Consider the following 131,753-nt stretch of genomic DNA (forward strand, 5'->3'; position numbering starts at 1 on the left):
ATGTCTACGAGGTAAAACCCGCAAACTCACATGGGCCAATACAGTACCACTGCTCCACCTAAGAGAGAAAGAAATCTGACAGGGCTTTGAAATGATGTCCTCCTACTGTATGTAACACTCTGCCTGTTTAAACATCTTGACAGGATTAAAGCGGAGTTCAACTGCTTTGCAGGGCCAGTTAATTGAAGCGGATTAGCTTTTCAATAAAGCGCGCAGTGTTAGCAGCTGACAAATGGATGGGGCTGACACACAGGGGGAAATGCATTTAATGGCATCAGGTATGTGCTGCTTTGCTGCTACTGGCTCTCATCGCATTACAGCTTTTTTCCTCCCGCCTTTTCATTTACGCTTACCTGAGTCAGTTAAGGTGTTCCTCGTCCGGGGTTTTAATTATGGGTGACGTGGTGCCTAACAGGGGGGAGGAGGAGGGGTAGACGTGGTGCCTAACAGGGGGGAGGAGGAGTGGTATACGTGGTGCCTAACAGGGGGAGGAGGAGGGGTATACGTGGTGCCTAACAGGGGGGAGGAGGAGGGGTAGACGTGGTGCCTAACAGGGGGGAGGAGGAGGGGTATACGTGGTGCCTAACAGGGGGGAGGAGGAGGGGTAGAGTGGAGCAAGTCTGCTTGTCAGGTGATCTCATGCGCTCTGAAAAATGTGGAAAATAATACACTGGATATTTTTTTAAAGTCACATTCATTTTCCATCCGTAGACTGTAGCTGCATATCCGTATTGATTCTGAATTCGGGATGTAACAACAATGGGTGCATGGCAGACAACTCCGAACCAAAAAGTCACAGACCGTCAGAGAACAACAATGGGTGCATGGCAGACAACTACAAACCAAAAAGTCACAGACCGTCAGAGAACAACAATGGGTGCATGGCAGACAACTACAAACCAAAAAGTCACAGACCGTCAGAGAACAACAATGGGTGCATGGCAGACAACTACAAACCAAAAAGTCACAGACCGTCAGAGAACAACAATGGGTGCATGGCAGACAACTACAAACCAAAAAGTCACAGACCGTCAGAGAACAACAATGGGTGCATGGCAGACAACTACAAACCAAAAAGTCACAGACCGTCAGAGAACAACAATGGGTGCATGGCAGACAACTACAAACCAAAATGTCACAGACCGTCAGAGAACAACAATGGGTGCATGGCAGACAACTACAAACCAAAAAGTCACAGACCGTCAGAGAACAACAATGGGTGCATGGCAGACAACTACAAACCAAAAAGTCACAGACCGTCAGAGAACAACAATGGGTGCATGGCAGACAACTACAAACCAAAAAGTCACAGACCGTCAGAGAACAACAATGGGTGCATGGCAGACAACTACAAACCAAAAAGTCACAGACCGTCAGAGAACAACAATGCAATGTGAATTATTTTGAGTGATGTGTCGTCAGCGGACCATCACAAAGACGCCCTATGGGAATTGTCTATTTGAAATCTCGCCCAACGGCAGACCGTCCGGTTCTATAGGACATTCCTCATATCAAGGGACAATTAGAGACTTTCATTTTCCTCTAATATCAATCACACAGCTCATGAATAAAAACAATTAGCTCTTCATAATTCATAGAATTGCAATCGCCCTTTTGCTCGCCCCGTTTTGTAACCGCTGATGCCTCTTGGGTATATCCTCTCATCACTGTGGCAGGGGCCACCACCACCACCCCACCACCGTAGTCAATGGGCCAAAATGGGGGAGGCAGGGGCCACCACCACCACCCCACCACCGTAGTCAATGGGCCAAAATGGGGGAGGCAGGGGCCACCACCACCACCCCACCACCGTAGTCAATGGGCCAAAATGGGGGTGGCAGGGGCCACCACCACCCCCCACCACCGTAGTCAATGGGCCAAAATGGGGAGGCAGGGGCCACCACCACCACCCCACCACCGTAGTCAATGGGCCAAAATGGGGGAGGCAGGGGCCACCACCACCACCCCACCACTGTAGTCAATGGGCCAAAATGGGGGAGGCAGGGGCCACCACCACCACCCCACCACCATAGTCAATGGGCCAAAATGGGGGAGGCAGGGGCAGGGCCTTGTTTCAGAGTTAGAATCAGTCCTCTGGACACGTGTCACTCTTCATTAGAGAGGCAGAGGAGAGTGACGCCCTTGGGTAAGGATGGACCGTAGCGATGGAGAAGGGCCAAGGGGTGGATGGGATGGAGGAAGGACAGGGAGGGATGAGGAAGGGGGAGGTGGGCAGAGTGGCAGCTGTGGAACAATGACAGAATCTGTGTCCGAGGCCCCCCCAGGCAAAACACCAGCTCCCCACTGCTGCGAACTGATCTCTCGCCTCTAGAACAAGATGAAGTAGACAGACAGAGAGAGAGAGAGAGAGAGGGAGAGGGAGAGGGAGAGGGAGAGAGAGAGAGAGAGAGAGAGAGAGAGAGAGAGAGAGGGAGAGGGAGAGAGAGGGAGAGGGAGAGGGAGAATGAGAGAGAGAGGGAGAGAGGGAAAGAGGGGTAGAGGGGTAGAGAGAGAGAGAGAGAGAGAGAGAGAGGGGTAGAGAGAGAGAGAGAGAGAGAGAGAGAGAGAGAGAAAACAGAAATAGAGGGGTCACACCCACTGAATATGCCCTGGTTTAAAAAGACCCACACACTGCCATGCTCAATTGCAAACTATGAAATGGAACAACTTCCTCAATGGCATAAACCATATAATCTCTGTCTGGTTCGTCTTGAACCGAGAGTCATTCAGCTACAGCACAGGCACAGCAACCTGGAGAATGTCAAGCATTAATCTTTCATGACAGCCATTCATTTCACCACTTTGATTAACTTATTATTAATTCATTCAGATTTACAATGTTGACTTACATGGCAGTGAAATTATATTTGCTCATAGATTACTGAGTTGGGGACTGGTACGTTTCTACAGTATGATCATTTACTGTTAACAGCAGTGTTTGACTTGGACAGGAGCTCACCGGAGATTAGCACCGGCACCTAAAACTTTCTACTGCTTGAGCTCCTGTTCCTCTTCTAATATTATAATAGAATATTAGCTCAAAAGTATTGTGGAGCTCCTGCACCTAAATATAAAAAGTACCGGGACCCAAAATCAGTATTGGCACCTGTTTCAGACCAAGCCAAGCACTGGTAATCAGTTCCCATCCATTCATCAAATTATCATTTCATGTGATTCTTATCCATCATAAACAATCACATCATACACATACTCATCAGTATAGATCAATTATATTCTAGATAAATCATATTCTAGATCAATCATGAACGTATCAAGATTAATTTGAGAGGGTCCCGAATGTCACCAGTAGCACATGGAATTGCCTCGTCTCAGCACAGATAACAGTGGATGTGACAAGTGGATCCAACAGAAACCACTGGCTCATGCCACACGTACGGGGCCCACCCATCGCCTTATTAGCCAGGTCAGACATAATCACTGATAGGCAAGGCAAGGCCAGTTAATTATGGGTGGCAGCTGGCAGTGAGGCCTTCCTTTAGGGGTAATGTCCATGTGTGAACCCCCAATGAAGAATAAACTGAACCCTTTTGTTTGGGGTGCAGCATGTGGCGGCCCCCTAATGTTAAAAGAGAGTGGAAATGTGGACAGAACTCAAGATTAATAAGGGGGAATGGGGCATTAAATTAGTGTAATGTAACTGCGTGTGTCTATGTGCGTGTGTGTGTGTGTGCGTGTGTGCGTGTGTGTGTCTGTGTGTGCGTGTGTGTGTGCTCACTTGTGAATGTGTGTATGGGTCTCTCACCTAGAATCACCTGTTTTTTTTTTAATAAACACAGAGTGCTCCATAGTTACCCCCTACATCATATAGTGGTTGCTGTTTCTGAACATCAACACACAGCAGCTACAACCCACCATTCACCAGCATGGCAATAGGATTAGATGTACTAGAAATAGGATCGCGGTGCAGGAACGTTTTTTTGGTGGCACAGTAGGATACAGTAGATTGCATCTTTCCTTTTGGGGCAAATGAAGAAAGCAGATCTGAACAAAGTGTGTTGATATTGTATCCTGAACAGCTTGTAAATCTCCTGTCCCAAATGAGTGCAATATAGTGGTGCCAACCTGGGACTGACGTGTCGCTGGAGAAGAGACAGGCTCATGAAGTTAGTTGATGGAAGGGGGAGAGAGGCAGGAGGCGATGGGGACGGAACGAGATGTTTGTGATATACTACGTTATTATTTTGTCTGCACATCCAGATGGTGTGGAGTTATGAATAGGTGGGATGCACATTAGTTATATATTCGGCTTTGTGTGTGTGTTGGGGGAGGAGGGGGTAACGTTTGTGTGTGTGTGTGTGTGTGTGTGTGGTGTGTGTGTGTGTGTGTGTGTGTGTGTGTGTGTGTGTGTGTGTGTGTGTGTGTGTGTGTGTGTGTGTGTGTGTGTGTGTGTGTGTGTACACCCCCAAGCAGTGGTGTACGCACACAAGTCTCCTATGGCCATCGCCAGTATAGCCAGTGCCTGACATATGCACGGTCTTCCCAGCTCAGCACGGCCCATCTGATACACCCCTCTGGTTTATTGATCCTGTTCATTGCGGGAGAACGAGATCCAGACAGCATCCTCCCGGCTTAGCCAGACCAGCCATAATCATGATCTAATGTCCTGCTTCTCTGCTCAATAGCTGATCTCTGTATCATGGTATAAATCTGATGCTAACCTCATGATTGTCTTTATTGTGTGACTGTTTTCATATCATGTTGTATTGATGCTGTCCACAGCCCGCGGATATTCAATACATAAAGGCTTTATGTCCTTTTTGGCACATTTACGCTGGTGATGTGGAATAGAAGGAATGGTCAGTAGTCATTGTTCTCAATATGTTATGTGTTACACTGACACACGCACATTCTTATTACGTGATCGCTCATTCTGTTCTTTACCATACAGCAATGTTCCCTGTTCTTCAGAACCAGGACCTTGGACAGCACCCTGCCTGTTCTCATTCAAGAGCCCCCTCAGTCAGCGATGACTTTGACTGCCCACATTGTCCCTGCCTCAGTGTGTGTGTGTGTGTGTGTGTGTGTGTGTGTGTGTGTCTTGGAGTGTTTGTGTGGGCTCCTTGCACATTCCCTCTCTCTCCCCCCCATAACCCGCGTAGCCATGGCAACTATTACGATCGATTCAACGCCATTTGATGCCAAACCTTTCAAATTTAAAAGATAAATAATTGTAGATGTTGGTGACTGATGTGCAATGTCTCCCTATAAATATACATAGCAGATAAATAAGAGATAGTGGTAGCTGAAAGAAGTGCTGTTAGTTGAGTAGAATTTTGTTCATTTAGTCACTGGGAGTGACTTGATTTCCATTGTTGACAATGGAGAAAATAACCAGGAGACAAACATGGCATGGATAACATGAACTGGAGAAAATAACCAACAGCATGCCTGTGAAACATATTATTGGAGAGAGACTCACTCTGGCTCCTCCACACACACACACACACACACACACACACACACACACACACACACACACACACACACACACACACACACACACACACACACACACACACACACAGATTCTCAGTCACAGGGCCTGTGGGGATTGGGCCTGAGAGAGGGGATATGTCACTTCTACTTTAGTCAAGCAGACAAGAACTTGCATATCTCTTCCTAGTCTGTGTTCAAGATTCAGGCTGCAATATTTTACCATGTTTCTGTATTTCAACTAAGAATGTTTGGTTCTCTTGTTATTTGCATTGAGTTACAATAACACGGTTTGTGTATTTGTTTGTGCGGGACTTGATGACACACAAACACACACCACAGAAGACGTAAAGTGGAAAAGGAGTGGACAGAAAGAGGAAGGAGAGAAAGAAAGGATGAATGGAGAGAAAGATTATTAGAGGAAAACAGATGGCTCCCAATCACAGTGATCCTTAGGGACATAGAGGAACAACTCTCCACACCTCAGGCTTACGAGCTGGGTGGGGTACTTAAACATATGTGTGTATGTGTGTATGTATGTGTGTATACGTGTGTGTGTGTGTGTGTGTGTATGTGTGTATGTGTATGTATGTATGTGTGTCTGTGTAACGGGATTGAACTCCAAATCCTTCATTTCCACTCGCTGCCTGTCATCTGTGTGTGTGTGTGTGTGTGTGTGTGTGTGTGTGTGTGTGTGTGTGTGTGTGTGTGTGTGTGTGTGTGTGTGTGTGTGTGTGTGTGTGTGTGTGTGTGTGTGTGACTACTGCTTCAAAGCAATACTGTAAGGGGTTTGTAAGATCTACTATGGTTGTCATATACTCACAGAGGTTTGTCATTTGACGTTATTCAACGTATAATATAATTAAATACTGTAGTTCAATGTCTCTTAACAAAAACTCACACTTTTGTAAAAATGCTGCCTTTGACATCCTGATATCATGGCTGGTTGTGCTAAGGGGGTAACAGCTATAAAATTAGCTTTCAAGATACACTCAGACACATCACACTTTCACACACAGATAATGTGTGCATGTGCAGCCATATGAACACGCACACACACACACACAGGTCGCACACCCACACACACACACACACACACACAGAAACACACACACACTCACACACAGATGACAGGCAGCGAGTGGAAATGAAGGATTTGGAGTTCAATCCCGTTACATTATGCAGCAGATGGCGTCCAGGCCGAGCCCGGCCAGGCCTCTCCCAGGGGTACACCCAGGAGAGAAGGGAGGATATGGGGAGGAGAGGTGGGTGGGTGGGGGGTTATGTGAAGAGGGGTGAGGGACAAAGCTGCTCTCTCTCTCTTTAATGCACACATCTATTTATTTTCCTCTCTCTGTGCTTCTCTCTGTTCTCTGGGTTAGTGTATGGGACAGTGCACTCAGGCATTTGTCCCTGGCTCCATGCTCAGGCATACACACCACTGCAACAACCACCACAGCCCTCTCCTCTGCTATGTTCTGTCCTCCACCTCGCTCTGCCTCTGCACTCCAACCCCCCACCCCCCACCCCCATCTTCCAGCCCAGCTGGGTCTGCACCTGAGCTCAGCCACAAAGGGCTCCGACCCCGACTGACCTGGCTTTGAGAGGAGGAACGAAGAAAGGTGAGAACTGGAAAAGGAGAGAGAGGAGAAAGAGAGAGAGGAGAGGGAAGGAGAGGCAGAGTGCAAGAGAAAGGAAGAGAGAAAGGAAAGAGAAATAGGAGAGGGAGAGAGGGAAAGAGGGAGAGAGGGAGAGAGAGAGAGCAGGATAGAGGGAGTGAGGCCATTGTAACCATGACACTGTAATGGCTAATGGTTTTCACACCACGTTGTTATATTTATGGTCATTCCCGCTTGGCGGTTGATTAGCTCAGTGTCGCTTATTATTGGGCTCGCCATTCAACACACACACACACACACACACACACACACACACACACACACACACACACACACACACACACACACACACACACACACACACACACAGCGGCCTGTATGCCCCCGGATTTTGCCCAAGGCACTTTTTGTTTTGTATTTTTGAATTAATTGAGCTGGCACTCAAGTGTTGGGCCAGATGTCACTGTGACCTGTGGGGATTATTAGAAATCTGTTTCCCAGATCATTTATGTGGACCAGTTCAAGGAACGCTCAGATCTGGACACATCTTTGACTGTGACACTCAAGAAGTTTCAGCAAAAACAGAGAAAACTGATTGCTAATGTAGAGAATCATGGTCTTCTTCCAAAAATGAACTTCATCTACACACCCCGAATATCACCATGTGGTACATTCTGTCTGGTCTCCAATGACCATCATGGATGCCCAGGGGTCACTTGGGGCCCTGCAATCTTCCTGGTTGTGCCAAAAGCACTGTGCACCTTGGCAGGACTCAGAGCCTAATGAACTCATCAGCCAGCTGGAGGGGCTTGGATGGGCTTGGAGGGGCTTGGAGGGGGACGGTTTAGAGAGGAGCAGGGGAGGGACTTGGAAGGGGACGGTTTAGAGAGTAGCACAAGAGGGACTTGGAAGGGGAAGGTTTAGAGAGGAGCACAGGAGGGACTTGGAAGGGGAAGGTTTAGAGAAAAGCACAGGAGGGACTTGGAAGGGGAAGGTTTAGAGAGGAGTACAGGAGGGACTTGGAAGGGGAAGGTTTAGAGAGGAGCACATGGGAAGGCCTGGGTGCTGTGTGGCGACAACCACAAGAGATGACAGGCCAAGAACGAGGGATGGAGATGGAAGGATAGAATGGAAAAGAAGAAGGCACATTGGAGGAGTGAAAGTTGGGAAGATGGGAGGAAAGGATGGACGGAGATGGAGGGAGTACATAAGTGTCTACTGCAGATGTAGAGGAGCGAGGTGGAAAAAGGAGAGAGGAATTATACAAAGAGAACCAAAGAAAGAGTTAAAGAGCGAGAGAGAGAGAGAGAGAGAGAGAGAGAGAGAGAGAGAGAGAGAGAGAGAGAGAGCGAGAGAGAGAGCGAGAGAGAGAGCGAGAGAGAGAGAGAGAGAGAGAGAGCGAGAGAGAGAGAGAGAGAGAGAGAGAGAGAGGGGCAAAATGGAGAATGAGGAGACTAGATAAGAAGAGGACAGGAGAAGAGAATGTTAACACGGGCTACGGCTTTCTGAGAAATCTGACAAGAAGCATTGAAAATTGTAAGTGGGGAACCATGCTGGGCCATTTGGTGACTAATGGGGCTTTTTCCAGTCTCTACTCTTATGTCATCATGCCTAGTTACGAAAGCTGAAAATAACTAATCTCTTCTCTTTAGTTTATCCAACAGGTTATATACACATATTCAACATAAAAACACTCAGTCTTTTCCTTGTCGGTCTTTAATTCTCTAATAAAACTTCAATCTCCATATTTCCCCTGTGTACGTATCTGTGTATACAGTGCCTTCAGAAAGTATTCATACCCCTTGAATTATTTTACATTTTGTTGTGTTACAGCCTGAATTCAAAATGGATTCAATCTATATTTGTCTCACCCATCTACACACAATACGCCATAATGACAAAGTGAAAACATGTTTTAAGAAATCTTGTATAGATAATGAAATACAGAAATATCTCATTTTCACAAGTATCCATACCCCTGAGTCAACACCTTGTAGAAGCACCTTTTGTGGCTATTACAGCTGGGTAAGTATCTAAGAGCTTTGTACACCTGGATGTACAGTATTAGCTCATGATAAAAAATCTAACTATGACAATTTGATTGTTGGTCATTGCTAGACAGCCATTTTTAGGTCTTGCCATAGATTTTCAAGACGATTTAAGTCTAAACTGTAACTTGACCACTCAGGAGCATTCAATGTCATCCCGGTAAGCAACTCCAGTGTATATTTGGCCTTGTGTTTTAGGTTATTGTCCTGCTGAAAGGTTAATTAGTCTCCCAGTGTCTGTTGGAAAGCAGACTGAAAAAGGTTTTCCTCTAGGATTTAGCCTGTGCTTACAGCTGTATTCCGTTTATTTTCATTTTTTTAAACGACCTAGTCCCTGCCAATGACAAGCATTGAAAATATGAATAGTTTTTGCAAGAAGTGAATTGCTTTGCCAATTATTTTTGCAGTATTAATTAGGTACCTTGTTGTAAAGGATGGAAGCCTTGGAATATTTTTTATTCTGTACAGGTTTCCTTCTTTTCACTCTGTCATTTAGATTAGTATTGTGGAGTAACTACAATGTTGTTGATCCATCCTCAGTTTTCCCATATCACAACCATCTAACTCTGTAACTATTTTAAAATCCCCATTGGCCTGATGGTGAAATCCCTGGGCAGTTTCCTTCCTCTTCGGTAACTGAGTTAGTAAGGACGCCTGTATCTTTGCAGTGACTGGGTGTATTGATACACCATCCATAGCCTAATTAATAACTTCACCATGCTCAAAGACCTATTCAGTGTCTGCTTTTTTTTTTACACATCTACCAATCAGTGCTCTTCTTTGCAAGGCATTGAAAAAATCTCCCTGGTCTTTGAGGTTGAATATGTGCTAGAAGTTCACTACTCGATTGAGGGACCTTACAGATAATTGTATGTGTGGGATAAAGAGGTGAGTTAGTCATTCAAAAATCATGTTAAACACTATCATTGAACATGGAATAAGTCCATGCAACTTATTATGCGATTTGTAAAGCAAATGATTAACTCCTGAACATAACTAAGCTTGCCTTAACAAAGGAGTTGAATGCTTATTGACTCAAAAACATTTCAGCTTTATATGTTTTATTAATTCAAAAAATGTTCCACAAAAATACCACTTTGATATTATGGGGTATTGTGTGTAGTAGATCAGTGGAACAAAATCTCATCCTATTTTCAATTCAGGCTGTAACACAACAAAATGTAAAGGGGTGTGAATACTTTCTGAAGACACTGTATGTGTGTATATGTGTGTATATGTGTGTATATGTGTGTATATGTGTGTGTATCCATGAGAAGACCTTTGTGTCCATATGTGTCTTCATGCCTCTGTACGGCGCGCCGGCGTCCTGCTGGGAACACCAGATGGTGCAGAGGTCTGCCATGGCGATGGCCACATTCTCACATGGGAGCCCTGGCTCCGGCTCCCACACCTCCTGTTCAACACAGTTCACCCCCCCCCCCCCAACTGACTTCCCCACAGCCAGAGTCCACCCTGCCGACGCTACACAGCACCAAGAGCATGACACACAGCAACACAAGGACAGCTCCTTAATGGGCTCACTGTGCCAACGGTTCCCTCCGTTCCCATCTGACGTGTGTACTTTGGTGTTTGTGTGGGTAGATGTAAATGTAGTGCCGTTGAGTTATTCCCCTGGAAATGATGGCAACTATACCTTCTCTTTTCAATCCACCTTGGAGGTCCTTGTTGGGAGCAACACAAAAATGTTGTGATTAGAGGATAGTTTTGCCGACTTGTATTAAAGGGAAAATCCACTCAAAAATGATATTTTGGTATGTTTTGCATTTTGCATCACCGTGGCCGAGTGGCCGGCGACGCTTTGATTCTTCAAAGTCCAATATCTTGATAACTTGACTGCTGACATGCAAAACATTTAGGGACTGTATCAACAGTGGACTAATGACAAACATTTAGGGACCGTATCAACAGTGGACTACTGAAAAACATTTAGGGACTGTATCAACAGTGGACTACTGAAAAACATTTAGGGACTGTATCAACAGTGGACTACTGAAAAACATTTAGGGACTGTATCAACAGTGGACTAATGACAAACATTTAGGGACTGTATCAACAGTGGACTACTGAAAAACATTTAGGGACTGTATCAACAGTGGACTACTGAAAAACATTTAGGGACTGTATCAACAGTGGACTACTGAAAAACATTTAGGGACTGTATCAACAGTGGACTACTGAAAAATTTAGGACATTTAACTGTATCAACAGTGGACTACTGAAAAATTTAGGGACATTTAGGGACTGTATCAACAGTGGACTACTGAAAAACATTTAGGGACTGTATCAACAGTGGACTACTGAAAAACATTTAGGGACTGTATCAACAGTGGACTACTGAAAAACATTTAGGGACTGTATCAACAGTGGACTACTGAAAAACATTTAGGGACTGTATCAACAGTGGACTACTGAAAAACATTTAGGGACTGTATCAACAGTGGACTACTGAAAAACATTTAGGGACTGTATCAACAGTGGACTACTGAAAAACATTTAGGGACTGTATCAACAGTGGACTACTGAAAAACATTTAGGGACTGTATCAACAGTGGACTACTGAAAAACATTTAGGGACTGTATCAACAGTGGACTACTGAAAAACATTTAGGGACTGTATCAACAGTGGACTACTGAAAAACATTTAGGGACTGTATCAACAGTGGACTACTGGAAAACATTTAGGGACTGTATCAACAGTGGACTACTGAAAAACATTTAGGGACTGTATCAACAGTGGACTACTGAAAAACATTTAGGGACTGTATCAACAGTGGACTACTGAAAAACATTTAGGGACTGTATCAACAGTGGACTACTGAAAAACATTTAGGGACTATCAACAGTGAAAAACATTTAGGGACTGTATCAACAGTGGACTACTGAAAAACATTTAGGGACTGTATCAACAGTGGACTACTGAAAAACATTTAGGGACTGTATCAACAGTGGACTACTGAAAAACATTTAGGGACTGTATCAACAGTGGACTACTGAAAAACATTTAGGGACTGTATCAACAGTGGACTACTGAAAACATTTAGGGAAAAACATTTAGAAAAACATTTAGGACTGTATCAACAGTGGACTACTGAAAAACATTTAGGGACTGTATCAACAGTGGACTACTGAAAAACATTTAGGGACTGTATCAACAGTGGACTACTGAAAAACATTTAGGGACTGTATCAACAGTGGACTACTGAAAAACATTTAGGGACTGTATCAACAGTGGACTACTGAAAAACATTTAGGGACTGTATCAACAGTGGACAGTGGACTACTGAAAAACATTTAGGGACTGTATCAACAGTGGACTACTGAAACACATTTAGGGACTGTATCAACAGTGGACTACTGACTGTAAACATTTAGGGACTGTATCAACAGTGGACTACTGAAAAACATTTAGGGACTGTATCAACAGTGGACTACTGAAAAACATTTAGGGACTGTATCAACAGTGGACTACTGAAAAACATTTAGGGACTGTATCAACAGTGGACTTTACTGAAAAACATTTAGGGACTGTATCAACAGTGGACTACTGAAAAACATTTAGGGACTGTATCAACAGTGGACTACTGAAAAACATTTAGGGACTGTATCAACAGTGGACTACTGAAAAACATTTAGGGACTGTATCAACAGTGGACTACTGAAAAACATTTAGGGACTGTATCAACAGTGGACTACTGAAAAAAAACATTTAGGGACTGTATCAACAGTGGACTACTGAAAAAAAACATAAGATTTGACCTTTAACATGTGACAGTCAACAAAATAACAGAAAGTTGACATCAATCTAAACACTAAACAGCTTCTGTCTAGACAGGTCTTGAAGTTGAGTGACACACTGACTGATGGCCAACTGGCCAAGACAGACTGGACTGAGCTGAGGGTTGGTCACAATGTCCTCTGTCTCTATCTGCAGAGAGTGTCCTCCCAAACAGCCCCCTGTGGCACCACATCTCCTGAGACAACACAACCCCATAAACCTCCTGACAAAGTGACTAATCCCTCCCATTTCACCGCTCGCTCCGTCTCACTGGGCCCAGGAACATCGCCGGGAAGGGTCTGTGCGTGTGTGTGTGTGTGTGTGTGTGTGTGTGTGTGTGTGTGTGTGTGTGTGTGTGTGTGTGTGTGTGTGTGTGTGTGTGTGTGTGTGTGTGTGTGTGTGTGTGTGTGTGTGTGTGTGTGTAAAACTACTGCTTCAAAGTAATACTGTAAGAGGTTTGTGTGTCTTCCGACAGGTTTGGACAGGAGAATGGGTGTCAGAAGAGATTGAGAGAGGGCTGAAAATGGGGCTTATTCAAGAGGGTAAATTTCTATCGTCACAGGACGTTCCAATGGTAATGTACAGTATTGTGTACAACAGACATCACCTTTCTACATTACAGTATATTCCCTTTCTTTCTGTAATGTTCTAATAGATGAAGTATACATCGCTGAAGATTATTTTTAGGATAAACCAGTCATCTTCCCAAGTCAGTACATAATCTGTGCATTAATTGCCACATCCTTGGGGCAGCCTGTATCTGTGGCTTGGACAGGGGCCTAGGGGGTCCAAGGGGTCCGGGGACCACAGACCGCCACGCTGGTCTTTGGAGCAATTACAGCGGCTCACTGCACTGCCGCTGTCAGACTGCCTCTGTCCCCTACCCCCTGACATGTCTCCTATAGCCCCCCGACCCCTCGCCATACATACCCCCCCGCTGCCACTCTCTCTGTGTCACATCTCCTGTCTATCATCCCCTCCACACACACACACACAGTCACACACACACGTGAGCAGACACACACTATACCGGCCCTGTTAACATAGATCTATTCCTCCTTGCACTGTAGCCAATGCCCGTGTGTGTGTGTGTGTGTGTGTGTGTGTGTGTGTGTGTGTGTGTGTGTGTGTGTGTGTGTGTGTGTGTGTGTGTGTGTGTGTGTGTGTGTGTGTGTGTGTGTGCGTGCGTGCGTGCGTGCGTGCGTGTGTGCGTGCGTGTGTGCGTGTGTGGCTCCGGGCCACAGCGAGTCAGCCGTGGTCCCCTCATCCTTTTAATCACCTCGTTAGGCGCAGTCAGTCACAACACTCTCTGGTCACCGGCTCTCTTCAGGACCCCTGGCCTCCTGACCCAGTCCTGGTGGTACCACTGGAGGAGAGGAGTAGAAGAGAGGAGCAGAGGAGAGGAGAGGAGGAGAGGAAAGGAGGAGAGTAGGAGAGGGGAGGAGGAGATGAGAGGAGCAGAGGAGAGGAGGAGAGGGGAGGAGAGTAGGAGAGGGGAGGAGGAGAAGAGAAGAAAAGAGAAGATGAGGAGGAGTGTGAGACAGGATTTATGTTCTGTACGATGTCCACTCACTGATAACTGTTATCTGTTGTATCAGCTCCTCCATCCTGCATGATGTCCACTCACTGATAACTGTTATCTGTTGTATCAGCTCCTCCATCCTGCATGATGTCCACTCACTGATAACTGTTATCTGTTGTATCAGCTCCTCCATCCTGCATGATGTCCACTCACTGATAACTGTTATCTGTTGTATCAGCTCCTCCATCCTGCATGATGTCCACTCACTGATAACTGTTATCTGTTGTATCAGCTCCTCCATCCTGCATGATGCCCACTCACTGATAACTGTTATCTGTTGTATCAGCTCCTCCATCCTGTATGATGCCCACTCACTGATAACTGTTATCTGTTGTATCAGCTCCTCCATCCTGTATGATGCCCACTCACTGATAACTGTTATCTGTTGTATCAGCTCCTCCATCCTGTATGATGCCCACTCACTGATAACTGTTATCTGTTGTATCAGCTCTTCCATCCTTCTGATCCTGTTGACACAAGAGATGATGTGAGGTCGTCTTCACTGTGACAGTGTATTGATCCCTTCTATGGTGGGACTTCACTTGTGTTGATTTTGTAGGTGGTCATCAGTGGGTTTTATTCTGGCAGGCAGTCATCCTCTTATAACATTGATTGTTTGACAACTGTGTTTGACTATTGATAGCTTTCTTTTCTATAATAATCATGTCAAAATACATTTAACCAAAACCAAAAAAGAAAAGAAAGAGAGCAGGATCCGCTGTAGATCTAGTATGTCTCTATGCCTCTGTCTGATGTTGAAGGGAAACTGTAGACCGTTCCATCTGCCGACACCAGAGGGGCGATGTTAGAATCTGGGTTCTATGTCTATGATTGGAATAGAGGTGGCCCTGTCTTTCATAGTAGAACAGTCTAATGGTCAGAAATCAGACTATAGTTGTCGAAATAAAAACCGAGTTGGAAATATGGACCAAATAGCAAAATTTGATTTTATGAATTCATGTTAGACTTCTAATGAAAAATCTCTTGCTCTGAACGTCACGTTTTCTTAGCATGTTTCAACCTCAATGTATTATAATTATTTAAGGCCTAATAGCCTAATAAGTTGTTTCAGTCTCGAAGTGAACTAACTGGCCTAATAAATCACCTTTTATAATGTGAACCAACCTTACTGGTTGTTTCAATAAAATAGCTTTTTTTTTCGTTGATTTGCTTATATATTCATTTAATTAAAAATAGGCAGATGTTTATTTTTTATTGTATAGTTCAGGATTTTAATTAATCTAGAGAAAAAAAATCTAAATGTTTAAAGTCCTTATTATCCATTATCGTACTCATCTCTGGTTCATCTTTGCCCACTATCCCCAGAGGGACTACTGGAGGGCTGAGGGGCGTGAGTAGAGAGAGGGAGGTGAGAGGGAGTGGGCGGTGTTAGACAATACCATTCCTCAAATATATTCCATCCCTCCGTTTCTCAAGTAAGCCTTTATTAGTTGGGATCGTTTGGATCTTATCTCTCATATAAGCCGCGTGCTGGACCCGAGAACGTTCGGAAAACACAGAAGTGGAAAGGACGGGATTATCTTTCGGCTTTTCAATGCACTGACTGTTGGCACACGGTGCACGAGGGCCTTTCTTATCACGGTCATCTCCATCAAGAAGAACGGACAAATATCTGCACTTTTAGCGAGATCTTATCGCCACAACAATCTATTGTTTCCAGCTGGGTGTTCACAAGGCACAAGATTTTTCTCTTCAGAAATATTTACCACATAATCGTTAACTATACTATCAACTATACTATCATCTTCCCAACGAAGTGATATACCACAACTTGAAATTAGATGGTTCTGAGATAAAACAACATTTTATGTTTGATTCGACTGTTCAAAATCTCAACAAGTAAAAAGCAATTAATTGCATAAGGCTGTCAACAGTAGGCTATAATTCCTGTCATGAATTGGACTAAATAAGATGGTTTGTGAAAAAAAACAAAGGGAAGCACAGAGTTAATTTGGAGTTGGAGTTTACTCCAACAGCTATCAGGAATCATCAGACAGTTGTGTCTCTCAACTGTTTGTCAAGGTAAGTGTCCAATTAACGAGTAGGCCTAAGAAAAAAGAAAAAATGTATATGAGGTACTGACCGTTTCTTTATTAGGCCTGTATTACATATTTACAACAAAGTACACAGCTCGTATTTATCCATTGCATTGTTGATACAACAACATTTTGTGTGGCCCAATTCAATGTCCAGCAGATGTCAACAATTGTATCCTTCTTTCAATGTTGTTCCATCCTGTCAAGTCATACTGCTCGAGCCAAGCAGATGTGTTCATCTCAATGTGACAGATGGACGACATGGAATATGGAATATGTTCATTTGAATAGCATGGTTTCTCTCAATATTTACCACAATTTGCTTTAATATTCTGAAAAATGCTATGTTTGCTGCAAAACAAATCATAAGAACTGACACATAAGTGAAAAGAAAATGGCCTATATTTAATATTTAATGCTCTATAACAAAAATCATTGTATAATCAATTATGCATAGGAAAAAATAGAAGTACAAAAACCTATTACAATTTACAGTGTTCCCATCACTGTCTGTTGCTTTTGCAATTTCCATTAAGACTATCACATTTCTAAGTCTTTGGCACTTGATCTCAAATTATCTATTTTATGATTATGGTCTGCCTATCATCTACCCCCTGTGACAGGTCATAACAAGACACCTATGCAAAAACTACTCCCAATCATAATATTGAACGAAAAAGTATTATTGCGTTCACCACATTATACTAAATAAATCAATAATATCTCTCTCTCCAGCTCTTTTTGGATACGAACGGAAAAACATATGAAAAGACTGAAAATGATGCTGAGTCCCGACCAAGCTGATTCCGACCTCGGATGGGGACAATCCGACGCAGAGTCGGTGCTCAACGATCTCAAGGTCGGGTGCCTGTCCGACGAACCGATGGAGGGGGAGGGGAAGACGAGGTCGCTGGCCCAACCGACCCTCAGCAGGGAGGAGAAGAGACGGAGGAGACGTGCGACGGCCAAGTACCGCTCGGCCCACGCCACGCGCGAGAGGATCCGCGTGGAAGCGTTCAATGTGGCCTTCGCTGAACTGAGAAAGTTGCTGCCAACCCTTCCCCCTGACAAGAAACTCTCCAAGATCGAGATCCTCAGACTTGCAATATGCTATATCTCCTATCTCAATCACGTTCTGGATGTCTAGTTGAAATTAGTGAGTTACATTTTCAAATGGGAGAATTGGACAAGGAGAATGGAGGGACCAGAAAGAAATATGGGTGACATGTCACTTATGAAATCGGGGATACATGAAAGTTGCCAGAAAGTACAAAAAAAGAGAGGGGAGGAAGGGGGGGGAGTCTGCAGCCTACAGCCTACTTATCCATGCTTTTGAAGAAAATGCCTGTTTGGTATTGCGTTTTGGTAAGGCTGGTTAACCCAGATGAACGAAAGAATGGATGTAAACGGAATGATATAGCTGCTTTATAGACATAGCATAGTTGATGTTTCCATAAAGGAGAACAAGTTCAAATGCATTAATGCATTAGTGCCACTTATGACGCGTACAATTGTGACCTTCATCATTGTTATTTAAGTTAATGGAATTATTTATTTAAATGTGTTAATATTGAAGGTTCTCTTATTTATTTATGTTTATAATAGACTAACGTAATTTATATAAATGTTCATTGTTTGTATCATTGTATACATGTATATTTTAGGCTGTGATGATGAACTTCGAAAATGATGTTGTTGCTCTTCAAATGGCACTTTCTGTTTTTGTATTATACGTTGTTTTTGTTATTGAATTAGTACGTTAAGTGTAATATACTTTTATTCATGTCATGTCTATTGTCTATCAGGCAACGATAAGCACTTAATCATGTTGGGTTAAGTAAACTCATAAAACGTCAAACTTCGTTTAGTTCCCTTAAGTGTAAAGGGGAAGGAAGTTAATCAAAACTGAACAATACACTGAAAACGAATTAGCCTACTAAAGAAAAACATCCACACAATTTGAATTCGACTAACCGGATATAAAAAGCAAAAATCTAATTGAATGACATCGTTTGTGTTGATATCACTTTACAATTCAGAGGCAAACCTCTTTTGCTGTGACCAAAAATCATTTCAAAATATTCTGATTTCTATTAAATGTTTTTATTTCCTTAAAAGCTAGAGGTGTTTATTTATATATCTGGCTCTGCTTTGTATCTCAAAAAACATAATAAGTAATTTTATAGCGAAGAAAAACATATCTTATATCCAAAGATTTTTTGTCTCTTCAGGGTTGTGTACTTGTTGCTTTATGCAGATATTTTGTAGTAGAGTTATTGTGACAGCTGATTTTTAATGAACGCATTTTTTATATTTTCCGGTGGTGTTTTTTGATTAAAAAAGGGAAAGAAATACATGGTATTGAGGCTTTTCTGTTTTAATTGAAATTTTATTGAGACTAAAACTGAGAATAATTACTTCGGAGTCTCCTTTCCAAAAATAGTCACACAATGTTGAAATTAGTCGGCCAGTTGCTCAGGGGGGGGGGAAATCCCTTGCATAATGATTGGAGTAATATGAATGAAATGGACAGTGCAGTGGCCTTGATAAAAAAAAAATGATTTCAATATTTAAACAGCAGCTGTCATCCTGGAGGAAAAGCACGATGGTAGCCTAGCCTATTACACTTCCGAAATTATCTTGATTGACAGGCCTCTATATCTTTCATCCCCCCCTGATAGGCATACACAGTATTATTAAATAACGTCGGTGTGAGCCTATATCCCGCTGCTTTGAAACTGTTTACACACACACGATGTAGGTAGTGGTCAAGCAAGCAAAGAGAGCATATAGCCTATATGTGATTTTTTTCTCTCCTGTGCATGTATTCTGTGCTGCTCTGTGCTCCTCGCTAGCTCCTGGCTGAAAGGCGCTCTCCCCAGAGAGGGGGCAGGTGTTACTCCAGACGAGCCAAGACAACCAAATTACTGGCCGTCTGGCACCTCCCGTGGGAAAGAGAGAGGGAGAGGGGATGGAGGAGAGACGGAAATTTATGAGCGAGCAAGCACATTCATGTAATATTGCCAAATATGAGCAAAGATCCAAATCTTTGTATTTATTTCTGATGTATTGCCATCAATTCTGCTAAGGATTGTGGTCTAATAATGTAGGCCAATGCATTAGCTTAAGCTAGCGCAATTACATTATTTAGGTTAGGTCAGGCGCAACACTTGCACATGGTGTTTTTGCGCTTAAATCGGATAATATGCACTAAACAAACGAATAAAGGAATATACAAACGTAAATAAATATCTGTGATATGAACATTAAATATGTATGTCGACGATTTGTACGAGAATAATTCGTTGAGGTGAGCGGGGGGATCTCTTTGGTCAATATTATTAACAGTGATGAGGTGAAAACGAATGAAGAATTTTGTGTAAGTCATTGGGCACCTTACATAATTTTGATGCGATATGATTTACTTGCATTATGAACACCTTTAAGATTAGAGATGTTTTCTGCCTTCAGAAGATTATTATTATTCATTCACAATAAACTAAAGCAGAGAAATGACATGTAGGCCTAGCCCTTATTCATTACCCCAATTCTATTACATTACATTGAACCAACCACTGGACGGACGTCCACTTCAGCCTCGTAAGGAACATGTCCAGACGCTCAAGCGCTTCCTAAATGCTCTGCCTAAACGCGAATACCACTGGCACGCTGTACAGTTTCGGAAACATCTTAAAGAAAACTTTTATGTAAGCGAGAAATAATTTTCAATTACAAAATATACACTTCCTGTATGCAGTTTAGGAAAGTTGCTTCCAGCCCTCCAATTTCTGCTTCAAATGTCTGCAATGGAGCATAAATGGGGAGGAAGTTTCCTACCTTGGCTGGGGGCTGTGCAACTTTCTAAACTGCGTATTTGAAATATTCTTTCTCCGTGATGTGAAAGTTATGTATTGCAAGCGAGAATTATTACTGTTTCTTAACGTTAAAACAGAGCTTTGGAATTGGAGTTCATTGATCCAGCTGTGGTCCATACATTCAATTGAGAACTCATAGGTATACCCCCTTTGATTATGTCATGTTCTGATTTATTGTTCACATTTATTGCATATTTTACAGAGTTCCAATACATATGAAGTGTATTCCATAAGCATTTCCCTCTGATGGTAAGAACATTATCCTTTCTCCTCTCACTTGTGTTAACACTTCCTGGTTACCTTTGTACCATGTGACCAGTGACCCCATAACCCCAAATGTGAGAATGCCCGTAGTGTACAAAACAAGATAAAAAACAACAACATCCCCGTACAGACAACATATACACATCACATGAAATGAGCACATAAGAAGGCCAAAATGGCTCCTACAACACCATGGCAGACTCATTAATAACCTGCATAGGCTCATTCAGGAATGGTTGGAGGCATCTCCAAATTGGTTTAGAGCAGGTGTGTCACGTGTACTGATGACCCATAAACCCTATGATCTCTCTCTCAGGGCATCTATGGAACCAAGGGAAATGTCAAAGGGAAGATCTCAATTCCATACCTCCTAACGTCCTCTCTCATCTCCTTCTGGAAGACCTTCTCCTCCAATGGCTTTTGAGAAGGAGACGAGGAGAAAGGATGCCAGGAGTATGCAATTGAAATCTTCCCAAAGGCCCTTTACATGGGCAACTTGACGTAAAGCACCACACTGTATACTGGGATCGTGGACCTTTGAGACAGAGAAATAAAACAGCTTGGTCCCTTCCCATCATGCCTCACTTCCTCCGTCAACATCTCCTCCTCTTCCTCCTCTTCTTCTTCTTCCTCCTCTTCATCCACGTCCTTGTCACTATCCTCAGGTGGCTGCTGTAATAAGGGGTGGTGGGGCCTTGCTTTGTATCTCTTTATCTGGGGAGAAGTGAGGGAAATGGGTTTTTGTCATGTCCAAGGTCTCTCCTAGTCTTGTAATCAGAAAGGCTCTATACTTGCAGAAAGATGTCCTTCGAATACAGTATGTCTGTCTGTCAGTCAGTCAAAGCTTCTTATACATTGGCCCTTTATCATTTCTCTAATTGCTTTCTCCTACATTTGACCTCATATAAACCAGCCTTCCTTGGATTACTAATTCAATTGCTGGTAGACTATTAAACAGTTACTTGAATGAATCCCTCTTGTTGTTTCTTTAGCAACATTAACATTCTCTAAATGGTATTTAATTCAACATACTGTGTTCAATTTGGATTGGCCCTTGTACAATGGAGAGTATTTCATACTATATATACATGCTTTAGATTGCCATAGTCTCCCAACAGAGATATTACACATAGTGAATATATTCTCTTCAACCCCAGATAGTAAACCAACCAGCTTCATTCTGGCCAACCTTAGCCTCAGACTCCTGCTCAAGCTTATTAAGTAGACAGTCCATTTGTACTTGCATTAACTGTAAGACCATTTGTGTTCCCTTCCCCATCCCAAAAGGTTCTGTTGCACCGCCATCGGTCCCCTTCAATTTATTCTTTACAAACTCATGAGAGGGGAGAAACCAACAGACAGCCACGGCCCAAACCGCTGAGGGCAGTGAACAGACTGCGAGTGTGACCGATGCATATGTGTTTGTGTGTGAGAAAGAGCCATATTGCCTCCCCCTTTTCACCGTGGATTATGTAATGGCGGAGGCCTACAAGTGACCATATGTCAGGAAGTGTGCAGACGGCCTGGGATGACTATGACCATTATCAACATTTGGCCATCCCCTCCCGTTCATCATTCAGGTCGACTCCTTTAAAGCCTGGAGTAGGAGACACACACATTCTTTCATTCTAAGGGGCTTGATAGCTTTGTGTGAATTTGCTAGGGACAAAAAATATGACAACAAACAGCCATATGTTCCCTGTGTGAGGAATAGAGGAACAGCATTTGAGGGTTTTGTACCTCTGTTTTTTTTAAATCCTTTACCTTTTTTCTCTCCAGTCTGAATATTGTAACAATTATCAATGTTCAAGGCACCCCCCCATCCTCCACCTCCACTCCTGCTTCCTCCTCTCCTCTTCTCGACCATCCCCATCGGAGGTGTGTGTTGTGAAGTGTGTGTGGGTCCTTTTAAGCATCGAGCAGCACACAGCAGGACAAAGGCAGGTCCATGTGTTGAAATGCGACCCACGGGATGGGACGCATTATCCCTGCGCACTTCACCAGCAGGGTCCCAGGGCTCGAGCTGGCTCGTGGCCCTTTGTCTCCAAACAGATGGAAAAGGGCAGAGAGGCGAAGAGGAGAGGAGGAGGAGAGACACGGGAAGAGATGAATGGAAACGGGGAGGGTGAAAAAAAAGCGAGTCAGTCTGTTCTCATTAACTCTGGGTATTGAAGGCGTCGCGGACCTCACAATGCGTCAGCAGCCCTGGATGGTCCCGCTGTCATTCAGACTCACGCTCCTACCATCTGTACAGTGGACATGTCATAAGGTGTGTGTGCAATGCATACATTATCCAATACTACACGTCCCAATCTGGCACGTTAATATGCCACATTCATGAGCTTTGAATTTGTTTAAGATTTGTTTTCCAATTGTTGTGTATTTGATGTTTCCAGCTTTAAAAGGATAAACAATACTTTGATTATTTCTGACCACGAATAAAGCTTTTTCAGTCCTGGTGGTGCATCTGAGGCCTTTGAAATAGAAATGTGAAATGTTCAATCTAAAATGACATGGAGGATCGAAAAACGAGAAAAAAAACTCGAAAAGCATAGATGTATCTCATTATAATTTTTCTTGCTCTTGCCCGCACACATGCCCAGACCAATAAAAAAGGAGCACAACCATTTTTCACATTTTGATGGTTCAGCAGGCAAACTAAATTCAAAATACGCAAATACAAATAATTTGTCACACACACTGAATGAAATTGCAGTGAGAATATCTCATTTAGGTAAAAGACGATTTGGAGAATCCAAGTCAGCCGAAATAACATCCTTGTTGATGTGTGTTCGTGTGTGTGTGTGTGTGTGTGTGTGTGTGTGTGTGTGGTCTCATAAGCTGCATCTCTTTTCACTTCGTCTTCATTTTACATGCTTTAATTTCTCTTTTTTCTTTTTACCAAAATCCCTAAACTCATAAACTGTGTGTCTTCGGGGAGGGATCCATCCATCTTCCGGACACTAAATTTAATGATCTCATGGGCCCACCTTGCATGCTCAATAGAGACCATCTGCACGCGACGCTTACCTTCATGAATAAAAGCAACATCTGATAGTGGGTGCTGTGACTCACACCACACGCGTGCCTAGTTAAATGCGAGAGCTTGCCTCGCACACCCATAGAACTGTCTAATCAGATTCACTGCTTTCACTCAAAATGATTGATTGGTGAGGGGACGGGTCTCTTTTGTCAACTTGTGCTGTCCTACTTAATGAAGTAATGCTTACTTGAGAACATCAATAAAATGTTGTTTGCAAACTTGCAATGATAATAAATAGCCAATATAGCTTGTTCTTGTTGCTGTTAGCCAGTGTTTCGAATTAGCTGAAGATGGTCTGTAGGATTATTTTTTTAAATTCAAAAACATTGCAAAATATGACACAAAATGGTTCACGTGTTGATTATCAGTGTAAAACTAAAGTAAAACAAACTATTCAATTGTAAAGGTCGTGTTATTTATCCATCCTTGCCAGCATAAAACGAAAACATTATCTCAAACCCCAATATATTTGAAAAACAACAACATAACGTGGTCTCGGTATCCCAATGGCAATTCACAAAAGCACAACAGCTTGTGCAGTGTTGCACGTTATACTGTAATGAAACTGTACTACTCTTATATGGCCAGAGCGGGGCGCACTAACCTTAAAATCTGAGAAATCCCAATGCTCAATTTAATGTTCTGTTATAATAAGGTGTCCAGGCTATTGACCAAACATGTCATATAGTCTCAGGGATTGACCTTGACTAATATGCGGCAGGTAGTCTAGTGGTTACGATCTTTGGTCCAATAACTGAAAGGTCGCTGGTTTAAATCCCAGAACCAACTCGGTGAAATATCTGTCTGTACTCTTGAGCAGGGCACTTAACCATGATTTCTCCTGTAAATTGCTCTGGATAAGACTGTCTGCTAAATGATGTAACTGTGTGATGAGTGAGTTTTAGGAGCATATTGGTAGTCTTATGCCTTCTTGTTTTTACCTCATGTTTCTGTCAACATACAGGTAAATAACCCTGATGATCCACTTTTATCAACCTCACCATTCATTGAACCTTAGAATGACATTATGTACTTGTCAGTTAAACCTCCTTTCCCCAGCCTCTGTGTTTGCATGGCCCTCAGTGGGGAGGGACAGAAATGAAGGGTCAGGGGGTCATGTCCTGGTCATGACCTTTATTCTCTGCTGAGGGGAGGAGGTATTTTTGGAGGTTGGGGGCTGAAGAGGCCAAAATACTCATGCTGTCATCACATGATGTCATCTCCCAGCTCAGCAGCTTTGTTGTGTTAGATTTTTAAAAATATTTGTATTACAAATGAATAATACAATAAACCCGTTTGGAACAGTTCCTAGTATTTCCTGTTCCACGCATCTGGGTGGGGGAGAGGTGAAATAATTGAGAATCGATTGGTCTTCAGAGCAGACTCCTTGCCAATAAGGTTCTCTGAGGGTATTTTGCAGACTGACACATCATTGACATCATCTGACCTCGACTGCCATAGAGGCTCTGGAGGTCTGAGGGGGAAAAAACAACACATTATTTACATTCCACCTTTAAGAGCCAGCGCTAAGGCTTCACTGAGCTCTTTGTTGTCTTTGACTGACAGGAACCAAGCACCCTGTGTAAGGTTCTGTATTTATTTTCTTAGTCAACCTTGTGTTCTGTTTTGTTGTGTTCTTTAACGTTGACCTGTCTTTCATTTTTGTTCATTGATTTCACCTGTGTTAGTTACTCACCTGGTCTCATCAGCTCCTTATTTAGTTCAGTTCATTCTATTTGTGCCTTTGTGAAGTATTGTTCATTTTGACTCTACTAAGCCTTTTCCTAGCTCGTTTGTGAGAACCAGTTATAGCCTTCAGTCCTAGTTTTGATTCACCTGCCTGTTTGCCTACCTGTGTATGACCATTGCCTGCCTGTGACCACGATTCCTGCCTTCTGCGAAGGCGAAATAAAACACGTTGCGCACTGCTCGTGAATCTACAACTTGAGTATTCACTACACCCTGCAATATCTCTCTAAGGTCTGATGGACTGCACTAATAAAACATGATGCTAATCACTCATCTGCTTTGTTCATGTTGCAATGAGATAAACCATGATGGTACTCAAGCAAGAGGATGGCACTTTATATTACAGGATACATTTCATTATTCTAGAATCTATATAATGGGATAAGCCTGGTGAATGCACCGCCCACAACCACAGGGCTCTCCAGAGGGTGGCGCGGTCTGCACAACGCATCACTGGGGGGGGCAAACTACCTGCTCTCCAGGACACCTACAGCATCCTATGTCCCAGGAAGGCCAAAAACATAATTGAGGACAACATCCACCCGAGCCACTGCCTGTTCACCCCGCTACCATCCAGAAGGCGAGGTCAGTACAGGTGCATCAAAGCAGGGACTGAGAGACTGAAAAACAGCTTCTAATCTCAATGCCATCAGACTGTGAAACAGCCATCACTAGCACAGAGAGGCTGCTGCCTACTTTCAGACATGAAATCATTGGCCACTTTAATAAATGGAACACTAGTCACTTTAATAATGCCACTTTAATGTTTACATATCTTGCATTACTCATCTCATATTTATATACTGTATTCTATACTATCTACAAACTAATTTGCACAACTATGCTGCTCTGTCATTGCTCATCCATATATTTATATATTCTTATTCCATTCATTTACTTAGATTTGTGAGTATTAGCTATCTGTTGTGGAATTGTTAGATATTACTTATTAGATATTGCTGCACTGTCGGAACTAGACGCACAAGCATTTCGCTACACTGGCAATTAATATCTGCTAACCATGTGAATGTGACCAATAAAATTTGATTTGAATGTTCATATTCAGATTAATAAATTACAGTTAGGCTAAGTGCATATATGACTTAAAAGCAGTGGCGGTTCTAGCTTGCATGACTCCCTGGGCCAACCCCCCCTTCAGCGCCCCTCACAAAAAAAGCACCATTCTGCACTAACTGTAATTTTTATTGACATTTGGAACAACACAAATAAATAATCATAACATTTAAAACTATATAAATATATATTCAAAAATAAGACAAATAGAAACATATTGCAGTATATAAATACAAGCAAAAAAGAGAATTATTACATTATTACCCATTTGCTAACAAAAAAACACAAATAAAACTAAATTGCACAAATCCTATATCACTCAAATACACAAATAGAATAACACACTTATAAAGAAGAGAACCTGATTATTACACTATTGCACTTTAAACAAGAAACACACAAACTAAATTGCACAACTAATTGCAGTACTGTACAAAGTTAGAGGTGGGCTATCTGATAGATCCCCCCGCTCCCCCTACCTCGGGCTTCCAGTGGGGAGACCTGAGGTCAACATACCACCGCCACCACACCATCTCATTCTTCTGAGTGGGAGACCTTCCCATGCAGTAGCCTGCCTCGCTCACAAACTAGAATCAAGGCGCCCACTCCGACAAGGTTCATTGACCCACAGTCCCAGGCCGTGACATGAAATCATTGACTGGACGTGCAAATGTGCGATAGAAAACCGATCGCGCAAATGTCACCATTCGGAATATTTATTAATTATTATTTTTGTGCGGGGGCCCCATGCCCGGAAAGATGCCGCCAATGCCTAAATCCGCTCTACTGCTTATAAGAATACATTGCATTTAATGTGCACCTCACTGAAAACATCCACCGGAGGCAGAATATTGTTTTACTTTGCCTGGTTTCTATGGCACCAAACCCTAGCTATTTGCACTCTCCTGTCACTTTTCCCACTTCAGCCACTTGTGACAAATCCACCTAACAGAGCCGAGCTGCGGGTGTTCCTGACACTCACTGAAGGTTTGAAATGTGGATGTGAACTGGACTCTGACTCAGAAATGAATTGCAAACACCTGTAGCCTACTTGTCAGACAGGTAAAGAAGATTTTGCTAAGTCATTTGGTGCTGCGGTTTTATCCTATTAGACTATAGTTGCATTGTACAGCCTACTGCAATCACTTGACAGTGCACCGCCATCACCATCCCCCCCTAGCGCACCATTGTCGCACTACACATTTCCCTTTCTCTCATCATGTAAGTGCTGCCCCCTGTACAACGGCTTGAACTCGGGCTGGTTCCCGACTGTACCGTGTGCTTGAAGGGAGAAATATGCCATTTACATTTCTGGATGAAATCTCTTCTTGGAATGGTTTACCTCCAGTGAAGGTGAGTAGCCCTGCGCGAAACAGTCAGAATTCCAACGTCTGTATCCCATGTTGAGGAGTTGTTCGTGTATTTTAGGAGTGCGATTGAGCCCGATGTAAATTGGGAGTTTGGTTGGTTTGTTCCTGCTTGATGTAAGCTACACTACTAATTATTTTTCTTCGGTGGAAATGTGTTATTATTTTTTTTACAGGTAGGCAGGCCTACATTGTATTACAACAGTAGAACCTACGAGTAACCGTTTGTCTTTTCTAATACGCTACATGAGCTGTAGGCTACATGTGGAGAGAATGTGATTTAGAATTCCCTCAATCTAAAGGACTGCAGTCAGCCAACGTAGGGTGTAAAGTTAACCCTTGAAAGTCATGTAAAGCAGGAGTTAATGTTTTCTAAAGCGTTACACCTAGAATGACAACAATCGCTTGTTTTTCAATTCAATTGATTCAATAATAACATAACTCAAAAGTCTCAAACACACTTTCAGACTTAACTTTGAACCCACTTTCTGCACACGGTTGACCGAATTCGTTTGTAGTTCAGTCTGGCCACCTTGTTACCATCAGCGACAGCGTTGCGCCTCCAGAAACAATGTTGCACAATGGCTCATTGATGTCATTCACGCTCGCGCAGACAGTTTCATATCATAGACAGTTCTCCTTAAACATTAGCTTGCTCCTTAGTGTTTGTGAATATGTTGGTTGTTGAACCAACTGTCTGGGCAGGGCTCGGGAGGCCTTGCAGAGACCAGGGAGTTTCCTACGGAAGTCTGCCATTTGGGTTTACAGGTAGGATCGGGCAGAGAAACAGCTGTATAGCTCTACAGTCTGAATATGCTGTTGTATGACAGTCCAATCCGAAAACTAGCACTTTGCATTTGTTAAAGAGTACGGAATAAATTGGTAGAATTCCCATGATTTGCCTTCACCACATGCTTGGTTTTAGCCAGGCTGTAGTGAAGGTGTAACAATGTAATGTAAATTGCTACCTGAACCTTCTGTGTTTTGTATTCTGTATGTAGTCTGGCCATTTTAAGAACTTCTCGCCAATGAGGTAGGATTTTGTTGAAACATTGTTCAAGACAGGGTTGTATAAATGAATAGATTCATAATAATCCAACATTTCATTTGGGCGTTCTAATCTATGCAGAACTTGGAATATGTTACATAGTAGTCCCATTTTTACCTTTATTTTACTAGGCAAGTCAGTTAAGAACAAATTCTTATTTTCAATGACAGCCTAGGAACAGTGGGTTAACTGCCTGTTCAGGGGCAGAACGACAGATTTGTACAGATTTGTCAGCTCGGGGATTCGAACTTGCAACCTTTCAGTTAATAGTCCAACACTCTAACCACTAGGCTACCCTGCCGCCCCACTGAGAATCTCAAAACATACAATAGACCGGTATGGTAATTCAGCTGAACAGACCATGACAAACCACAGTAGATGGTATATCTGTGTTGAATAAACAAACCCAAACATTTTCTCTGTGTTTAATCATTTGCAGACTGTGCGAATAAGATGTAGCTAACCTACCTAAATTCTCTAGATGTTCAGTATAGAGTTGACTCCAATATACAGCTCTATTGAAACTCTACGGCTATGAGCATTGTACAGACGAGCAGTCTCGACTCCCCACCCCTAGTTGCAGTAAGAATCAGGATGGTTGGTTGGTGGCAGTGCTTAGGAAACGCTGAACAATGAAACTCCCTTTGTGTTGTTCAACATGACTGACTTGTCTCAGACAAAATAAACACACTCACTTGTGAAGACCGATATATCTTCCTGTCTGACCATGAATAATTCACAGATCCATTATCATCTCTTTTATCTGTACACCGAGCCTCACATCAGAGAAGTGTGATTTATAGGTCGTTTCCTTGTGGGATTTGAACAAGTCATCCTTCTGCAGCGCTCTCCATTCTGGTAGGCTAAATGGTTTCTGTTTGTGCGTCTCTTCACGTCGGCAAAGAGAATATTCGAAAGCTGATGACATGATAACTGTCATAAGCTCCTCGTGTGAGTGACAGAGTGTGAGTGATCGTCAACATGGATGGGGAGGGATGCTGCCCCTGTGAGAGCTTTAGGTGTAGCATTGTGGTCTTTGTGTCTGCGATCAAGAGAGATGTGATGGCAAACCAGGTGGAAGGAGTAGTCACCAATCAAGTGCCTCAGCTCAGCTACAGAAGTACAGAGAGACAGAGCTGCATCCTGGAAAAAGTCCAAGAGGACATCTTTTGCCGTAATCTTAGATAATGTGCAACATTCAAAGTACATACAACAGCAAGAAGGGGGTTCTTCGTCTTATCTTATTTTAATCCAGTATGTTTGGAAGCCAAAGTGCTGCAACATTACAGTAACAGGCTACACCTTGGAAACTAGGTATTTATTACGCAGTGCCTCCTGTTTTTGAGTATATCATTTTAAATAGAGAAATCACAGCTTAATTATTATGCTCCTCATGTACTATGAGAGCTGTCTCTCTTGGCTCCAAGGCTGTGTTTAGACAGGCAGCCCAATTAGGATATTTTTTTAGCAGCTTAATTGGTATTTTGACCAATCGCATCAGTTCGTTTCAGATGATCTTTTTCAGAGCTGGTCTGATTGGTCGAAAGACCAATTAGTGAAAAAAAAGATCATAATAGAGCAGCCTGTCTAAACTCCGCCTTAATAACCTGTGGTGTCTGCGTCTCTTGTGGTGTCTGCCTCTCTTGTGAGTCCCAAATGGCACCCTCTTCCCTTTATAGTGCAATACTTTTGACCAGGCCACATAGGATGCTGTATTCCCTATATAGCCCACTACGTTTGACCAGAGCCGTATGTGTCCTGGTCAAAGGTAGTGCACTATAAAGGGAATAGAGTTTCATTTTTTGCGATTTGTTTCTCTGCATCTCTGACACTAATGAATAGCCTGGGGAGAGGGGGACATTCTGGAATGTTGATGCAATTAATGGGTTCATACGCTCCATGGACAGCATCTTGATGACCATGTGATTCCAAAGAACACATTTAGTCGCTGACTCGTGTTTCTTCCCTCGGTCGACTCCCCTCCTCTGGCGTCTCAGATGAATCACATTGTTACCTTTTTAACTGAATAAGTTGTCATCTCTCTCCCGTGTTCAGCTTGTCTTTCATTACGCTTGTGTTAGCTTGTAGTTAAGAGTCCAAGTAGATTTTTACAGTGAGAAGTATGAGGGGATGTGTGTGTACCGGTATGCATATGTACATGCATGCTCAATTAATATGGTTTCATGTGGAAAAAACACAAACAGGACAGGAAGGGACTAGCTGCTTGGACAAATGTCAGTGTCGTCCTTTTGTCCTCAAGTGATTTGAACGCTCCTCTCTGTGTCTCAGCTAAAGGTCATAGTTCCTCACATCCGCACCACTACAACAGAGCTGTTTGCCTCTGATACGTAGGGCCTAGCTGGAATACCAGGCCAGTGCAACGACTGTCCTATTCACTCTGTCAGAGGAGACGGGTTAGAGACTATCTTTGGCTAATGATGGTCGGACATATCATTGGCTGGTAATGATGATGAGCTTTTAAAATGCCCTTTGCTTATGTTGTGGTGATGTGTGGGAGGGGCTCTGTCAGGCACACAGCACAGCTGTACTTCCTGGTCACAGGCTAGCAGGAGACGGCTTCAGTCAGGGCTCCCCTTTGTTCCTGAATACCTCCCCCGGTTGGCAGAGCTTTGTGCTTAGACTCGGTCACTAGAGAGAATTAAGCTGTCTTTTTGGGAAAGTACAGTAGCCTAGTTTCTCTTCCCCAGTTTGGGAGAGAGTCCCATCTCCTATTAAAGGCTGTGAGTAGTGAAGGATCTGTAAATTAGACTGTCACATACAGTGGGATTAGATTACTGTCTTTGGAGCCGGAAGCTTGGTTGGAATTACAAGACCAATCTGTGGACTCATTGTCTCTGTGGAAACCATGAGTGAGCAAACTACCTTTTACCGTAAGGATGAAAAAGGCAATAAAAATGTTCGTTTTTTTTTCTCACAAAGAATGAGCTTCAGACCTCACCGTTCCTGCGTTGTTCTGTTGTCGTTTTGTTTGCTCTGTTATCACCAGACTGAGAGAGGGGGGGGGGGGGCCTTGAGGGTCTGTCTGGGTTTGGATTTGGTTAGCAGGCACTTGATGCGGCTTTGTTAGTGAGCTGACTGGTTAGATGGTTGTTTTCTTGTTTCTTTGCTCTGATGGTGTGCTGCCGCATGTTTTTCATCTTGTGCGTTTCACTCAAGGGTATTTACACTCCCGCAGTTCCTCAAGCATGAATCCCAGAGTCACACCTGTGTGCATGCAGCTGTGTGTGTGTGTTTCTCTACCTTGCAGATCAGTCCTCATGCCTCTGTCTCCCGGCTCTCTGAGGGTGTGGTCCTTCATAGTGAGAGGATGTTTATCCAGTGTAAACAGGAAGAGAGCGGCTGAATGGAGGAAGATTAACAAGGAGGCTCTCATTGGCAGGCAAATGCCAGCTTGTCCCGCCGTAGACCAAATCAGAGGCAGGCAAACGCTGCTGGTTTCAGCTGCCGCGGATAACCTGACGGCTTCCCTAAGGGGTGTGTGTGTGTGTGTGTGTGTGTGGGGGGGGAGGAGGCACAGCGTCTTCAGCTTTAGTGCTGCACGGCCACTGGCACCACTCTAAGTAAAGACCAGGGACCAGATTAGTGTTTCCCTTATAGATCTGTTGAAGACAGCCCTCAAAGCTGCCTTCAGTCACCAACATCTTCAATTGAAACCCAGTTTGGCCAAATTCATTGACAAAGCAGCTTAGCTGGGCTTTTGGGCAGGTGGTGACTGGCAAGGTGATTGTGGTATTCTCTCTCTGACCCCCATCCTGGCAGGGACCTCGACCCCATCTTTTTCACCCTGTTAATCCCTTTCATCCCTCATTCTTAAAAGGATTAGCACGGGAGATGGAAATGCCTCTGTGATGCTCTCTGCAGAACCAGCCTTATTTGCTCTGTCTGTGCTCTGTCTGTGCTCTGTCTGTGCTCTGTCTGTGCTCTGTCTGTGCTCTGTCTGTGCTCTGTCTGTGCTCCTGTAGCAGTACCTTTACCCTGGTTGGAGTGTCTATAGTCTGTCTGTAGTCCTCAACCCTGGCCCTCTCCCTTACTCTGGCCAGAGTGTCTGTAGCCCTGCCTTACTCTGGCCAGAGTGTCTGTAGCCCTGCCTTACTCTGGCCAGAGTGTCTGTAGCCCTGCCTTACTCTGGCCAGAGTGTCTGTAGCCCTGCCTTACTCTGGCCAGAGTGTCTGTAGCCCTGCCTTACTCTGGCCAGAGTGTCTGTAGCCCTGCCTTACCCTGGCCAGAGTCTGGATTGTTCTGTCTGGTCTTTTGACCAATCACATCAAATATTTCAGTGCTGATCTGATTGGTCAATTAGTGGAAAAAAATATCAGAATTGTGCTACCTGTCTAAAAGCAGCACCAGGGCTATTTTGTTTGCCTAACTGGCACATTGACTGAGCTGGCAGCTGGCTCTTCCGTAGAATAAAACGGCTTTAGAGAGGTTTGTCATCATGTTGTTCAGTTTTCCCTCCGATGATTCAGACGTTTAAAAGCGTGTCAGCAAGAGTGCTGTCAAAATATCCAGACTTTATTTGATAGAACTAGCTTTCTCAATCCCCATGTGCAAGCATCCACACACACACACACACACACACACACACACACACACACACACACACTATATGGGTCACTGTTTACATTCACCCCAAGTGCTACTAGTTTCTAGTATTTCTCTAGTTTTCCTTTCTAAGTGGCAGATAAGATGGCACGGGGCAGTTCTTTTCAGTGAAACGACTGGAACAAATGTGGTTATGAAAACAGCAGGCTGAAAACAGAGGGAGTGCCCCAAGGGAGAGTTCGAGCCCCGCTCTACTTCCCATGACTTCAGTTGTGACTGCTGCGGTAGTTAATCAACATGTTTAATGTGTGCAGAAGTGCACTTTGCTTGTGTAACCGGCTAGCTAGTTAGCAGGGTGTGCGCTAATAGCGTTTCAATCGGTGACGTCACTAGCTCTGAGACCTTGAACTAGTTGTTTCCTTTGCTCTTCAAGGGCTGTGGCCATAGGTAATGGAGCCATAGGTAACGATGCTTTGTGGGAGGCAGTTGTCGGTGTGTGCAGAGGGTCCCTGGTTCGAGCCCAGGTAGGGGCGAGGAGAGGGACGGAAGCAAAACTGTTACACTTGTGATAGTCCAAAAGTGTTCGAATGAGCACGCATACTGCTAACTCCAAACACGTCAGGACAGCAGGATGTGACTGTGGAGGAGATGGAGAGTGGTGACTGTGGAGGAGACGGAGAGTGGTGACTGTGGAGGAGACGGAGAGTGGTGACTGTGGAGGAGACGGAGAGTGGTGACTGTGGAGGAGACGGAGAGTGGTGACTGTGGAGGAGACGGAGAGTGGTGACTGTGGAGGAGACGGAGAGTGGTGACTGTGGAGGAGACGGAGAGTGGTGACTGTGGAGGAGACGGAGAGTGGTGACTGTGGAGGAGACGGAGAGTGGTGACTGTGGAGGAGACGGAGAGTGGTGACTGTGGAGGAGACGGAGAGTGGTGACTGTACTCTGGTTAATTTCACAACAGATCTGGGTCAGTTAGAGTGGATTTCCTCTGCTGCAAGGGGTCATGGGAGTTGGCATGCTTTAAGTGTACACTCCAGTGAGTGTGCTCGTTTCTGGGATATGTTTGTAAGTTCAACAATGTTCACTTTAACCTCTCTCCCTCAGCTCCTTGTTTACATTGAAGATTTCACTAGGGATTTTGGCCCAATACAAGCCAGCTGTATACCAGAGGAGGGCGGCTCATTATAATGTCCGGAATGGAGCAAATGGAATGGCATCAAACACCTGGAAACCGTGTTTTTGATACGATTCCGCTCCAATCGCTAGCACCAGCCTGTCCGCCCCAATTAATGTGCCACCAGCCTCCTGTGCTGTATACATTACTTATCACCTGTGTTACAATACAACATATGTTACCACTTTGTCAACGCTCCTTTCTGAAATGCTACATTTTCATTGAATTCTTCTTTAAATGTGATTGGATGGTTCTAGGTCAAAATGGAATCCTTTAGTGTTGTACGATGAATGATGCTGGCGCTGTTGAGAAATGTACGTTGCAAGCTTGGCTTATCAGCTCTTCTGCCATATTATTGCATTGATGCGTGTGACTTTATGTAGCGTGCTCCGTTCACCTTCCTGTCCCGTTACCTCCAGCTGTTAGAGGCTCTCTGTCTACCTCCTTGATGGTTTACCTGTCGTGTGTGTGTGTGTGTGTGTGTGTGTGCGTGCGTACGCCTGTCCCCAGCTCTCCCTGCTCACATGGCTCTCTCTGTTTCCCCAAGCGTTGTTACTCAGCCATGTGCCTAATCGTAATCCCTGTTGTTTCACTATGTCTGTTTCTGCCCTTTTCACTTCTGTTCCCTCTTCCCTTCGGTCATTTAAGAACAACTGTTACATCATATCCTCCTGTACATGTAGTCAAATCAAGGGCACCCAATAAACGCTCTTATCAGACCTGCATCTCTTAGTGGATGCTGTAAAGTCTTTAGCCGGGTCTAGGAGTAGAACTAATGGTATGGAATTAGTGGGGAGTTAAAAAAAAAAAAAAATTCTCCCTTTGATATTGAAATCCGCTTGATGTTTAAGTTACGGCCCTCCTCTGCATCCCACACAGCCTTTAGCATTTTTCTGGGAGATTGATCCTCTTGGGAAAGAATGTTTCCAAGATTAGAGACTAAAACACAGAATATAGGCCTAAAGCTAAATTGGATATTTTACGGTATCTGTTTGTGTGTTGTTGGCTGGTTGTCTCAATTCCCCTCTGAAAGCTTCTTGGTTTAATAATGTAATAACCAAACACTGTTTTACCTGGAGCACTTTGTCTGTGTGATGTCACGCTAGTGGAATGCTGGGAGAGAGGGGCAGGAGCCGGTCACTGCCAGATTTCCCTCTGGAGATGGCTCTCATTGATAAGGCTGGGGCTGAGTGTGGGGGGGTGAGACCGGGGTTGGCGAGGGAAATGGGTTTGTTGCTCTGCATCCGACCATTGTTTTGTTGAAGCTCCAGACGTAGACCTGCATGCTCTGCACAACATTCCAATTCAATCTCTCTTCTCATAGGCCAGTCTGTCTGTGGAAAGATTTTTTTTCATTGAGGGAGGGATTCATAGCTAGGTCTGCTGCTGTTCTGTTTGTGGGTGTGCTTAGTGTTTACACTCTCTGTGAACTACTGTAGGTTTGGGTTGTCAAGGAGGTTAGAAGTAAGAAGAGCCTTTCACAATTTACCTTTACATTAGAATCAACAGAAACTAGTCCAATGGTTTCAAATCTCTCCTGTGTCAAGCTTCAATTGGTGTGTGCGATCCCTCCCACACAATCTTCATTAAAATAATGATTTCCCCATCCTGCCTAATGGGAATGTCAAATGCTGCTTTAGTGAAGCGGTTGTGTTTTTCTCATATTTATCTCCTGGAATGTTAATTCCAGAGAAAAAGGTGAAGTGGAAGCTATGTGCAGAGATCCCAGCTGTCCGGATCTATCTGCAACACACATTCTTGTCTTCCAGTATCAACTGGGCTATAGCAGACCACCACTTCTGTCCTCTGTCCATCTGTCTGTCCTCTGACCAGACCTGGCTGTCTCTGTCTCCTCCCCAGGTTGATGTTTCCTAGTCGGGAATCCCCAGGGTTGCTTTCAAGATTGACACCCGACAGCTTGCGGCCTCTGCCAATCTCCTGAGCGAGCTCCGCCTCCCACCGGACAAGACTGCCCACAAGCTCCCGCTGCGTCTGCCTGCGGCAAAGCCCAGCAACCTCTGCGAGGCCCTTGGCCAATTGCCCGGGAGGAAGAACCTTGTCGCCATGGACACGGAGTCCACCTACTCAGGGTACTCGTACTACTCTGGTCGCTCCCGGGGATCCCACAGACATGGGTAAGAGGAAGTTATTCACGTTCATACCCTCTCTAGTTTGAAGGATAGACGGTCACGAAACCTCTAATAAATTGCTCTCTCTTCCTCGCCTCTTTTTCTACCCTGTTTTCTCTGTTTCCTCTCTTTCTCTCCATCATTCCACTCGGTCTCTATCCCCTCTTTCCCCTCCCACCATCTGTCCACCACAGGGCAGTGTGGGGTTATTTGTCTGTCATTAGTAAAATAGCAGTGTCTGACAGGCTCAGGAAGGGAGAGGGGGACAGGTGCTGAAGAGGCCTGACTGATGGCTCAGCTGATACAGAGGGCCACAAGCAAGGGGCCCCTGTTCCACACAGCCCATCCTTTATCCAGCCAGCACATCCCTCTCTCTCTCTTCCTTCCCTCTCTCTCTCTGGGACCAGTTACCCAGGGTGAAAGGATCCCTCTACGACTGAATCTGGTGGGACCCCCTGAAACCTCTGGTTGTGCTTTCTATATCTCTTTCTCTCTATGCTCCCTCGTCTCTCCCACGTCAGACCCCACTCAGCTTCAGTCAGTCGCCGATCCCTCGCTCGCAAGCCCCAGACGTGTTGAAAAGCCAGCAGCTGCCCTAGTTAATCTCCACTTGACCTCCTCCCTCTCTCCAGTGATGTCACCACCACTCCCATGGGATAGATTTGGGCAGGCGTATCACTGGATGGAGAGGCCTCTCCACTCCTCTGCCCCAGCTCTCCTCTCACGTTCTCCCGGGGGGAAATTTGACCGTGTAGTCTGAAGCTAGGCAACGAAAACTGGGGACACTTTTGTAAATAAAAGTGGGGTTGGAGGTGGGTGAGGGGCACTGACTTTCCCACCCAATCACCTCTCTTCCTGTATCTGTAACTCTGAAGAGAGTGACTGTGTCCTAAAGATCACCTTATCCCCTCTCTTCCTGTATCTGTAACTCTGAAGAGAGTGACTGTGTCCTAAAGATCACCCTATTCCCTATATAGTGCACTGTTTCTGGCCAGGGCCCACAGGGCTTTGGTCAAAAGTAGAGCACTATTTAAGGTTTTGTGTGCTGTTTGGGATGCAGGAAGTGAGTGATGGCAAATTGGAGAGGAGGTACAGGGCCTCCTTGCCAAACTCCTTTCCACTCGTTCCTCTCTCTCCTCTCCCACTATGCTAAGGCCACTGGCCGGCCTCTAATTCAATAGACAAAAGAGAAACGCTTGGCTTTGAAAACCCCTGTCTCATCGGAAGTATAATCCTTTTACTCTGACGGGTGCCATGCATGAAGAGGCTTTGGATTGCCATTGTCTAATTACATCTGTGCCAGACTTGGACACACACACACACACACACACACACACACACACACACACACACACACACACACACACACACACACACACACACACACACACACACACACACATATATATGTAAACAGCTGTGTAAACAGCTGTGTGCCTCTGAGATCCCATGTCTGGCCTTGGTACACAACTAAAGCTAAAAAGATACCAGAGAATGAACTTCCAAGATATTACCATGGCTCAAGCTGCGTGATCCTATACCGTGTCAAACGTCTCTCCCACTGACTCTGGATCGCTGCCTCGTGCTGCTGTTTTTGTGGTGTCGTCTCTAGCGCGATTTATACACAGGGAACCCAGTCAGTCCCCATTGTAAGCCACTGTGCCTCTGTAGACAGTGGCGCTTGGTCTTTTTAAGGACACCAGAGTAGTTTGCTACCTACTGACGATTCTCCCAGACCAAGATCACCTGCCTTTCTGCATCCGCCGCAACACTGGCGTTGAGTGACGTCAGTAACTTCTGAGGCTTCTTTCTCTTCTCCAGAGAGGGGCTCTTCTGTGTCTGTGGAGCGTGCCAGTGATCATTGACTAGTGAGTCTCACATTGGTAGGCAGTCATGTGGAAAATTGGCTCTTTTTGATTGGTAGGACTCCAATGATATGGTGGCACACTCAATTAACACGTTGTAATTTATTCAATTCACTATCTCATGCCAAACATTTAATCCCTTTGCTGCTTGGGGTGTTATGGTTCCCCAAACTGTTCCCCTTTCTGAGGCAGGCCACATTTTAGGGAGACACCCTATTTCTGGAACCTCCTGATTAGAGTTGATGCTAATGGGAAAAGCCAAGTGGAGTGAAAATACCCCCTTTTACCCACATGCTGCTTCAGAACTTTCCAACTGAAATGTCATTTATTTTAGTCAGGGGTCTACAGAGCAGGTCAAGGAGAGGCACCCACCTTGCCTGATTAATGCTATAGTGGAGACACTGGTACATGTCATACAGTGTGTACCCTGTCACCTGATAATGGAGCTAATTCTAGCCAACAGTCTGGCCTCACCACGGCCCCTATCACACACTTCTCCCTGGGCCTCTCTCTCTCTCTCTGGCTCAACACTGTGTGGAGAAATGCCATTGAGCAATGCTGCCGCCATGGATTCTCCCCGTCACTATGAGGGATGGGCAAATGAATGTGCTATGTCCAGGCTTGAAGCTATAGAGACCTTGGCTGTGTTGATTTAGGGTTGAGTAAATGACCTTTGTTAGTTTAATGTTGTCTATCTGCCACAGCCACACCTCTTTGCCTGTTCACCCCCCCCCCCTTCCTTGTTACAGTTACACAGAGTGAGCAGAGCTGCCAGTGTCATTGAACACAGCCACTCTCTCAAGGTGAAGTGAAAACGGCCTCTCTCTCTCCCTGTAATATGATTATTCTGAGAGTGTGGTTATGTATTTGGCTCCTCGTCATCCTCCCGTTAGCTGACACTGGCAGTGAGTACCGAGCTTCTTGGGCTCTGAGCTCCGCCTTGACACGGTGCCTGTTTTACACAGGTGTGTGTGTGTGTGTGGTTTGACTGGCCAGCCATGCGGAAAGCGAGCGAATTCATCCACAGACAGACTCTTGGCGGAGGAGGTGCAAATGGGCTTCGTTTCCCACAGCCCTCTGTGTCAGTGAGGGGGGGTTGCACAGACAGTGTCAGACTGAGCTGCGGGTGTTGCCGTGGAAATCGCTCCCAGGTTTGGCGCTGCCGTAGGTTGCCAGGCTTCCATCCTCCATCTAAAAGCCACATCTGCTTTAGGAAGTCAAATTCCTTTTTAATCAAATGATACCAGAGGAGGGCTGTAGAATAGCAATGAGGCTGGCTGGCGTTGTGTGCTAATGATGCAGGAGGAGGAGGAGAAGAGGAAGTGTTGTACATTGATTTGCCCACAAGCTACTTTCTGCTTTCCTGAAGTCTGTTTCTGAAAGGCAGGCTGGGATATAAAAAGGGTGCTTGAGACTCTCACCTTCATCCTCCGTCCTACATTGATTTTAAACAATCACACCAGTCATAAGCAGCTGCCTCCAGACGTACCCGTGTATGAGTCATCCAATCTTTACATCGACTCCCGGATAAACGGCTTAACTGAGCCTACCCCGATGTGACTTACAACCCCTATTGGCTGGAGGGGTATACCATCAATGAGTAAGCCAGGTAACTTTGATAAACAACCAGAAATAGCTAGTTATTTTCTTGTTCATGGAGCTAAACTTAGATATGAGTTTTTGGTTGTCGAGTTAAGCTTGAAATGGGCATGGTCTACTTATCTTTCCAAAAATGTATTTCCATCATATTTAAGCAAGTTAGCAGGCTAACTCCTTGATCCTGCTTTGTAGTACAACCCTCTACCCAACCCTGGCCTGTGCAGCAGTACAGTACCATATTAATGAGTACTGTAAGTATGAGTACTGTAATAAGTCCCCCACCCTCTCTCCTCACCAGCTATCTCCCAATAGGGGCTCCAGCTATCTCCCAATAGGGCTCCTCCAGTTACTAATCACCATCACTGTCAGTGTGAATGATGATTATGCTGCTGCGAGGACTAATTGTAACACTAGTAATGATATCCATCATTTAATTAAGGATGACTTCGATCTCCGCTTCCTTCTAGATTCAATGTATTAGTTCTGAATGGCTCTTGGTGCCTCTCCTTATATTTCTGGAGTACCATGCAGTGTTGAAGTAATGTAATGTCAATGTTCTCTCTGGGAGTCCCCAGTGAAAATGAATGGTGGAGAATGCCAATCCACTATGACTGACTTCAGATTTACCAGCCCCCCCCAGTGAAGAAATATGTTTATTAAATTGGAACAGGATTAGAATGTTTATCTTTGCATGTTGCATTATTATATTTTTATGATATTGTTCATCTGAGTTTGTGGAAGCTGGCTGCGGTCATTTTCAATAGGAAGCTGTGTCCTGATCAAAAATGGAAAACCCCAGAATAGAGGCAGGAAACCGATGTGTTCACCTCTCTATCACAACACATTGGCTTCTATAGAGGTCCATTACTTCCATAGCAGCCAATCACACCACTTCCCTGATGAGCCTAACGTCAGGATATCCTGATGGGCTGTCCAATCAGCGTTGATCCTTCAACCACTCTTACCTATGCTGAATGCTTCAGCGGCACTCTGAAGTGTGACTCCTCTAGTTAGTTGAAACTGATTGCTGTTTAGATTGCTTTAGGTCAATCAATAATGGATCTATGAGATCAATAGTGTCTATGTCATTGAGTATCCACATTGCAAGCTTAAGAAAAGTGCATAGTGCTCTTTCATGTCCTGGCATCCAGCTCTCACAACCAAATCCATGCCTACGTTCCGTAACAGATGGTAAAAAGGGTCAAATGTGCCAGTTACACCTGTTGAACCATTTTGTTTGTGGCATTTATCCTAATGCATATCTACAGTGCTACGCACCCAGAAAAGTGAATCTGATATGACAACGTGAGGTATTCTAAAGGATTTGAACATCCCTAAACAAGGCATACTGGGACACGCCAGGGTCCTCTGCTTGAGACTGAGGTGTCCACGTTACTGCCTGCAGTGAAAGAAAGATACAGGAAAAGCCACCCCATTTAGAGGAAATGTAATTTGTTACACTCGATACATCAATTTTATGGTCTTCACAAAAGACTCCTTACACGGAGATAAGCTCAGAGGACAAGAAATGAACATTTAGGGTCAAAAGAAAAATGGCAGCAATATCTTGAACTGTGCTTGGTCTTCATCATAGCTAGAGGTTTGCGCGCGTTTTAAATCGTGATTTTCCCATAAGTTGTTTGTTGATGTCCCTGGATGGCACTCCGGTTGCAATTCAGCCCATGTTGTCTAGCATTTGCAATTTCTGGAATTTTGAATAAAGTCGTTCAACACGTTTTCATTCTGCAACTTGTTTGTTTCACCCATAATCCCTCTGCGATAAATTAGATCAGACTGAGCCTGTCCTGTTATCTCCACAGCCTATTTTAGCCTGTTTCTCTCTCGCTCCTCATCTCTCTCCTATTCTCACGCTGTCCCTCTGTAACAGACCGGAAAGTACTGTATCTAGCTACTGTACAGTACCATGGCTATCCCTCTAACAGACCAGACCATGAGTATCTAGCTACTGTACAGTGCCATGGCTATCCCTCTAACAGACCAGACCATGAGTATCTAGCTACAGTACAGACCAGACCATGAGTATCTAGCTACAGTACAGTACCATGGCTATCCCTCTAACAGACCAGACCATGAGTATCTAGCTACTGTACAGTACAGTACCATGGCTATCCCTCTAACAGACCAGACCATGAGTATCTAGCTACTGTACAGTACCATGGCTATCCCTCTAACAGACCAGACCATGAGTATCTAGCTATCCCATGGCTAACAGACCAGACCATGAGTATCTAGCTACTGTACAGTACCATGGCTATCCCTCTAACAGACCAGACCATGAGTATCTAGCTACTGTACAGTACCATGGCTATCCCTCTAACAGACCAGACCATGAGTATCTAGCTACTGTACAGTACCATGGCTACCATGAGCTATCCCTCTAACAGACCAGACCATGAGTATCTAGCTACTGTACAGTACCATGGCTATCCCTCTAACAGACCAGACCATGAGTATCTAGCTACTGTACAGTACCATGGCTATCCCTCTAACAGACCAGACCATGAGTATCTAGCTACTGTACAGTACCATGGCTATCCCTCTAACAGACCAGACCATGAGTATCTAGCTACTGTACAGTACCATGGCTATCCCTCTAACAGACCAGACCATGAGTATCTAGCTACTGTACAGTACCATGGCTGGACCATGAGTCCCTCTAACAGATCCAACAGACCAGACCATGAGTATCTAGCTACTGTACACAGTACCATGGCTATCCCTCTAACAGACCAGACCATGAGTATCTGGCTATCCCTCTAACAGACCAGACCATGAGTATCTAGTACAGTACCATGGCTATCCCTCTAACAGACCAGACCATGAGTATCTAGCTACTGTACAGTACCATGGCTATCCCTCTAACAGACCAGACCATGAGTATCTAGCTACTGTACAGTACCATGGCTATCCCTCTAACAGACCAGACCATGAGTATCTAGCTACTGTACAGTACCATGGCTATCAACAGTACCATGGTACCATGGCTATCCCTCTAACAGACCAGACCATGAGCTATCAGTACCATGGCTATCCCTCTAACAGACCAGACCATGAGTATCAGTACTGTACAGTACCATGGCTATCCCTCTAACAGACCAGACCATGACCATGTATCTAGCTACTGTACAGTACCATGGCTATCCCCATGGTCCCTCTAACAGACCAGACCATGAGTATCTAATCCCTCTAGACCAGACCATGAGTATCTAGCTACTGTACAGTACCATGGCTATCCCTCTAACAGACCAGACCATGAGTATCTAGCTACTGTACAGTACCATGGCTATCCCTCTAACAGACCAGACCATGAGTATCTAGCTACTGTACAGTACCATGGCTATCCATCTAACAGACCAGACCATGAGTATCTATCTGTACAGTACTCCCTCTAACAGACCAGACCATGAGTATCTAACAGACCAGACCATGAGTATCTAGCTACTGTACAGTACCATGGCTATCCCTCTAACAGACCAGACCATGAGTATCTAGCTACTGTACAGTACCATGGCTATCCCTCTAACAGACCAGACCATGAGTATCTAGCTACTGTACAGTACCATGGCTATCCCTCTAACAGACCAGACCATGAGTATCTAGCTACTGTACAGTACCATGGCTATCCCTCTAACAGACCAGACCATGAGTATCTAGCTACTGTACAGTACCATGGCTATCCCTCTAACAGACCAGACCATGAGTATCTAGCTACTGTACAGTACCATGGCTATCCCTCTAACAGACCAGACCATGAGTATCTAGCTACTGTACAGTACCATGGCTATCCTGTACAGTACCATGGCTATCCCTCTACAGACCAGACCATGAGTATCTAGCTACTGTACAGTACCATGGCTATCCCTCTAACAGACCAGACCATGAGTATCTAGCTACTGTACAGTACCATGGCTATCCCTCTAACAGACCAGACCATGAGTATCTAGCTACTGTACAGTACCATGGCTATCCCTCTAACAGACCAGACCATGAGTATCTAGCTACTGTACAGTACCATGGCTATCCCTCTAACAGACCAGACCATGAGTATCTAGCTACTGTACAGTACCATGGCTATCCCTCTAACAGACCAGACCATGAGTATACTGGCTATCCCTCTAACAGACCAGACCATGAGTATCTAGCTACAGTACCATGGCTATCCCTCTAACAGACCAGACCATGAGTATCTAGCTACTGTACAGTACAGTACCATGGCTATCCCTCTAACAGACCAGACCATGAGTATCTAGCTACTGTACAGTACCATGGCTATCCCTCTAACAGACCAGACCATGAGTATCTAGCTACTGTACAGTACCATGGCTATCCCTCTAACAGACCAGACCATGAGTATCTAGCTACTGTACAGTACCATGGCTATCCCTCTAACAGACCAGACCATGAGTATCTAGCTACTGTACAGTACCATGGCTATCCCTCTAACAGACCAGACCATGAGTATCTAGCTACTGTACAGTACCATGGCTATCCCTCTAACAGACCAGACCATGAGTATCTAGCTACTGTACAGTACCATGGCTATCCCTCTAACAGACCAGACCATGAGTATCTACCATGGCTATCCTTCTAGCTACTGTACAGTACCATGGCTATCCCTCTAACAGACCAGACCATGAGTATCTAGCTACTGTACAGTACAGTACCACCATGGCTATCCCTACTCTAACAGACCAGACCATGAGTATCTAGCTACTGTACAGTACCATGGCTATCCCTCTAAGACCAGACCAGACCATGAGTACCATGGCTATCCCTCTAACAGACCAGACCATGAGTATCTAGCTACTGTACAGTACCATGGCTCCCTCTATCCTTCTAACAGACCAGACCATGAGTATCTAGCTACTGTACAGTACCATGGCTATCCCTCTAACAGACCAGACCATGAGTATCTAGCTACTGTACAGTACCATGGCTATCCCTCTAACAGACCAGACCATGAGTATCTAGCTACTGTACAGTACCCCTCTATGGCTATCCCTCTAACAGACCAGACCATGAGTATCTAGCTACTGTATCCTCTAACAGACCAGACCATGAGTATCAGTACCATACCATGGCTATCCCTCTAACAGACCAGACCAGACCATGAGTATCTAGCTACTGTATAGTACAGTACCATTGCTATCCCTCTACCAGACCAGACCATGAGTATCTAGCTACAGTACAGTACCATGGCTGAGGGCAATTGGAAATAGAATGGGATTGACAAGAGATCAGATTAGTGGAGGCTGGGAGGGCGATGAGCCTCCGCAGTGTCCGGGGTAGTAGAGCCATGATGGAGCTGCAGTGGGCACAGTGCCATGTGTTGTACTGTATATGGCTGGATGGAGAAACCCTGTCTGTCACTCACTCCCATACAGGATCTGGGGAGCGGGGAGGTGAAGAGGGTCAGTGCCGGGGTCGGCTCCACTAATGGCCCTCGCGGGGGAGATTTAACGTGGGAGGAAGTGAGGTGAAGTAGAGGCGAGTTTACAGCGGTTTGGTTGGTAGTTGGGTCATGAGGGAGGCAAGGAATGAAATAAAGAATGCTTTGCCACCTTAAGACTCATCAGCAGGTAAAGGCCTGGTCCCCTAGTCCTCTACTTCCCTTGTCCCCTAGTCTCCCACTGCTGGCTTGCCTCCGCAGGGTTGGTCCTGGTCGATCCCTGTATGGGAGACCAGATGCTGCCGGAAGTGGTGTTGGAGGGCCAATAGGAGGTACTCTTTTCTCTGGTCCAAAACTGTTTCATCCCAATAACCCAGGGCAGTGATTGTGGACATTGCCCTGTGTAGGGTGCTGTCTTTCGGATGGGACGTTAAACGGGTGCCCTGACTCTCTGTGGTTACTAAAGATCCCATGGCTCTTAATGTAAGAGTAGGGGTGTTAACCCCAGAGTCCTGGCTAAATTCCCAATCTGGCTCTCATACCATCATGGCCACCTAATCATTGCCAGCTTCCTATTTGCTCCTTCATCCCCCCGTCCTCTATAACTAGGTCATTGCTGTAAATGAGAATGTGTTCTCAGTCAATTTACCTGGTAAAATAAGGGTTAAATTAAAATGAATGATCCTCCATTCCCCTGGTCCCCTAGTCCTCTATTCCCCTTGGTCCCCTAGTCCTCTATTCCCCTTGGTCCTCTATTCCCCTTGGTCCACTTGTCCTCTATTCCCCATTGGTCCACTTGTCCTCTATTCCTCTATTCCCCTGGTCCCCAAGTCCTCTATTCCCCTAGTCCTCTATTCCCCTGGTCCTTTATTCCCCTGGTCCCATAGTCCTCTTTTCTGACTCAAACAGCGTCTTAGTTTTCAGTTAAGCCCCTGCATACGTTCATTGTGAGAGAATACTAATTAAAGAAATTCTAAGTAAAAGCCAGCAGGATTATGAAGACTCCTATAACCCTGTTGTTGCTGACGCTATGGAAGAAAGAGGGAGAGAATGAGAATCAAAGGGAGAGAAATAACATGAGGCTCGTACTGGAAATCCCGCCTGTGGCAGTCCGTTGCTATTCGCCACGCCGACATGCACTCTTCCAATCCTCTCCTCTGGTCTGCTGGTTGTCATGGTAACCCCATACCCGTGGACTCACCCGGTGTACCTGTCGTTGTTTCTCAGGGAGCGCAGCCGCGACCACCACAAGTCACGCAGCAAGGATGGCAGCCGCTCGGAGAAGTCTGTCACCATCAACGCACCGCCAGCAGAACCACTGCTGGGAGACTCGTCTGTACTGGGGGAGGAGGTCCAGGTAGGCCAACCCCTGCCCACACAGCCCACACAGCCCACACAGCCCAGACAGGCAACAAACCACATTGCTAGAAACCCTCCAAATATGAACTTGGTCTTTTTTTTCCCTCACATGACAACTCCTTAACTTTTAAATTTCTATATTCCTATGTTTTATTACCCTGATTTGTATTTATTGTGCAAGGCCTCATTATGATGGTAATTGAATCAGAAAGGCACGGGCACGTACAGTATGCGTCGGTGGACAGCTCAGCTCACGTGGCTGTTTATCCGTGCTTGTAGTTGGATTTATGGTAAACAACTTATTTGTAATACAAATGAATGCATCAAATGCACATGTATAAATCCAATCATGGGAGCAAGTCAGTCTATCCAGCCGGTCCGGACAAGCCCTGTGCCTTTCTGGTTGAGCTGAGGACTTCACAGGCCTGTTTGAGGCTTTCAGATCACACACAGTGTGTTTATGTCCCTTTTTTGTGTTGTACAGCTAGCTGATCAATGTGCACATTGCCTAGTGTTTAACACCAGAGACTTTCTGGCCTTACGGGTTTCAGGCTTTAGCTGATAAAGTATTGCTGGAAGTGGGCTTTGAGTGCTAGGTCTACCTGGCCCTTGAAGAGAGGGAGGGAGGGAGGGATATAAAATTTGATGTTAACAGCAAGACAGACCATTGGACAGATCCAGATGTATTGGCTTATACACAGATTTTGCCGTCCTCGTGCAAATTCTATGTTCACCACAGTAGAGTATAGCGCAGAGCAACACTACCACTACCAGCCCTTCTCTCACCATTACACTAACCCTTACTGACCCACTTGGCAAACTCCTTTGCGGTAAACTCCCTGCTCTAGTGCTGATGGGTGTACATGCCCTGGGGGGGGGGGGGGGGGCAACCATCCCATATCTATCTAGACTTGAGTAGCCTAGAGAAGCTAGCTAAGCTAATTGAGGCCACATGATGCACTCCCCCCCCCCCCCGACCCCATTCAGATAAAACAACAGGATACCTGTTGGTAGTTCGTTGTAGCCGACTACTTCACATTTGGCTTTTACTTCCGTAATTGTATTCCATCTGTCATTGCATTAGCGAAAGGCATAAACAAACAAGCTCCATACGTGAAGGCACCATAAACTACATTGAAAAGTTTGTTTTATTAAATAGTCATTAGACAACAACAATGTCACATCACATGTCACAACAACGTCACATCACATGGATATTTTAATTACATTTCGAAAGCTTTTTTCAGTGTTAAAATAGGCCTATAATCATTTGTTGCCTGCTGAAATGAATACCCATATTCAAGTGTTTGATTACGAACATCCGTTCGGGTATTTTCGTATATAGTATATAGTAACCGTGCACATCCCAAGTACAGACATTCACATGTGGCCGGCTGCACAACGTCTTCACGATGCATTGGACCGTCATTTCCTGGAAATATGTATCCAGACATGCTTTTCAGACATGCTTTTCATCTTGTGTAATTGATTAGTGTGTGTGTGTCTGGGGTTTGGCTGTAGCGCTGTGTATGTGTGAGTATTTTCTGTGTTTTGACACTGTGTGTGTTTGTGTACTGTGTGGTGTCTTTGACACGGTGTGTGAGCCCAGATGCAGGGGCTTGTATTTGTCAGGAGGGTGCCAGCCCTCAGCAAGCTGTGGCCCTCTCTTACTATGCTATAACCAGCCCTCCAGAATAAATTGTTTTTGTCAAGGTGCTTGTGTGTGTGTGTGTGTGTGTGTGTGTGTGTGTGTGTGTGTGTGTTTTCGGGTTGTTTGCTGTTGAGCTTGTCAGGGAAAACTTGTTGTGTGACACTGAGTAAATACGTCATACTGTAAGCTATACTTTGTTTGTCATTGTGCGTTTGGGTACAGAATTTGAATTGGCAAATCAGGTCGTTGGTCTCAGTATGCTCTATTTTTTTCTCATCATTTTGTCTTGACAGTTTATGAGCGTGCAGTTCTTGGTGATTCTGCAGTGATGTTTGAACAGAGCTGTTTGCTACTATATTGAACGGCTGCCATTGAGGGAACCAGTCCAAAGCTCCAGCCTCCAGGCTATGCTAGTGTGCTAATGCTCAACACTCTCCAGTCAAGAGAACAGTAGCGGTCCCTATTCGTCTCGACTACTCGTGTATTTATGATACATTATATCAGTGTTAGACCGTAGATGTGGAATGGGGACTTCTGAAGTACTCGTCTCTGGCATAACAGAGTTGTGCAGCTGAGGAATGCACTCCAGGTCCTCACTGCTCTACCATTATGTGAAGTGGCACCCAGGAGAAACATGAGATATATATATATATATATATATGTGTGTGTGTGTGTTTGTTTGTTTGTTTGTTTATGAAAAAAAAGCCAGGAAGCATTCTTTGAGAATGAACACCTCCCACCTCTCCTGCTGACACAGACAGATAGCTGATTGACAAGAGAAAGTGGATCTAACTTTATTTATAGTTCACGGGATGTCAATGAAATCAGAAGCCTTATAGAACCCAACAATTAGACATTGTGTTTGTGCGCGCCTCTGTGTGTGACTCATTCCAGGCCTCCAGCTTAAAGCTTGTTTGTGTCATGTAGGCTAATTCTGGTTTGTAAAGGCATATTACACAGGTTGCTGCACATGTTCACGTCTGTGTAATGTCCGTGTACTACCTAACCTCGGCATTGAAGTGAATAAGAATCTGGCTTAAAGAAGCGGGACATTTATTTTTTTCCGGCTGCCAATTGGTCGTCGTGTCATTTACTGCAGGTGAAAGCCAAAGGGGGGCGGATGTAGTCCCTGCCAGTCCCTCAGAATGGAGGCAGTGCCAATGGGACATCAAACCAGCACCTCTACCAGGCTCTGATCCCCCAGCCCCATAACAAGCACCTCGCTACTGTACCTCCCCACCCCTGTCTACCCCCTCCTCTCCCTCCAGCTTAATTCCGCCCAATTAAAGCAGCGCCTGTCCTCTCAGATGGTTAGGTAAAGAGGTACCAACACGACTACACTGTATTTCTAAGCTGAGTGCAGGTACTTCTGTGTTGGGGATGTGGTACAGTAGTAGCGATTTTGGGACCTTGGATGTGGTGCAGGGCTTGTTCTCATGCCTTCCCCCACCCCCATGTTGAGCCTCTGCTTCTCTACTGTGTTTTTGCTGTTCTTGCAAGTTCCTTGCTGTGCCACGGTTGTCCTGGGGTTGAGGCGAGTTCTAGGTCTATGCAGGAGACAAGTGGTCGAAGAAGGCGCTTCTTCACACAGGAAGTGAGTTACTGTTGTTTTGTCATCCTCCATAGAGGCTGCTATAAGCCTGCAATCCAATGTCTATCAACAGTTAATCCGTACAAAGACTGTCGTCGTCACCGTGTGTTCATTGGCTGGCCTGGACCGCCCAGGTCCCTCGTCAGGCCCTTCGCTATTGGCCACAAGTCGTGATGCTGTCACCGTAATGCTCAGTGGCTCAGAAGGAATGGACGGAGAGTGGTTTTCACTGGAGCAGGCAAGGATGAGCGGAGAGAGACAGAGCGGGAGAGAATGAGAGAAGTTGCCCCAGGGAAGTGAAGGAATAGAAAAATAGTGTTTAAAGATGGGATGGGGGGGATATGGGGGTGGCAGGCAGGAGCCCTCTGAGCCTAATTGGTTTGTTATTTTGTTTGCTGTCTCTCTGAGGGGCACAGCTGCTTGTTTAATTTACCCCCCTTCATCCTCCACTGGCCCTTTCACCCCCCCCCACCCACCCACATCTTGCTGCTAGTAGGACATCCCATGTGATATCTCTCTCTGTGTGTGTGTGTGTGTTGCCTTTCATAGCCTGTACATTAAACCCAGAGACACACAGCCCATACTGTAGAATCTCTCTCGGGGTGTGATGGGGTGATGGAGATCTAGTGGTGAGGCTGCAGCAGGGTAGCGGTGGAGGCAGAGAGGTTGTCTCAGCGTGGCGAGATGCACTAGCTGGATCTTCATGGCCAAGCTTCTCCCTGTCCTGGCCGGGCGACGCTGTTACATGTAAAAGTTTTGCTGTTTCGACATGAGCTCTCCACTCTCTGCTTTGATGGAGACTATGGAGGTGATGATGGGGATGGTGGAGATGGTGGTGGAGACCTCCAAGGAAGAGGACGACTCCAGCGCTCCACCTGGGGACACTCCTGCTCTCAGCCCAGGGCCATGCACAGAGTCAGGCCAGGTAAGACACAGTAACCACGGACTGTGTGTTGGATGGCCAAGGGCTGTAACATTTCCTTCTATCCAAGTGGATGTTCAAGGTCTGGATACAAGGAGTTGACATGAATGCAACTGGCAAGCCATTTGTGTTCAAGTAGCGTGCGTGCATTTGTTAAATACACTGAGAGACAGTGGTTTTGGTGTAGCTGTTGTGGTCTGTGAGACCACTGTTTTTAGAAGTGATTTCAAAATGGCCGGGTTTTTTTTTTTTTTTGGAGGGAGAAATCTGCTCTGTGATAACAACGCTGGAATCTTATGGTCCTTTTATATGACGTTCAAAATGAGCTGCATCTCACGATGTGATAGGAGGGTTAGAGGACAAGTGTTTAGTTTAAATATAACTCCTATTTAACCCTACTGGACTCTCTTTCTGGCAGTCTGAACTCCAACGTTGTTCCTGGCTGTTCCACCTATTTCCTCCATGTAGAACATTGCTTCTGCCCACCTCCCCTGCCTCTCTGTCTTGACATGTATTCGTCAGCTTTGTTTGCTTTGCGTTGCTTGTCATGGCTGTGGTTGGAGCTGGATGTGAACGGCTTCTAGGAATGCCCCCTGTGCGTTGCTATATTTACACACAGAGACACCGCTCGTCTCCCAGGAGTCTGTGTGCTTATGCTCCGTCTCTGAGCAAAAGGTGTTGTATTTCACTTAATTTATACGTGGAGAAAGATTCTCACCGATGACATGTTAGACACACACACACACACACACACACACACACACACACACACACACACACACACACACACACACACACACACACACACTGAATGGTTGGCGACATTAATATTTCGACACTTTGGTTTGACAATCAATCGCTTCCAGATTTGTCTCTATCAGTTCTTTATAATAGAACGAACGGCGTCCTGAGTGGCAACGTTTGAAAGGGAAGTGGGGATATACCTACTCAGTTGCACAACTGAATGCATTCAACCTGAAATGTCTTCCACATTTAACCCAACCCCGCTGAATCAGAGATGCTTCCTTAACCTCTAGCGTCGAGCAATCCCGTATCCGGGAGCATAATCATAGCCTCAAGCTCATTAGCATAACGCAACGTTAACTATTCATGAAAATCGCAAATGAAATGAAATCAATATATTGGCTCACAAGCTTAGCCTTTTGTTAACAACACTGTCATCTCAGATTTTCAAAATATGCTTTTCAACCATAGCTACACAAGCATTTGTGTAAGAGTATTGATAGCTAGCATAGCATTAAGCCTAGCATTCAGCAGGCAACATTTTCACAAACAAGAAAAGCATTCAAATAAAATAATTTACCTTTGAAGAACTTCGGATGTTTTCAATGAGGAGACTCAATTAGATAGCAAATGTTCAGTTTTTCCAAAAATATTATTTGTGTAGGAGAAATCGCTCTGTTTTGTTCATCACGTTTGGCTAAGAAAAAACAAACAAATTCAGTCATTACAACGCCAAACTTTTTTCCAAATTAACTCCATAATATCGACAGAAACATGGCAAACGTTGTTTAGAATCAATCCTCAAGGTGTTTTTCAAATATCTATTCGATGATAAATCATTCGTGGCAGTTGCCTTTCTCTTCTGAACCAAATGGAAAAGTGGACGCAGCTGGAGATTGCGCAATAATTTCGACGAAGGACACCAAGCGGACACCTAGTAAATGTAGTCTCTTATGGTCAATCTTCCAATGATATGCCTACAAATACGTCACAATGCTGCAGACACCTTGGGGAAACGACAAAGTGTAGGCTCATTCCTGGCGCATTCACAGCCATATAAGGAGACATTGGAACACAGCGCATTCAAAATCTGGGGCATTTCCTGTATGAAATTTCATCTTGGTTTCGCCTGTAGCATTAGTTCTGTGGCACTCACAGACAATATCTTTGCAGTTTTGGAAACGCCAGTGTTTTCTTTCCATAAGCTGTTGATTATATGCATCGTCGAGCATCTTTTCGTGACAAAATATCTTGTTTAAAACGGGAACGTTTTTTTCAAAAAAATTAAAACAGCGTCCCCTATATCGAAGAAGTTAATCGACGTCCTTAATCGACGCCCGGGGAGCAGGTGTTGTTAGGGGTGGTTAACTGCCTTGCTCAAGGTGAGAACGGCAGATTTATTTCACCTTGCCCGATCGGGGATTCGAACCGACGTTTAAGTTATTGGCCCATCGCTCTTAACTGTAAGGCTGCTTTAGCGTGTGTTAGATTGTGTAGATGTCTTATTGCTGAATAGGTTTGGCCAGTTCTACCCAGTTTCTCAGCACTGAGAATATTAGTGTTTTTATGCACCTCTCTCTCTTTGTTTCTCTCTCTGTCTGTCTGTTTCTCTGTCGGTCCCTCCCTCCGAATCCCTCGGTCTGTTCAGATTTCACAGGAGTTCTCGTTGCCATTAGGATGTCAGTTTTGCTCACGCCCCTCTATCCTGTCTATCCGCCCCTCTATCCCATCTCCTCTCCCCTTTCTTTCTGAATGTGTAGCAGCGTGTGGGAGAGAACATGTCAAACTGGATGTTTCAATGGCTATTCAGCTGACTTTTCACGGTATAACCCTTCCCCCACCACCATATAGGTGTTGGTGAATCACCGCAGGTTTCTGATTAGGGTGGATGTTGTGGGTAGGCCTGACAGGTGTGTGTGTGTAGGGAGGGGGGGCACAGGGAAACCCCAGGCAGGCAAGGGCCCAAACTTCCCATCCAAAATCGCCAAACTCTCTATCTTAAGCCAGCGTTGGTTGGTACGGACAACCAATGGAAAACCTTTAATGGAGTGTTTCTCAAGATCACTTCATCAAAATGAGATTGATTTAAAATGGGTTTTTCATTCTCTATTTGGAATCATTCCATTCATAGAAGTCCTCTCTCTCTCACTCTCTATGTTTTGAGGAATCCATTGCCACTCCATGGTGAGAGCATGAAACAAAGGATTTCTTCAACATCCTTTAGTGTTAATGAGGGCTCTCTTACACACATACACACTCTCTCCCCCTCTTTCCTCTCCTCTCTCCCTTTCCCCTACTCTCACACACTCACACAGTTGAGAGCTGCATCAATTCCCTTGCCTCTCCTCCTCCTCCACCCGCTTCCTCACTCATTACTGTGGCAGGTTTGGGTTTTGTAGGTCAGGTAGTGACCCTGGTGTGTTCTCTGTGGACACACTGCTCTTCCTGGTTCAGTGGGCAGGTGGAGACTAGAGGATCTCAGTGCTCTGGCTATGGGCTGTGATGGTAGAGTCAAGGTGCTGATGCTCAACACCACCTGGAAACTACACAATGGAGTCTGCTGACTCCTATAACAAAAGCACAGCATGGAACTGTTGAAATGGCACTGAAATATGTTCCAGTGTTGAATGGTGCAGTTCAAGCCAGCCATGTGACCTGAACATTCAATCGGATGTGGATGTTTGTTTTCCACCGAAATGCAAATGTGCAGTTGCATAACAACAGCCAATGTCTTGACCCTGTGTCCTCTTCACCCCAAAGGTCATACAGCAGCGCCACACTGTGATTTACAGCCCTCCCATTGGTCCATTCTAAGGATTATTCTCTGGAGGCCAGACTGACGAGACTAATGGCTATTTACGACCGTTAGGTTGTGTTGTCGGTCAGGATAGTATCAGGAATGTTATCCGTTAGGTGGGTCAGTTTTACTGTTTCAGATAAGAACCTGGACATTTGACTGTGTCAAACCCTCCCTTGGACTGCTTGAATTGGCGGAAAGTAATGATATGAGAGGATTCATTACTAAAAAGATGGACGCACAGCTTGGAATTCAGCCTGTAGGAACGGAGGAGCGACAGAGGTGTAGTTTCTATTGTGTACACATCACCAACAAACTAACATGGTCCAAGCACACCAAGACAGTCGTGAGGAGGGCACGACAAAACCTTCTCCCCCTCAAGAGACAGAAATGATTTGGCATGGATCCTCAGATACTCAAACGTTTCCACAGCTGCACCATCGAGAGCATCCTGACGGGTTGCATCACTGCCTGGTTTGGCAACTGCCCGGCCTCCGACCGCAAGGCACTACAGAGGGTAGTGCGTACAGCCCAGTACATTACTGGGGCCAAGCTTCCTGACATCCAGGACCTTTATACCAGGAAAGGCCAAAAAATTGTCAGACTCCAGCCACCCCAGTCATAGACTGTTCTCTCTGCTACTGCACGGCAAGCGGTACAGGAGCACCAAGTCTAGATCCAAGAGGCTTCTACCCCCAAGCCATAAGACTCCTGAACATCTAATCAAATGGCAAACCAGACTATTTGCATTGTCCCCCCCTATTTCACGCTGCTGCTACTCTCTGTTATTATCTATGCATAGTCACTTTAATAACTCTACCTACATGTACATATTACCTCGACTAACCGGTGCCCCGGGACATTGACTCTGTACCGGTACCCCCTGTATATAGCCTCGTTATTGTTATTTTATTGCTGCTCTTTAATTTGTTACTTTTTTGTGTTTTTTTTTGTGGTATTTTTCTTAACTGCATTGTTGATTTAAGTAAGCATAATTGTTGATTTAAGTAAGCATTTCCACTGTAAGGTCTACACCTGTTGTATTCGGCGCATGTGACAAATACAAATTGATTTTATATGCCTCACTTGGTTCTCTCTGACTTCATTCAAATCTGAGCTCCTTTGAAGTTGAACACAGTGTGATAACCATGGTGGGTTGTCTGTAAGTGACTTGGGATTGGGACATCAAATACAATTCTAATGTATTGAACCCACGACAGGAGCTGGCCTGATTACAGTGGGATATTAACTGTGGATGCTGCATCTTTCTGACTGGGATAAAGCTTGGCCTTCTAAGATTTCAAATTGGAGTCCTCTGCTGAGGAAATCAGATCGGGCTCCATCTGTTGTCGTTGGGGAATGAGGGAAAGAGCATCTAGATAGTCTCTGGTCTGTCTGTCCAGTCTCCCTGTTGGTTTCTATTGGGCAGCCCTCCCTGGCAGCTCAGTTAGCAGGCTACACTGTGGGCATGTGTTGGTACAGTGTTATAAAGGCTCTTATCTGTGTTGTTTTTAGTAGCTCTCGCCAGCCACAAATGACCTTTATTATCTGTTGTTGCCAGAAAACACAGACGTCAGCGCCTCGCCTCGCGTACCCCAGTTGGCAGTCACTCCATTCACTGTTTTCTTTTTCCATTTCCTGTCTTTCTCTCTCTCGTTCTGTAACTCTTTGTTTGCTCGTCGTCCCCTCCCTGGTTGACTTTTGAACGGAAATGAGCACAGCTTTTAAGCTGTCTATGGAAATGAGCCTAGAGTAGAAAATTCCGTCCTGACTTGCCAGATTTATAACTTTTCCTGACACTAATAAATTTGACTCTAGTAGCAACATGTTCATATGCTACAGTATTTAACACTGACTCTTCTCTCTTCCCCCCCTCCTCCTCCCAGGATGACAACTGGGGCGAGACCACCACGGCCGTCACGGGGACGTCGGAACACAGCCTGTCCCAAGAGGACATTGTCCGGATCACCAAGGACCTGGAGGATAGCGTGGGCCTGGACTGCCGGCGCTACTTTAGCCTGACCCTGGCTGTGGTTCTGGGCCTGCTGGTCTTCCTCACTCCCCTGGCCTTCCTGGCTCTCCCCCACCTCCTCTGGCCTGACAAGCTCCTGGTGTGCGGCACGGCCTGCGAGGGCCTCTTTATTTCCGTGGCGTTTAAGCTGTTGATACTGCTGTTGGCCGTTTGGGCGCTGTTTTTCCGGGCTCCGCGCGCCAGCCTTCCCCGGGTGTTTGTGTTCAGAGCGCTGCTGGCCGTGCTGGTGCTGCTGTTCGTCGTGTCCTACTGGCTGTTCTACGGCATGAGGATACTGGACTCACAGGTACAGCAGGCAGAGAGAGAGACTCACACTCACAATCAGTGTTTGTAACGCGTCTAATTACTGGTCACCACATCTGCCTCTTCAAGTGTTCCGTTTGTACGTCATTGCTTTCATCTGTGTCAATCTCTTGTCATGACTGTGTGTGTACCACAGGAGGTTGGTGGCACCTGAATTGGGGAGGATGTGCTCGTGGAAATGGCTGGAGCGGAATAAGTGGATAGTTATATAACACGTGGTTTCTATGTGTTTGCCATTCCATTCGCTCTGTTCCAGCCATTATTATGAGCCGTCCTCCTCAGCGGCCTCCACTGGTGTGTACCTATGTAGTGTGTTGACACTAGCACATGCTGGGTTGTCTGTTGTTCCCAGGATGAGAACTACCAGGGCATCGTGCAGTACGCTGTTTCTCTAGTGGACGCTCTGCTCTTCATCCACTACCTGGCCATCGTTCTGCTGGAGCTCAGGCAGCTGCAGCCCGCCTTCTCTGTCTGCGTCACGCGCTCCACCGACGGAGAGACACGCCACTACAACCTGGGCCAGCTCAGGTGAGACGCGCAGGGAGATTGAGAGGGGGCAGGGGAAGGGAGAATGATGAGGGAGAACGGAAAGGGGGAGGATGCGAGAGGAGAAAAGTCCTTGAAAGTAAGACGGGACAATTCAGTGGGTAGAGCAGGCTGAGGAGAAAGAAAGAGAGCAGAGAAAAGCCAGCAAGTAAGAAGTGTGAGTAAGAATCTCGTGTGTGTGTGTGTGTGTGTGTGTGTGTGTGTGTGTGTGTGTGTGTGTGTGTGTGTGTGTGTGTGTGTGTGTGTGTGTGTGTGTGTGTGTGTGCGCGTGCGCGTGCGCGTGCGTGTGTGTGTGCGCGTGTGTGTGAGAGAGAGAGTAATAAAAGTAATAAGCCAGAGAGAACAGCTCAGACTAGAAGAACCTGGTCTGTAATGACTTTGTCCTTTTGATGTGCCGTCTGACTGTACCAGGAAGTTTTACCTCATGATGAGTTGCTGAAAGATATAGTAAGACTGTCAAAAGGCATCATAATTGTATACATGGTCATTTCACAGTCCATGGTGTGCTCTCTCTCTCTCGCTCTCTCATATCCCCTTTTGTGAGGGCCTCAAACATATGCTGGTATTATGCTGGGGCCCTCTGGTTCACCTTTGTCTACCTCAGTACAGTGGCAGATGATGGACATGTAAAGTGCTTTAGCCTCTGCTTCACTAGTGTTGTTAGAGGCTGCCCTGGGGCTGTTGTCGCTCATAAAGCGCCTTGCTATTTTCCTCAGCTGGCCAACGCAGCAGCACTCTCTCTGTCTGTATGCGCTTGTAAACAAACAGCTAATTAGTGCTCCCTACAGGCCACACTGAGCATCTGGTCAGAGAAGATTCATACCATACACACTCATAATACACACGCACGCACGCACGCACGCACGCACGCACGCACGCACGCACGCAGAGATTCTCAGGTTCAAGGGGAGACTGGGTGTGTTTCCAGACATTTTCCCAGGCCTGTCCTCCATTCCCAGGCAACCGGGGAGGACATTCCTCTGTGCAGGCAGGCTGTCTGTGTATGTGTCTGGCAGGCAAGACTGTCTGATCTGGAGGCCTGTTCTTCTGTCTGGCTCTGACCTGGCCATTCTTTGATGCCAATCTCAGGCCTGAGGAAGTGCTCAAGATCCTAACACCAACATTACCTCGGCAAGAATCCTTCTATTCTCCTCATTCTGTCCCCTATCTCCAGTGTGGCCTAATATAACAAGTCGCTACTTATGGTAGAGAAGAGCCACAGGCAACCGAGGCATAGTCAGGCTCATATCTAGGCCAGTGTTTGGGCTTGATTTGTTTGTCTCTTCTCTCTACTGTAGTTTAATATTTGATCAAAGTACCGAGCACCGGAGAGCCTGACTGCTCAAAGTGCTTCCTTCATCACAATGGGTGTATATAGTGTAGTTAAATTTAGGAGGTTGGTTTAGTAGTTTGTACTTGTTTTGTGCTAATGCACAATTGTGTGTGTCTGACGAAATGTCTTTATACAGTATGTATAGATTAATGTGGCGTACAAAGTGGTTTGGGTTTTCCTGTGTGCTAACCCAGGAGTATTATAGCTTTAAGTGTATTTAAAACTTGACAAAGTTGTTTTTCAGTGTGCCTTTGTTTTGGAGATGTCAGAATGTGTCTGTCTGTGTACCATACCTGTGTCTGTCTGTGTGTCTGTCTGTGCGTGCCTATAGGAGACTGGGTTCTAATGCGTCTGTGTGTGTGTGCGTGCCTATAGGAGACTGGGTTCATATGCGTCTGTGTGTGTGTGCGTGCCTATAGGAGACTGGGTTCATATGAGTCTGTCTGTGCGTGCCTATAGGAGACTGGGTTCATATGCGTCTGTCTGTCTGTCTACCAACCATACCAGTGGTGTCTGTCTGTCTGCCAACCATACCAGTGGTGTCTGTCTGTCTGCCAACCATACCAGTGGTGTCTGTCTGTCTGCCAACCATACCAGTGGTGTCTGTCTGTCTGCCAACCATACCAGTGGTGTCTGTCTACCAACCATACCAGTGGTGTCTGTCTACCAACCATACCAGTGGTGTCTGTCTACCAACCATACCAGTGGTGTCTGTCTGCCAACCATACCAGTGGTGTCTGTCTGTCTGCCAACCATACCAGTGGTGTCTGTCTGTCTGCCAACCATACCAGTGGTGTCTGTCTGTCTGCCAACCATACCAGTGGTGTCTGTCTACCAACCATACCAGTGGTGTCTGTCTACCAACCATACCAGTGGTGTCTGTCTACCAACCATACCAGTGGTGTCTGTCTACCAACCATACCAGTGGTGTCTGCCTGCCAACCATACCAGCGGTGTGTGTCTGTCTGTCTGTCTACCATACCAGCGGTGTCTGTCTACCAACCATACCAGTGGTGTCTGTCTGTCTGTCTACCATACCAGCGGTGTGTGTCTGTCTGTCTGTGTACCATACCAGCGGTGTGTGTCTGTCTGTCTGTGTACCATACCAGCGGTGTGTGTCTGTCTGTCTGTGTACCATACCAGCAATATGTTTTTACATGCAGGTATTTGACATCGTAGTTGTGGGTTTGTGAACCCACCTGCCTCCATATGTTCACATCCACTAACACTCTTCATCCTACTGTGGTCGCTTTCTCTGTATCAGTCTTATGAGATATCCAGCACCACTCTGAGATGAATCCCAGGATGTAATGCCTCTATACGGGACACATAGTTGCTGCTAACCTCTACAATACACCCTGCAGTGGTAAAGCTGGTTTATAACATACAGTGGGGCACACACACACACACACCACACACACACACATACAGTGCCTTCAGAAAGTGTTCACATGCCTTGACATTTTCCACTTTTTTTGTTACAATTGGGATTTGACTTTTTATCTATACAAAATACTCATGTCAAAGTGGAAGAAAAATCTACGCTTTATAAAAAAAAGATTAATGAAAAATAAAACATTAACTTGATTACGTAAGTTTTCACCCCCTTGAGTCAATACCTTTGGCATCGATTACAGTTGTGAGTCTTTCTGTGTAAGTCTCTAAGAGCTTTCCACACCTGGATTGTACAATATTTACCCATGTTTATTATTTTTGAAACTCTTCAAGCTCTGTCAAGTTGGTTGATGGTCATTGCTAGACAGCCATTTTCAAGTCTTGCCATAGATTTTCAAGTAGATTTAACGCAACTGTAACAAAGCCACTCAGGAACATTCAATGCAACTCCAGTGTATATTTGGCCTTGAGTTTTAGGTTTATTGTCCTGCTGAAAGGTGAATTTGTCTCAGTGTCTGTTGGGAAAGCAGACTGAACCTGGTTTTCCTCTAGGACTTTGTCTGTGTTTAGCTCTGTTTTTTTTATCCTGAAAAAGACCCCCTAGTCCGTGCTGATGACAAGCATATCCATAACATGATGCAGCCATCATCACCATGCTTGAAAATATGACGTGGTAATCAGTGAGTGATGTTTTCTGTTGGATTTGCCCCAAACACAACACTTTTGTATTCAGGACAAAAAGTTCATTTCTTTGCTACGTTTCTTGCAGTATTACTTTCGTACCTTATTGGAAACCGGAAGCATGTTTTGGAATATTTTTTTATTCTGTACAGACTTCCTCCTTTTCACACTGTCATTTGGGTTAGTATTGTGGAGTAACTACATTGTTGTTGATCCATCCTCCGTTTTCTCGTATCACAGCCATTAAACTCAGTAACTGTTTTAAAATCACCATTTGCCGCATGGTAAAATCCCTGAGTAGTTTCCTTCCTACAGCAACTGATTTAGGAAGGACGCCTGTATCATTGTAGTGACAGGGTGTATTGATACACCATCCAAAGCATAATTAATAACTTCACCATGCTCAAAGGGATATTTTTGTTTTGTAGGGACCTTACAGATAATTGTATGTGTGGTACAGATATGGGGTAATTGTAAAAAAAAATCTAATTTTGGAAACATTTATAAAAACAAAATTCCAATTTGACATTGGGGTGTTGTGTGTCGATCAGTGGCACACAATCGAAATTGTATCCATTTTAAATTCAGGCTGTGACACAACAAAATGTGGAAAAAGTCAAAGGTTCTAAACACTTTCTGAGGTGTGTGTGTGTGTGTGTGTGTGTGTGTGTGTGTGTGTGTGTGTGTGTGTGTGTGTGTGTGTGTGTACAGTTGAAGTCGGAAGTTTACATACACCTAGGTTGGTAGGACATCTACTGTGTGCATGACACAAGTCATTTTTCCAATTGTTTAGACAGATTATTTCACTTATAATTCATTGTATCACAATTCCAGTGGGTCAGAAGTTTACATACACTAAATTGACTGTGCCTTAAACAGCTTGGAATATTCCCAAAAATTGTCATAGCTTATCAGAAGCTTCTAAAGCCAATTGACATCATTTGAGTCAATTGGGGTTGTACCTGTGGATGTATTTCAAGGCCTACCTTCAAACTCAGTGCCTCTTTGCTTGACATCATGGGAAAATGAAAAGAAATCAGCCAAGACCTCAGAAAAAAATTGTAGACCTCCACAAGTCTGGTTCATCCTTGGGAGCAATTTCCAAATGCCTGAAGGTACCATGTTCATCTGTACAAACAATAGTACCCAAATATAAACACCATGGGACCACGCTGCCGTCATACCGCTCAGGAAGGAGACACATTCTGTCTTCTAGAGATGAACGTACTTTGGTGCAAAGAGTGAAAATCAATCCCAGAACAACAGCAAAGAATCTTGTGAGGATGCTGGAGGAAACGTATCCACAGTAAAATGAGTCCTATATCCTGAAAGGCCGCTCAGCAAGGAAGAAGCCACTGCTCCAAAATCGCCATTAAAAAAGCCAGACTACGGTTTGCAACTGCACATGGGGACAAAGATCGTGCTTTTTGTAGAAATGTCCTCTGGTCTGATGAAACAAAAAATAGAACTGTTTGGCCATAATGACCATCGTTATGTTTGGAGGAAAAAGGGGGATGCTTGCAAGTCGAAGAACAGCATCCCAACTGTGAAGCACGGTGGTGGCAGCATCATGTTGTGTGGTGGTGCGTTGCTGCAGGAGGGACTGGTGCACTTCACAAAGTAGATGGCATCATGAGGGAGGTAAATGATGTGGATATATTGAAGCAACATCTCAAGACATCAGTCAGGATGTTAAAGCTTGGTCGCAAATGGGTCTTCCAAATGGACAATGACCCCAAGCATACTTCCAAAGTTGTGGCAAAATGGCTTAAGGACAGCAAATTCAAGGTATTGGAGTGGCCATCCACAAAGCCCTGACCTTAATGTGTGGGCAGAACTGAAAAAGTGTGTGTGAGCAAGGAGGCCTACAAACCTGACTCAGTTACACCAGCTCTGTCAGGAGGAATGGGCCAAAATTCACCCAACTTATTGTGGGAAGCTTGTGGAAGGCTACCTGAAACATTTGACCCAAGTTAAACAATTGAAGGGCAATGCTACCAATTACCAGTTGAGTGTATGTAAACTTCTAACCCATATATATATATATATTACATACATACTGCACTGTGATGAGGGAGAGTGTATATATCCATAATGTCCTGTCATATAGCCTAACATTTCCCCTGCGTCAGCACTAGGTGTGTAAAGTGGAATACCTCCCCCTCCATGTCACTGTTGTTAGGACGTCCCATGTGATGACTTTCTTTCTGTCTCCTCACTCTCTCTCTCCTACTTACTCTTGCATGTGGAACGGTACACAGCAGTAGACCTTTCTCATGGTGTAGTATCAATAGGGGAATAAGGAGGAGGAGAGGTTAGTAGAGAGGACTGTGTCTGTCTACAGAGGGGGACAGTAGCCTCAGTGTGCTTCCTGGTTGCCCCGGAGGAAAATAGGAATCACGTGGTACTCCCTCCCTCCCTGACTCAGTCTGCCACAGTTAAGTTAGCGCCCTGCTCTTCTTAACAAATGACATGAGACCCGGGGAGGAGGAGAGGGGAGGGGAAGGGAGGGGAGGGGAGGGGAGGAGAGTGGACGGGATGGTGGAGAGAAAGATGTAAAGGGAGAGAGAGCCCTTTGAATTGAATAGCTTTGAGACAGGATTCAGTGTTAAATAAGAGGGGGGGATAGTTTTTCTAGAGCGAAGGAACTGTAGACTAGTCAGTTGAGCCGTGAGGAATGACCCTGTACTGCTGTAGGCCTGTGAAAAGCTGCTTGCATCTGCTGCTGCTCTCAGTAGGCCGAATGCAGTTACAATGCAGAGGAACTGGGGTCTGACTGTCTCAGCAGCGTACTAACAGGGCTTGATTGGATCAGTAGGCTCCAATAAGCTACAGCAGAAAATTATCCCTGACATTTCTAGATCAAAACCCTAACGGTCAAACTGGATCTGTGTAAAGGCACATAAAACAAAATGGATATTGTGTAGCTGGCTAATCAGCACTGGTACATTGATCACTTGACGACATGTCTGCATTGCCAATGGCTTAGAGATGGGTTCAGGCCATACTCAGTTGCTACATAATGAATTGCTGAAGCACAAGAATAGAACGCATCTAAAAAGTCTCAACTGGTGAAATATTGCTGTCTTTGAGAGGTAAGACATGGCATGTTGTGCCGGGACATGACGTCCATGCTGCAGCAGCAATAGGGAGTAGTCTCTCTCTCTACCTCAGCGCCTCTCTCCCAGCAGCGCTGTGAGGTTCTGTTCTGTGTTTATTTGCAGAGCCTAGGCAGCAGGGATATGGCCCTGTGTTCAGGGGGAGGGTAATGATAACATGATGGTTCAAAGTCTCTCTCTCTCTCTCTCTCTCTCACACACACATTTTTTCAGGTCCCTGTCTTTCAAAGATAATTTGTAAAAATCCAAGTAACTTCACAGATCTTCATTTGTAAAGGGTTTAAACACGGTTTTCCATGCTTGTTCAATGAACCATAAACAATTAATGAACATGCACCTGTGGAATGGTCATTAAGACACTAACAGCTTACAGACAATTAAGTTATGAATCACAGTTATGAAAACGTAGGACACAAAAGAGGCTTTTCTACTGACTGAAAAACACCAAAAGAAAGATGCCCAGGTTCCCTGCTCATCTGCGTGAACATGCCTTAGGCATACTGCAAGGAGGCATGAGGACTGCAGATGTGGCCAGGGCAATAAATTGCAATGTCTGTACTGTGAGTCGCCTAAGACGGCGCTACAGGGAGACAGGACGGACAGCTGATCGTCCTTGCAGTGGCAGACCATGTGTAACAACACCTGCACAGGACCTGTACATCCGACCATCACACCTGCGGGACAGGTACAGGATGGCAACAACAACTGCCCGAGTTACACCAGGAACACACAATCCCTCCATCAGTGCTCAAACTGTCCGCAATAGGCTGAGAGAGGCTGGACTGAGGGCTTGTAGGCCTGTTGTAAGGCAGGTCCTCACCAGACATCACCGGCAACAACGTCACCTATGGGCACAAACCCACTGTCGCTGGACAAGACAGGTATGGCAAAACGTGCTCTTCACTGACGAGTCACGGTTTTGTCTCACCAGGGGTGGTGGTTGGATTTGCGTTTATCGTCGAAGGAATGAGCGTTACACCGAGGCCTGTACTCTGGAGCGGGATTGATTTGGAGGTGGTCTGGGGCGGTGTGTCACAGCATCATCAGACTGAGCTTGTTGTCATTGCAGGCAATCTCAACGCTGTGCGTTTACAGGGAAGACATCCTCCTCCCTCATGTGGTACACTTCCTGCAGGCTCATCCTGACATGACCCTCCAGCATGACAATGCCACCAGCCATACTGCTCGTTCTGTGTGTGATTTGTCCGTGTTCTGCCATGGCCAGCGAGGAGCCCGGATCTCAATCCCATTGAGCACGTCTGGGACCTGTTGGATCGGAGGGTGAGGGCTAGGGCCATTCCTCCCCAGAAATGTCCGGGAACTTGCAGGTGCCTTGGTGGAAGAGTGGGCAAATCTGGTGCAGTCCATGTGGAGGAGATGCACTGCAGTACTTAATGCAGCTGGTGGCCACACCAGATACTGACTGTTACTTTTGATTTTGATCCCCCCTTTGTTCAGGGACACATTATTCCATTTCTGTTAGTCACGTGTGTGGAACTTGATCAGTTTATGTCTCAGTTGTTGAATCTTGTTATATTTATTCATATTTTTACACATGTTAAGTTTGCTGAAAATAAACGCAGTTGACAGTGAGAGGACGTTTCTTTTTTTGCTGTGTGTGTGTGTGTGTCCCTCTTCTCCCCTCAGTGTCAGACCTTGCAGTGTCTGGTTTTCCTGTTTTTATTGATTGTGTATATATATTTTTTTCACAGTTTATTTAATGGTTTATTCATTTTATGTTATTGATATTTTTTTATAGTCGTGGATTTTATTAGCTGATTATTAGCTCAATTATATTTAAAAAAAAAACCTATGTCCAGGTTCCAAGTAAATCTCAAATTCTCCTTTTTCTTTGTCTGTGTGTGTGCGCGCAGTATTCAGCGGGCAGCATTGGCCATCATAGAAAACTACTACAGAGACTTCTCTGTCCACAACCCGGCCCTGCTCACCGCCTCGAAGTCCCGGGCCGCCAAGCACCTGGCCGGCCTCAAGGTCTATAATGTGGATGGTGAGTTCCCCACAACCCCTGCTACTGGTAAGTGCATGGAGACTCCTTGGGTTTATCTATACATGTTCTGTTATCTGTCCTTTGGGCTTGATGTTTGACTCTCTCCTCTCCTCGGTTGCTCTCTAACACCCAGAGGCCTTTAAAGCCAAACTGAAAGCTTACCTTTTGGACAGTAAGTTCAGTAGTTTTATAGAATAACTCTTTCACTAAAACCCGGCATCTCTGAGCACTGGCTGGACTCACTGACGAACCCGCCTCTCTCTCACTGGAGCTGCACACCAAACCAATCCCCTTGCACACCACTTTAATCGGCATGCCTCATTGGTTTAGAGACACCGCTGTGAAATGATTTAACTCACTTGTGTAGGCCACACCCAAAGCATGTGATGTCACTTTCTTCGACGTTGACCTTGTGACTACTTATCGCTGCATCTATTTACTAATGTTATACATTTTCACTTTTAGCTGAACATCTGCTTTGACTGTTTCTGATATGAAATAATACTTTTTTGAATTTGTAAAGTCAGCTCTGAACAAGAGTGAAATCTAATAGGATATCTGGAGAGAGGGAAACTAAATAAATGCGTTTGTTTGAACATGTTTAGTTTTGAAGTGAAGATGCATCATGACTACTTCATGAGTACTCACAAGAAATCTCCTGTGTTCCCCAAAAGTGTACCCCACCCCCCTTGTTCTCTCGCTCATTTTTTTTCTTCTCTCTCTCTCTCTCTCTGGCTCTCTTCCTCTCTCTGGTTCTTGCTCTCTTCCTCTCTCTGGCTCTTGCTCTCTTACTCCCTCTGGCTCTTGCTCTCTTCCTCACTCTTGCTCTCTTCCTCCTCTTCATATCCCTCCCTCTACCCTCCAGTAGCGCTCAGAGATGAGACAGCCAGCAGTGTTAAATCAATAGCTTTACTGCCCACTCTGTCACTCTCCTCTCGTTCTCCTCATTGAGGAGCTGGTCTCTGGGGAGTGTCATCACAGTAACTGCAGCAGGGACAGTAACATGGGGAAGTCTGGGAGAGAGACTGTCCTCCCTCCATTATCCATGACCAAGGTCCATCACCTAACCACTAAGCATGGTAGAGGCTGTTAGAACACACACTTCAGATGAGTTGGCAGGAGACATGGCTTTGCTGAAATGAATCATGATACTCATAGACAGCCACCCTTAATTCCCAATGTTTAGCTTTTCAGGTTTTCACCCACAGGGCCCTCTCCTTTATATCAAGCAAGCGGTGTTCTTTTGATCACCAGGTAATTCTTCTTCATGGTATTAACCCCACAACAAAAAATCTCTCTTTCGGGTTGGTAAGTTGACAGGTTCCTGACCTGACTGGCTGTGCAAACATGGCTGCCGTTTCTCAGACTGGAGAAATAGGGCCTGGATATCTAATGGAATTCTCCCGTCCCGAACCCCCAGCCTACCCTACATTAATACTGCAGCAGCTCCCTCTCTTAGCCCCTATTAACATGAGCCGTCGCTCTCTTGCATATTAACACTCTCGTAATGACATGCGCCTGACATTCAACTTTTGAAGTTGGCCTGGGAAGTTTATTAAGACGGACACTCAGCACCGCCCAAAGACACAGAGAGGCAGAGTAGCAGAGAACCCAGAATAACTGAATGTTAAACAGTGGATGCGTGGGTGTGGTGGTTTGAACTTGGAATATGCTTTTTCAACTATACAGATTTTTGTTGATGACTACAGTGTTCCGTCCTTTATGATTTTAGGTTTTACTACAATTCAAAGATGCAAAGAAGTGTTTTTAAATATATATTTTTTAATTTTTTTAGAAGTGTCTATATGTCTGTCTTACGCTGAGTATAGGGCATGTTTGTTAGTGTGTGAGATATCTTATTATTTATTAATATTATTTATTATTATTATTATATCTTGACACTCTGACTTTGCAAGATTCTGTATCAATAAAAATAATGAACACCTGTATTAAGCTAACATCCTTCTGTTGTCTGCCTCCCTAGGCCCTGGGAACAACGCAGAGGCCGGATTGGCCCACTCCCAGTCTCGGGCTATGATTGCCGCTGCCGCCCGCCGCCGAGACACGAATCACAACGAGCTGTACTACGAGGAGGCGGAGCACGAGAGACGTGTCCGTAAACGCAAGGCCCGGTGAGAGACAGGGTTGGGGGGGTTTTCGGCTGTTTGTTAAATGAATAGAAGGACATATGGTGATTGTTTTTGGACTTATTTTGTAGTGAAGGAGCCGTTTGGATACGGATACTAAAGTACGTCTCCTCTCTTTGGTTTGATATTAGATTACATTTACATTTGAATCACTAAACAGACACTCTTATCCAAAGCAACTTGTAATTTGTGCATTCATCTTAAGATAGCTGGTGGAGAGACAGTTGTAGTAAGAACGTTTACCCTAAATAAAGTACCAGTAAAAAGGTTGGACACACCAGAATAATAGTAAAGACATAAAAACTATGAAATAACACATGGAATCATGTAGTAACCAAAGAAGTGTTAAACAAATCAGCATTTATTCTAGATTCTTCAAAGTAGCAACCTATGCCTTGATGACAGCTTTGCACACTCTTGGCATTCTCTCAATCAGATTCAGCTGGAATGCTTTTCGAACAGTCTTGAAGGAGTTCCCACATATGCTGAGCACTTGTTGGCTGATTCTCCTTCACTCTGCGGTCCAACTCATCCCAAACCATCTCAATTAGGTTGAGGTTGGGTGATTGTGGAGTCCAGGTCATCTGATGCAGCACTCTATCACTCTCCTTCTTGATCAAATAGTCCTTAAACGGCCTGGAGGTGTGTTGGGTCATTGTCCTGTTGAAAACAAATTATAGTCCCACTAAGCGCTAACCAGATGGGATTGCATATCGCTGCAGAATGCTGTGGTAGCCATGCTGGTTAAGTGTGCCTTGAATTCTAAATAAATCACACAGTGTCACCAACAAAGCACCATCACAACACCACCTCCATGCTTTACGGTTGGAACCACACATGCGGAGTTCACCTACACTGCGTTTCACAAAGACACAGCGGTTTGAACCAAAATGTTCTAATTTGGACTCATCAGACCAAAGGACAGATTTCCACCGGTCTAATGTCTATTGCTCATGTTTCTTGACCCAAGCAAGTCTCCTCTTCTTATTGGTGTCCTTTAGTAGTGGTCTCTTTGCAGCAATTTGACCACAAAGGCCTGTTCACACAGTCTCCTCTGAACAGTGGATGTTGAGAAGCATCTGTTACTTGAACTCTGTGAAGCATTTATTTGGGCTGCAATTTCTGAGGCTTGTAACACTGTAATGAACTTATCCTCTGCAGCAGAGGTAACTCTGGGTCTTCCTTTCCTGTGGCGTTCCTCATGAGAGCCAGTTTTATTGTAGCGCTTGATGGTTTTTGCGACTGCAGTTGAAAGAAACTTTCAAAGTTCTTAACATTTTCTGGATTGACTGACCTTCATGTCTTAAAGTAATGATGGACTGTCGTTTCACTTTGTTTATTTGAGCTGTTCTTGCCATAATATGGACTCTGTCTTTTACCAAATAGGGCTGTCTTCTATATACCACCCCTACCTTGTCACAACACAACTCATTGGATCAAACACATTAAGAAGGAAAGAAATTCCACAAATGAACTTTAAACAAGGCACACCTGTTAATTGAAATGCATTCCAGGTGACTACCTCATGAAGCTGGTTGAGAGAATGCCAAGAGTGTGTAAAGCTGTCAATAAGGCAAAGGGTTGCTACTTTGAAGAATCTTAAATATATTTTGATTTGTTTAACACTTTTTTGGTTACTACATGATTCCATGTGTTATTTCATAGTTTTTATGTCTTTACTATTATTCTACAATGTGGAAAATAGTCTAAATAAATTAAAAACCCTTAAATAAGTAGGTGTGTCCAAACTTTAGACTGGTAATGCAGATATCAGCTAATTCGGTGCTGGTAGGAAAAGACAAGTGCAAGGTATTTTTTTGATTTCTATATTATTTTTGATGTATTACTCCTATGCCATGTAAAGCCTTTGTAGATGTTTCCAAAGCCGCTGTAGTAGAAGTAAACACGCCATCATATGTGCTGAACAACCACATTGTGCCCTCCTAGACTGGTGGTGGCGGTAGAGGAGGCCTTCACACACATCAAGCGTATGCAGGAGGAGGAGCAGAAGAAAGCCCCCGGGGACGTGATGGACCCACGCGAGGCCGCCCAGGCCATCTTCCCCTCCATGGCCCGCTCCCTGCAGAAGTACCTCCGCACCACCAGGCAGCAGCACTGCCACAGCATGGAAAGCATCCAGCAGCACCTGGCCTTCTGCATCACCAACAACATGACGCCCAAGGTGACTAAGTGTTCTCATCAGTGGAGGCTGGTGGGAGGAGAAATCGGAGGACGAGCGGATTGTAGTGGCTGGAATGGAATTGTTTGGTATTCCATTCCAGCCATTACAATGAGCCCATCCACCAACTTAAGGTGACATCACCCACTGGTTTTGACCAACTCCTTTGAGTGGCACCTTACTTGTACAGTAGTAACAAATAATGATGTTATCAGGAAAGTGCTAACTCCTCTCCTCATAGGCCTTCCTGGAGAGTTACCTGACCCCCGGGCCCACCCTGCAGTACGGCCGCGAACGCTGGCTGGCCCGGCAGTGGACTCTGGTCAGCGAGGCGTCGGTCACCAGCGGCCTCAAGGAGGGCGCCATCTTCCTCCTGAAGTGCATAGACTTCAGCCTGGTGGTGACGGCCAAAAGGATCCCCTACATCCAGCTTTCAGAGGAGTTCATCGACCCCAAGTCACACAAGTTCGTCCTGCGGCTACAGTCAGAGACCTCTGTGTAGAACTGGACAACTGTTTTTACCACCACACACACCTTTTTTTTGTTTTCAAAATGGTTTTATTTTAGGTTTGCGGTTTTATTTGAGGATTTTTTTATATATGAATATATGTTACACACACGTTGGAAAATATTGTCCTTTTTATCTATGGTTTACCTGGTTTGAGTTAATATAAAAAAATATACACCAGTGATGAATTTGACTTGTCTTGCATGCACACACACACACACACACACACACACACACACACACACACACAGAAGATTGAACTGAACTCTGTGGAGATGGATCTATAGATGAACAATGTGTGCAGCACACAACTGCAGATGTGTCAATGTCTACGAACACCGTTGTTCCACCTCTGAAAGACTGATGCAGAGCTCAAGACGAGGAATTGTTTTAATTCCATGGCTCAAGAGGGGGACATTTCACCGAGGAGTCAAATGACACTACTGTTGCTATGGACATTGCTTCATTCCCCCTCAGCTTAAACCACTACAGATGGTGAACTGACACTATTTAACTTCTGGACAAAATGTATCTTTTAACACAAACCGTCTCAGGCCTGTCTGCTGTTCTGAAACTATAGCTACTTAATTTACTTTTTTTTTTGCGTTACATGCACATGTTCTCTACATCTGTATATTGATTATGTATAAACACATTGTGATATAATGTTGTTTAAGTCTATGTACTGGGTCAATCTCCATCCCATTTCCTTATATCCCGATCTGTGGGTGTACAGAGTAAGACATGAATATCAGTAGCCTTCGCTGTTAAACAAAACCCTTGTTTTAGCTGTTATAGGTGATTGTTAAATAGATATTCAAATTCAATGCCAATTTATATGATTAACCCCAAGGCTGAAGGCCTTAAATCTCCAAGGGATCTTGCTAAAATATTTTTAGGCCTCCAAGTGTGTACTGTAGTACTGCTTATGCGTACAGCAGCACTTTCCCAGGTGCAATGTCGCAAAACAACAGCATGTTATACTGCAGTAGATCTCGTCCACAAGCCAGCTCTCTCTCTCTCTCTGTAACAGAAGGTTATTCTGTACTATGTTATGTTATAAGTACTGCTGTCAACATGGGGGCTCAGAATGGTCCATCCATATCCCAAATGAACAGATACCAATATACACTCATGGCTGGTTTGTAAAGCAGAGCTCTTCAAATGTTTAAAACCCATAGTCGCCCATATTAGGAATCCCATAGGATCCTGATTGCTGATGTAACTCAAATATTTCCAGCTTCTGTAATGGATTTTGGAGATGTGCTGCTGTCTCGTTCCCACTTTTCAATTTTAAATGGGACGTTCACACCTCCCAGCTTAGTCATATTTTGATAATGAGTCCATTTAGGACCTTATATTTGCTGAAACTTGACAGCTACCTTTTTATAAAGCAACACATTCATGCCCCGCATATATCTCTTCTCAGGGTTCAGGCTTTCACATCTATCACACTTACTTTGCATGATAGAGCACTCCGCGAGAGAAAATGCACAGATACAACTAATGTATGACATTGATTTGGACCACAGCCTCAATCTGCCTGTGTACCTTGTACACGGTACGCAGAACTCTATTCTGCAGCTATTACCATTTAAGGTCTAAGCGGTTAATTAAGCTAATCGCCTCTTGAGATGGTGAGTACGGTACGAGGGTGTGAAGAGGAGCCTCCCTTGTAACTCACCTGTCTGGTTAGTCTTTTAATACAATGTCATCAAGCGAGATATCATGTTGAGCCGTGAATCTGGGGACCTGATAGCTTTGAGGATGAACATAAAAATCCCTAATGACATCAGAATCCTATATTCTCCCTTAATGAATGTGGGTAGCAGATTGAGATCCATCCAGGATGAGTTGTTTCAGAGGTGATCAGGATCCTATCTACGTAAAACCTCATAAATCCCCATGTTGAAAGACTTCTGGCTTGTCGAGGTCCTCCACGTTATTACAGCTCTGCGTGTCATTCCTAAAAAAAAAAAAACTGCCCGTCAGCGCCACCTGGCAGACAAACCAGAAGGTGTCAGACTTTGGTCTGGCAAGGGGTTACTGTTGATGGGTGCCGACACATTTTCACACATTCACAAACAAACGCATGATGACGTGTCCGGTTATAGACAAACCATTTTTAACGATTAGCATGTGGCTCATAAAAGCCACTTGGAAATGCTACTCTCTTTGTTTTTCCGTCATGAAAACAAACATTTTTATACTTATAGCACAGAGTCTTTTGTACCCATAATTGAAGGACTTTGTATGAACCCCAACTCCTGTGACTGTGCCTCTTGTCTTTACACTGTATGTATTTATGTAGCTAAGCGTGTGCATATGCCATTTCCTTGTCACATGCTCAGCCTTCCCTGTATTGACTGCAGGTTGACGTTTATTGGGATTAGTCTTGCCTTGGAGGCAGAACTGAGCGATTTCCACTAGATGTGTCAGCGGAAAAGTCCAAATTTGCTGTATGGCAAAAAATCATGAAAGCAAAAATGTGCTTTTTGTTTTTAATTAAAGGTTACTGTTAGCGGTGTGGTTACGAGCAGGACTTTGTGGCTGTGCCAGGTTGTGACCACTCTGTAGAGCTGCCTCCAGTACACGAGTCTTCCCAATAAATGCTAACCTGCGTATTGACCTCTGTCATGTTTTGCTGGCCTGGTCACAGATCTGTTTGTGCTGTTACTGCCAGGTTCTGCTAACCTGGCAGTAACTGATCTGTGACCAGGCTAAAGGTTAGCCAGGTTGCACCCATACTGTAGAACTCTGCTTGTTACTGGCCTGACATCGCATTGTAACCAATGTGTCAATTTCACTATACAACAGGCATTTGTGTAAAATAAACATTTGTATGAAGATTCATTGACTGGCTCTAAGAAAGACTTTATCAAGCACTCCATTGAAATGATATTTTTTGGGGACCATACAACTGTATCCTAAGCATGTCTGTGGTCCTGTGGTGTTTATAGGTAACACATTGATTGCCATTGGTACTAAGAAATCAATTGCATTGACTGTCACCCAGGCATAGAAAGTGAAATGACAATAACTTGTTGCCTCTTCTGTGAAGGCTCAATAAGGAGCTGTCAGTGTGTATAATTGTCCAGACTGGAGTTCCACTACTTTATAAATGAATACAGTGGAGCCAGACTAACCACAAGTACCACAGTGTGTTATGACCTATTAACTGTCAAACCCCATTTTAAACATTCTGCTCTGTCATCGCCCAGTAACAGTTTGATCCTGCTATATGAGCCAAATGCCAGCTTTTTGGGTTATTTTGGGGCTGGCTGGTTGTTGTCATGGTGCCCATAGTAATTGGCTTGCTGTCAGGCTCTCAGTGGGGCGCCACACAGCCTTGTGGGTAAATGAATGTGTGCAGCGGCGACGCACGCAACCTCATCCCCCGAAAACTAGCTGTGGGCCCACCTGTCACTACTCATCTATCACCGGTTTAATCCTCGTTTCTCCTTCGCTCTCCAGAAGAGCCACAGAAATACATTGTTAGAGTGTGGAGAGGAAATGAGAAGCATTTGCATCTAAATGGAATGTTGTTGTTTTTCTCATACTTTCCCTCGTTTGGTTTTGTAATGACTTGGTGATGTGTGCCGGCCTGGCTGTGTGCAGACCGACTGAAGCAGAGGGGAGAGATCAGTGGTATTTTGTTCTCACAGCCTGCTCTGAGACAGGCCTTTTGGGCTTTGGGCTCTGCTGAACAAGATCAGTTCTGGGTAGGGCAGATCTATAGTACTACCCTGTGCTCACAGAGTCTGATAAAGCTCTCCTGACCAAGGAGCTTGACTCTGAAACACATCAGGAATACGTACTGAAAGGTCCAATGCATCTGTTGCTATCACAATATCAAATCATTTCTGGGTAACAATTAAGTACCTTTGATTGTTTTCAATTAAAATGGTCTGAAAGAAACAAAAATAGCTTCTTAGCAAAGGGCAATTTCTCAGGCAAGAATTTAGCTGGGACTGTCTGGGAGTAGTTTGAGAGGGGAGGGGAAAACAGAAAATGAGCTGTTATGGGCAGAGGATAGAAACTCTTTCTTATTGGTCTCTTAAATGAGAATTTTGCTTTTTCACAACCAAATCTGTTTTTTTATGTAAATTCCATCTTATCGAAGCGTCCAGACACTTTTTTGCGATTTCACTTGTTTTTGAGAAACGTACACCAAGCAGCGATTCACTTCCTCATTGTGCTATGGGGGCTCTGAAAAAACATGAACAAATATTTGGGTGTTTTTGGAGAGTTTTTTTTAGAGGCCCCACACTGCACAACGAAGATGAGAAAGTGAATCGTTGCTTGGGGTAAGTTTCTGAAAAAACTAGTGAAATCACCCAAAACAATCTGAAACATTACAATTACATGAATTGAGATTTGGTTGTTAAAGGCCAACTTCTTCTTTAACTATATAATTTACTGCATCCCACCAAAACAGGCTGAAATTTCAATTTGTCTTTTCAAGTAGCGCTTACACTAAAATAGCATCATTTTCACATTTACATGGTATTATTCCAACCTCAATGTGTGGAAATATATAATAAACCCAGGAAATCACATTTTTTTCATGCACTGGGCTTTTAAATGTGCACTAATAGTGGCAGGTGCATGTACAGTGCCTTCGGAAAGTATTCAGACCCCTTGACTTTTTCCACATCTTGTTACATTACAGCCTTATTCTAAAATTGATTAAATTGTGAGAAAGCAAGAACAGGTTTAGACATTTTTGCTAATTTCTTAAAAATAAAAAAAACTTGTCACATTTACATAAGTATTCAAACCCTTTACTCGGTACTTGGTTGAAGCACCTTTGGCAGCAATTACAGCCTCAAGTCTTTTTGGGTATGACGCTACAAGCTTGGCACGCCTGTATTTGTGGAGTTTTTCCCCTTCTCCTCAGATCCTCTCAAGCTCTGTCAGGTTGGATGGGGAGCATTGCTGCACAGCTATTTTCAGGTCTCTCTAGAAATGTTTGATCGGGTTCAAGTCCGGGCTCTGACTGGGCCACTCAAGGACATTCAGAGACTTGTCCCGAAACCACTCCTGCGTTGCCTTGGCTGTGTGCTTAGGGTCACTGTCCTGTTGGAAGGTGAACCTTTTCCCCAAATCTGAGGTCCTGAGCGCTCTGGAGCAGGTTTTCATCAAGATTATCTCTGTACTTTGCTCCGTTCATCTTTGCCTCGATCCTGACTAGTCTCCCAGTCCCTGCCGCTGAAAAACATCCCCACAGCATGATGCTACCAACACCATGCTTCACCGTATAGATGGTGCCAGGTTTCCTCCAGACGTGACGCTTGGCTTTCTCCCATCTCCACAGAGGAACTCTAGAGCTCTGTCAAAGTGACCATCATGTTCTTGGTTACCTCCCTGACCAAGGCCCTTCTTCCATGTTTGCTCAGTTTGGCCGAGTGGCCAGCTCTAGGAAGATTCTTGGCAGTTCCAAACATCTTCCATTTAAGAATGGTGGAGGCCACTGTGTTCTTGGGGACCTTCAATGCGGCAGAAATGTGTTGGTACCCTTCCCCAGATCTGTGCCTTGACACAATCCTGTCTCAGAGCTCTGTGGACAATTTCTTCGACCTCATGGCTTGGTTTTTGCTCTGACATGCACTGTCAACAGGTGTGTGCTTTTCCAAATAATGTCCAATCAATTGAATTTGCCCCATGACTCCAATCAAGTTGTAGAAACATCTCAAGGATGATAAATAGAAATAGGATGCACCTGAGCTCAATTTCGAATCTCATAGCAAATGGGCTGAATACTAATGTAAATAAGCTATTTCTTATGCAGGTGCTTCTGCAGGTGCTTGCTGTTTGGAGTTTTAGGCTGGGTTTCTGTACAGCACTTTGTGACATCAGCTGATTTAAGAAGGGCTTTATAAATGCTTTTGAATGAAATTTGATTTCGTTTTTGAAATAAATTTGCTAAAATATCTAAAAACCTCTTTTCGCTTTGTCATTATGGGATATTGTGTGTAGTTTGTTGAGGAATTGGTTTTATTTAATACATTTTAGAATAAGGCTGTAACGTAACTGAATCTGAATACTTTCCGAAGGCACTGTAACTCCTGAGTGGCGCAGCGGTCTAAGGCACTGCATCTAAGGCACTGCATCTAAGGCACTGCATCTAAGGCACTGCATCTAAGGCACTGCATCTAAGGCACTGCATCTAAGGCACTGAGGCACTGCATCTAAGGCACTGCATCTAAGGCACTAAGGCACTGTATCTAAGGCACTGCATCTAAGGCACTGCATCTAAGGCACTGCATCTAAGGCACTAAGGCACTGCATCTAAGACACTGCATCAGTGCAAGAGGCATCACTATAGTCTGTGGTTCAAATCCAGGCTGCGTCACATCTGGCTGTGATTTAGAGTCCCATAGGGCGGTGCACAATTGGCCCAGTGTCGTCCGGGTTTGACTGGGGTAGGTCGTCATTGTAAATAAGAAATTGTTTTTAACTGACTTGCCTGGTTAAATAAACATTTTTAAAATAAATAAATACTAAGGTCAGATCTCACACTGCCAGCCAGAGTCCTGACCAGCATCCTCTCTGACTATACACTTCTCTCTATAAATTATTCAAACCGTTCTGAATAATGCAACATCGTTAGTCCTTCAAATGCAGGGTGGGAAGCACAGGCAGCACACCCTGCAACCGCACACAATTTTAACATACACACACACACACGCACGCATACACGCACACACACTCTGGGTGAATTGGTGTTACTGGGTATAAATGAATAATGAGAGATTCACTTAAAATCACCTCCCTCCAGCTACTCATATGCTGTGGTATGCAGACGGTATGTTTGGATTATGGCTAAATCCATAAACATGCCATGCTATGGCTGAAGGGATGTGCTGGAGGAGCTAAGAGGCTGTATCCTCAGGCAATAGGACAGATCACTGCATGTTCTCCCTGCCCCATGGGAACCGGGCAGTGAAAACACTTAAGACCAGAATGAGTGTGTGAATTATGCTTGTGGCCCCCAGTGAGGGTCTCCAGGGCCTTCAGTTTTATTGATACCCGTGTCATGACAAAACGTGATGATGTTCAACATGAATAATGGCTGAAGTAAATGCAAAGAGCGGCTGGCATGTAGTTCCTTGGTTGGGTTATTCAGTGTCCGGCACAAGTTCCATGGAAGACGGGGACTAAGAAAGGATTTGGTCGAGAAGGGATACAGCTTTTATTAAAATTGACTTTTTGTAGCTGGTATAGGAGAACTTACACAGCAGGTTAGGAGAATTAATGTAGCAGGTTAGAAGACTAAGGTTAATGTTAGGAAAAGGTTGTTGTTGTTTTTTTTAGCTATAATCCCTTCTAGACATGACCCTAAGAAAGAGGATAAGAGTAGGTAATGAATGAGGCCCAGGATAGAGATTACCTCTATCAGCTCAACAATGTGGCCCTAAAACCTGTTTTTTTTTGTGTGGGGGACTTAGAGGGAGGTTATTGCAGGTGCAAATCAAAGAAAAAAAGACGATTGATTGAGGGGGAGAGTTAAGGAGCCTCTGTAATGATAGGGGTCTGAAGCTCTCTCTCTCTCTCTCTCTCTCTCTGTCTCTCTGTCTCTCTCTGTCTCTCTGTCTCTCTGTCTCTCTCTGTCTCTCTGTCTCTCTGTCTCTCTCTCTCGCTCGCTCGCTAAAATATTACTTGAGTAAAAGTCTAAAAGTATTTGTTTTTAAATATACTTAAGTATCAAAAGTTAAAGTAAAAATATAAATAATTAAAAATTCCTTATATTAAGCAAACCAAATGGCACCATTTTCTTGTTTTTTGAATTTACGGATAGCCAGGGGCACACTCCAACACTCAGACATCCTTTACAAATGAAGCATGTGTGTTTTGTGAGTCCGCCAGATCAGAGACAGTAGGGATGACCAGGGATGTTCTTTTGATAAGTGCCTGAATTGGACCATTTTCCTCTCCTGCTAAGCATTCAAAATGTTATGAGTACTTTTGGGTGTCATGAAAAATGTATAAAAGACATTATTTTCTTTAGGAATGTAGTGAAGTAGTGATGTACCTCAAAAAACAACTTAAGTAGTACTTTAAAGTATTTTTACTTTAGCATTTTCCACCACTGCACGTACACACCAGTGGAGGCTGGTGGGAGGAGCTATAAGAGGACGGACTTATTTTAATGGCTGGAATGGAATAAATGGAACGGAGTCAAACGTGGTTTCTGTATGTTTGATACCATTTCATTAATTCCATTCCAGCCATTAAAATGAGTCCGTCCTCTTATAGCTCCTCCCACCAGCCTCCACCGGTACACACACATCACACGCATACACACACCCAAAACCTTTAGGTTACATTACATTTATTCATACAGTATCACATAGTTATACAATCAAGTATTTATGGAATCAAGACAGCACAACCTGGTCTCATAAGAACCTTTACCTTTAAAATCCTCCGCCATAAAGAAGCTTTAGCTTTTATTTAGAAAATGTAAAAAGTAATTATATGATGTACTGATGTTGCAGGTTATTTCACAGTCAAATTAAGTATTTACGTGCTATGGTCTGAGAAATTGCATGGTAACAATTGGTTATTTTAGTGCTTCTAGTACAAAGAACTGAACACTACAGATAACTACCTGGTATCAAGCAGTAAAGGCTATACGTGTACTTATTTAAATACATCCCAAAGAAACCAAGCGTTTACTATTAGATCATTCTCATGCAACTATCATTTCACCCTACAATTTCCATGAAAATACAAGATAAAATACCAGACTGTTCAATAAAACATAACCCATGAAATCTCTGCTGGACTGCAGGTTAGCCACTGTCATCATGGCCATCATAGTCTCCATGGTCCTCGTGATCGTCACCATGGTGCCTATCCTCCCTGTCAACCCCGTCATAATCATAATCATCCTTCACATCATCGTCATCCTCAGTGTTGACCTTCCCAGACAGCACGTCTTCTATCCAGTCCTCCAGTTCCTCAGCTGTGGGCAGGTCTTCATCGTTGGACATGTCCAGCCAGACACTGTCCGCCTGCCACAGTGGGGGTCAAAGTTCAACCACAATCATCCAATTCAATTTTGTCTTCGGCTCAAGAGGCCATACAGAGTCTATTGTCACGAGATGTCCACAGATATTATCTTACCATTACGTTGAACCAACAGGTGGAACACAACTTAAGTTAAAGGAGAGCTCAACTTACGTCTGTCACGTTCACAACTCCAATCTGAGGCTTAAACAGGTTCACCTTGAAGGTCTTCTCCCAGTATGTGGTCAGCTGGATCGGGGAGACAGACACAAACCATTGGTGCAGTTTATGAAGCTGAACAATCACACCAGATGAAATAGGTTATCATATACCGTATGATGGTGTGTGTGGGGTCAGAGGTCATACCAGTGGGAAGTCATCAGGGTCTATCCACACTATACTGAGCTCAGGGTTGTTGGTGTTGTCTCTGGCCACGTCTTTCAGGATCTCCAGGAACTCATAACCATCTGGAGAAATCACAGATGGACAGCTTAGAGATATTTGTACACACCCATTTGTGTGTCTATCCATGTACTGTGTTAAATATGGGATCCGCATTAGGGGAAACAGCGCCACTGTCCGCCCCCAGCACCTTTGTTATTGTTTTTGTTTCGTGGACAAAATGGAGGAGAGGTGTGTCGAGAATATTGGAGTATATGTTCTTCTGTTCTGTTTGGTGGGGGGACGTGTCTGTTGTTTTCAGTGGCTTCTTTGTTGTTGTCACATCCCAAACGGATGTTGCAGTTTCACCATTTAAGGATTCCAGCTTTAAAAATGAGAAAATAAAGATCAACAAACCAGGGTCTTCCTCCTCAGCAAAGGCTACAATGTGGATCCCATCCAAGTCATCCTCCTGGGAAAGGGACGTTGAATTTGTAAAGGTTACACATATAATACCACCAGTATAATTCCATTTTCTCTGGGAGAGGTACAGTGACACTGTAGGTAACTCACCCACGTCTCAAACATGTCCTCTGCACGCAACTTTCTCAGAGTCGCCCTGCGGAAGACAGACCGCCGCCACACAACATTTCAAGAATATCCAACAGTAAACTGGGTCATCCATATGAGATAAGGACTAATAACAGGGACGACATGAAAAATGACTGGATTCTAATGATCTGCACCAATGGGAGAAGTTAGAACCACGGAACTCAAGGGTCGCATTGAATGTGGATCTCCTGTTCATCTACCGATCGTTCAGTGAAGTCTGACTGACAACGTTTTCACGTGATTCTACATGTAAAATCGGTTTGCACAGGGTTCACTCTCGGCAGGCAAACGCTATTGGTGTGTTCGATCCCTGAAAGGAAATCTTTTTTCGGGTTACCTTTTGTGTTGGTGGACAAACTCCACTATCTCCATCTCTGAGAGTTGCCTGCCAGGGAGGATGGCTGGTTCCTCCATGAAGGGCTCATAGAAGTTCACCTCGTTCATCTTCAGAGAAAGGTGCTTCGCCGTCTGCATCACAACACACATACTTAGTCATCACTGATGTTGTTTCGAAACGGACCTCGATACTGTCTACACGCACACGGGTTTGACTTGACTCAGGTTTGTGGAGTGTACTCTACTTACAGCTTTGTCGAATGTGGCGAAGAACTTGATGTAGGGCTGAAACCGCTCTGAGGCCTCCTGGAACGCCTTGTAGTCTGATAGAATGGAAGAAGAGGAAGAGAGAGAGAGAAAGAAACAGATTACAGTTTGGCAGGATTGCATTCAAAACTCATCTTCCTTCAGAAAACTATGTGATCAGGAAAACAAGGGTTGACATTCAATTTCAATTTCCCAGCGTAATCTCTCCCTCCTCCTCCTCCTCCTCAGTAACAGAACCATTTTACATCCAGCCTCTGAGGCGCCAGGCTATCCTCTCGATAAGCCCCAAGGTCACGGCCGCAGGACCTACAATCTTCTCTCCGAAATAGGATTTTTCCTAATAAAAGCTGCATCATGCCTCTGTCAAATATGAGATTTTATCTTCCCTTCTCTCGTGTCTGGATTTCTTCTTTGGAGCAGCACTGTCTATAATTGCTCTCGACCTATTAGACAGAGAACTAGAAGCTATTAAAAGCCTCTCAGGAGGCAAGAAGGAGTGTAGATCAGCACAGAGCAAAGTGTCTTTTTTAGCATCTGGCTTAACGGCTATTTGCCTCGATTAGGTCCTATGTGGAGTAGTGAGCTTCTGGGGAGTATAGGGCAGGAACAACAGTTGTTCACACAATTCACTTGTTTGACTCGTGTGAACAGGCCGTCCCATAATGCATGCTGAGGCATACACAGACTCACATGAGTCCTCTCCCTTGAAGTAACCAATGAGACGTATGTCTTCCTCCATCCTCTCAAAGGCCCTCAGTTCCATAGGGTTACTGATGAGTTCCACTGGGTCCTCCAACACCTAGGGGGCAGAGGAGCACAACAGCATGGCCATTCATTAACACAGTGGGAGAGAGTGGGCTGTGATGATTGAGTTGCCTTTAATAACAGAAAAGTTGCCACTTGTATTAGGCAAAAGACATTGTTTGTACCGTACACGAGCAATGCAAGTTTATTCCTTGCATTTATCTTTTATTAATTCATCGTGTTTGCTCTCTACTCCCTTCAAACTCTACACCAACAGCTATATTTACCAGTTACAACATTCCTTCAAACACTTACTATGTTTTCCCCCCCAGGAAAGACAAGGGGGAGCTGAGCCTTGCATTACATTGCAGCATTTACATCTCATCTAACAAGGCAGAGGCTGTTCATTTTGTATAACATGATGAGCTAGGAAGTCTTCTCCCACTGTGGTTATATCCCTCTTACAGTGGAGGAAGAGACATGTCCCTCTTCCTTCTCTCTTCCGCCTTCCTCTTACCTCTCTCTCCCATGTCCCAGCTCCCTCTTCCCTCTCTCCTACCTCCCTCTTCCCTCTTTCTCGTCCCTCCCTCTTCCCTCTCTCCTTCCTCCCTCTTCCCTCTCTCTCCTCCCTCCCTCTTCCCTCTCTCCTACCTCCCTCTTCCCTCTCTCCTACCTCCCTCTTCCCTCTCTCTCCTCCCCCCCTCTTCCCTCTCTCCTACCTCCCTCTTCCCTCTCTCTCTCTCCTCCGTCCCTCTTCCCTCTCTCCTACCTCCCTCTTCCCACTCTTTCCTACCTTCCTCTCCCCCTCTCTCTCCTCCCTCCCTCTTCCCTCTCTCCTACCTCCCTCTTCCCTCTCTCTCCTCACTCCCTCTTCCCTCTCTCTCCTCACTCCCTCTTCCCTCTCTCCTACCTTCCTCTCCCCTCTCTCTCCTCCCTCCCTCTTCCCTCTCTCCTACCTTCCTCTCCCCTCTCTCTCTCTCCTCCTCCCTCTTCCCTCTCACTCCCTCTTCCCTCTCCCCTCTCTCTCCCTCCCTCCCTCTTCCCTCTCCCTACCTTCCTCTCCCCTCTCTCTCTCCCTCCCTCTCCCCTCTCTCTCCTCCCTTCCTCTCCCCTCTCTCTCTCCTCCTCCCTCTCCTCTCTCCCTCTCCTCCTCCTCCTCCCTCTTCCCTCTCTCTCTCCTCCCTCCCTCTTCCCTCTCTCTCCTCCCTCCCTCTTCCCTCTCTCCTACCTCCCTCTTCCCTCTCTCTTCTCCCTCCCTCTTCCGTCTCTCCTACCTCCATCTTCCCTCTCTCTCCTCCCTCCCTCTTCCCTCTCTCCTACCTCCCTCTTCCCTCTCTCTCCTCACTCCCTCTTCCCTCTCTCTCCTCACTCCCTCTTCCCTCTCTCCTACCTTCCTCTCCCCTCTCTCTCCTCCCTCCCTCTTCCCTCTCTCCTATCTTCCTCTCCCCTCTCTCCTCCCTCCCTCTTCCCTCTCTCTCCTACCTTCCTCTCCCCTCTCTCTCCTCCCTCCCTCTTCCCTCTCTCCTCCCTCCCTCTTCCCTCTCTCTACTCCCTCCCTCTTCCCTATCTCCTACCTTCCTCTCCCCTCTCTCTCCTCCCTCCCTCTTCCCTCTCTCCTACCTTCCTCTCCCCTCTCTCTCCTCCCTCCCTCTCCCCTCTCTCTCCTCCCTTCCTCTCCCCTCTCTCTCCTCCCTCCCTCTTCCCGTTCTCTCCTACCTTCCTCTCCCCTCTCTCTCCTCCCTCTTCCCTCTCTCCTACCTCCCTCTTCCCTCTCTCTCCTCCCTCCCTCTTCCCTCTCTCCTACCTTCCTCTTCCCTCCCCTTTGATCCTACTCACATCCAGCAGGAATTCCACCAGGGTGTCTGCTGAGAATTCCCCGTCAAACTCAATCACACGGTCGTCCTTGAAGATGTACAGACTGCCCTCCTCCTCCAAACCTGAGGGCCCAGAGGAAAGTAGGATTCAGGAAGCATTGGTGACTGAGTGCCAACTGGAAAACAGGCCTTGACAAATACTTATTTTGTAGAGGTTATGGCATTTTGATATTTTTGATGTAAAGGAATAGTTCAGAAGCCTTGTTTCCATATTTGTGTTTTGTGACCAGGGGTTTGTCTGACCATGTGACCTGACCAGGAATCACACTGGGACCTACAGTATATATGACTAATTACGACGTACCCAGTTTCTTGGCAACTTTGGCGTCCTTCTGGGAGTCGACCATCCCAAAGCCAATGTCCTTGTCCTCCAGGACCTGTGCAGTCAGCTGCGGATTTACCAAAACACAACATTTGTCATCAGCCAACTTGGTATTTCAACAATGTAGCAACAATGTGTTGTTTGGGGTGTTGTAGGCACTTATTTCCTTAGTATCCACCTCAATTATTATAAAAATGCAGCATTGTATTAGTCCACTGTGGGAAATAGAAATATATAACCTGCTTTCAAACTCAACTTCCTCTCTCCCTGATGCTTGGAATTTGGGCTAGCAACAGCAGCCAGTGCTGTCTTTGTCTACACAGCTTTGATCACCAAGGTCATAGAGGAGAGCACCCTGTGGACTGACTGTGGGAGAAACTCCTTTGTAAGTGTCAGCACTGTTTACTGTTCAGAGAACACATCCTCAGAGAGGAACAAAGGCCTCCGAACTCCCACTGCACTGCAGAGGGCTAAAGTGGAGTTTGACTGAGGTTTTGTTGTGACTGGGGTGGGTACTTCTAACTTTCTGAAAGACAGATGTTTGCAAATAGTTAGGCAACTGTTTAGTATGCATCTATACTGTCACAAGAAGCAATGGAGCCTCTTTCATTAGCTAGTTAATGTATTCTGAGCCAATTAAGTAGTTACAGTGCATTCGGAGAGTATTCAGACCCCTTGTCTTTGTCCACATTTTGTTAGGTTACAGCTTTATTCTAAAACGGATTAAATCGGTTTTCCCCTCATCAATCTACACACAATGCCCCATAATGGCAAAGCAAAAACAGGTTTAGACATTTTTGCAAATGTATTAAAAAAACAACTGAAATATCACATTTACATAAGTATTCAGACCCTTTACTCAGTACTTTATTGAAGCACCTTCAGCCTTGAGTCTTCTTGGGTATGAAGCAAAAGCTTGGCACACCTGTATTTGGGGAGTTTTTCCCATTCTTCTCTGCAGATCTTCTCAAGCTCTGTCAGGTTGGATGAGGAGTGTCGCTGCACAACTATTTTCAAGTATCTCCAGAGATGTTAGATTAGGTTCAAGATCGGGCTCTGGCTGGGCCACTTAAGGACATTCAGAGACCAAGCCATTCCTGCGTTGTCTTGGCTGTGTGCTTAGGATCGTTGTCCTGTTGGAAGGTGAACCTTCGCCCCCAGTCTGAGGTCCTGAGCGCTCTGGAGCAGGTTTTCTTCAAGGATCTCTGTATTTTGTTCCGTTCATCTTTCCCCCACAGCATGATGCTGCCACCGCCATGCTTCACCGTACGGATGGTGACAGATTTCCTCCAGACGTTACGCTTGGCATTCAGACCAAAGAATTCAATCTTGGTTTCATCAGACAAGAGAATCTTGTGTCTCATGGTCTGAGAGTCCTTTAGGTGCCTTTTGGCAAACTCCAAGCAGGCTGTCATGTGCCTTTTACTGAGGAGTGACATCTGTCTGGCCACTCTACCATAAAGGCCTGATTGGTGGAGTGCTGCAGAGATAGTTGTCCTTCTGGAAGGCTATCCCATCTCCACAGAGGAACTCTGTCAGAGTGACCATCGGGTTCTTGGTCACCTTCCTGACCAAGGCCCTTCTCCCCATATTGCTCAGTTTGGCCAGGCGGCCAGCTCTAGGGAAAATCTTGGTGGTTCCAAACTTCTTCCATTTAAGAATGATGGAGGCCGCTGTGTTCTTGAGGATCTTCAATGCTGCTGTTTTTGGTACCCTTCCCAAGATCTGTGCCTCGAAAATAATATTGTCTTAGTTTTTGCTCTGACATGCACTGTCAACTGTGGGACCAACTATGGAACCTTGTGTGCCTTTCCAAATCATGTCCAATCAATTGAATTTTCCACAGATGGACTCCAACCAAGTTGTAGAAACATCTCAAGGATGACCAATTGAAACAGGATGCACCTGAGCTCAAGTTCGAGTCTCATAGCAAAGGGTCTGAAAACTTATGTAAATAAGGTGTTTCTGTTTTATATTTTTAAGAAATGAGCAAAAATGTCTGAAAACCTGTTTTCACATTGTCATTATGGGGTATTGTGTGTAGATTGAACATTTTTTTCATTTAATCCATTTCAGAATAAGGCTGTAATGTAACGAAAGTGGAAAAACTCCAGGGGTCTGAATAATTTCCGAATGCACTGTATAAATTATAATTATAAACTGACCTAGAAACAGTCCTGGGAATATACATACTCATCACGTTCTGATGGTATGATATTGCTCTGTTCTACAAGAGAAACCAGGTAATGCTCTCTCTGAAACTACCCATCAACCTTTGGTAAATGACAGCAATATAACCTGTAGAGTTCACTCTTTAGGTCAGGGGTGTCAAACTCATTCCACGGAGGGCCGAGTGTCTAAGGGTTTTCGTTTTTTCCTTTCAATTAAGACCTAGACAACCAGGTGAGGGGAGTTCCTTACTAATTAGTGACCTTAATTCATCAATCAGGTACAAGGGTGGAGCAAAAACTCGCAGACACTCGGCCCTCCGTGGAATGATTTTGACATGTTTATCAAGTATGGAAAAGGGAAATAAGATATTATTCTAGGTTTAGTCTGTTCTGTCTCATGACTTGTTGTAACAGATAAGCTTCAGTGTCAGAAAGGTATGTGTGTTTGAAGTGCTATTTGGCTTAAACATTTGGCTTTGACTGATCTTTGACATCAAATCTTTGTGTTACGAAGGCTTCTCAAATGGTCATATATCTGCTGTCCAGGCACAGAACTTATTTCTCTTGTCCCCAGTGTCCAGCAATCCTCATTTAAAATGTCCTGGTGGCGCATAAAGATGTCAACTCTATTTATGATGTCACCGGAGTTGAAGTGACAGACGGTTAACTTCAGCGAGGGAAGACATGTAAAATCAACCAGCCTGAATGTGATGGAAAGACGATGCCGACCTTGGGAACAAACAGGTGCTTTTACAAAGACGTATCTAAGGAACTAGGATGTGTAATATATCTACCGTGTCAATTATCAAATGAAATGTATAAATTCACTGTGATTACCATTAAGCCTTAAAGCTCTACATATCCACATCCTCATCTGTTAAAATGACCTTTTGTCTGTGCTCTACGCATTTTGTCTTGGGGTCGAATAATAATCCCATAATCCTATTCACAACCTTATTGACCTTGCTTACCAGGAAACCTCTACTATCCGGGATCCTTGGAATGTCTGAACCCTAAACCCTAACCATAAACATAACCATAACCCTTAACCTTAACCATTTTAAATTTAAACTTCAATGGGGGGTAGGGACATCCCAAGGATCCCTGATAGCACTGACCCTCAGACAAGGAATGTTGGCACCTGTTGGCTGACCTGTAGCATCTGAACATCCCTGCACAACCTTCCCCCCTCTCTCCTCCACTCTCACCTCATCTCCTCTTCCCCCTCTCCCCCTCTTACCTCCAGCACAAGCTCAGTCATCTGAAGCTGCTTCTGCCTGCCTTTGTGAGCCGGCTGCGGTTCATGGTAGAGTAGGCACAGCATGTCAAACATCTTGAGAGCCTTCTTGTAGTTGCGTTCGTTGATGTGCAGAACGCGGTCCTTCCCGTCAAAGCTGGGGAACTCCAGTCCCTGCTCTGCAGAGCACAGAGAGGTCACGTACAGACAGGGCAACAGAGACAGCCAGAAGAGCTGCATCTTTCTTAGAGGGAAATGTCCACTAATGGACAATGAGTGGGAACTGGAAGAAGCAGCAGAAACTATACAGAACTATAACCCTTGAGACTTCAATGGATAGTAGCCAGTACTAGCCACCAATTTGCACCAGTAAAGAAACAGAAAAATAAAGTTTTGAAAATAACAAGCAAGAGTAGAATTGTTGTTCGCCCTGGTTGTATTATTTCACTCTCTCTTTCTCTCTTCCTCACTCTCTCTAGTTCTCTTTCTGCCTCTCTCTCTTTTCCTTCCTCGTTCTCTCTCTTTCCTTCTCTCTCTTTCTCTTTCTGCCTCTCTCTCTCTCCTCGTTCTCTCTCTTTCCCCCTCTCTCTCTCTCTCTCTCTCTCTCTCTCTCTCTCTCTCTCTCTCTCTCTCTCTCTCTCTCTCTCTCTCTCTCTCTCTCTCTCTCTCTCTCTCTCTCTCTCTCTCTCTCTCTCTCTCTCTCTCTCTCTCTCTCTCTCTCTCTCTCTCTCTCTCTCTCTCTCTCTCTCTCCTCGTTCTCTCTCTCTCCCTCTCTCTCTCTCTCTCTCTCTCTCTCTCTCTCTCTCTTTCTCTTTCTTGACTGCCTCACACTGTGGTTAAAAAAAGTCCCCAAAAGTGAATCCAGGGAGCTTTGGCAGAGTGGAAAGCTCACAATAAAATAGCAAGTGACCCCCTCTCTATTGCACTTTTGGGGCCTTTTTATGAGGCCAGTTGTTTCTGGGCTTAAAATAACTGTTGGGCTGCGGAAAAGAGGACGGATAGATAGATAGGAGAACCCCAGGGGGTTTCCACTGTCTGTCTATCAGCGCCTGACATGATGAAACATCTCTGGGGGAATGGCCAAGGAGTTGGGATGTGGGGCAGAGGAGAGAAGTGGATCTGGAGTGAGAGGGTTCACCATTATTTTTGGAAGGAGTGTGTTTTCAGTAATGTGAAGTGCTGTTACAGCATGCATGTTATCCTTATACAGTAGGGTGTTTAAAGAATAATAGGTATAAAGCCTGATTTACAATGTGAAGGAAATGTAATCATTGCCCTCACACAAGCCACTGTTTGTGCTAAGGAAGCCACAGTGTGTTTAGCTAACATTCCGATCCTTGTACTTCGTGCCAAATGGCAAGGAGTGGAATGATATCTTAACAGACTGGTACCCAGACTAACAGTGTGTTTCCATGGATGATGAGCTTAATGAATACTGATTTGTTCATTGTGTAATGTAGCTCCAAGGCTGGGTAGAGAGGGCCAAAATAACACTTACAATGCCATTGAAGACACGAGAGAAACGTTTACAAATGTAATATGTCTGTGTCCTACATTTGTCAGGGGGACTAACAGCATTGAACGAGGGTGTGTACATAACTGTGACTGAATGCGTTTTGTGTTTGATCAAATTCAAATCTAATGAGCAGCAGATTGAGGCCTCTTTACAATGAAACAAAAAGAAGCAATGTACAGAACCAACCTGGACTCAGAGCTACATGTAACATTGTAAAAATAAATCTGTTTTTCTGCCATGTAGAAATGATATGTTACATTTCTTATGGTATGTATTAATTTGTGGATGTCCATCATCCATTTCATATGATATGTTCAGAATTGCAATTCGTACAATATGTTACGAATGTGTAAAACGTATGACATGTTACGAATACCAATTTGTTGTGGCTAACGTAAGCTATGTGGCTAACGTTAGCTAGGCTAGGGGTTAGGGTTAGGCATTAAGGTTAGGAGTAAGGTCAGGGTTAGGAGTTAGGTTAAAAGGTTAAAGTTAGGGTTAGCTAACATGATAAGTTGTTGCAAAGTAGCTAAAAAGTAGTAAGTATTTGCAAAGTTTCTAAAATGCTAAAGTTATCCGTGATGAGATTAGGCAAACTATTAGAATTTAACAACCAGGAAATGGAAGAGTGATTTCTGCATAGAGCTTCTTTAAAGATGCACTATGCAGAAATCGCTCTGCCATCACTTGGTTGCTAAAATTATAATTGTTCGCCTAATTTCAGTTTATGTATTTACAGCTGTTTGAAACTGGTGTACAAAACCGAAAGTAAAATATGCAAAAACTAAACTAAAGATTTGGTCAGGTCTCCCAAGAAATTACATATTGTAGCTTTAAGTAACCTGTTTTATGTAACTATACCAAACATAACATATCATACGAATTTGGGGGTCTCGGATTTACGTTTACTATGTTACATCTCGTCTATCAGACCAGGCTGACAGAACACACAAAAAAACGGTCCCAATATTACGGTAAAGATACGTCAATACCTGTAATTACGGTAAGGGTTTTCAGACCAAACTAGAGGCTGACCAAGCATCAGTCATCGCTAACTGTCTAAGCGAAGAAAATGAAGCTGCCGTGGCTCTTGATCCCTCTTCTAATTTTACAGTTTTGTGGAGTTGATTTCAGCGTGGCCGGATCAGGTAACAATAAAGATATGGAATATGTACATTTTTGCAGGTCTGTGCTGGGCAAATTGCATGACCGAATTATTCTCAGGGGTTCCCATTCATCCTAGCTAGCTAGCCCAGTTAACGTTAGCTAACAAACTAAGTTAGCTTGCAAGTAGAACCAACTGGTTGCATGCGAAATAATATATATATATATTTTTTTTTGGGGGGGGCAGAAATCTTAATACAATATTGGATACAGAGTTTTCCCAATGCACCCCTTTAAAGAAGGAATTTTATATAACTGTGTTGCTGAAGTTGTCACTTTAGTTACGGTTAGTTAATGTAATGCAACAGGTCTGTCAGAGTTGTAGTAACGTTAGGGTCGGATTATCTGACATTTAACCTTTCCAAGCCTGGTCTCATAGACTAGATGTAACATAGTAAATGTAAATCTGACATACTAAATTAGTAAAATACAGTATGTTACGTTTGGTATGGTTACATAAGACAGAAGGTCACTTAAAGTAAAAAGGAAAGGAGTGTGGTAGTTGCGTGTTCGAATCTATTCATGGTCAATTTTAGCTAATTGGCAACTTTGCAACTACTTTTTAGCTACTTTGTAACTACTTAAAATGTTAGCTGACGCTAACTCTTAACCGTAACTCTAACCGCTAGCTGAAGTTAACCACCTAGCTAATGTTAGCTACCTAGGTAATGTTAGCAACAACTAATTGGAATACGTAACATATATGAATTGCAATTCGTAACATTCGTAACATATACGAAATGGAGTGTCTCAGATTTATGTACAGAAAAATAGTAAATGCTCTTAGACCAGATTTTCTTTCCTGACCTCAGTCTCTTCTAAATACTAGTGTGCAGCTTGCTTATCCCATATGTACAACCCAATGCAGTGTAATTATCCTTTGCCACGGTCTTTCAGTGTGTAAAAAATCATGCACACTGATCTGTATTTCAGTAGTCCAGGAAGTGCATGATCTTTGCCTAACAAGCTCTGTTTTATTAGGTAATGGTGGCAGGTGGCAGATATACCTTGAAAAGATCACCAAAGCCACGCAACTTTACAAGCCTTGCAGCCCATACAACTGCAGTTGCCATCTCAGGTAATACATGCAGGAGAACCGATGTTGCTCCTTATGAGAACCGTATTGCTATACAAAAGGGTTTCAGCTTTTTAACAAAAAGCCGTTGGTTGCCTTTTTTAGAGCAGATCCTTCATTCTCTCTCCATTGTCCTCAATCCATCCAGTGTCTTGAATGATGACCTACGACCCTTCAGAGAGGGAGTGTCTGAGGAGCTCATGGCGGACACGCTTCGTCGTGGTGTGGGCACCCACTACCAAATCATTAATGGTAAACTGTATCGGGAACAGAACTGTATGTTCCCAGCCAGGTGAGGAAACAAAACATTACAATTAGTCTGTGAAACACATCTGAGTTTGTGTGTGTTTCTCATCAAGCTTAGAAGTCAGACCCTGGTTTTTGTATGATCAATGTGGTCCATTAATTAGTGGTCGATCATTTAGTAACATTTGTTATCTTTAGGCCTATATCAGTAGCGAGCTAGTTAATATGATAGTCATCATGTCTCAGCTGTCTGTCTCTCTGATTGGTTTAGGTGTAGTGGGGTGGAGCACTTCATCCTGCAGGTAATTGACAAGTTGCCAGATGTGGAGATGGTGGTGAACGTGCGGGACTACCCTCAGGTGCCAGGCTGGGTGCAGCCTATCCTGCCTGTCCTGTCTTTCAGTAAGGTCAGCTCTGCAACCATGCATGTCCTCATCACACGCACACAAAAGTGTTGCTTGTTTATGTTATTTAGACATGTTTTTACTTTTGTAAATGTATATATATTTGTTGGAAGTAGTGAAAGAGAGTTGTCCAATGTGATGGCATTTGTGTGTGTAAAATGAAAGTGTTTTGTGTGCATTTAGACTGCTGACTACCAGGACATCATGTATCCTGCATGGACGTTTTGGGAGGGGGGCCCGGCGGTATGGCCCATATATCCCACTGGACTAGGACGATGGGACCTCATGAGGGATGACATTAAAAAGTAGGTTTGACCTCCTTGTGGTGAAAGGAAACATTTGTATTTTATTTATACTACCAGATCATTTTCCATGTTATTCACAAACACACTGTTAGATCGGCAGCACAGTGGCCCTGGAAGAGGAAAGAGTCCAGAGGATTCTTCAGAGGATCCAGGACGAGTCCTGAGAGGGACCCCCTTGTCCTTCTGTCCAGAGAGGCTCCAGACCTGGTGGATGCGGAGTACACAAAGAACCAGGCCTGGAAGTCTGAGAAGGTCCGTCTGGAACTACCAATGCAAATGTCTGTGTGGCTGTGTGACAGTGTCTTGAATGCCTTGAGAGCAGTGCTATGTTTTTCAACCGCAATATCAACAACTGTTCAATAGCCTCTTCTTTTTTATTTATTAGGACACACTAGGGAGACCACCAGCTCAGGAGATTCCCCTGGTGGAGCACTGTCAATACAAGTAAGAACAAGAGATTATGGTGGAATTGCATTGCGCTGTGTTTTGTGTTTACAATGTTTTACATCAAGTGCATAGATGTGGCTTCACTCTGACACTTTCCAGGTCAGCCTGGATAAAATTAGACTAATTTAAAAAAATGTTTTTAGCTTCAGAGATTTTTAGATTGACTGAGAGAACATGGACCTTGTTTTCATGAGTTGAGAGGGAAACTTCCATTACCAGTTTCAAAGGTCTGTTAATTAACCCTGGTTATTTATTTTTAAACCTTCAGCTATGGAATAAAACACTACAGGTGTGCATTGTCAGCATCCGTTACGTTTGCAGGTCAGGCCAGGGCTCCAAATCATAAACTCACCGTTGTGGCCACACCTGTTGCAGACTACCAAGGATAGGGTAACTTTTTCCTTACCCTGTACACACAGTGTGATTTCCACCACAATTCCTACCTCATCATCTGACCTCTAACCTCTCAGGTATCTGTTCAACTTCCGGGGCGTGGCGGCCAGCTTCCGCCTCAAGCACCTGTTCCTGTGTGGCTCTCTGGTCTTCCATGTAGGGGAGGAGTGGCTGGAGTTCTTCTATCCCCAGCTGCTGCCCTGGGTACACTACATCCCTGTCAAACAGGACCTCTCTGACCTCAGGTGACCTGTCTGGCTTGGCTGTGTATCATAACTGTTCAACTGTTAACCTGCTCCATGGGTAGTAAAGTGGAATATGTGGTTTGTTTAATGTCTGAATGTTCTCTGTTATATCTATAGTGATGTCCCCCTTTTCTGTCTTTCCAGGGAACTGCTACAGTTTGTGAAAGAAAACGATGACATCGCTCAAGAGATTGCCGTTAGGTAACAAGCTGGGTTGTGAACTAGAAAAAATGGCTTTAGACTGGTTACATTACCTGTCTGCTTTCTCACAGCTTGTACAGTAGCATGCTAAATAACCAGACTATTGATATTGTTGACTTATGTTAGCTCACCAACCTCTGCCTCCAGGGGTCAGCGGTTCATCCTGGACCACCTGAGGATGGAGGACGTGTCGTGTTACTGGGAGAGACTCCTCACTGAGTTCGGGGGGCTGCTCAAGTACAAACTCAAGAGGAAGACTAACTACAATCAGGTCATCCACAAGCATGGGAGGACAGAACTGTGACCGAGCCGGGGGGGGGGGGGTGGTGTGTGTCACTCTGTATGGACTATATGAAGGCAGCTCCAGTCAATAGATAGCGGCAGATCACACTGCTAAATAATGTCCCTAATGCTGGTCTTAGAATTAGGAATTGCTGGTCTTAACATTTATGCTGTGGTCTCCCCATAGATTCTTCATAGGGTTAGATGTAATGGAGTACCCTTTTAAAGTATTGTGTTATAGAAGATTTAGGAGATGAAAAATGCTATAAGAAGAAAGCAGCTATTTGGGATTGAAATTACCATTGGGATTAGCACACAGAGAGAGTAGGATACTATATATATTGGTTCTCACACAGTTTACAGTTTGTATTTAGCAGACCTGGGTTCAAACACTGTTTAGGGTATTATAATTACTTTCAAATATATTGAAGTAATTATTTAGATATTTTTTATTTGAAAAGACAAGTATTGGAATGTATTTGGAAATACTCAAATACAATCTCATGCATACTAATTTCAACATAAAAAAATTGAATGCCTGGGCATTCAATTTTTTGATGTTGAAATTAGTATTTGAAAGGGAAAGGGAATATATAGTCAGTTGTACAACTGAATGCATTCAACTGAAATGTGTTTAATGCATTTAACCCAACCTCTCTGAAAATACAGTACTTTCAAATAATTCCAATAAAAGTAGTTGATTCGGGCCACATTTTTGGAAAATACTTTATTTTCTCTGTATTTACGTAACAAATGATCAAATACACATGTATTTGAACCCAGGCATGGTATTTAGTCTTTCCATGCTCAAAATATCAGCGACTTTATGCCTCGAAAGGAACTTAGGGTAGAGGATTTATAAAGAGATTGATAGCGTTTGCTATTAGGCGAAATCAGTTATCTCACCTCACACTGAAATTGTGTGAAAAATCAATGAAATTGGTTGATTCTGGGAAATTACACCTAAAAGGCCATTTTCCATGTGCTTTCCCTTACTGCCCTCTAGTGTGTGACAGAAGCCCTGTATGCTGCTCAGGAGTTGATACTTACGTCTTCCATTTTATTGCCAGTGGTCCATTCAACTACAAACACAAACAAAACACTCCTCACCTCAGTGTTGCCTCTGTTTAAGAAGAACAATACACTACCATTGCCATATACTGTAGAGATACGATGTAGCTTGAAATACTACATATTAAGCATTAAATAACTACACTCAACACCAAGTGCCAATAGAACATGATTCATTAATGTAGAATGACATGTCAAACCCACTCACTACACTACTTTAGTTGGACCTGCCTTGGAAAAGATGAGTATAAGCCACAATGGTACTGAAATGTTTAATATGTTCAAGTATTCCCATTGTAGAATGTATGTGTTAGTTCTCTGATTCTACAGCTGTGACATGTATGTATGGTACTTTGCACTGTGTATTGTCTTGACCAAAGAGTACGAGGTGCAATGCCAAACTATGTTCAGCTTGTGTTCAAAACATATGTGATCTTCATGCTTAGTCAGAGTATTGTATGCACAGAGATTGTACTATCATGGGCAGGTTGATTCACCTGCAGAATTTGTGGAATAGTTTTGGTTTATCTGTTGGGCTTTTTAATTATTAGTAATTGATGCTACTTTTTGGCTTGAAACACAATGACTATGATATGATGCAATAACTGCCTTTTGTCAATGTTTTGTTTCCTTACATTTTACATTTTTATATCGAATGCATCATTTTTAACTCCGTAATAAACCATTCAAATCTCAAGTAAATTCACAATGGTCTCCAATGAATGTGTATGTTTGGTCCTCCACCTGAAGGGGGTGCTCTCCAACCAAATAGGTTTAATTTACTAACTAGCAGTTCAGGGGTGTACCGGTGGAAATCAGAAGCAGGTAGGAAAGACAAACTACAAGGACATTTCAGAAGAAATTGGTAAATACTCAGTAAACAACTTAATCGTTCAAACGTGGTCTGCGATATAACTATGCTTAGCTACGTTAGACAAATAATAGGCTGTGCTTGACAAAGCACGGAACTGTTGAATAAATTCGCATTCACAGCTAACGTTAGCTAGCATGATGAATCCCCTTACCTCTGCGTCATCGCATGGAACAAGATGCTTTGAAAACGTGAAGTTATGGTAAAGACATGTACCGTCTTTGGTAACCGTGTCACCTCACCTGCTCCACTTGAACGCAAACGTAACATCTCTATTGTCGTTCAGTCTGCTTCATACGATAGCTACGTAAAGTGGTCATCTTTACCTTGGGTGTTGTTGACCTATATGTCATAACAGCTGATTGTAGCTAGCCTGGTCATTTCCAGCCGATGTAGACCGTATTTATCAATGTTCCAGCAATGTTAAAGTTAATGTACACTAATGACTATGTAATGTCAGATGCGGTATTAAAACAGCTGTTGCACTGTTTGGGTTTTGTCCATTTTCTCTCGATTCCTCTGCCTAAGAGGCATTTATTTAGCAGAAGGATTAGCTGTAACATAAGTGTAACATCCTAGCTCCTGGCCATGCATTCTCAGATCCAGCTCCCATTGCTGGTGAAGCGTTCATGATGCATCCTCCTGAACGGCCCGGGGCGTCCCCAGCCCCATGTCAGCAGGCAGCCTCTGCCCCCCAGGGCACCCACTGCACCAGACCACTGGGGGGTCTCCTCCAGCTAGCCATGCCCTCCCTGGGCCGCCTCCTCCCCAGGGTCCATGCAGCTGACAGTGTGGCGCCTGCCCCGGTACAGATCCCCTCCCCCCTGCCCAGCCTCGTGGGCAAGCCAGAGTTCCCAGACACTGGATGGGACCGCATCAAGGATCTCTTTGACAGGGAGTAAGTTATGACCATGACACCTCTCTTCTATTGTCTGTGGCTTAGCTGAGTAAACCCATCACCATCGGGGAGCGCTCCCCATTTCCTACCTGTGCAGCAGATGAGTTTTCTAGCCTGCACTTAGTTTAGAAGGTTCCAGTTAGTTTAGAAGGTTCCAGACTTCTAGTGTAGCATTGCCATCACTTGCCTTACAGGGCTTCATACATTGTCTGTCTAAAAAATGCTCTGTTTGATTTTAAAGCCTGTTTATACACCCCTTCCCTGTTCTCCCAGTGAAATGCAGAAGTATCCCGAGGAGCTCTCCAGCGTGGTGAAGAGTACCTTATCTGCCGCCTTGGCCGGCATGATCTACGGAGGGCTGCCCGCCGCCCGGCACGCCAGGGAGAGGTACATCCAGCTACACCAGGCTGAGATATACCACAGCCGGGTGGAAGCTGTGGTGAGTGTCTGCGGTTGTGAATTAACAGCAGGCCATTACATACAGTGGGGAGAACAAGTATTTGATACACTGCCGATTTTGCAGGTTTTCCAACTTACAAAGCATGTAGAGGTCTGTAATTTTTATCATAGGTACACTTCAACTGTGAGAGACGGAATCTAAAACATATATCCAGAAAATCACATTATATGATTTTTAAGTAATTAATTTGCATTTTATTGCATGACATAAGTATTTGATACATTAGAAAAGCAGAACTTAATATTTGGTACAGAAACCTTTGTTTGCAATTACAGAGATCACACATTTCCTGTAGTTCTTGACCAGGATTGCACACACTGCAGCAGGGATTTTGGCCCACTCTTCCATACAGACCTTCTCCAGATCCTTCAGGTTTCGGGGCTATCGCTGGGCAATACGGACTTTCAGCTCCCTCCAAAGATTTTCTATTGGGTTCAGGCCTGGAGACAGGCTAGGCCACTCCAGGACCTTGAGATGCTTCTTACGGAGCCACTCCTTAGTTGCCCTGGCTGTGTGTTTCAGGTTGTTGTCATGCCCAACTTCAATGCCCTTAATGAGGGAAGGAGGTTGTTGGCCAAGATCTCACGATACTTGGCCCCATCCATCCTCCCCTCAATACGGTGCAGTCGTCCTGTCCCCTTTGCAGAAAAGCATCCCCAAAGAACAATGTTTCCACCTCCATGCTTCACGGTCGGGATGGTGTTCTTGGGGTTGTACTCATCCTTCTTCTTCCTCCTAACACGGCGAGTGGAGTTTAGACCAAAAAGCTCTATTTTTGTCTCATCAGACCACATGACCTTCTCCCATTCCTCCTCTGGATCATCCAGATGGTCATTGGCAAACTTCAGACGGGCCTGGACATGCGCTGGCTTGAGCAGGGGGATCTTGCGTGTGCTGCAGGATATTAATCCATGACGGCGTAGTGTGTTACTAATGGTTTTCTTTGAGACTGTGGTCTCAGCTCTCTTCAGGTCATTGACCTGGTCCTGCCGTGTAGTTCTGGGCTGATCCCTCACCTTCCTCATGATCATTGATGCCCCACGAGGTGAGATCTTGCATGGAGCCCCAGACCGAGGGTGATTGATCGTCATCTTGAACTTCTTCCATTTTCTAATAATTGCACCAACAGTTGTTGCCTTCTCACCAAACTGCTTGCCTATTGTCCTGTAGCCCATCTCAGCCTTGTGCAGGTCTACAATTTTATTCCTGATGTCCTTACACAGCTCTCTGGTCTTGGCCATTGTGGAGAGGTTTGATTGAGTGTGTGGACAGGTGTCTTTTATACAGGTAACGAGTTCAAACAGGTGCAGTTAATACAGGTAATGAGTGGAGAACAGGAGGGATTCTTAAAGAAAAACATAACAGGTCTGTGAGAGCTGGAATTCTTACTGGTTGGTAGGTGATCAAATACTTATGTCATGCAATAAAATGTAAATTAATTACTTAAAAATCATAATGTGATTGTCTGGATTTTTGTTTTAGATTCCGTCTCTCACAGTCGAAGTGCACCTATAATAAAAATGATAGACCTCTACATGCTTTGTAAGTAGGAAAACCTGCAAAATCGGTAGTGTATCAAATACTTGTTCTCCCCACTGTACATGCATACATGCAATACGATGTCAGTGCTTCTGTATACATTTTCCCAAGTGCAGCAAAAGCACATTGTCTGTCTGTCAATTTAAAAACAAATGTTTGTCTTGTGTTGATGGAGGCTTTGTGTTGTCGTTGTTCTCCCCCAGCGTTCTGCCCATAACGCAGCCATCCGGGGCTTTGTGAGGTATGGCTGGAGGTGGAGCTGGAGAGTGGCAGCCTTCGTCACATTATTCAAGTAAACAATGTCTACATGACTATTCAGTATGGGACTCTTTCCTGTGTGGCCACTATATTAGTTTGTTCTCCTGTGTTGAGTGACATTAGTTGATTAACTCTCTCTCTCTCTCTCTGTCTGTCTGTCTGTCTGTCCTGTTCTGTTCTGTTCTGTTCTGTCAGCACTGTGAGCACAGGCCTGTCTGTGTACAGAGATAAGTATACCCTCAGCCACTACGCAGCAGCAGGAGGTGAGTTACTTCAACACCCAAATGGAGAGGATACCTCAATGTATTATACACACCCACACTTATTCAACTACTTCACAGTAATAATTTGTAAGACGTATACAGTGCTTAAGGAAAGTATTCAGACCCCTTGACTTTTTCCACATTTTAAGTTACAGCCTTATTCTAAAGAGTATTACTTTTTTTTCTCTACACACAATAACAAAGTGAAAACAGAAATATCACATTTACATAAGTATTCAGACCCTTTACTCAGTACTTTGTTGAAGCACTTTTGGCAGCAATTACAGCCTTGAGTCTTCTTGGGTATGATGCTAAAAAACTTGGCACACCTGTATTTGGGGAGTTTCTCCCATTTTTCTCTGCAGATCCTCTCAAGCTCTGTCAGGTTGGATGGGTAGCGTCACTGCACAGCTATTTCCAGGTCTCTCCAGAGATGTTTGATCGGGTTCAAGTCCAGGCCACTCGGACATTCAGAGACTTGTCCCAAAGCCACTCTTGCATTGTCTTGGCTGTGTGCTTAGGGTTGTTGTCCTGTTGGAAGTTGAACCTTGTTGTCCTGTTGGAAGTTGAACCTTTGCCCCAGTCCGAGGTCCTGAGCGTTCTGGAGCAGGTTTTCATCAAGGATCTCTCTGTACTTTGCTCCATTCATCTTTGCCTCGATCCTGACTTGTCTCCCAGTCCCTGCCGCTGAAAAACATCCCCACAGCATGATGCTCGCAAACTCCAAATGGGCTATCATGTGCCTTTAACTGAGGAGTGGCTTCCATCTGGCCACTCTACCATAAAGGCCTGAATGCTGCAGAGATGGTTGTCCTTCTGGAAGGTTCTCCCATCTCCACAGAGGAACTATGGAGCTCTGTCAAAGTGACCATTGGCTTCTTGATCACCTCCCTGACCAAGGCGCTTCTCCCCCGATTATTCAGTTTGGCCAGTCGGCCAGCTCTTGGAAGAGTCTTGGTGGTTCCAAACTTCTTCCATTTAAAATTGGAGGCCAATGTGTTCTTGGGGACCTTCAATGCGGAAGAAATGTTTTGGTACCCTTCCCCAGATCTGTGCCTCGACACAATCCTGTCTTGGAGCTCTACGGACAATTTCTTTTGACCTCATGGCTTGGTTTTTGGATTTTTGGCTTATATAGACAGATGTGTGCCTTTCCAAATCACAATCCTGTCTCTGAGCTCTACGGAATTAAAATTGATTTGAATAGATTTTTTTTGTCCCCCATTTTAGAAATTTCAGCTAATTTGTTGAAAATGAAAAACATCTAATTTACATACATATTCACACCCTGCTGCTATGACACTTCAAATTGAGCTCAGGTGCATCCCATTTCCTTTGATCATCCTTGAGATGTTATTACAACTTGATTGGAGTCCACCTGTGGCCAATTCAATTGTTTGGACATGATTTAGAAAGAAACACACCAGTCTTAATAAGGTCCCACAGTTGACCGTGTTTGTCAGAGCAGAATCAATACCATGAAGTCCAAGGAACTGTCTGTAGATCTCCGAGATAGAATTGTGATCAGGCCTATATCTGGGGAAGGGTATAAAACAATTTCTAGAGTTTTGATCATTTCCAAGAGCACAGTGGTCTCTATTGGGAAATCTGGGTTTTATGAGAGAGTGGCCAGACAGAAGGCACTCCTGAGAAGTCAGATGAAAGCTTGGAGTTTGCAGAAGGACATGTGAAAGACTGAGCATAAGGCAAAAGATTATGTGGTCTGATGAGACAGAAAATTAACTCTTTGACCTGAATGCAAAAACGTTATGTCTGGAGAAAACCAGGCACAGCTCATCACCCATCTAACACCATCCCTACTGTGAAGCATGGTAGTGGCAGCATCATGCTATGGGAATGCTTTTCAGCAGCAGGGACTTGGGAGACTGGTAAGGCTAGAGGGAACAATGAATGGAGACATACATGCAAATCCTTGAAAACATCTGCAAGGAAGAATGGGAGAAAATCCCCAAATTCAGATGTACAAAGCTGATACAGACATACCCAAAATCTAATCAAATCAATCAAATCAAATTTTATTTGTCACATACACATGGTTAGCAGATGTTAATGCGAGTGTAGCGAAATGCTTGTGCTTCTAGTTCCGACAATGCAGTAATAACCAACAAGTAATCTAACTAACAATTCCTAAACTACTGTCTTATACACAGTGTAAGGGGATAAAGAATATGTACATAAGGATATATGAATGAGTGATGGTACAGAGCAGCATAGGCAAGATACAGTAGATGGTATCGAGTACAGTATATACATATGAGATGAGTATGTAAACAAAGTGGCATAGTTAAAGTGGCTAGTGATACATGTATTACATAAGGATGCAGTCGATGATATAGAGTACAGTATATACGTATGCATATGAGATGAATAATGTAGGGTAAGTAACATTATATAAGGTAGCATTGTTTAAAGTGGCTAGTGATATATTTACATCATTTCCCATCAATTCCCATTATTAAAGTGGCTGGAGTTGAGTCAGTGTCATTGTGTTGGCAGCAGCCACTCAATGTTAGTGGTGGCTGTTTAACAGTCTGATGGCCTTGAGATAGGAGCTGTTTTTCAACGCGACTCATAGCTGTAATCGCCACCAATGGTGCTTCTACAAAGTATTGGCTCAAGCGTGTAAATACTTATGTAAATGAGTCATTTCAGTATTTAATTTTCAATACATTTGCTAATTCATAAAAACATGTTTTCACTTTGTCATTATTGGGCATTGTGTGTAGATGGGTGAGAGATTTTATTTTATTTTGAATTCAGGCTGTAACACAACAAAATGTTGAAAAAGTCAAGGGGTATAAATACTTTCTGAAGGCACAGTAAGTGTGATTATTGTAAATGTGTGTGTATGACATTCCTGCCTGTGTGGGTTTGAGCAGCTGTGACAGGAGGCCTATTCAGGCTGAACCTGGGTCTCGGGGGACTGGTGGCAGGCACGGCCATAGGAGCAACCATGGGGTGAGATATGAGGGTTTTAAGTGGCAAAATAACGGGCTGGTTTTGAACAAAGTGGTTACCTGGACTAATAGTGTTGACAGTGGTGAAGAGGTATGAGGAGTAGTTTGAGGGAGCCAGATAGTCCGGGCTTGCCCTGCAGTATGGTACAATATGAACTATGAAGCCTGAAGGATGTCAGAAGTATGTCTCTGGCTGCCAGCTGCGCCCCCTCCCTGCAACCCCTCTGCTTCCCAGCTGCACCCTTTCCTCCTCTCACAACCCTCCAGCCCCCCTCCCTCCCCCTAGCCATGCGCTCGGTGCCAGAGGGACTCATGTGCGTTGCAGAGGGCTGTGTTTTGGGCAGTAGAGCAGGGACAGAGGCCAAGGCAGCAGCTGCCCATCTATTTTTACCACCCCATTGTTACGCCATCTTTTCATCTCCATCCAGCTCCCTCCATCGCTGCTGCACTAGTCCCTTCTGTCCTCTCCTCTTCACCTGTCGTCTCCCTCCTTTTCCTCTCCTGTCTGTCTTCCCCCTTCCATGTCTGTCACATAGTCTTTGATTTGTATGTATATCTAATGTGTCAGTGAAGGTTTTTAGAGTAGTAATGGACTGGGTGTATGTGATCCAACATTCAAGCCATGTTGCTGTGTCTCCAGAGCGAAGCAGAGCGCTGTCCATGTCTGCCTCAGTGCCCAGCCACCTGGACCGTGTGTTTGATGTGTGCAAACAGCCCCGGGTGCACCCACAGCCTCAGCCAGGTGCAGGGGAGTGGGGAGGGAGAAATGAAAGCAGGCAGCTAATCAGATAACACATCACGCTCCAAATGTCTGCCCCTACCTCCCTCATAGTCCTGACACATGGACGAGGTGATAGGGGCGGGCCGGGTTACTAAGTGAGTGATAGCCACCACATCGCTTCATGCTAAGCTATGTTTAGGGGGTTTGGAATGAGAGCTGTAGTCGATAACAGGAACCTGGATAGATGAAACCCTGATTGATACTCAGGAGTGAAACAATTAAATGCTCAGAGAGGCAGCAACATGGCGTCCAGCTCTGAAGTTGGCCAAACTCTCTGTATTGTATAACAGTCTGAGGGTTATTGAGAGTACGTGACGGCCACAGTGACATAATTTAATGTGACGCAGAACATTGACATGTTGGAATGAAGGTGATGTCAGCTCGGCTCATGTCATCTCTTGTCAGGGTGCCGGCAGGAGCTCTGATCATCGCCATGCAGGGATTGGCGGGAGAAACGGTCCGGGAGAGGAGGAGGAGGGAGCGCAGAGAGCTGTATGAACTAAAACTGGCGGAATGGTACATTCCATGGGCATCAACACACACACACACTTTTTTTTTAACTCCTAGTATTCACTCACTTTTTCCTACACCCTCAAGGAGTGCCCGTTTGCAGTTGACGGATGACCTGATTGGTGATTTGAGCAGCAGTGGGCGGATCCAGGATGTAGACCAGGACATACAGAAGATCCAGGAGCTGCTCAGTTTACCACGGAACGAGGGCGTGGCCCAGGACTCTGACAGCCATTGACAGCAGCTGAAATACTCTAACTGATACCAATCATAGCCATCCTCACAGACAGACAATGGTGGGTGAGACTTTCCTCATCTCTGAGGACATACTGTTTTCTTTTGATGTCGACTACTCTATTCTACGTTCTGTTGAATACAAAAGAGGACCTACTTATTTGCTCAACAAAATATGTATTGATGCTGAATTATGATTTATACTGTAAATGTGATTACTTTGTCTGGAACTTTTAAATGATTTCCAACATATTTAATATAAATGGCAATAATGACACAGTATCTTCAAGTCTGAAATTCACTGAATTAGTCATGACGTGTGCAAAGTACATGAGGCTGAGAGTCAGTGGGTTTGAAGAACTCTGAGGAAAAGCACTACATGTTAGTCATTTAGCAGACGCTCTTACCCAGAGCAACTTACAGGAGCAATTAGGGTTGTGTCTTGTTCAAGCGCACATCAGATTTTTCACTTAGTCAACTCGGGATTCAAACTAGTGACCTTTCGGTTACTGTCCCAACGCTCTGAACCGCTAGGCTGCCTGCTGCCCAGTGTGTAGGTTAAGACAGTCACATTGCCATTATGTTCAGATAATTGATCAAGCAACCGACTGCTAGGCAATTCCATGGTAATGATGCTGAGACTTCGATTTTTCACTTTAAAATGTATGCCAAACAAAAACCAATGATTGTAAAGTTAAACCATAAAACTATGCACAAGGACGACTTTTAACAATTTCCATTGAACATTTTACAAAAACGTTTATTTGAAGAACAGTGCAAATGCAAAGTTTGTTAACAGAAGGACGGTTTGTGCTGTTTGTGCCATTATTCTGTTACCAAACTTTGCGTCTGCACTGTACAAGTAAATGCGTTTTTGTAAAAAAAAAAAAAAAAACATTTAGAATTGAAAAATCGGAGTCTCAGCATTCTGTTACCATGAAATTGACCTGCTTTGTTATTTCTTAATGACAGTGGGGCGTGTGTCTAGAAACATGAAAATCGAATTACAATCTGTGTGTGTTTCCATGTCTGTTTGTAGGCCTGTAATGTTGGCCCCTGGGCTTGTCAGCAGCAACTAGGTCATACATAGCCTCTGCCCCTGCTGTAAACAAGATGTGGCACACTAACAGCTGGGGCTCGGAGCGCGACTCAGATTGACAACAAATAGCCAGGAGATTGGAAAGAGAGACAAGTCGTTAGTTAACAACACAGCTAACATTCTAATTCTACTATAAAGGTTTGGTCAGTGATGATCGGTTACAGCCATGTGGTTTAGTGTGTCATTAAGTTATGATTGTGTAATTCTATTCAGTAATCATCTGAATGAATTACATTTCATGTCCTATCAGAGGGAGTCTGCTCAGATCAACAAGTGACGTAAGCGTTATTATGCAAATTTGTTTTTGTTCAAATGTAATGCAATAGTGTCTCCTTTTGTTCCCGGGAGCTATTACTAAAGAAATGCATTCCTCTTCACCTCCCAGCTGAAGGCTAGCCTACAGTTATAATGTAAATAATTTGATTAGAATGGCATTAGGAATGTATGGAATTTATTTTCAGGGCACTGGGCGGCATGTTTTAGACAAAACAATGACAGGCTTTTAAAACATACAGTTGAATTCGGAAGTTTACATACACTTAGGTTGGAGTCATTAAAACTGTTTTTTCAACCACTCCACAAATTTCTTGTCAACATACTATAGTTTTGGCAAGTCGGTTAGGACATCTACTTTGTGCATGACGCAAGTCATTTTTCCAACAATTGTTTACAGAGAGATTATTTCACTTACAATTCACTGTATCACAATTCCAGTGGGTCAAAAGTTTACATACACTAAGTTGACTGTGCCTTTAAACAGCTTTGAAAATTCCAGAAAATTATGTCATGGCTTTAGAAGCTTCTGATAGGATAATTTACATAATTTGAGTCAATTAGAGGTGTACCTGTGGATGAATTTCAAGGCCTATTTTCAAACTCAGTGCCTCTTTGCTTGACATCATGGGAAAATTAAAAGAAATCAGCCAAGACTGCAGAAAAACAATTGTAGACCTCCACAAGTCTGGTTCATCCTTGGGAGGAATTTCCAAACGCCTGAAGGTACCATGTTCATCTGTACAAACAATAGTACTCAAGTTTAAACACCATGGGACCATGCAGCCGTCATACCGCTCAGGAAGGAGACCTGTTCTGTTTCCTAGAGATTAATGTACTTTGGTACGAAAAGTGCAAATCAATCCCAGAACAACAGCAAAGGACCTTGTAAAGATGCTGGGGGAAACGAGTACAAAAGTATCTATATCCACAGTAAAACGAGACCGTATTTACTTTTTGGAGAAATGTCCTCTGGTCTGATGAAACAAAAATAGACCATAATGACCATTGTTATGTTTGGAGGAAAAAGGGGGATGCTTGCAAGCCAAAGAACACCATCCCAACCGTGAAGCGTGGGGGTGCTTTGCTGCAGGAGGGACTTTTGTGCACTTCACAAAATAGATGGCATCATGAGGTAGGAAAATTGTGGATATATTGAAGCAACATCTCAAGACATCAGTTAAGAAGTTAAAGCTTGGTCGCAAATGGGTCTTCCAAATGGACAATGACACCAAGCATACTTCCAAAGTTGTGGCAAAATGGCTTAAGAACAACAATGTCAAGATATTAGAGTGGCCATCACAAAGCCCTGACTTCAATCCTATAGAAAATTTGTGGGCGGAACTGAAAAAGCATGTGGAGAAAGGAGCCCTACAAACCTGACCCATGTTACTGTCTCTGTCAGGAGGAATGGGACAAAATTCACCCAACTTATTGTGGGAAGCTTGTGAAATATCAGCAAATGTGAGAAACTGAGTTTAAATGTATTTGGCTAAGGTGTATGTAAACTTCCGACTTCAACTGTATTTTACTGCTGCAAAATATTTTGCTGCTGTACATTGCATAGATAGTATAACATCTCTACGCCGACAGTGTGTGTGTATGTAAAGCTGTCAAAGCTAATGGGATTTCCGTATAGGGCAGGCCCGCTGCACCCGAAATAACATTAGAAAGGTAGGTGTCTTTTGAAAAGCAACCTCAAGAAATGCAAATGAAAACCGACCAATTTGGTGCAGTTGACAACCTCACCACCACTGTCAGTTACTTGTCTCACTGCATCAGTGTTGACCTCACCATGTGTCCGCTAACAACGTTGGGTTACGGATGTAGCCTTGGTTCTCTAGTAGTCTGTCGCCAAGCGATTTATGGGAACTTCTCGCGATGTGATTGAGATGCTTAATATCAAAGATGTTTAAGTGATAATGCCGCCTTCGGGGACATTATCACTTGTATACAAGTGGTTGCTAACATATTCAAATATTGATCGACATTTAAATTAAAAACGTCAATTTATTCGTACTATTTACATCCTTCCACAAGATATAGTCCCAACACAAATCTAGGGTTGCTCGAGACGCGACCAAGTAATTCGCTTTTTTTTGTTCTGTATGTATAGACGCAACCCAGTCGTTTGTTCTAAATGTTCCATTGCCATACTGACTGGCAACGTTATTATCCCTTGCTCGCTAGCTAGCCGACTACGGCTAGTTCACAGTCACGTCAAAAAGTGTAGTCAGAATAACAGCAGTACAAGCAAGTAGCTGAATTTTTTTAAAGATGTTTTCTAGTTAAGATGTATTTGGATACATCCATAACAATGAGTTTATGATGCCTGGCAGAACAAGTGTTCTCTTGTCATGACACTTTTCAGACAAAATAAAGACAATCCATGACATTCATTTGAGTTGATTTTAATAAATGAAACCATACATTCACTTTATCCACCACAGCTGACTTAAGTGATAATGCCGAAGAAAACGGTGTTTGTTGGATATATCGGCACCGGTGTCTCCCTTAGGTCCAGATGATTCTTTGTGGCCTCGTTATATGCGAGAGTGGCGTATCTGAGAGAGAATGCGTTGCTATATTGTTTTCCAGTACCCTAAATACGAGAGCAATTTAGAAATAACACAAACAGCTTATGGACAACATACCTTAGTCCGTTGTCTGTTCCCCTCTTTTCCTATTCGACCCAGATGTAACTGGAGGTCGAACCACACTTTCTGGACGAGACCGCTTGGTGTACCGGGATTCAGAGCCTGGGAGTTTTGGAGCTGGGCCATGTCCTTATCGGTGAAGGGAGGGTGGCTGTTTGTGACATATTTTCCTTGCGTTCTTAGCTGTTTGATGTTGCCCTGAAATACATGATTCGAGACACCAGTTGCGACCGATGGTTGGGTCATTTAGAAACCGGTTGAGCCCACTACGGAGTGCCAGGTAGCTACTTATGCTACACTGCTCCCCCTTCCCAATTCGTACATTTCCATAAAACTGTCGGAGAAGGATGATAAACTTTTCCTTCGTGACAGTTTTGAAGTCAACAACGTTCTTCTCTGCTAGCCAGCCCCCGAAGCAACGCACAGCCCAGTTTGTGTTCTTAATTGTGTTTTTTTCCTTCCGTTGAGGCTTTTCTCTAGTCTAGGTCATTCAATGCAGTATCCTCCAAATCTGCATGCATTGGTATTAATTGCCATCTCTTTTTCCCATTCATCCATAGTAATGCCGTCGAAAAGATCCAAATACATGTACCACTCATCCGTTTTAGTTTTCGCAACAAAGTTCGATTTAGCCAGTCAAATGAAAAAATGTTTGTATGTTGCTATGACAACCAACTAAATTTGCTGTCAGTGTTCTGACACATTCATTTTATATGGAACGATGGAGATCGCAATTAAATATTGAAACAATATTTAAAAGGTCGGAGAGCAAATATACAAATCTCTGCTGTTGAAAATCAAATGCTAATCTAAAATAAATTAGGAGATAATGTCTAGATGTTTGTTTTTTTAAATAGTGGAGATCAAATGTATACATTTCCTGGCAGGGTTGATGAGACAGTGGATTGAGCAGTGAGATGGAACAGAGTAAACAGGCATTTCAACGTCACCGATTTTGCGGGTGGTAATTTGTGAAATAGACACAGGCTGGAAAGCAGTTCTAACAAATCAGCATTCAGGATTAGAACCACCCGTTGTATAATTACATTCACTCCACACCCTTACTGTACCCACTTAATCAGCCATTATAAAATGCGGTATGACGTGACATACTGTCTATTACTTAACCCCACAGAGGTGGAGGAACGACATGAAAGTTTAGCGACCCATTACTCTAATCTGAGAACCAAGGTTACATCCAAAACGTTCTCTTTCGTTTTCGCAACATGTCACCAAACAACCTATGGGAGAGGCCCACCATTTTACTTAGTCCAGATGAGTCCCTGGGACATCCTCCTATCCACCACAGGATGCAGCAAAAATATAATTACCCAACAGGGTAACACACAATTTCAACTGTGATATACAACCGTATACACAAGTAAGCTGAAAGCTTAGGCTTTTCAACGATCTGGAAGTCTGACGGATGCATCTAGGCTTGGCGGATCCAAGTAGAACGCTACCTGCCCCAATACATAGTGCCAACTGTAAAGTTTGGTGTTGGCGGAATAATGATCTGGGGCTGTTTTTCATGGTTCGGGCTAGGCCCCTTAGTTCCAGTCTAGGGAAATCCTAACGTTACAGCATACAATGACATCCTAAGCGATCCCGTGCATCCATCTTTGTGGCAACAGTTGGGGAAGGCCCTTTCCTGTTTCTGCTTGACAATGCTCCAGTGCACAAAGCCATATCCATACAGAAATTGTTTGTCAAGATCGGTTTGGAAGAACTTCACTGCCCTGCCCAAAACCCTAACCTTAACCCAATTGAACACCTTTGGGATCAATTGGAACACTGACTGTGAGCCAGGCCTAATCGTCCAACATCAGTGCCTGACCTCACTAATGCTCTTGTGGCTGAATGGAAGCAAGTCCCTGCAGTAATGTTCCAGCATCTAGTGGAAAGCCTTCCCAGATCAGTGGAGGCTATTATAGCAGCAAAGGGGGAAGCAAATCCATATTAATGCCCATGATTTTGGAATGAGATGTTCAACCAGCAGGTGTCCATATACTTTTGGTCATGTGGTGTAGCTCAAGTGAAGACAGGTGCTCAAATTGTGGGCTCATTTTTGATCGTAGGACAACATACATCTAATGCCCAGAAGGGTATTGAAGGAGCATCGGAGAGCCGTAGCCCGTGGGCACCTATTAATGAATTGTAATTCTAGACTGCCCATGATGCACCTGCAATCTGGCCATGACCCATACAGATGGCTGCCATATACACTTTTAATGTATACTGAACAAAAATTTAAACACAACATGCAACAATTTCAACGATTTTACTGAGTTCATGTAAGGAAATCAATCAAGTAAAATACATTAATTAGGCCCTAATCTATGGATTTCACATGACTGGCCAGGGGTGCAGCCATGGTTGGGCCTGGGAGGGCAAAGGCCTACCCACAGGGAAGCCAGGCCCAGCCAATCAGAATGAGTTTTTCCCCACAAAAGGGCTTTATTACAGACAGAAATACTCCTCAGTTTCAACAAGCTGGATGTAGAGTTCCTGGCTGGCATGGTTGCATGTGGTCTGCGGTTGTAAGGACGATTCGACATAGTGCAAAGTTCTCTAAAACAACGTTGGAGGCGGTTTATGGTAGATAAATTAAAATAAAGCTTGCTCCCTCAAAACTTGAGACATCTGTGGCATTGTGTTGTGTGACAAAACTGCACATTTAAGAGTGACATTTTATTGTCCCCAGTACATGTTACACCTGTGCAATGATCATGCTGTTTAATCAGCTTCTTGATGTGCCACACCTGTCAGGTGGATGGATTATCTTGGCAAAGGAGAAATGCTCAATAACAGGGATGTGCGTATGGAACATTTCTGGCACCTTTTATTTCTGCTCATGAAACATGGGATCAATGCTTCAGTATAGATGGGGACTTCCCTACAGACATAAGCTACTGGAGAAAGTCAAATTACAGAAAAAAATCCACTTGTAGGTATACAGCGTAGAGGATGCCCTGGCTGCCTGAATTGTATCAATTACCAAGGAGCGCAACCCTGCAGTCACTTCCAGGGGCCACACCCACAACTTCAGTATGCTGGGTTAGGGTGCCAAAGCTTGCCGTTCGCTTGTGACAGGAGGTCCTTTCGAAGAGGGAAATCTCATGGTTGGGAGGTTGTCAGCTGTGCAAGGTCTGAAAACCAGGGATGCTGTGGCCAATGTGGATCAACTAGTAGAACTGACGTGCTCTCGAGGCTGCTCCCTCAGGTCTTGAGGAAGATCAAAGGAATTTGTGGCAACGCAAACAGCATCCCACTATATCCTCCAGTCATAAGAATAAGGGCCTCCACTAGAGAGAAGGTATGGTGCCTGATTCTCCACCACCGGCAGGTGTATTGCTCTGAGGGATGTAAGGTGTCTGTTTGCCCAAAGCAGTAGCTCCCTTGCTATCTGCTGCAGTGCCATAGACCTCAGTCCGCCTTGGTGGTTGATGTGTGCAACCACTGTTAAGTCCGTATCAGTACATGTTGTCCTATAGTACTGGGAGGAAGTGCCGGAGTACAAGGTGAACCACATTGAGCTCCAGTACGTAGATGTGAGCTGTTGTCCATGGTACTGACCATACACCCAGGACTAGTTCAAGGCTGCTCCTCATCCCTCGTCCTTGTGGTCAAAGTCACCTGGTTGTAAACTGTGCCTAGGAGAACTCCACTGGGAGTTTGAAGTGCTCGGCGCCACCATTGTATTGCTCTTTAGCAACTCATTGAAATGGTCAGCTTTTTGTGTTTGTCTCTTCTGAGACATAGATAGTGTCTGTTGTACTAGCGCTGTATTGGCACATGTGGAGCAAGCCCAACTGTACAACATGGACTGCAGCAGCTAGGAGGCCTAGGAGCCTCTGGCTCTCTAGTGCTGTCACCTGTTTTCTCAGTTTGAATGTTGAAAGGCAATTTGGCAACGACACCACTCTTTCTGGAAAGAGTGTTGCTCACATGATTTGAGTGTACAGTGTCAAGCCCGGGAAGTGCACACACTGAGTGGGGACCAGATAACTCTTTTACAAGTTAATTGTTAGTTCCAACTCGGAGAGGTGATGTGAGACCATGGATGTGTGTGCCAAAGCTTGGCTTTGTGACCCTGCACATATTATCCAAACGTCTAAGTAGTTCAGGACCCTGACTCCTGCTTGGCGAAAAGGGGCTAGCACTGCGCTTATGCACTTTGTGAGAATGCGAGGCACGAGTGAAAGGCAGGTAGAATGGGGATATGAAAGTATGCGTCTTTCAGGTCCACTGTGGTGAACCAATCACCTGGTTTTACTGACTGAAGGATGGTTTTGATTGGCAGCATTTTGAAGGGAAATGCTGAAAGATGATGACTCCGACACCTTAGGTCCAGGATCTGCCCTTTTTTGCCACCAGAAAATAGATTTGAGTAGAACCTGCAGTTTTGTTGCTCTGATTCTACCTCTTCGATTGCATGCTTTTCCAGGAGGAAATGCATTTCTGAGCAGAGTGTTTGCTTTTCAGCAGGGTTGCGTGCTGTTGTTTTCAAGACACCCCTGAAGTGTAGGGTCACTGACAAAATTGTAGTGCATAACCTTGTGTTAGAGTGCATAACACCAATTTGTTGAGTGTTGACTCTTTTCAGCTTGAAAAGTGGTGCTCAAGGAAATGGTGTTGTGCTATGAAATCGGCCCCACCAAGGACGAGGCTCAGCGTGCTGTGGTGCACCTCTGCTTCTTGGACGATGCTGTGCTCCACCTCGTCTGTAGGGCTGAGAGTGTCTGTTCCTCCACTCCTGAGCAGGTACAGCATGAGTCTGAGCCTGGTTTCTTGGCATCCCAGTTGGAGCCCTGGGATGGGAGTAATGGTTTTCTGGCAGGCGCATTTTAGGCTTTGGAATGAGGCGCTGAAGCTCCATTTTGCTTCCTTGTCTTCTTCAGACACTTGGGGGTGGGCCACCCTGATATATAGTCCTTTGTTTCATCACAAAAAAAGAGAGCAACATCTGTCCAGTGAAGTCCACAAAGCGTATTGCATGTAACACAAAGTCACATCAGTGCAGGCTGCTGAGGGGAAGACGGCTCATAATAATGGCTGGAACGGAGCAAATGGAATGGCATCAAACCATATGTTTGATGTATTTGAAACATTAGCCTTTTCCGCTCCAACCATTTAACACGAACATGTCCTCCCCAATTAAGGTGGCACCAATCTTCTGTGAGTTACATGACCTACAGCATGGTCAACAAATTAATGGTGAATTCGACTGGACACGGTAGACTCCTCCTACTTTTTATCTACACATGTTTGCGTGGTGTCATTGCACAATGGAACAACTGAAGAAAGATGTTAAATTTAATCCATCAACAGCAGCCAATTTCTTTTCACGGGTGTTTTTCTGGTAAGTATACAACTTTGTTTACAGTTAACACTCTAGCTCGATCTTTTGAAAGTAGTCTGGTATTATGGATGCGTTCATAAATTCGCTTTGGCTGTTGTTTGAGAGTGCCAGAGCTCAAAATAAGAGCCATTTACGAACGCCCAACACTGGTTAACTATGGCAGGTGTCATTAAATGTAGGCCAAAAAAGCGCGATTAAATTGTTACCAGCAGCACAGTTAGTCACCAATGACCTGGGTAACATAAAAACAGCCTAACCAGCTCTGCTTGGGGCGAGTAAAATGGTCAGAGGTCTCTTCTCATTTGAGTCTGGAAGTAGCTGTAATGTAGTGAACATTATGCCACATTCCAGTCCGTGTGTGCTCCATGTTTTACAGTTGCCAGACAGTAGTGATATGTCATGTGAACTATGTAATGCCAGCATACTTCGGAGTAAAGTTCAACTAAAGTATACAAATGCCCCGACATCTAAACAACTGTGGATGTTACAATTGGCGACGAGTGAAACGCACAAGAGACAAATGTTATATACAAGGCGAACTACGTGCCTATTTGAGTAAACGAAGATAGTAACAACAGACTAGCCAACATCGGAATCAGCTAACTAACATCGTACATTGTTACAATACCATGATGTACACACGGAACCCAGCTCAATCGGCTCGAGGTGGAAACAATTTTCTAGTGGCATTAGACGGCGCGGATAACACACAGAAAAGGGCATTACTGTTACGCTATGCAGGGTCGGATGTGTACGATATATTTGACACACTGAAAGATACCGGAGCAGCAGATGACTATAATACAGCTGTAGCCAAGCTCAGTGTATATCTCTGTCCAAAAATCAACACAGAATATGAAACCTATGTTTTCAGACAAGCAAGACCAAATTAAAACGCTAAGTACTACTCCCTTTACAGAACAGTGCAAACTGGCTCTAACCAGAATAGAAAGAGTGGGAGGCCCCGATGTACAACTGATCAAGAGGACAAGTACATTAGAGTGTCTAGTTTAAGAAACAGACGCCTCACAAGTCCTCCACTGGCAGAGTCGCCTCTTCACTGTTGAATTAGAGATGGGTGTTTTGCGGGTACTATTTAATGAAGCTGACGTACAATAATCCCTTTCAGAGTTTTGGCAGTTTCATCTCAACAACAAAAATAACGTACACCAAATGGCCTTTGAGGAGTGCTACCCGAACAAGCATAACACCGTTTTTAAAAATATACTAATTCAGGGAAAACAGAAAGAGGTATTCTGCTCGTTTTTCAAGTTAAGTCTCAATTACTCCTCAGTTGAGTTTACGTCACATTTGATAGCTAATGTAATGGATTATTTTGCCAGCGCAAGTCTAGACATCAATAGCTGTATTATGTCTACAAGGGTTAATGCGCTTCAGTCAGCCAGGTGTATCTCTATAGCATGGGCATATGTCTGGGTTTGTGTGGACATTGCCCATGCATGCACCTTATCAAAATAGGACTTATTCAATATTGCACCATCCCGTTCTCTGGGCTGTGTCTGCAATCATAACCAGTTGTGTGTATATATCTCTCACACACAGTGCCCTACATTAATATTGGCTTTGCTATTTATGCTCTTAGTCTTTCATTCAAAATATCACAAAAACCTAACCTTTTAATTAAAGTTAATAAATTAATTGTGTTTTTCTCACGTGTGACACAATTATTGGCAGCCCTACATTCAATACTTTGTGCAACCTCCTTTGCCAAGATAACAGCTGAGTCGTCTCCTATAATGTGTAATGAAGTTGGAGAACACATTGCAAGGGATCTGAGACCATTCCTCCATACAGAATCTCTCCAGATCCTTCAGATTCCGGGGTCCACCCTTGTGGGCTCTTCTCTTCAGCTCATCCCACAGGTGTTCTATTGGGTTTAGGTCAGGGGACTGGAATGGCCATGGCAGAACCTTGATTCTGTGGTCAGTGAACCATTGTTGTGTTGATTTTGAGGTGTGCTTTGGATCGTTGTCCTGCTGGAAGATTCGACCACGGCCCAGTTTAAGCTTTCTAGCTGAGGCAGTCAGGTACTTGATGGAGTCCATGATACCATGTATTAGAGGTCAACCGATTAATCGGCATGGCCAATTAATTAGGGCCGATTTCAAGTTTTCATAACAATCGGTAATTGACGTTTTTAGAGGCTGATTATGGCCGATTACGTTGCATTCCACGAGGAAACTGCGTGGCAGGCTGACCACCTGTTACACGAGTGCAGCAAGGAGCCAAGGTAAGTTGCTAGCTAACGTTAAACTTATCTTATAAAAACAATCAATCTTCACTAGAGGTCGACCGATTAATCGGAATGGGCGATTAATTAGGGCTGATTTCAAATTTTCATAACAATCGGAAATCGGTATTTTTGGACACCGATTTGGACGTTTTTATTTTTTTTACACCTTTATTTCATCTTTATTTAACTAGGCAAGTCAGTTAAGATCACATTCTTATTTTCAATGACGGTTTAGGAACGGTGGGTTAACTGCCTCGTTCAGGGGAAGAACGACAGATTTTCACCTTGTCAGCTCGGGGGATCCATTCTTGCAGTTAGCTTACAGTTAACTAGTCCAAAGCTATAACCACCTGTCTCTCGTTGCACTCCACAAGGAGTGAATGCAGTAAGCCAAGGTAAGTTGCTAGCTAGCATTAAACTTATCTTATAAAAATCAATCAATCATAATCACTAGTTAACTACACATGGTTGATAATATTACTAGTTTATCTTGCGTGTCCTGTGTTGCATATAATCTGACTGAGCATACAAGTATCTAACGGAGCAGTGGTAGGCAGCAGCAGGCTCATAAGCATTCATTCAAACAGCACTTTCGTGCGTTTTGCCAGCAGCTCTTTGTTGTGTGTCAAGCATTGCGCTGTTTATGACTTCAAGCCTATCAACTCCCGAGATGAGGCTGGTGTAACCGAAGTGAAATGGCTAGCTAGTTAGCCCACGCTAATAGCGTTTCAAACGTCACTCGCTCTGAGACTTGGAGTGGTTGTTCCCCTTGCTCTGCATGGTTAACGCTACTTCGAGTGTGGCTGTTGTTGTTGTGTTCCTGGTTCGAGTCCAGGGAGGAGCGAGGAGAGGGACGGAAGCTATACTGTTACACTGGCAATACTAAAGTCCCTATAAGAACATCCAATAGCAAAAGGTTCATGAAATACAAATGGTGTAGAGGGAAATAGTCATATAATTCCTATAATAACTACATCCTAAAACTTCTTACCTGGGAATATTGAAGACTCATGTCAAAAGGAACCACCAGCTTTCATATGTTCTCATGTTCTGAGTAAGGAACTTAAACGTTAGCTTTCTTACATGGCACATATTGCACTTTTACTTTCTTCTCCAACACACTTTGTTTTTGCATTATTTAAACCAAATTGAACATGTTCCATTATTTACTTGAGGCTAAATTGATTTTATTGATGTATTATATTAAGTTAAAATAAGTGTTCATTCAGTATTGTTGTAATTGCCATTATTAAAAATACTTTTTTTTTTAAATCGTCTGATTAATCGATATCGGCCTTTTTGGTCCTCCAATAATTGGTATCAGTATCGGCGTTGAAAAATCATAATCGGTTGACTTCTAATCTTCACATAATCACTAGTTAGCTCCACATGGTTGATGATATTACTAGGTTAATTAGCTTGTCCTGCGATGCATATAATCAGTGCGGTGCCTGTTAATTTATCATCGAATCACAGCCTACTTTGCCAAACGGGTGATGATGTAACAAAAGCGCATTCGTGAAAAAAGCACAATTGTGATTTTTCAACACTGATACCGATCTTTCTGTCTACGCCAAACCCACCTCTGGTGATTGTTTCCTACTTTTTTTTCTTTTTTCTCATCTGACCATTGAAAGTTCCAGTAACATTTGGCAATTTGTAGGCGCTTGAGTTTGTTTGATGACTTCAAAGGCTTTTTATTGCAACCCTCACAAACAACTTGTGGTTATGTAGGTGGCGTCTTATTGTAGTTTTGGAGACTTTCTGACCTCAAGACCCAACTAACGTCTGCAATTCTCCAGCTGTGATCCGTGGAGATTTTTTTGGCCTCAAACCATCTTCCTCACTGTGCGTGGTGTCAATATAGACACATGTCCTCTTCCAGGCCGATTGTTTAACATCTCCAGTTGATTTAAACTTCTTAATTGTTGCCCTGATAGTGGAAATTGGCATTTTCAACCGTTGAGCTATTTTTCTTATAGCCATTTCCTGATTTGTGCAGCTCAACAGCCTTTTGTCGCACATCATTACTGTATTCTCGGGTCTTTCCCATAGTGATGGAGGACTATGGGAACTTGGCCTCATCACTCAGATGAACTTAAAAACTTAAAATATGAATGGAATTTTCTTCAGTTAGATTTTACTCAAGAACTTCTAGGGGTGCCAATAATTGTGGCACATGTTCTGGAGAAAAATGTTTATTTAATTTACTTCACCATTTTTTTTCCAATCACTTTACTTAAATTGAAGGTTTGATTTTTGTAAATATTTTGAATGAAAGACCAAGAGGATAAATAGCAAAGCCATTTTCTTCCATTGCCCGTTTTGCTCATATTTACCAAGGGTGCCAATATTAGTGGAGGGCATTGTACCAGGAGTAATGAAACACAGAATAATAATAGATGTTTGGTGAATGAATTATGACCACTGGAGTCTGCCACTAAACCTTTTTTTGTTTTAAATATAATATTTAGATTTATCTCATCACTCAATCTTGCCAAAACATGTTCTGCAGGAGGGGTTAATAGGAATTTAAAGTAATTTGACATGATTTAAATGAATCGGGTCATTAACCTTTTATTTAACTAGGCAGGTCAGTTAAGAACAAATTCTTATTTTACAATGACGGCCTACCCTCCCCTAACCCGGGTAATGAACATATATATGACCTTTGAAATTAACAGGGAAGAAGTTAAACATAGGCTAAGTCTGGCATAAAGCTTATTCCCATACTTTACAATAACTCTGTTGCAGTAGTCTCCATATAGGCTATTCCCTCCATTGCCACACTTCTGCCCAGTTGAAGCTCTCGTGATCTCCATGCCTCTTCGGAAGAGCACCCCTCAGCCTCAGGAGATGACCGTCTGGAGGTATGCAGTCAGTCATTATACATACCCTAATGTAGGTCTATTTGCCTACTATCCAGATAAAGAGCATGCATGATGCGTGCAACTCGCCATTCCAACATATTTGAACATTTACTTCAGTCAGTCAGTATGTCATCCATTTAGTCATTTGACATTCATTCGGTGATCTGTCCGTTGCAAAAAGAACAAAATCAAAGAGAATAGAACAGTCTTATCCATATGTTTATTGAAATCCACGTGTATTCAAATTATCCAAAGTTCTTTAGCCTATCTAATAAGTAAATGTTTAATTTAGGCCTATCCAAATAAAAAATAGGTCTTCAATTTGTAGAATTGCAATGCAATTCAGGCTATAATTTTGGGTACTGGTATTTTATGGAATAATTTGAGTACTCTTTGTGTTTTATTACAGTTTTCATTATAGGGCTCCCTTTAAAAAGAGACCATGCTCACAGGCCTCTAAATGTAGCCTCTAAATAAAATGTAAACAAAATAGTTGAAGAGGCATGTGCAGTGGCTGATAGGGAAAACAGATCTGGCAATAAGAATTGGTTATAGATAGTCTTGACCATTTGGCACCCATTGGCTATTTCGCTCAAGGACAGGTTACAACAAAGACTTAATGTGTTGTTTTGTCTCATTTATTGATATGGATATAGCCTCTATGGGATGTGGTTGTGCAACGCAAATGGCTATAACAAGCCTACATACAGAGTGAAATTCACTAATACAACAGTCAAAATGGCTCATATAAGACCTACAGTCCGTGCTCCCAAATACTGGAACAAGTGCAGCTATAAAAATAAATGTATGCAATTATTTGGCTATTTAAATAACACACAACAGCATGGCATATTTAGATAACGGAATAGGCCTACCCTAAATCATATTTACTTTCTATTTTGAAGTTCAGGTGGCTATTCTAGACAAGGCTCTTCTGTGTCTTTGTCATTCTCACTCAAGTCATTTGCTGAAGGCCCAAGCCTATACTATGTCATCTACTGGTATAACATTGTTATTGAATGCACTTCTAAAACGAGCTCTCAACTTTTTGTTTTATTGAAATGAAACCAGAAGCAGCAAAGCAACTAGAGTCGCTTGATAAGCTAGTTAACTTCGACTAGCTATGTTTGGTTCATGTCCTTTGAAGATGCCACATTACTGACAAAAGTTTGTACGCATAAAAAAGATCTGTAACCAAGTAAAGGGAGACGTAAATATGGAATGTGTAAATGTTAATTCATAGTTGTAACAGGGATTGTACATTTACAGATCTATTTTAACGTTTGTGTTTCCTGCATGGCTTTTTTTATGATCCTAACAATTTACATATGGATTTTCTTACTATCCTAACGATGGTAAGAACGTTAAACCTTTTGTTAAAAACGTTAAACGTACGTTAAACCTTTTGGCAGGTATCTGGCTTCATAGGTGTGTTTCACAATGAGTGCTCGAGGAGTGGAACTCACCTTCCACCGAGTTGCATTATTTTCCAGAGAATGCATAGAGCCCCGAGTTGAATGCTCTGCACCAGAGGTTACTCAGGCAAAAAGCAAGTTTAGCTTTAAAAAACAGAATTTATAAATGAACGTATTACAGCGCCTGTACTGTATATATGTTTATATTCATAGTATGTTTGTTGTCGCTTGGTGTCTTTCCTTATATAACTTATTTAGTTTAGATATTTAATATCTTATGGTGTTCTTGTCTATCACTGTTCTGTGCTTTGTCATGTAATTTGTACATTTTATGTGGATCCCAAGAAGAGTAGCTGTGGCATGTGCAGTAGATAATGGGGGTCCTAATAAATTAAACTTCTATACCATTGCTATAATTTAACACATTTGCCACTAGAAATATGTTCAGTTGCAGGTAGAAATGTGTTCAACATCCACTTAAGTAGATAGCTATAGTAGCTATAGTAGCCTTGGTAACCAAACAAACAGACCTGCTAGTTTAGTTAACCCAAGCCATCATATATACAAAAGTATGTGGACACCCCTCCAAATGAGTGGATTTGGCTATTTCAGCCACACCCGTTGCTGACAGGTATATAAAATCAAGCACACAGCCATGCTGTCTCCATAGACAATCATTGGAGAGCTCAGTGACTTTCAGCGTGGCACCGTCATAGGATGCCACCTTTCCAACAAGTCAGTTCGTCAATGTGGTAGGCCAAACAAGCTATCAGAACAAAACCTCAGAGTGCTGAAGTGCTTAACGTTCAAACTGCCTCTGGAAGCAAAGGTCAGCACAAGTCAATGATTACCATGTGAAAGGCCAAGTCGGGTCTTTGACTATCATTAAATGTGAAGACTGTATATTATCAAATCAATTCTCTGTAATTTAATTACGTGATTAAACTAATCATGTCACTTTAATTAACTAGGAATTTGGGGCACCACGGACAAATGTTTATAGTGTATTCATTTCCCTAATATAACTTTTCAGATATTTTCACATCTTATCAAAAGTCTCTTGTTAATGAATTTTACCTCATCAGTCTCATTACTGAATGTCGCAAACCCTTGGATATCTGCACAAATCCTAGCATAGAATTATGAATCAGTGATATACAAATTGGCTTAATTATTTATTTACTAACTTAATTAATCACAGAATTACATAAACACACACACACAATAGGTGATATATTGGTTACTACATGTTACAAAGAAAGTCCCTAGCGGACAACCAATATGACTTGGTAGACAAAGGGGTGGGGCAGTTCAAGAAGGAAACACAGAGTGGATTCACGACATACCTAGAAATGGCTAATACTTTGAACATGAACACCTGCTCATTCAAAAAGAAATAGCAATTTACATATTTACGAGTGTCTCCCTTTGTTGTCCCTCTGCGATTTTCTGGTCCATCTGCTGATCAAAGTCATAGGTTGTTAGAATGGATACTTCAGAGTTCCATTCAGAAATTATCTTAGAACGAATGTGTTTACCAGACTAAAGTATTTAAACAACTACAGTCTGAGTAATTGTTCTTTAGTTTGTAGATTTCTTAGCCATTTCAAGGTGGGAATGATCTCCATGTTCCCTGTCTTGTCCTTTGGTAGAGTTGTAGTTCTTAACCGTTTCAGCATGTAGCGTCAGCTCCATGTTTTCTAGTCTTCTTAACTGTTCGAGACATCTGGCTTACCGTGGGTCTCTTTGGCACAGTTGCCAATCATTTCAACATGTAGCTACCGCTTCATGTTTTCCTGATCTAATGTACATTTTGTCAAGTGGTTTTATACTCTGTGGAAGAAGGGGGCGTTCCATGACGCTGAAGTAAATGTCTGTACTCACAGAGTAAATGTCTGTACTCACGGGGACCTGTCCACTGACTAGTTAAACTTTATTTTAAAAACCCACACTCTCATTTAGAGGGCTAAAACATCACATTTCATATTTTCACAAATATTTTCATATATAATCATATACGTTTCACAACATTTCGATGTAAACCCCATAATGGAGAAGTGTACACAACCAAAGACACAGTAATGTGTGTTTCCTGTCCTTCATGAGATCACCACATGAAACACACTCCACATGACTGTCCCTTAAAAGTGTCCACGGACCACTCCCACTCCATTTTGGCAAGGAGAATGTCTTTGTTCTCCATAGGCTCTCTCCCACAATACTGAGAGTTTCTACCAGGAATTTGTGACTGTTGTAAAACCTTATGTGAGAGAGGGGGGAGCCACAATGTACACCCAAAAGGCCCACATCGTGACACATTGTTTTTAAGAGTGTTTAATCATGATTTCTGCTGACAGACATAATAGGCTACATTGATTAATGTGTAGGATTGCAGGAAATTAAATTTTCAAACCTAAATTTCTCTCTCTGCAGTCAAGAAGGGGGCAACTAAAAGGTTTTGCTGCAAGGTGTGGGGTTGGAGGGGGGGAACCAAATCTTGCTTAGGGCCCCCAGAAAGCTAGAGCTGGCCCTGACCATGTCAAATTGTCTAGCAAACTAATAAAATATTTCAATATGTCTAGTTAGCTATCTAGTTCATACCCTGAAAGTTAGCTTGTGTCCAAATTTTGTTTGATTTTACTTGCCATCTATAGTGGTGATGACAGAAGTCTGACTGACAACTTTACCAGTACGAGGACTTGCCGATGTCAAGCGTATTCCAAAAGCCTAATCTCTGTTGAAGCAAGCAAGCTGAAGTGCCTTCAGAAAGTATTCACAATCCAGGACTTTTTCCACATTTTGTTGTGTTACAGCCTGAATACAAAATGTATTAAATGGAGACTTTGTGTCACTGGCCTGCACACAATACTCCATAATATCGAAGTGGGATGTATGGTTTAAGAATGTTTACAAATTAATTAAAAATGAAAAGCTGAAATGTCTTGAGTAAATAAGTATTCAACCCCTTTGTTATGTCACGCCTAAACAAGTTAAGAAGAAAAAATGTCCTTAGGTCACCTAATACTTATTGGACTTACTCTGTGTGCAGTAATGTTTTACATGATTATTGAATGACTGCCTCATCTCTGTACCCCACACTTACAATTATCTTGAGGTCCCTCAATCGAGTAGTGAATTTCAAGCACAGATTCAACCACAAAGACCAGGGAGGTTTTCCAATGCCTCGCAAAGAAGGGCACCTATTGGTAGATAGGTTAAGAAAAAGCAGACATTGAATACCCCTTTGAGCATGGTAAAGTTATTATTTTAACTTTGGATCGTGTATCAATAGACCCAGTTACTACAAAGATACAGGCGTCCTTCCTAACTCAGTTGCCGGAGAGGAAGGAAACCCCTCAGGGATTTCACCATGAGGCCAATGGTGATTTTAAAACCATTAGAGGTCATGGCTGTGGTATGAGAACTGAGGATGGATCAACAACATTGTATTTACTCCACAATACTAACCTAAATGACAGAGTGAAAAGGAAGTCTGTACAGAATAAAATATTCCAAATCATTCCAACAAGGCACTAAAGTAACACTTTCTAAAATGTAGCAAAGAAATTAACTTTATGTCCTGAATACAATTACGTTTTGGGCAAATCCAACAACACATCACTGAGTACCACTATTCATATTTTCAAGCATGGTGGTGACTGCATCATGTTATGGGTATACTTGTCATCGGCAAGGAACAGAGCTAAGCACAGGAAAAATCATAGAGGAAAACCTGGTTCAGTCTCCTTGCCAACTGACATTGGGGAAACAAATTCACCTTTCAGCAGGTCAATAATTTAAAACACAAAGCAAAATATGCACTGGAGTTGCTTACCAAGACGACATTGAATGTTCCTGAGTGGCTTAGTTACAGTTTTGACTTAAATTGGCTTGGAAATATATGGGATGTCTTGAAAATGGCTGTCTAACAATGATCAACAACCATCTTCACAGAGCTTGAAGAATTTGAAACAGAATAATGTGCAAATAATGTGGAAAAAGTCAAGTGGTCTGAATACTTTCCGAATGCACTGTACTGGGCGCGATAATGAAATAGAATGCCTTTCAAACCAATCAGAAACTGGTATTCAACAATGTCATGGTGTAATTGTAAACAAAACACCAAATACATTACTGAATCAGCCTTATTAACTGTTTTAATTATTCTTCAGGAAGATGAAGTTCCTGTGATATTTCCCCTAAATGCTAAAATGTTGTCATTTTCAGGAGAGTAACTAAGCTATTTACTGTGTGTTCTGTAATCATTACAGAACATACTGAGCAATCGGGGGAGAAGGGCCTTGGTCAAGGAGGTAACCAAGAACCTGATGGTCACTCTGCCAGAGCTCTAGAGTTCCTCTGTGGAAATGGGAGAACCTTCTAGAAGGACAACAATCTCTGGTGGAGTTCTGCAATCAGGTCTCTATGGTAGTGGCCAGACGGAAGCCACTCCTCAGTAAAAGGCACATGACAGCCCTCTTGGAGTTTGCCAAAAGGCACCTAAAAACTCTCAGACCATGAGAAACAAGGTTCTCTGGTCTGATGAAACCAAGATTGAACTCTTTGGCCTGAATGCCAAGCGTCACGCCTGGAGAACCTGGCACCATCCCTACGATGAAGCATTGTGGTAGCAGCGTCATGCTGTGGGGGTGTTTTTCAGTGGCAGGGATTGGGAGACTCCTTGATGAAAACCTGCTCCAGAGCGCTCAGGACCTCAGACTGGAGGCGAACGTTCACCTTCCAACAGGACAATGACCCTAAGCACACAGCCAAGACAACGCAGGAATGGCTTTGGGACAAGTCACTGAATGTCCTTGAGTGGCCCAGCCAGAGCCCGACTTGAACCCGATCGAACATCTCTGAAGAGACCTGAAAATAGCTGTGCAGCAACGCTCCCCATTCAACCTGACAGAGCTTGAGAGGATCTACAGAGAAGAATGGGAAAAACTCTCCAAATGCAGGTGTGCCACTCTTGTAGCATCATACCCAAGAAGACTCAAGGCTGTAATTGCTGCCAAAGGTGCTTCAAGAAATTACTGCATACAGGGTACTTGTAAATGTGATAATTCTGGTTTATATACATTTTCAAAAAAATCTAAAAACCTGTTTTTGCTCTGTGATTGTGTGTAGATGGAGCGGGGATTCATCCATTTTAGAATAATGCGTAACAAAATATGGAAAAAGTAAAGTGGTCTGAATACTTTCTGAAGGGGATACATTTGTATAAGTTGGACTTAAAGGGTAGTGTAGCACAAAAAGCACTCCCTCTATGCACCTGTCTCTTCAGACAGGCTTTAGAAAGACCAGTTCAACTAATTAACAAGAATATCAGTACAGCAAATATTTTTTTATCTTTATTTAACTAAGTCAGTTAAGAACAAATTCTTATTTTCAATGATGGCCTGGATAACTGCCTTGCAGAATAACAGATTTTTACCTGGTCAGCTCGGGGATTCGATCTTGCAACCTTTCGGTTACTATTCCAACACTCTAACCACTAGGCTACCTGCTGTCTCATATGTGAATCAGCTTTCAGATAATTAATTGAAGGTGGTGTGTGTGTTATAGTCTTTGCATGGTTTCTTATCCACCGAGGGCCAGTGTGGTAGGGTTTTGTTCTATCCAAACAAAATCACATCTGATTCAACTAATCAAGTCTTGATTGAAGTCTTTGGTTAGTTGAATCAGGGTTTTGTTCTAACCATTGGTTAGAACAAAAGCCTAAGTGTACGTTATCTGTGGATACAATTGGACATCCCCCTGTTATGAGTGCTACTTTCATTTTTTAAATTGATTTAACTAGGCAAGTCAGTTATGAACAAATTGTTATTTACATTGACGGCCTAGGAACAGTGGGTTAACTGCCTTGTTCAGGGGCAGAACAACAGATTTTTACGCTGTCAGCTTGGGGATTCGATTGTGCAACCTTTCGGTTACTAGTCCAATGCTCTGACCACTAGGCTACCTGCCTAGTCCTGTGACTTTCCTCACAAAAACATATCACCATGCCAACGTGGAAATTAGATGATTTTACAATTGTATAACCATGTTCGATTAAGGGCTTTATTCAATCCGTATGGCCGAAGTTCCATGCTATAGCGCGATTGAGATTGAAAGGCAATGTTCCCGCGTTCGTGTATTCCAGGGAAACGCCACATCAGCTTAATCAGAAATGACCTTTACATTTCAATCATGGTATACTGGGGATCGTCTGTGCTACAGATTGAATCTAGCCTTTAAATCACTCTCAGAAATAGAAGTGATATTCATTCATGTAAACTCATCTGACAAGACCTGACGATGAGGATCAATGTGAATATAAAAAAGGCACATACAGTCAATTACAAGCTAGAAAAGTATTTGCAACATTGTTGCCTGAGAAATTGCCCTTTTGACTAAATATTTAGTGGGATTCATATTCAAACTACTAGTATTGAGTTTCAGAAGACATTCGCAAACCCTATTTGGTACATTGATGCAGTGACTACAGCAGATGCAGTAAATATATTTGGAGCTGCTGGTGCAAATAAGTTGGAAAAAAAGTTACATTTGACATGAGATTGATTTGGTATGGCTAAATAACTTAAGTTTACACTTTGAATACACATTACTACATTTAAGATATGAATTATACAAAAACAGATGAATCATAATCTAAAAAAATGAAAAACGTACCAGCTCAACTACATGACGTAGTTTATACTTTCAATCAGATAATAGGCCACACAAGTGAATCTAAGGAAAGAGTCCTCAAATGTTAGTCCTTGTAAATTGTATACATAAGTCGTCTGGCAAAAAATAATTATCAGTCAAGTCACAATTATACAATCAATTGCCATGGGTCTCAATGGTTATTTCTTTAAATTGATTGATTGGTTATTGAATGTTTGTTTAAATTATAAATAATATAAAAACTAAATAAGGGACAGTTAACGTTTCCCAACTTTTTTAGCTTGGGGAAAAATCCCTACAACTGCGTCAGTGGATTTAACTCAACTCATCCTGTGGACTGGACCAAGCCGTTCCACCGCTTTGCAGATTCCTGTCCAAATGTAGTTTCCAACATGTAGTTTTTACTGGGTGATAAGGCACTGTTGATCTCTGTAGACTGGAGAATGCCATGGGACTGCAGTGCCAGCCGACTCAGAGGAGCAGTACTCCAGGCTTTAAACTATAGTCAAAGCCTCCTCCAGGTTCTTACAGGGCCGTCTCAAAGATGACCAAGTTGCCGTCTGCGCCGACCCCGCCGTTGGTCGTACTGGGACGACTCCGGCTATTGTATGCCTGAATCAAGATGAGACAACCGGTGTTAGTGTATGCCAACCCGAAACACCAGAGGTATGTGGTGGAAGCACAAGAACACAACTCCCACACATCTGTGTGGTAACATGTCACTTTGAACATTTCTAAGCTATTTCACTGGCAGAGAACAGAGTGGGAGAGTAAAGTAGAAATGCTCTGTTGAGTCAGTGTGCTACTTACCTGTTTAGCTGACTGCAGGAGGGCAACGGCCTCCTGCCTGCCTGTCTGCTGGACCAACTTGAAGAAGATACCATCGTGGTTCTGAAGTAGGGTGTGGGGCTCGTCGTATGCGTGGATCTGACCCGCGTCTAGAACCTGGGAACAGAGTCAAGTTATATAGTAAGTAATCTATGGTGTATCATTAGGGATACAAAAAGGACCTGACAAGCTCTTGGACATTAAATGAAAACCAGTGTATTTAAGGAAAAAACAAAATTGTAATACTGAAGAGTAGACCGATACCCAGTTGGACGTGTTGGGTGATCATTGTGACTGGAGAGCTCTCACCAGAATGCGGTCGCTGTCTATGATGGTGTTGAGGCAGTGGGCGATGGTGAGCACGGTGCACTCCCTGAATTTGTCTCTTATCGTCTTCTGGATCAGCTCGTTTGTACTACAGAGCCAAGACCAACAGACAGGTGAGGACACGCAAAGCTGGGAGGAGGAAACACTCACACTTTTGTCTACTCGTAGATGCCTCCCAGTCTTATGTTGCATTCATAACCAAGTGGGAAGTTGGTAATCACCAGCTGGATGCATTCACATGCTTTCTTATTGAGAAAAGACAAGTGGCTTATTGACAACAGGCTGCATCAAACTAAAATTACAGCTATCATGCCTGTAAACAAATTAGTGTTCGAAAACCATATTACTAAATTGCTTTTTATATTAAAAAAAAAGTTTTTACTGTTTCATTTAACTGCCAAAATGCTGTTATTGAGAATTTCCTTAGTAGGAAAGCAAAACAATTTCCAGAGGAGGGTTTCCACGGTGTCTCACCTGCGTAAATGCCGAGGTAGAAATCCAGGCTCAGCTCTTCAGTGACGTTGACACCATGTTGGACGGTCACAGTGCCGTTAACGTTGAGCTTCTCCTGCTCTCCTGCCCTGTCAATCACAGAGGAGACAGAGACAGTCCCAAACAGCATGTTAAAAGGGTAACATGACAGTTGCATGACTGGAAATGAACAGTGAAATTAAAACGTCTTACCAATATGCTAGCCACCAGTCCTGTAGTATGTATGCTGCCTGCACACAAAAACACGTTAGTAGACCTATATCATTTAAGGAAGTCATCATCAGATTGAGTTTCTTCCACACGCACTACTACTTCTGTTTTTGACCATGTAGTTGTACTGGGGTTATGATATCATTAAATGAGCTAGGAACTGGAGTAATACAACTCCTATCAACACCAGGATGTTGGCACCTGCCTTCAGGTACTTGACATAGAGGCCGACGCCGATGGTCCCCTCCGAGCGGCTCTCCTCGACTACTGTCTGGACAGGCTCTGCCTGCATTACACACAAACATCATAGGATTTAATGGGGGCTATTCATTAAAGCCACTGCAAATAAAATTATGCATGATAACTGTGCAAAGTGAGTCATTCTGTGCACTCTGTGTAGGAGAAACTCTGTAGAGGTTCAAGCATGAGGGACGTTGAGAATTTACACAACCACTGTGTTGGAGAATCTGAGCATGTCAACAAGATACACATTTTAAAAAAGTTAAGGGAAGTATGACATTTCTGTGGCAAACAAAAAATATATATATTATGTGTTACTAAAGAATTTCAGTTAATTATTATAGCTACTGCCTTGGGCCAAATCAGTGGATTGTGTAAATGCCATCTCTATGGCAAGACATCATTCACCCAAGTGTCGTCAGAATCTTGTCAGTGCTGTCTGAGATATTATGTATGATGGAATTTGCTGTGTCTGGCAAACTTCTACTAAAGGTTTGTACGCACTGCCTTCTTGTGGACAAAAAGAGCAAACACAGGTAACTTTCTTCACTCACTGCTTTGCTACAAAATATAATCAGGGACACAGGGTGAAAATGCTCATAGCGACTGTATCTAAGGACTGGACCGGAAGTGGGGGGGGGCCCACAGGAAGCTGTTCAGTTCCATCTTTAACAGAGCGTATGGAGGAAGTGTGAGAGAACACTGAATTCTGCGAGAGGGTGCAGCGAGCGGCTTTCAGTCTCTGCTCCTGGGACTTGTGGCCCCTCCTCCTCTTCCCTCTTCAGCAGGGAGGTGATGTCGACCCCAGAGCGCTGGAGTTCAATGTACGTCCCCCATGTCACCATGTGACCCTGAAACTGACACACGAAAGTCACACCTCACCAAACATCTGGAGTTTGCATGTAATGTATACAGTTGAAGTCGGAAGTTTACATGCACCTTAGCTAAATACATTTAAACTCACTTTTTCACAATTCCTGATATTTAATCCCAGTAAAAATCCCCTGTCTTAGGTCAGTTAGGATCACCACCTTATTTTAAGAATATGAAATGTCAGAATAATAGTAGAGAGAATGATTTATTTCAGCTTTTATTTCTTTCATCACATTGCCAGTGGGTCAAAAGTTGACATACACTCAATTAGTATTTGGTAGCATTGCCTTTAAATTGTTTAACTTGAGTCAAATGTTTCGGGTAGCTTTCTACAAGCTTCCCACAATAAGTTGGGTGAATTTTGTCCCATTCCTCCTGGCAGAGCTGGTGTAACTGAGTCAGGTTTGTAGGCCCCCTTGCTCTTTTTCAGTTCTGCCCACACAATTTCTATAGGATTACGGTCATGGTTTTGTGATGGCCACTCCAATACCTTGACTTTGTTGTCCTTAAGCCATTTTGCCACAACTTTGGAAGTATGCTTGGGGTCATTGTCCAATTGGAAGACCCACCTACGACCAAGCTTTAACTTCCTGACTGATGTCTTGAGATGTTGCTTCAATATATCCACATAATTTTCCTACCTCATGATGCCATCTATTTTGTGAAGTGCACCAGTCCCTCCTGCAGCAAAGCACACCCACAACATGATGCTCCCTACCTCGTGCTTCGCGGTTGGGATGGTATTCTTTAGCTTGCAAGCCTCCCCCTTTTTCCTCCAAACATAACGGTGGTCATTATGGCCAAACAGTTCTATTTTTGTTTCATCAGACCAGAGGACATTTCTCCAAAAAGTATGAAATTTGTCCCCATGTGCAGTTGCAAACCGAAGGCTTACTTTTTGATAGTGGTTTTGGAGCAGTGGCTTCTTCCTTGCTGAGCGGCCCTTCAGCTTATATTGTTATAGGACTCATTTTTACTGTGGATATAGATACTTTTGTACCTGTTTCTTCCAGCATCTTCACAAGGTCCTTTGCTGTTGTTCTGGGATTGATTTACACTTTTCGCATCAAAACATGTTAATCTCTAGGAGACAGAACGCGTCTCCTTCCTGAGCGGTATTACAGCTGCGTGGTCCCATGGTGTTTATACTTGCATACTATTGTTTGTACAGATGAACGTGGTACCTTCAGGTGTTTGGAAATTGCTCCCAAGGATGAACCAGACTTGTGGAGATCTCCAAATGTTTTTTTGGGGGTGTTGGCTGATTTTCTTTTGATTTTCCCAAAATGTCAAGCAAAGAGGCACTGAGTTTGAAGGTAGGCCTTGAAATTCATCCACAGGTACACCTCCAATTGACTCAAATTATGTCAATTAGCCTAGCAGAAGCTTCTAAAGCCACGACACAATTTTTTTTGAATTTTCCAAGCTGTATAAAGGCGCAGTCAACTTAGTGTATGTAAACTTCTGACCCACTGGAATTGTGATACAGTGAAATGATCTGTCTGTAAACAAATGTTGGAAAAATTACTTGTGTCATGCACAAAGTAAATGTCCTAACCAACCTGCCAAAACTATAGTTTTTTAACAAGAAATTTGTGGAGTGGTTGAAAAACGAGTTTTAATGACTCCAACCTAAGTGTATGTAATCTTCCGACTTCAAATGTAAGTCTGTCTTTGTCTGTGTGCATTTATATAGGTGTTCCCATGTGTGTTTACATCAACTTTGTTTACACTAAAACCTCAGTGTAATACATGGTAACACATACCTCCCCCTGCTTGCAGTGCGGGTCCTGCATGAACGTAAGTGCACAGGGTAGTACATGTGTGCTCCTATGTAGTCTTAAAGTGTGTATGTGGTATTTGGGTTCTTGGTCACCTCCCTGACCAAGGCCCTTCTCCCCAAATCTGTGCCTTGACACAATCTTGTCTCGGCGCTCTACGGACAATTCCTTCGACCTCATGCCTTGGTTTTTATAGACAGGTGTGTGCCTTTCCAAATCATGTCCAATCAATTGAATGTACCACAGGTGCACTCCAATCAAGTTGTA

The 131,753-nt window shown here is 43.8% G+C and overlaps 5 protein-coding genes across 9 annotated transcripts; 4 read left to right on the plus strand and 1 right to left on the minus strand.

The window, feature by feature from the left end:
- Positions 1 to 16,369: 16,369 nt before the first annotated feature.
- On the plus strand, positions 16,370 to 17,703 carry LOC135543041 (helix-loop-helix protein 2-like). The gene is made up of 2 exons (XM_064970143.1): positions 16,370 to 16,542; positions 17,292 to 17,703. The coding sequence occupies exon 2, from the start codon at positions 17,320 to 17,322 to the stop codon at positions 17,701 to 17,703; it is 384 nt and encodes a 127-aa protein (XP_064826215.1). The 5' UTR covers positions 16,370 to 16,542; positions 17,292 to 17,319.
- Positions 17,704 to 27,708: 10,005 nt separating this feature from the next.
- Positions 27,709 to 73,886, plus strand: LOC135543453 (vang-like protein 1). Of its 4 annotated transcripts, none has more exons than XM_064970726.1 (10): positions 27,709 to 27,914; positions 36,576 to 36,850; positions 46,946 to 47,075; positions 56,669 to 57,100; positions 57,470 to 57,645; positions 66,066 to 66,226; positions 66,333 to 66,371; positions 68,184 to 68,331; positions 70,294 to 70,528; positions 70,767 to 73,886. In XM_064970726.1, exons 2-10 carry the CDS (start codon positions 36,780 to 36,782, stop codon positions 71,025 to 71,027), a joined length of 1,653 nt encoding a protein of 550 aa, XP_064826798.1. In that variant the 5' UTR covers positions 27,709 to 27,914; positions 36,576 to 36,779; the 3' UTR covers positions 71,028 to 73,886. The 4 variants fall into 4 exon arrangements, with proteins under 4 accessions (XP_064826798.1, XP_064826801.1, XP_064826800.1 ...); XM_064970728.1 differs by lacking the exon at positions 27,709 to 27,914 and adding an exon at positions 31,568 to 31,893; XM_064970727.1 differs by lacking the exon at positions 27,709 to 27,914 and adding an exon at positions 31,568 to 31,867.
- Positions 73,887 to 79,433: 5,547 nt separating this feature from the next.
- Positions 79,434 to 88,592, minus strand: LOC135543042 (calsequestrin-2-like). The gene is made up of 11 exons (XM_064970144.1): positions 87,996 to 88,592; positions 84,567 to 84,651; positions 84,225 to 84,325; positions 82,335 to 82,443; positions 81,627 to 81,700; positions 81,379 to 81,509; positions 81,003 to 81,048; positions 80,847 to 80,901; positions 80,415 to 80,515; positions 80,223 to 80,297; positions 79,434 to 80,053 (listed from the first exon to the last, which is right to left on the minus strand). Exons 1-11 carry the CDS (start codon positions 88,230 to 88,232, stop codon positions 79,832 to 79,834), a joined length of 1,236 nt encoding a protein of 411 aa, XP_064826216.1. The 5' UTR covers positions 88,233 to 88,592; the 3' UTR covers positions 79,434 to 79,831.
- Positions 88,593 to 90,538: 1,946 nt separating this feature from the next.
- poglut1 (protein O-glucosyltransferase 1) lies at positions 90,539 to 96,044 on the plus strand. Its single transcript, XM_064970730.1, has 10 exons — positions 90,539 to 90,656; positions 91,654 to 91,750; positions 91,896 to 92,039; positions 92,265 to 92,400; positions 92,581 to 92,702; positions 92,795 to 92,954; positions 93,088 to 93,146; positions 93,620 to 93,787; positions 93,932 to 93,988; positions 94,136 to 96,044. Exons 1-10 carry the CDS (start codon positions 90,581 to 90,583, stop codon positions 94,290 to 94,292), a joined length of 1,176 nt encoding a protein of 391 aa, XP_064826802.1. The 5' UTR covers positions 90,539 to 90,580; the 3' UTR covers positions 94,293 to 96,044.
- A 92-nt stretch (positions 96,045 to 96,136) lies between these two features.
- Positions 96,137 to 104,415, plus strand: LOC135543455 (complex I assembly factor TIMMDC1, mitochondrial-like). 2 transcript variants are annotated; one of them, XM_064970731.1, is made up of 8 exons: positions 96,137 to 96,206; positions 96,813 to 97,110; positions 97,384 to 97,549; positions 99,313 to 99,401; positions 99,563 to 99,630; positions 102,531 to 102,609; positions 103,795 to 103,905; positions 103,987 to 104,415. In XM_064970731.1, the coding sequence occupies exons 2-8, from the start codon at positions 96,842 to 96,844 to the stop codon at positions 104,135 to 104,137; spliced, it is 933 nt and encodes a 310-aa protein (XP_064826803.1). In that variant the 5' UTR covers positions 96,137 to 96,206; positions 96,813 to 96,841; the 3' UTR covers positions 104,138 to 104,415. The 2 variants fall into 2 exon arrangements, with proteins under 2 accessions (XP_064826803.1, XP_064826804.1); XM_064970732.1 differs by having other exon boundaries at positions 96,140 to 96,166.
- Positions 104,416 to 131,753: the final 27,338 nt, after the last annotated feature.

This window comes from Oncorhynchus masou, chromosome 7, assembly GCF_036934945.1.
Source record: "Oncorhynchus masou masou isolate Uvic2021 chromosome 7, UVic_Omas_1.1, whole genome shotgun sequence".
NCBI lineage: Eukaryota > Metazoa > Chordata > Actinopteri > Salmoniformes > Salmonidae > Oncorhynchus > Oncorhynchus masou.

Excerpts from the sequence above, each read along its gene's own strand:
- LOC135543041 (XM_064970143.1), top strand. The coding sequence starts at position 17,320 with ATGAAAAGACTGAAAATGATGCTGAGTCCCGACCAAGCTGATTCCGAC.
- LOC135543453 (XM_064970726.1), top strand. The coding sequence starts at position 36,780 with ATGGACACGGAGTCCACCTACTCAGGGTACTCGTACTACTCTGGTCGC. Across the intron at positions 66,227-66,332 it reads CCCCACAACCCCTGCTACTG|AGGCCTTTAAAGCCAAACTG; the intron begins GTAAGTGCATGG and ends TCTAACACCCAG. Across the intron at positions 70,529-70,766 it reads CCAACAACATGACGCCCAAG|GCCTTCCTGGAGAGTTACCT; the intron begins GTGACTAAGTGT and ends CTCTCCTCATAG.
- LOC135543042 (XM_064970144.1), bottom strand. The coding sequence starts at position 88,232 with ATGCAGCTCTTCTGGCTGTCTCTGTTGCCCTGTCTGTACGTGACCTCT. Across the intron at positions 84,652-87,995 it reads TGACTGAGCTTGTGCTGGAG|CTGACTGCACAGGTCCTGGA; the intron begins GTAAGAGGGGGA and ends GTAAATCCGCAG. Across the intron at positions 80,054-80,222 it reads GAGTTGTGAACGTGACAGAC|GCGGACAGTGTCTGGCTGGA; the intron begins GTAAGTTGAGCT and ends CCACTGTGGCAG.
- poglut1 (XM_064970730.1), top strand. The coding sequence starts at position 90,581 with ATGAAGCTGCCGTGGCTCTTGATCCCTCTTCTAATTTTACAGTTTTGT. Across the intron at positions 92,401-92,580 it reads CTGTCCTGTCTTTCAGTAAG|ACTGCTGACTACCAGGACAT; the intron begins GTCAGCTCTGCA and ends GTGTGCATTTAG. Across the intron at positions 92,703-92,794 it reads ATGAGGGATGACATTAAAAA|ATCGGCAGCACAGTGGCCCT; the intron begins GTAGGTTTGACC and ends ACACACTGTTAG.
- LOC135543455 (XM_064970731.1), top strand. The coding sequence starts at position 96,842 with ATGATGCATCCTCCTGAACGGCCCGGGGCGTCCCCAGCCCCATGTCAG. Across the intron at positions 97,111-97,383 it reads AAGGATCTCTTTGACAGGGA|TGAAATGCAGAAGTATCCCG; the intron begins GTAAGTTATGAC and ends CTGTTCTCCCAG. Across the intron at positions 99,402-99,562 it reads GCCTTCGTCACATTATTCAA|CACTGTGAGCACAGGCCTGT; the intron begins GTAAACAATGTC and ends CTGTTCTGTCAG.